The sequence below is a fragment of the Eublepharis macularius genome, chromosome 18, assembly GCF_028583425.1.
Source record: "Eublepharis macularius isolate TG4126 chromosome 18, MPM_Emac_v1.0, whole genome shotgun sequence".
Taxonomy (NCBI): domain Eukaryota; kingdom Metazoa; phylum Chordata; class Lepidosauria; order Squamata; family Eublepharidae; genus Eublepharis; species Eublepharis macularius.
In genome coordinates this window covers 34,426,403-34,570,581 of record NC_072807.1, presented here as the reverse complement: position 1 = coordinate 34,570,581, position 144,179 = coordinate 34,426,403, and the positions used below count along the sequence as shown (strand labels likewise).

General features: G+C 44.7%; 3 protein-coding genes across 3 annotated transcripts in view; 1 reads left to right on the top strand and 2 right to left on the bottom strand.

The window, feature by feature from the left end:
- Positions 1–12,217, bottom strand: part of ISL2 (ISL LIM homeobox 2) — a 15,920-nt gene extending 3,703 nt beyond the window's left edge. Inside the window, exons 1-5 of the mRNA XM_055002865.1 lie at positions 12,160–12,217; positions 11,369–11,558; positions 10,105–10,376; positions 6,935–7,218; positions 2,668–2,835 (exon numbers count right to left, since the gene is read on the bottom strand). Of these exons, the coding sequence (XP_054858840.1) occupies positions 2,668–2,835; positions 6,935–7,218; positions 10,105–10,376; positions 11,369–11,558; positions 12,160–12,217 (972 nt within the window). The remainder of the gene's footprint in view (positions 1–2,667; positions 2,836–6,934; positions 7,219–10,104; positions 10,377–11,368; positions 11,559–12,159) is intronic.
- A 23,917-nt stretch (positions 12,218–36,134) lies between these two features.
- On the top strand, positions 36,135–57,878 carry ETFA (electron transfer flavoprotein subunit alpha). Its single transcript, XM_055003112.1, has 12 exons — positions 36,135–36,261; positions 40,836–40,979; positions 41,750–41,831; positions 41,914–41,996; positions 42,281–42,380; positions 44,020–44,130; positions 44,770–44,871; positions 46,029–46,097; positions 46,557–46,639; positions 53,092–53,157; positions 55,686–55,766; positions 57,615–57,878. Exons 1-12 carry the CDS (start codon positions 36,217–36,219, stop codon positions 57,648–57,650), a joined length of 1,002 nt encoding a protein of 333 aa, XP_054859087.1. The 5' UTR covers positions 36,135–36,216; the 3' UTR covers positions 57,651–57,878.
- A 5,765-nt stretch (positions 57,879–63,643) lies between these two features.
- Positions 63,644–125,194, bottom strand: TMEM266 (transmembrane protein 266). The gene is made up of 11 exons (XM_055002515.1): positions 125,026–125,194; positions 120,335–120,432; positions 117,077–117,265; positions 99,806–99,960; positions 96,089–96,162; positions 87,702–87,758; positions 86,792–86,930; positions 85,550–85,665; positions 80,183–80,372; positions 66,657–66,719; positions 63,644–64,912 (listed from the first exon to the last, which is right to left on the bottom strand). Exons 2-11 carry the CDS (start codon positions 120,346–120,348, stop codon positions 64,293–64,295), a joined length of 1,617 nt encoding a protein of 538 aa, XP_054858490.1. The 5' UTR covers positions 120,349–120,432; positions 125,026–125,194; the 3' UTR covers positions 63,644–64,292.
- Positions 125,195–144,179: the final 18,985 nt, after the last annotated feature.

The following is a 144,179-nucleotide window of genomic DNA, read 5'->3' as shown; positions in this document are numbered from 1 at the left end:
TCCCCCACAATCTTACTAAAATCTTAGGAGGTGTGATAGCTGAGAGATTCGTTACCCCACATTTCAGGACAGAATAGGGATTTTAACCTAGATTTTTCTAATCCTAGTCTGGCACTCTAACCATTACACAAAATTGCCTATATTGCAATTGTAGTAGAAGCCAATTAGATAAATACAGTTATGTAAATATGTAAAGTAAAACCAGGTAGCTTGATTCTGGGTTCACTTGAGCAATTCGTTTTGAATTTGCTGACATTCTCAATTTTACTACCCAATGGGAGGCTGTCAACCATTGCTTGCAAGCAGGGCTTTTTTTCTGGGAAAAGAGGTGGTGGAACTCAGTGGGTTGCTCTCAGAGAAAATGGTCACATGGCCGGTGGCCCCACCCCCTGATCTCCAGACAGAGGGGAGTTTAGATTGCTCTCTGCGCCGCTGAGTGGCACAGAGGGCAATCTAAACTCCCCTCTGTCTGGAGATCGGGGGGGGGGGGCACCGGCCATGTGACCATTTTCAAGCGGTCCGGAACTCCGTTCCACCACGTTCCAGCTGAAAAAAAGTCCTGCTTGCAAGTACATGACTACAGTTTTACTTTGCCATCCTACTGAGCTCAATGTAACTACTCAAAGTAAATAACTTGGGGATCACAGCCGACATGCTCATTTATTGCCTCCTGTGAGCTTGCAGCTATGTAGCATTTTACAACAGTTGTAACAAAAGTGCCTTGAAAATTAAAATAATAATAATAAAAACTGGCACTGAACTTCTCTGCTTCCTTAGAGGAACTTTCCAAAATATCAATAGCTCTTTCAGTAACTGGACAGGTTTAATTATATGGTACAAACTGCCACTTTGGTGTAGTGAGAGCCAGTTTGGTGCAGTGGTTAAGAGCGGTGGGACTCTAATCTGGAGAACTGGGTTTGATTTCCCGCTCCTCCGCTTGAAGCCAGCTGGGTGACCTTGGGTCACTCACAGCTCCCTCAGAGCTCTCTCAGTGCCACCCACCTCACAGGGGGATTGTTGTGGGGATAATAACAACACACTTTGTAAACCACTGAGTGGGTGTTAAGTTGTCCTGAAGGGCAGTATATAAAGCGAATGTTGTTGTTGTTGTTATTACTCACTCCAAATGTTATCTGGATGGTGGGGGCAGGGTGGAAAACTGAAAATGGAGCAATATTTGGAAAGGAGACTGTTGGAATTAAACCTTAAATCAATTCAAGAACAGGGCAAAATCATTTTGTTTACGCACTCAAAACCTGGATCGAATTACACATTGCACGTCAGATGTTTGCAAACTTTTTTAGTGTCCCAACAGACGAACCGTCGGCCTCAAATTTATCTTATTAGCCTTTAAAGGAATGACAAACAACCTTCAGCTTCAGTTCCAACCTGGAACTCAAATTTGTTATCGAGTGCTACAGGCTCGCACTGCCTATTCTTTCTAAACAGATTTCATTACCCCCCACCTCTGCAAAACATAATCAATAGCAGATGCATTAAGCAAAGAACCCAACAGGAAAAACAAACGGGCCTCTTAAGACACCTTAAAGACTGACAAGGTTTCATTCCAGCATATAAACGTTCGTGGACTGCAGCCTGCTTCGTCAGAGGCGTGATTCGCCAGGCCGGTTGGGATCAGCCTGGCCCAATTCCACAGTTTCAAGTCTAAACATTACAATTTTCAACCCCGGTCGATCATTCCAGTTCAGTCTTGTAAGCGAGAGACACAGCAATTAGCCAAGGCAAACACCAGCAATCATTCTTACGTTCGATTAATTTGTTTAACACACGGAGCTGCCACCCCTGGATTCCAGATTTGCATTCGCAAAACACCTTTTCGCATCTCTGCTCATAAGCAATTTCAAGGGATGGCTGAAAAATTTAACCTGGTCCAGCTTTTGGAAATACACCACTGGATATAGAACAATTCCAGAACTATCTCATGGATTTATTCAGAATAGACTAGAAGATTTTTAGCGTGAATCTTCCCTCGTCCCATCATCATTAGGGATTAGTAAAATAATAATGATGATAATAATGATAATAATGAGGATGATAATAATAATAATAATAATAATAATAATAATAATAATAATAATAATAGTTATATGCCATCCTTCAGGACAAAACATCCACCCAGAGCAGTTTACAAAGTGCATTATTATTGTCCTCATAACAATCACCCTGTGAGGTGGGTGGGACTGAGAGAGCTCTAAGAGAGCTGTGACTGACCCCAGGGGAATCAAACCCGGTTCTCCAGATTAGAGTCCTGCCACTCTTAACCACTAATCCAAAACACACAGTCTTATGCATGGAGGAACTGGCCGAGCGAGGTTGAGGGGATGTGAGCCAGACCAAGAGGTTAGAAAGATGGTTAAGAGAACAATAAGGTAAGTCCTGCTAGGCCAAACCAGTGGTCCACCCAGCCAATCATCTTCTGTCCTGCTGCTCTCTCCTGCTATTGGCTCCCAGAAATTAGCTATTCAGAGGTAGGGTGCTTCTGGACATGGATGTTCCATTTACTGACTGAGCTGATAGCTTTATCCCGCTGTGAATTTATCACTTGGTTTTTAAAAGCAAGCGGCTTCTGGGCTGGGTAGGGTGGCAGGACAAGGAAAGGAGGGGGGTGTTCTCCTTGGCCTGAGGGACAGGGGTCCACCACCTTACCAGTTGCTGAAAGGCGGGCTGGTCGAGTTCACTTTGCAAGGCGAAGTCGCTGAGCGCTTTCCAAGGAGGCTGGTAGGTCTGCACCTCCACGGCGTTGCCCTGCACAGCACTGTCATGGCGGATCGGGCTGCCAGCTACCAGGGGTGTCCCAGTTAAGCCCTGCAGGCTCTGTGGGAAGGAATGGGAGAGAAACAGTCAGCAAACCCCGTCCTGCCTCCGTTTTCTTAGCAAACAGATAGAGGAGGCAGTCTGTGATCAAAGATTGGAGCAAGGTGATGCAGAAACCTATGGGGTTTCCTTTCCCCCAAAGGAAGCACCAAATCAAATCAAATACCTTTAATGGCATACAAAGATCTAAGGCAGCACCAGACAGAGTGTCAGTCTAGGATCAAGGAGACCCAGGTTCGAATCTCCAACTCTGTCATGGAAGCTCAGGTTGTGGGTCAGTCGCACCCTCTCAGCTTATCAGGGGAGGAGGAAAGAACAATGTTGGAAGCTCTTTTGGATCCCCCTTGGGAGGAAAAGTGGGATGTTGCATAAAATCAATAAAATATTTAACATCAGATAAAATCACAGACGGGAGCCTGGGACGGGGCCTTCACCTAATCTTGAGAAATCAGGTGATGAATTCCAAGAGTTTGTCCTTTCCACTTGTGACTTTCTAATTCTGGCCTCCCTGTGAAGCTATCTAGCACCAGCTATGATTTTTTTCTTTTAGATCCCGAGTGAAAGCTGCTTTCTTTTATCAAGCTTTAAATGGGATTTAATTTTGATCTGCTAGCAGTCGTTATATAAATGGGGAGGCAGTAAGTTATGAAATGTATTGATTATTTTTATTAATTATTGTATTGATTATTATGTTATTGGTTATTGTACGTTTATTATTATTTATTATTATTATTTACACTGTGTAATCCACCTTGAGTCTCAGTGAGAAGGGCATAATAATAATAATAATAATAATAATAATAATAATAATAATAATAATAATAATAATAAATGTTAACTTTTAATTCTTTTTGCATTGTTTTTCTGATTGGTGTTTACTGGGCCAGGGGGAATAATTCTACACATGATCAGAGGCTCTGCCTTAGAATTATTTGATGTTTTTCTTTTCCTTTTAAAAATTCTGTTGTGAGTCACCTGGGTGACTGCATACAAAAAGACACAGTACACATTTCTTAATTCAGCAGGTAACACCAGCCCTTTCCCCATCTCAGTGGGACAGGAAAGTCCCAGAGTCACATACAGGTGGGGTGGCCTCATCTGTATTTGCTTATTTTCAAACCAAAAGATGCTGTGAGAGGGGGAGATGAAGCAAATGCCGGTCACTGATTGGTGTTTACTGGGCTAGGGGGAATAATTCTACACATGCTCAGAGGCACTGCCTTAGAATTATTTGATGTTTTGCAGCACCTCCAGTGCAAAAACTTTGACGCTAGAGAAAGAGGTGAGGGAAAGAATTCTGCTCCAAAGATTCCAGCAACACTGAGAAGTAAAAACAGCCACAATCTAAAAGGGTGGAGAAGCCATGTTTGAAATCTGCAATTATTTGGTTTAGCTGGGATTCTGGCCTTCTGCAAAATCCACCCCGCTTCTCCTATTCACTAAACAGAAATCTCTATCAATAAAGCAGTTATCCCTCCCTTCTCTAGCACAGTAAATGAATGGAAATTAAATCATGTGATTAATGGAGAAAGCATTTCGCCTTCCAATATGCAGAGGTGACCCTCCACCCAAAGGGGCAATCTTTCCCCCAGAAATTAGGGTTTTTTCCCCCATTCACTTATCTAGTCTTCTTTCAGGGATTTCTATCCACACACACACCCAGCTCAAATAACCTTATTTCCAGACAAAGCCAGCAGAAATAAATCATATCTGTTTTCCTCCAGAGTGGTTTTAAATGTAGGGGAGTTTTTAACTATTGCATTTTAAAACCTCTTGTTTTAAACTCTTATCCTTTGAAAACTAATATTGATGCTGCAGAATGGGGCGGGGAGACGAACAAACGACGATTGTCCTTTGGACGTTACTATATTTGCTCGAGTGTATCTGGGCCCGATCCTCGTAAGCTTTCCCCACTGCAACCGAATTGAAACTGAGAAAGAGGCCGCATGGTGTGTGTTAACAGTAAAGTCTATGCACGTTTACTCGGAAGTAAGTTCTGTTTGCTCCCAGGTAGACATGCCTAGGATTGCAGCCTAGAACACACAAAGGAGAAAAACGAAGATACCAAACGCCTTCGGGCATTCAAATTCGTGCACAATTCTTTGTGTTTCAGTGGCAGAAAGGCTCGCAAAGAACCCAGGGAGAAAACGAAAGCCAGCGGCTGAGAAGTCGAGAAATCCTTTCCTTTCCTTCTGCTCTCGTTACTTTTTTGCGTTCACCTCTCCTGCAAGGGATCTCGTCAATTTCACTCTGTTTCTTCTCAATATTAGTCAATTTCGCTGAGGGTAAACTTTGGAGTTTCTTTGTCATTCCGCAGCAAAAAGATATCGTGGTAACATTTAGGGCGGAATGCGCTCGGAGGCTGAAAATTCTCTTGCCCCAAGTCAGCTCATCTCGATGAACTTTAGGCACAGGACAAATTTTCTAGAGCTTTTATATAGCGCATTTCCCAGAGGTCAAAAGTATCTGGTCACAGTCCTATTTACAACAGCCTTATAAGGTAGGACTCCTGTATTTCCTCCCCAAATTACAAGGATGTGATCAGACGCAGGGAAACAGGAGGGCTTTGCCACCTACGGACTTTGTTTAAATAATTATATTACATCACGATATTTTGAGACACCCCCCTTTTATTTATATTTGAAACAATTTTAGATCGCCTTTCCCTGCGCAGCCCGCTATCCCGTCAGTCAGCAGTTTTCAAGCGTTCTTGAGCACAGACTTTTAAAATCCGTTCCGTTTCTTAATTTTTTAAAAAAGGCAAGGGGATATCTTTTAAGCGACACTGTCCGACTTCTTCTGAATTAATTTTCAATCGAATAAAATGGACAGGAATCTGGGTCAAGAATGGAACGTGTGCCAGCAGAATTGGGGAAGTCTTTCGCAGTCCCCTTGTGCTCCAACAACCACTTCAATATAAACCGAAAATCTCTTAAAACCCATCGAGGTTCCGAATAACCAAATGCCTAATAATTGCTTCCGAATAGGAGCCTGCAAAGGTATCGCTCTGACAGCACACTTTTCTTCCCAAAGTTTTAAGAGCAGCAATGGAGCGGGGAGGGGGACAGAAAGGGGAAAGAGATCCCAAAGATCCGGGAGGGTTTGACCGGGGCGGGTGGCAGGGGGAGGCTAGCTCCGAAGTTAGTCACAGCCCACCCGCAGACTTCTATTGCAAACTGTCGGTCGGTCTGAATGGTTCCAAGTTGCCCTTAACAGCATGCATTGCACTCCCCCCACCTCCACCACCCAGGTGGCTAGGATCTGGGTCCCCTACTCTTGGGAAAGAAGGGAGAGGGCCTTGGGGAGTGTGGGAGAGGAACCCTTTTGTTTCTGAGGCTGCGGAGGCTGCTAAGCAACAATAAATAAAATAAAAAATTTTGTAATCCTCCTGGAGTCTGGGAGAGAAAGGCAGACTACAAAAAAGGTAAAGAGTCCAGTAGCACCTTTAAGACTAACCAACTGTATTGTAGCATAAGCTTTCGAGAACCACAGCTCTCTTGGTCAAATGCAACTATTGTAGCATAAGCTTTCGAGAACCACAACTCTCTTCCTCAGATGCAACAATTGTAGCATAAGCTTTCGAGAACCACAACTCTCTTCCTCAGATGCAACTATTGTAGCATAAGCTTTCGAGAACCACAACTCTCTTCCTCAGATGCAACTATTGTAGCATAAGCTTTCGAGAACCACAACTCTCTTCCTCAGATACAACTATTGTAGCATAAGCTTTCGAGAACCACAGCTCTCTTCCTCAGATGCAACTATTGTCGCATAAGCTTTTGAGAACCACAGCTCTCTTCCTCGGATGCATCTGATGATGCATCTGAGGAAGAGAGCTGTGGTTCTCGAAAGCTCATGCTACAATGAAATTGGTTGGTCTTAAAGGTGCTACTGGAGTCTTTCCTATTTTGCAACTACAGACTAACAGGGCTAACTCCTCTGGATCTACAACAACAACAAAAAGCACTCCGGTAAACATTTGGGGGAGCTCCTTCCTTCCTTCCTTCCCCATTGCCTGCCCACCTCTGGCCGGGGGAGGGTCTGCGGAGGCCAGAAAGGGGAGGGGGTCCCCGTGCCCTGCCCCCGGGGCTGCCCTCACCGCCTTGTCGCTGTGCTGCTGCTGCTGCAGCTGCTTCATGAGGATGGACTTCTTCTTGTCCTTGCAGCGCTTGTTCTGGAACCAGACGCGGATGACCCGCGGGCTGAGGCCCGTCATCTCCACCAGCTGCTCCTTCATCAGCGCGTCCGGCCGCGGGTTGGCCGCGTAGCAGGTGCGCAGCGTGTGGAGCTGCTTCTCGTTCAGTACCGTCCGCACCCGCGTCGTCTTCTCCGCCTGCTTGTGCACGTGGGGACGCAGCGAGGACTGCCGCCCGGGCACCGAGTCTGCGGGGAGAAGGGGGCAGAGGGAGGGGGGTCAAGAGGGGCGCCGCCCGCCTCCGAGGAACCCCCCCCCCAGACCCCGGAGGCGTGAGGGCAGGCCTGGGACTGAGCGGCACTCTGCACATGCTTAGAGGCCCTCTCTTCTGATCGCCCAGGAGCAACAATTGCACCCTGTCACTTTAAAAAAAGATCCCTCCGGGGGTTAAACCTTGCTAGATCAACCCCCCCAAAGGAAGCCCTAAGTACCCCCCCAAGCCTGCTTCAGTCCACAAAGGGGGGTGTCATCTTAAAAACTAGGCAAGCCGTTTTAAACATGACATTAAAAATAATTGATTTCTTTATCGAAGTTGGAGCCTTCGTTTGCAAAATGGGTTGGATTGTAGTGTAGTTGCACTGGCACTATGTAATCCGCCATGGATCTCAGGGGAAAAGGAGGAATAATAATAATAATAATAATAATAATAATAATAATAATAATAATAATAATAATAATTTTTCTACGTCGTTATCAAATCACTTGGAGGCTTTTTAGGAAAAGCAGTATAGAAAGGAAAAATCACTGAGTCGATGCAACGGCTGTCCGATTGGGATCCGGCCTGGCTAAGGGCCTGGGAAGGCTGCAAGGCCCCCCAGCCCCCCCCCCCATATAAGCGGATGAAGGAAGGTCCCAGCCGGTCCCAGCCGGTCTTCAGACGCCCCTTCGGAAAAGGCCCCCAGACCCAGCGCGGTCCCGGAGGGCATTCAGCCGCTTTTAAGAGCTGCGGGAATTCCAAAGGAAGGAGCTCCGATCCTGCCACGCACCGGAGGACTGAGTCCCTCGGGGACGTGAAATGGATTTTAAAAGAACCCGGGGGGAGCCATTCCTTCTCGCTCCTGCCCTGCCCAGCGCATCGCTGCTCACTTCCAGGGGAAGGAGCAGAAGGGAAAGGGGGGGCGGGCTTTTCTAAACTGCCCCCCGGTCCCTCCTTTCGATCCTTTTCGTTTCCCAGCCCTATCCTAAAAGCAGGGCCCAACTGCAGGGCAGAAACGCCGGGAGCAACCAGGGCGCTGCGTGCATAAACGCGCACGGAAATGCACAAATAAATACATGCACAAACCTAAATAAATAAAAAGCCAAATATCGATTCGACTGCACCAAAACAAAACAAGTCCGGGTATCGTAAGAACTAGCAGAAGAATAAAGGCCCTTTATCACCGGGCTCCATAACAGAGAATGGATGTTTGCAGGCCTCTTTGAAAAACTGGGGGGTTAACGGGAGGCGGAACCGAATTGGATGACCCCAGCCCTGCCCCGGCCCAGAACCCCAAAGCGAACGAAATTCGGAGTCGAGGGTGCCCGAGACAGAGCGAACCGGCTCCAAAGCGCCGCTTGGCTGCTCCAAAATTCCCTGGGCAATCCTTTGCAAACGAAATGCCCGGCTCTAGGAGGCCCAAAATATCATCTCGCAGGGTAGATGGAGGTAGAAAGAAAGAAAGAAAGAAAGAAAGAAAGAAAGAAAGAAAGAAAGAAAGAAAGAAAGAAAGAAAGAAAGAAAGAAAGAAAGAAAGAAAGAAAGAAAGAAAGAAAGCTAGCTAGCTTCGGAAGGAACAGTTGCAGAGCCAGGTTGCGTAGGTGGGGAAAAGATTTTCCTGTCTGAGGGGGTGAAACCCCAAACATTCTGGTCCGCTGGCGTTTCTCAAATCAGAAATGCCCGGTGGGAGCTGGCTGCCCTTACGCTGGAAATGAATCGGGTATGAGTGAGTGGGCGAAGCGGGGCAGGATCCTGCCTTTGGCACCCGCGTCCAAAGCGCAGCGAAGAAGAGCCCTCCCGGGTTCCTTCCAATCTGGGATGAACTGGCAGAATTTGGCGCCTGGCAAAGAGGGTGGCCGAGGTGCCCCCTCCTGCCTGCAGCTTCGACTCCCTGCCCCGGGATGCTTTTTCCTCAATCCCGGATCTGCACCGGGCGGTGTGGAGCTGCCTTCCTTTCCTCCCCAGGGAAAGACAGAGGTGCCCCCCCCATATAATGCTTAGTGGGAGCAATTCCAAGCCAGCCTCACTGCGAAGTCAGTCCCGGGGGATGCTGCGGGGCTTGGGCCCAGGGAAGGGCCTTTAGGTGCTGGAAACAGGCCCGGCTGGAGCGTGGAGCATTTCCCCGGCCTTCCAGAGCCCAAAGCTGCCTTTGGGAAGGAGGAGAAGGGAAAGGCGGGCCTCCCCGCCGGAGCAGCTCTGGAGAGCCTCAAAGGCCGGGAGCTCGGGGGAAGGGGCGGGGGAGACAGGCCGGCCGGCCACCTCTGCGGCGGGCTCCAGGCCTCTCCTCCTTCCCACCGGGACCTTCATCACTCTCCCTCTACGCGTACCCGGGGCCCTTTCCGGGATCCTCTCCCCCAAACAGACAGACATCCACTCTGGGGGGAAGAAAGAGAGGGAGGGAGGGAAAGAAGGAAAGAGAAGGAGAGAGGGAGAAGGGAAGTAAGGAGGGGGGGAAGAAGGACAGAAAGAGAGAAGGAAGGGGGGAGAAGGAAGGGGAGAGAGAAAGGAGGGAAGGAAGGAAAGAGAGAGAAAGGAAGGAAAGGGAAAGGAAGGGAGGAAGGGAAGAAGGAAACAGAGGGGAAAAGGAAGGGAGAAGGGAAGGGAGAAAGAAAAAGAAATAGAAAAGAAGGAAGGAAAGAGAGATAAGGGAAGGGAAGAAAGAAGGAAGGAAAGCGAGGGAGAGAAGGGAAAGGAGGAGAGAAAAAGAAAGGAAGGAAAGAAGGAGCGGGCCAGAGAGGGGCCAGCCCTTGCATTCCTCTTCCGGGGGGAGTGCGGGCTCCTCGGGGCAGAGCAGAGACCCGCCTTCCCTTCCACCGCGGGGCCCGAGGCCGGCCAAGCCGAAGCCAGAGCCGCCCTCCCGCCCTCCCGCCTCGCCTACCTGCCAGCTGGAGGCCCGGCCTGGCTGCCTGCAGGTGCCCGGGGCTGCGCGGGGGGCTGTGGTCGGCGGCGGCGCGGTCGAGCAGCAGGCTGTGGTCGGCGCGGCAGAGCAGCTCGTGGTCCCGCAGCGAGAACTCGTCGCCCGGCAGGAGCTGGCGGCTGCAGACCGAGCAGCGGAAGCACTCCAGGTGGTAGACGTGGTCGCGGGCGCGCATCACCAGGTCGCTGCTGCTGAAGCCGCCCGCGCACTTGGCGCACTTCACGCCGAAGAGCCTGCAGCGGGAGGCAGCGAGCGGGAGGGCGGCGTGAGAGCCCGCGGGCAGCCCGGCCAAGCCCCCCGCCGGCCCTGCCTGTGCCCCGGGCAGAGGAAAGCACGCGAAGCCCGCGCGATGGGAGCGCAGCAAAGGGATCCACCGTCCCATTCGAGAATCGCCTAGGCTGTCGGCGATTCCGCACGGAGCAGGAATGGCCCGCAGAGGGGGCGTGGATGTAAGCGGGAAGAGCAACGGTTATCTATTTCAAAAGATAATATATTTGTGCCTTATATTACAGCACAGTAATATATTCTAGTGGAGCGCAGCACAAGCGGCAGGTTTCCCCGGAATACGAACCCCGCTGAATTTCAGCGGCACCAACTTCCCAACAATTATTCCAAAGAAGCAAAATTCGGGCAGCCCCTTAGAGACCAACTAGATTTCCAGGGGATCCGCTTCCCAGAGTCAAAGCTCCTTTCTACAGATACATTTAGAAAGTGGAAGTATGGAGGGGTTTTATCCAAGGTTTTACCTTCCGGCTGGATAAAACCCTGCAGACATCCACTTCAGACGAAGGGAGCTCTGGCTCTCGAAAGCTCATTCCCTGGAAATCGAATTGGGGCTACCGGACTCGAATCTTGCTCGTCTGCCGTAGACCAACACGGCTGCCCACCCGAGTCTCTTCCCAAGGAGGAACCCCCGCCGAGCAGTCACGGCAAAAAAGAATTAAAAAGAAACAGTCTTGCTTTCGCCAGTAACCTGACGCTGCACCCAAATCAAGGGGGGGCTTTATTTCCAAGGAAATGTACCCAAGAACGAAATGTTTCATGCACCCCCCCCCCCAAAACACACACACACACACAGCCTCCAAGAGAGGGGAAAGGCAGGACTCTTTTTCCTCCTGGGCTGCGAATTTTGCAAAACTTGCAGCTCAAACGAAGGGAAGAGGGGCTCTCGGAGGGTTCCGCTCTTTGCTTGCTCCTTCTGGGCTGAGAGGAGGGGGGGGATCACCTGATATAATCTCTTTTGCAATAGGTTTTGCCATCGCGCACGAAACAAGTGCAGGTCTCGTCCAAATACTGGCTACAATCCGCGCATTTCAGACACGCCGCGTGCCACTCCAGGTCCGGGGAGACCTTCAGGATGTACTGGTCGTGGATTTCGCTCCCGCAGCCCACACACATGGCGATCCCGGGCTTTTCTACCAGGGGAAACGAGCAAAGCACACTCAGAGCCCACCGAAACTCTCCCCGGGGTTTCTTTCTACCCCCGCTCCCCCAAAAAGGTATGAGAAATAGGAATATCTTCGACCCCTTCCTGGCACCTCAAAGGAGCCAATCCCCCTAACCAAACCGTGTGGGGGGAAAATCAACGGAAAACTCCGCATTTTTGCTATTTCGCATCGACTTCCGCTGCCATCCCGCTGCAGAAAAACTGGCCGAAGCTTGATAAAGTCAAATGAGAGAATCTGACAGGCAGGGCTGTCGTGCCAGAATAATAATATCGCCATTATAATAAACCCTCTCCCCTCTCTGAATACATCTCCGATTCACTGCTAGCTGGCTAGAGAATCCCCGAACAAGCCCCCCCATCATAACAACACACCAGCAAAGCTGGCAACCTTCGAGAAACCAAAGAGAAGCGAGGGTGGCAGAAGGGCCCCCCAGGTATTACGGTTTGTGCAAGACCTGCCCTTTGCTTTGGCCCAAAGAGGCTGGAGCGAAGCCCCTAAAGTCACCTCCCAACGCCATCCCGTGTTTGCAGATTCCAAGCAGGAGGTGGGAGAGGAGAGAGCTACTTACTTTTGGAAGGATCCCCCATAGCCCCCGGGAAAGGATGAGGAAAAAGAATATCCACCATGCAGGAAAGAGGGGTGCCCCAAAAGCGCGGTGCTGCGGAAAAGAGTGGGGGTGGGGGGAGCTTCCCCAGCCCCGGAGCCTTCGCCTGCCTAACTAACTAGTCCAGCCTGGAGCAGTCCAAGGGGAGGCTGCCCCGTCCCATACGCAGCATGACGTCAGCGCGCCGCGGACCACCCACCGGGTCCCTGGGAAAAAGGGAGGAGGCAAGGGCGGTGACGTCACCGAGCGCCCGCGGCAGCCCCTGGAGACGATTGGCGGCCAGGGAGAGGGCCAGCGCTGATTGGCCGAGGGGGAACAATGGAACGCAGGACGTGGGGGAGCAGGGGGGTGCTTAGGCGCATCCCCTCCTCTTGGGCTCTGCCCCGCCCCTGCTGCTCCAGGGTCGCCCACCGGCAGAGGCTCTTTGCAGCAGTTGCATAGCCGGGCACGGGTTCTTGCGACCGATTCCCTCCAGCAAGACGGGATTCCCGGGGGACCGTCCTTTTACTAAACCTCCCCCTCTCTGGGGGTCGCATGCGTTTGCAAACAGAGACTTTGGGAGTTTGGAAAAAGCAGAATCTTTGGCAGAAATGTGTTGTTTGGCATTTCCTGCAGTGGGTCACTAAAGGTGGATGATAAATGAAGAGAGACTAATAATACTAATAAAACAGCAGCGATAAGAAAAATAACATGCAACGGATAAGGCGGTGGCACCTTCTGTTTTTATCTGCTTTATCTCCTTTTCAGTCCAGCAGAATTTAAAGTTTGGATTTGCGCGCGCTGTGGGCTGCCTTCAGTGGGATGGTGGGCCGATCCAACGCTGCACCTTCTACAGAACTTAAGAGAATTGTGACCAGCGTGTAGGGAATTAATCTTGTGCCCAGACGCTCGGGCAGTCGCGCACACCGATCCTAGTAAATCACCTTTAGTCCTATGCAGTAACTCTGTATAGGATCAGGTAGGTGGCCGTGTTGGCCTGCAGTAGAATAGCAGGACTGGAGTCTGGGATGCAACAGGATTTCCAAGGTGCAAGCTTTCAAGCGTCAAAGCACCCTTCTTCAAATGACAGCTTTGGGAAGCTTACACCCTGACAATCTTGGCGGTCTCTAAGGTGCCCCCGGACTCCAGTCCTGCTAGGCATAGGATCGCAGCGTGAATATGCCCAGAGAAGCGCAGCCCAGACCCTTTGCTTTATTGTCTGCATAGATGGGTTAACACAGACTCTCTAGGCTCTTAGAAAATCTGCCTGGTTTTGAGAAACCCTCAACTCTTGTTTTTTCCCCTTTCTCCGCTGCTGTCTTAACAAGCAGAGCCCAATGGAAACGGTTAAACAACTTGTCGCCTTGGAGGCTCTCATTTCACCTCGGAAAAACCACAAGAAATCGTCTAGAAAATCTGTTTATTTCTCTTCCCCGCGCTAAACCAGCCTACGGACTAGAGAGCGCTGATTTCCAGGCTTCGCCACGTTAGTCAATTTCGGAAGAAATCCGTCTTGGTTTTTCAGTTGCTTTTATATGCGTCTGTTTGGATGCCTTCCTTTAAAAACGGCAGGAGTGCCACCCGGAGAAGGAATTCTGTTTGGGAGGTTTTCACGCCAAGGAATTATTTCGGACCCACCAAACGTGTAGGTTTTAATTCGCTTCTCTTGACCCTGCTGCCTCTGGGAGTTTGCAGAGCACTAGAAAAGTGGGATAAATCTGGGGTCTCTTTTTGAACTTGAAAAAAAAGCTCCTTTCCCTTCACTTTTTATTTAAAAGCCTGCATATTTAGAGGCTTCTTTAGACTAGAGCCAGGCCCGAAGCTGTTTGGAGAATTATTCCAATATAGGCGACATCATTGCTCGAATGGGTGTAGATTTTACAGTTCCACAGGAGCCTTCCTTAGACAGAATGGAAATCTGGCTAAAAGTTTCCACTGCCATACATTTGGTGTATTTCTTTCTACACTCAGAGAAGTGGATTAGATCAAATCCGTAGCACCCCCTTGATGTATCATTGCTCACACTATCAGTGCCTAACGAAGGAAAACGGAGCAGTGTTGTTCGGTGGCTAGAGCGCTGGGTTGGCTCATATGGAGGATCTGGGCTCTATTCTCGCTCAGAGGCCTTGGAGGGGCAAGCCAATCGCCTTCCTCACAACAATAAAAGTTCGTGTTAGCAATTTATATACTGGAAGGGGCTATAGAAATAATAGCGCATGCTTTCCCATCCTGATAGCTGAGGATTTCTGTGTAACTCGAAAACGGGCATTCCTGCACTGGCAGCGAAATCGCCCGCAACAGAAGTCGCTCTCTTGTTAACTGTCTGATCCAGCATCGGAAGAAATCCCCTCCAGCCACCGAAGATGCGCAGGAGAAGTTCCCGATGTGCTAACTATGGGGCTAGCTGGAGGGTGATATTGAAGTCAGTGGGCTTCGACTGGAGTAATTCTGCCTAGGATTTCACTGTAAATAATCACAGCGTAGCGTAATAGCATAGCAGGAAACTACCAGTGTTAATAGCAACTGGTAGTAGTAGCAAGCGTACTAGAAATTATACTAGGGCACGGACAATACGCATTATGACTGTCGTCCTATGTATCTTTCTTCGGAAACAAATCGAAATGCAAATCAAGCAAATGCTAAGCAAAGTTACTCCCTCGGCCACTGACTTTAATAGAGCAATCCTAAGCAAGGTCTTCTTGGAAGTAAGTCCCGTGTTAATCAATGGGACTAACTCCCAGGGAAGAGTTTTTGGGATTGGAGCTTTAGGGTATAACTCTGGGATTGCACTACGTAAAAGTAGTTAGGCTGGGAGTGTAACATCTTTTTCTTTGGTTGTTGGGGGTTTTCCGGGCTGTCTTGCCGTGGTCTTGGCATTGTAGTTCCTGATGTTTCGCCAGCAGCTGTGGCTGGCATCTTCAGAGGTGTAGCACCAAAAGACTTTGTCTTTTGGTGCTACACCTCTGAAGATGCCAGCCACAGCTGCTGGCGAAACATCAGGAACTACAATGCCAAGACCACGGCAAGACAGCCCGGAAAACCCCCAACAACCATCGTTCTCCGGCCGTGAAAGCCTTCGACAATACATCTTTTTCTTTCTTTCTTTCTTTCTTTCTTTCTTTCTTTCTTTCTTTCTTTCTTTCTTTCTTTCTTTCTTTCTTTCTTTCTTTCTTTCTTTCTGCATGACAATTGCTCTTCAGCATCTCAAGTGATCGTCTCGTGTCCATCTCGCCCTCGATTGAATGGAAGGCGTTTCCGTCTTTCCAACGGAACTGGATCGCAGTCAGGTTTGCACGCGCAAGGCGAGGCTAATTTTGGGTTTCACGTCGGTGCAAACTTCCCCAGGGAGCGGGCGACCGGTGGCCACGGCCCCCAATTTTCTCAAGAAGAAGAGAGAGGCCGGGCGCTGCGCCTCTCGGGGCTTGCCCATTTCCCGGGGTGATCCTGAGACCTGGGAGCCGGTGCGTCGCAGGCCTGACCCCCTTGGCACGTTCCGAGCCAGTCTTCTTTGCGCGCTGGTTCCCAGCCCCTGCCCCGGTTCCCCGGCCTTTCATTCGGATCTAGGGACCTCTGCTGGGGGAATGGCTGAAAGCTCAGCGCTCCACAGTCAAGGAAGGCCGGTGGCCTGCAAGGAAGATGGGTTGCTCAGAGCTGGAAGCCCAGGTCTTGCCAGGGAGGGCACCCAGGGCGCAGGGCTAGAAGCGCACCAGCATAGGCGCCTGGGAATAGATCCAGGTCGGGAATTTGTCTGTCTGTCCGTCTGTCACCTTTCTGGAAAGGGACACACTTGCTGCAAGTAGATGCAGAGGAGTTAGCCGTGTTAGTCTGTAGTAGCAAAATCAAAAAGAGTCCAGTAGCACCTTTAAGACTAATCAATTTTATTGTAGCATAAGCTTTCGAGAATCAAGTTCTCTTCATCAGATGCATGGTACAGAAACAGTTTCTGTACCATGCATCTGACGAAGAGAACTTGATTCTCGAAAGCTTATGCTACAATAAAATTGGTTAGTCTTAAAGGTGCTTGCTGCAAGGTAGTTTCAGGTGAATAGCCGCATTGGTCTGCTGTAGAATAACAACAACAACAACATTCGGTTTATATACGCCCTTCAGTACAACTTACTTTACTTTATTTGGTATTTAGCCCACCCTCCCCGCAGGCTCAGTACCGGGTACAACATTCATAAAATATATAATTGTATAAATACCAGGGCTCATTTTGAGAGGGAACGCACAGGAACGCAGTTCCCAAAAAAGTCACATCAGGTGGCCCACCTGATTTTGGGCCCATTTTGGACTGGATCGGGCCCGAAACGGCCCAATTCGGGTCCAAAATGGCCAGGATCAGACCCAAAACAGCCAGGGTTGGTCCCAAAACGGCCAGGATTGGGCCTCGGACGGGTGGTGGATCACTCTCCTGCTCAGCAGCGGCCCAATCCTGACCATTTCGGGGCCCTTTTTGGCCATTTTCAGCCCCTTTTTGCCATTTTGGGCCCAATTCCAGCCCTGAATGGCCAGGATTGGGTCCAAAACAGCCAGGATAGGCCATGTCAGGGGGTGAGGCATATGCAAATCTGTCATGCTAATGACACACTTCTAGTGATGTCAAGGGGCGTGGCATATGCAAATGAGTTGTGCTAATGCGTTATGCTAATGAGTTCCTGCCGCTCTTTTTCTACAAAAAATACAATAATTGATAATAAAATTGATAAATACAATTAAAATCATATCATAAAATCATAACTCAGATGGCCTATTGCACATTCCTGCCCTCAAATACAAAGAGGGAGACACACAGACGGACGGGATGTCATTGGATAGGAGAAGGCGACGGGAGGCTCAATGATGGTCCTAATACTGGCCTCCGCCATATGCCTGGTGGAACATCTCCATCTTGCAGGCCCACCAAAATGATACCAGATCTTGGCAAGCCCGAGTGTCTTCAGACAGAGAGTTCCACCAGGTTGGGGCCAGGACCAAAAAAGTCCTGGCCCTGGTTGAGTCGCCACAACCAGGTTGAGTCGCCACACTCGCTCTAGCCGTCTCAGTTCCCACTTCATCAGACGTAGCTCCTCCGTATACCAGGGGACCTGTCTGACTCGGGGATGGGGAGGGCGATGGGGAGCGATCTCATCAATGGCTTTCGAGAGACGGTCCTGCCAGTCTCCCACCAAGTTACTCAACGAGCCACCAGGGGGCATTGGATCCCGCAGAGCATTCTGGAAACCAATTGGATCCATAAGTCTCCCTGGGCGAGCATAAATCAGCTCGCCGCCTATGCAGGAGGGGGCTGGCACTCCCAGATGAGCCTTAACACCCACTCAAAGCAGTTTACAAAGTATTTTATTATTCTCTCCTCAACAAACACCCTGTGAGGTGGGTGGGGCTGAGAGAGCTCTGATAGAGCTGTGACTGACCCAAGGTCAGGGAATCAAAGCCGGTTCTCCAGATTAGAGTCCCAGTACTTTTGAGCACTATACCAAACTGGATCTCTGCAGGAACTGCAGGATTTGAGTCCAGTAGCACCAGAGACCAACAAGATGTTCAGGGTAGAAGCTTTTGAGAGTCAAAAGTCTCTTCTTCAGAAGCCAGGCAATCAGTACTAGGGAATCCAACCCAGAATGTCAATTTAGCCTTAGCTCCTGAAAGTTATTTCATTGTATTAAAAATGTCCATACAGTGAGAATGTATTGTACGTTTAAAAATACTTACCAGGTGCCATCACTATTTATTTTGTATTGGATTTAACTAATTGTAAGAATTCAATACAATATTACTGTATTGGATTCTTACTAATGTTATGTCTTCGTAAAATTGTGTTTATGTACCCTAAACCTGTTCATTCAGAAGGAAATCACATTCCCTGCAGGGGCATTTCTTCCCTAGCAAAGTATGTTTCGGATCTCAGCAGGGCAGTCCTGTCAGTCTAATTGGAACAAAACAAAACAGAAGTCCAGTGGCACCTTAAAGACCAACAGCATTTATTCCAGCTTGAGCTTTGGCGAGACCCAGCTCACTTCTTCAGATACAATGGAGCTTCTGAAGCGAGCTCTATCTCATTTCTTCAAGGTGCCACAGGACTTCTGTTTTCTTTAGGATTTCAGCCATATAATCCTACCAACTTCACAGGGCTTTACTGCAGAGGGTTTACAACCCAGCCTCCCCTGAATTAGATGCTCAGGGTTCATTGATGGTCACCCCTCCCCAGCTCCCAGCTCAGGCTTTTTAACCAACAGAAATATGTGTAGCCCCTTTCTCCTGTTGGATCAGGGCAATGATCTGCAACTAGCTAAGTTTTCAGAACCAAATGCTCTAGAAAGCTGCTTGGCATACGCTTTATTTAACTTTAAGAAGGCTATACAAACTTTCCCAACTGATATTTGGCACAGAGAAAGTTTAACTGCTTTTTACAAAATGCTGATGAATGTTTGCATTCCTTGCTTTTTCTTCTTTAATGAGATTTCTTCTTCTTCAGTTTGCAAGATTCTTATTGTATTCTTAACTGCCTTGAGAATTTGTCCCTTCTTCTTTAGCACATTTCCAACATACATTTGAAGCATCCTTATACATTCTAGCCAGTTTTTCAGGAGTCATATACCAACGATACATCATCTTATAAAAATGTTCTTTGATACTGGAGCTTAAAGTAAATTTCAACCCCCTTGTCCACATATTTTCCTATTGTACCATTAATATGTCATGTCCACAATTTTTGCCCACTTAATCATACATTCTTTTACTTGCTCTTCTTCTGTCTCAAACCTCAACAAAAGTTTATACATTTTAGAAATAACATCAAGGGTCATTTTGTAGAAAAAGAGCTGGAGGAACTTATTAGCATAACTCATTAACATATGCCACGCCCCTCGCCATCACCAGAAATGGTTCATTAGCAAAACTGATTTGCATATGCCACATCCCCTGGCATCACTTATCCTGGCTGTTTTGGACCAAATCCTGGCCATTCAGGGCCAAAATTGGGCCCAAAATGGCAAAAGGGGGCTGAAAATGGCTGAAAAGGGGCCAAAATGGTCAGGATCGGGCTGCTGCAAAGCAATCCAGGATGAAACGGGTCCAAAATGGCCGAGAGCCAGGTGGGCGGGGCCACCTGACATGTGACTTCTTTGGGGAACTGCTGGAACTGTGTTCCTGCGCATTCCCCCTCAAAATGAGCCCTTTATAACATGTTCATCATTTGTATACAGGGCATATCAAATTCAGTTTTAGATTGCTCAAAGTCATAGTGACTCTTGTCTAATTTAAATCTCTCCAAGATTTGCATATAGGGAAACCACTGGCAAGTGTGCCCTTCTGCTGCTGAATCCTTTCTTGATTTAATTTTAACTTGGCCGTGAAAGATTCTTATTGTATTGTTAACTGCCTTGAGAATTTGTTATCAATTGATGAATAAGTTGGAGTATAAAATGAAGTAAGCCGAAGCCACAGACACAGCAACAACTGGACACAGCCACACCATAGACCTAGACTGGGTTAACAGTTGTGCCTTCCTCCCAAGTAATTGTGGGAACTGTAGTTTTGTAAGAATGGGTTAGGGGTGCAATTTTCATTGGAAGAATTAAACTTGGGGTTGTGACATTCATGAATTTAGCTGGGCGGAGGTGGTGGATTATCCTTCTTTGAATATTTCCTCAGGAGGGTGACGTTAATTCATGGTGATTAATCAACAATATTACTGGAGATATGAAGGCCTGGGAAAAAGTATGATGGTCCAGGTAAGAATGACAAGAGGTGGAAGAGAATGAAGGAATAGGCTTTAATAGCCAGAAATAAGAGAAAAGAGCCTGCAGGAGATTAATAATCCCTAAAGTGATCCATTAGAGTTCATTAGCCTGAGCCTATTAAGGAAATGAATGCTAACAGTGTCCTATCAGTTGGGATTAATAAATAAACGGATCCTTTCTTATATGACTGATATCTTGTATGCCTGCTGTTTATTTTTGTTTAATACCAGGGTTTCGATGTTTAATTGACTAACTCAATTCATCGATTAAAAGCTTTTTGACCATCAAAGAACCTGCCACTGACTAATTAGGCAACACATTTTAAAGATTAATTTAATACAAAGTCTTGTCGAAAAAATGTGGATGGTTTCATTTTAGAGGCATTTCCAAGATGGTGGGACCGAGGTACAAAAATCCCCAGGCCTGCATTGTTCTGGAGGCTCTGAGGACTAGACAGTCTATCAGGAGTTTTTTTTTGTTTGCATGATCTTACCATAGAGGCCCTATAATCCTGTGTGTCAGTCTATGGAGTTCAAGTTACTTTGATTTCATCTCCCACCCCTTGCAGCAAGAAATCCAAATCTCTTGAGTCATATTCTCTTGGAAGAATATATATTCAAGGTACAAGTTTTGTCCATAGATATCCAAATGCTACAGAAGCGTCTGGCTGAACACAAGGCCTTTGTTGAGAATAACGTGTTAGTTTCTTGCAACAGTATATCAAACCCTCCTTTCCATCCCCTCCCCGCCCCATGCCCAGTTAGTATAGACAAGCTGGGGAATGTGAAAGTTGTTGCTCCAAGGTCTCTGCAGTGAGCCTCTTCAGATAAGGCTGTCTTGGGAACCACACCTGTTCCTGTGAACCTACGCACAAAACAACACTGGGAAATTACAGCCGAACAGTAGTGAGAAAGCAATATGGCAGTTGTGTGGGCCACAGACCTGACACTGGGACTGCAGCAATTCTGGGGTTCCTTAATTGATCCTTTTAACCCTTTGTCTTGAAACCAAGCAAATGCTCTCCAGGAGCAAGAAAGTACTTCCTATGTTTCCCAGTTCAGTGCAAAGAAAAAAGTGTACTTTTGAATTCTAGAGAGGTTTCTCCATCCCTCTTTTGTGTGTGGATCGGTGAGTTCTTTTGTCTTCTAAAAATGTGTATGCTCCCATTTTTCACAAGGTTGGGAGTGGGGGCTGTGGTGACTCTGGGGCAGCTGTGGCGCATAACCTGACATAGCCTAAAACTTTTTTAAAAAAAATCCAGAGCTATATTTTAGTATGCAAATATATACAGATCTAGTCAAATTCATATGTAAATTTGACTCTGTCAAGCTGGGACTGAATAGGGACTATGAATGGTTATCTCATTATCACAGGTAACTGATTTCTTTTACAGAAGTGGGGTCAGGGGGAGTCCAGTGGCACCTGGCGTGGGCTTTCGAGGATCGCAGTTCTCTTTGTCAGATGCATCTGGCGGGGAGAGCTGTGATTCTCGAAGGCTTGTGCTGCAGTGGAATTGGTTGGTCTTGGAGGTGCTACTGGACTCTTTTTGATTTTGCTACTACAGAGTAACACTTCTAACTCCTCTGAACCTTTACAGAAGCAAACTGATCTCCATATCAGAAGGAGCTGTTTGCATCTGCATATCAGAAGGAGCTGTTTGCATCTAACCCGCCTTCCCCTCTCCTCCTCTATATCTGACCAGTTTCTTTTGGCCCTCCATGCATCTGACGAAGAGAACTGTGATTCTCGAAAGCTTATGCTACAATAAAATTGGTTAGTCTTAAAGGTGCTACTGGACTCTTTTTGATCTGAACAACAAAGTTTTCTTCACTTAGGATTTGGCTGCATTTAATTTTAAAGGGGAACCATTTAGGGACCAACGAAAGGTCTATCAATGATTTCCCCTCTCCTCCTTGTTTAAGAGAAATTGTCATAAACTGATGCTAAAGACCAAACTTTCTGAAAGGACTCTTTCCGTGTTCATTGTAATAGCTCTATTGTCATGTAAGTGGAGGTTACAGCCGTCCACTTCCTCCCACTCTGGAACGTCTTTCTCAACGTCCTTTGCTAAAATCCTGAACAATTTTGTAAACTTCCTCAATTAGGGTCACGTTAGTCAATTAATAACACTTTTCAGGTTATTCTTTGCAAATTAGAACCCATCAGGAATAACGAATAACTATCCTAATGACTAGAACATCATAAAATAATCATTCGATTATTTAAACAAATATCGATGATCACATTTTCTCTCTGCTCTCAGACTTTTAAGGAAGCTACAGGTTCTGCTTGGTGATCAGTTACGGGTCTGGTATTGTTAACAGGATACTTCCGTTCTTCCTTCTTCCCATATGACCAAATGTGCAGCTTGGCAGCAGCTCTACCCAGGACCATTTCTACCTATCCAAACCTGCCTGGCATTCTGCATAGGAAGCAAGCAAGAGGCGTAGAAATCAGAGTCTGGGATATCTGCCCCTTCATACTTTTACTTTGGACACTCAGTCAGATAAGGAATTCTGGAGAACTTCAATGCTTGTACACTGTTTTGTGTTGTTTTGCTTAGTCCTAATAAAAAGTTTTGTCTATTGGATTTTGCTTTGGATGAATGTGGTTGTTTACCTTCAACCTCTATCAAATAATTAAGGCATCCCTCTTGATTTGGAATTATTTGTCCGCTAATGAGGTTTCAACTGGAGCAAAATGCAGACACATCTTTGGGTTGGCTTTGGGCAACATCTGAGTAGTATAATTCTATCCTAAAACAGCTAAACTAGCTCACAAGGCAGTTCCAGGCACAATTCGAGCGCTTGTTTTTGTAGCTACAAAACGCTTTACAGTCTGGGACCCCCTTGCCTTGATCCTGTAGGAGTTCACATGCCAACTTCCATTAACTCATCTATGCCCTCTCTTCTCCTAGTGGCAAAGGAGATGTGATACTTTCTCAGTAGATGCTCCGTAGTTATGAGCTGGCATCCAGAGGGTGTGTGGAAAAAACCTTCCTAGACAGCATTTTGCCAAACCTCCAAAACATTCTACTTTGCAGGGCTTTTGGTGAGTTATCTGTATCAAGTAGTGGTTGGCTGGCTTTTCTTGGGTGTTCTAATTTAGTGTTTAGACTTTGACAACTGCAATCAGGAAATCAGAAGGAGATTGAAAGGGCAGCCATGAAGGAACTAGAAGTGATCCTTAAGGACAAGGATATGTTGTTGGGGACCAAGATCAAAATAATACACACTATGGTATTCCCCAGTACTATGTATGGATGCGAAAGTTGGACAGTGAAGAAAGCTGACAGGAAGAAAATTGACTCATTTGAAATGTGGTGCTGGAGGAGAGATTTGCTGATACCATAGATGGCCAAAAAGACAAATAATTGGACTCTAGACCAAATCAAGCTTGAATTCTCCCTACAAGCTAAAATGACAAGACTGAGGCTATCATGAGAGGACAAAACTCTTCGGAAAAGACAACCATGCTAGGAAAAATGGAAGGCAGTAGGAAACGGGGAAGATCCAAACAGTTCACAAGATCTGAGCAAGTCTGTTAATGATATGATAGGATGTTTGGAGGTCTTTCATTCATAGGGTCACCATAAGTCGAAAGCGACCTGATGGCACATAACACACACGCTTTGAAAGTAGAGGTTATTTTGTTTCTGATGGTATTCCTAAATTGTATTCTAAAGTTCTATTCATTGTAAAGTACGTAGAATTGGGGATATGGTTGGATGTAACACTTTAAACTAAGGAAAGAAATGTTTCAAGAAGTGGCTCCAAGTGGATGGAGAAGGGTTTTTATGTAGCTTGAAGAACTGTTTGTGCACACCCTTTTACCTCCCAGGGAATGCTGGACTGGAATAACAAATGTTACACCCTCTCAAAAGCCCTACGAGATTTGGATCCCATTGTTTCCATTTTACAGATAAGGATCCAAGCCCTATAGATAAGATCACTAACCCATGGCCACTCTAGGGCCAGCCTCTGGTTGTCAACTCTGAGTTTGGGAATTCCTGGAAATTCCTTGGGGCTTGGGGAGGACAACGTTTGGGCAGGGGAGAAACTTAAGCAGGGGTATAATGCCATAGAATCTACCTTCCAAAACAACTAGTTTCTCCAGAAGAACTGATCTCCGCACTCTGGAGATCAGTTGTAATTCTAGGAAATTTCCAGGCTCCAACTGGATGCTGGCAACTCTACTCAGTCCTGTGATCAGAACTAAGCAGGTGTCTGTGACAAGACAACACACTTTCTAAATGGCATCAATAAAAATTTACATTTTCACAATATGCGCATTGCAATTTCTTCCCCCTGCACCCCTTTCTTCTAAACTCGAGCTTGAAACTTTGGGCCTTTGCCAAGCCATGCCTCTTCCTTTCCAGACCACAGATGATTGAAAAACAGTGTTTTAAAAAAATCAGTCGTTTGATACCAAATACAGTTTGAAATGCCGGCCACATTGCGCTGAGTTTTCCATTTGGGTTGTGACTTGGAAAGGTTTCTTTGGGCTGCCCGCATGCAAGAAAGGTTTACAGCTTGCTATATAGGAATGTCATTGGTGGACAGATTGCTTTGGCTGTGTTGTGCTGTTTATACAAAGAGCCAGTGTGGTGTAGTGGTTAGTGCATTGGGCTAGGCCCCGGGAGATTTGAGTGCAGTGCCCCGTTCAGCCAAGAAGCCCTGAGGGAGGCCTTAGGTTAGACTGAGAGGGTGGAACAGGCCTCGCTCAGTTGTTGTTGTCAAGGGGAATTCTTTCCCTGTAGTTTGAAATGGGGCAGCCCATTCTACAACTTCAGCCCTCTCTCTGCCACCTCATTCCACTGCACGCATCTGGGCCAGGACTAAGGAGTTGTTCAGCAGAGGGGAGGTCACATTTTGGAAGACTCACCACTCTGATTTTATACCTGCTTGCAAATAGAAAATGAACACAACGCAGAAGATTTCTCCCTGCTGGGCTAATTTTCTATTTGATCAAAGTTTTTTTTTTTAAAATACTGCAAAGGAGTACTATATACTCTAGCCTTGCAAAAGAATTAATATTTATTTTATGGTCACATTTTGTTGTGTTTATCTGCTTTGTACTGGATAATAGATCAGGTTTTGAGGAGAGTTGGTTTCAATGGTTTTAGAAAACTAAAAAGTGGTAGGTAAGGTTTATATAATATACCTCTCTGAGGTCCCTCCCCAAACCCCATCCTCTACAGGCTCCTTCCCCAAAATCTCCAGGAATTTCCTAACCTTGAGATAGACATTTTTAAAATATCAAAGGATATAAACAACAATAGAGCGTGTAAACGGTTGCCTAGATCTAAACCAAATTGGATTGATGCATTTTCTCTGCCAAAGATTTGTGGGGAAGATTCTTCAAGGATCCCCATAAGTAGATTTAAAGTTCTGCGCTCTGATGTTCTGGCATCTTCAAATAAAATACAAAGAATTACTACTGAATTTTGTTTTTCCTCCTAACGTGTCTCATTCTCTGGGAATTCAAAAGAGCAGAATGTATGTTAGCAGAAGACCAAAAGACTGTTTTAGTGCTCTTATATACTTTGTTCTGGGAATATTCTCCCCCTTCTAAGTAGAGTTCTTAATGTCCTGGAATGTGATTCAAAGCAGTGTGCATATAAGGAAAAATGTACAGGTGTGTTGTAGCGACGCATACTATTGGCGTCACAAACGGTCCCACACCACTGCGAGGTTCTGAAGTTTCCTTTAAAAATGTCCTGGAAACAGTTGTGTTCTGCTGCCCCTGCCCCTGATACCTTTCCAAACTAAGGTTGGCAAATGTGGCTTGGGAAACTCCTGGCGATTTGTGGGCAGTGCCTGGTGAGAATGGAGCTTGGAGAGGGAACTCAGCAAAGATGTGATACCATAGAGATTTGATACTATAGAGTCCATCTTCCTTTGGTTTCCTCAGAGGAAATTGACCTCTGTTATCTGGAGGTCGATCGTAATTCTGGAGAATCTCAGGCCCCACCTGGAAGTCGACAACCTTACCCCCAACGTGGACACCAGGTAATCTCCAGTGTTCTCAAAGACCAGAGAACAGAAACAATAGCCCAATGCAAGTTTCTTACAACGCAGACAATGAAACGAGATCCAGGACAGACTTTCTTTAATCTCATCCCATTTGTTTTTGAGTTATATCCACTGTTTTCATCCAGAAGGCCTTTTTTTTTAATCAAGTATTGATTTTAATTTCAGAGACTCTAAAAACCCAACGAATGACTACATTCTCTATGAAGTAGCTTCTCTGATGGCTATAAATAATTCATGGCTCAAAAGCCCGACCTGTTTGGAAGATGCTTCAACAACTGGTGTGGGGAAATCTGGTCCGAGCTGCGTTGCTATGATCTCAGATCCAATTAACCATTTGGTGCAGACGAAAACATAACTAGATCAATCCAGAATCAGATTAATATCCAATCCATAAGCACATTCATCACAATCTGCCCACAATTAGCCATCAGATAATCCCCTTGGACAGGAGGTGACAGGCAGTATCCCATTATCTCATTAATATCTCTTTTCAGTATCTTGTCTTGTCCGTTTACATAAGGAAACAGGGTTTTTTTGTTTGTTTCTTTGACGGAGGAATAAAAGGGGGGAATCAAAACTTTTCGGACAAGACTTTTTTGTAAAAAGTGCAAGAGAATGCAAACTTCAGTTTTCTGGGAGATGATTGTATGCTCATCTTCCCCCTTTCTGTTTGCTCCACAAATAGATTATCACGAAATGTTACACACAGAGACAAATTCAGATTATAAATAAAACACGCAACAGACAAAGAAGCTCTCCCGGTCAGGCAGACCAACTCCAAAGTGGAACCCCGCAACCGAGAGAAAATGTAAAGAACAATTATGGCTTGCAATAAGGTATTTATAGGCAGATGAAGTGCTAAGTGCTATTTCATATAAATACAATATAAACACAATGCTACACAATAAATATCTAAAAGTCCTACAAACATCCACAATCCATAATAAATATGATTAAACAGACGGCCAAGAAAGTCCATTCATGGTGGTGTGAAAAATCAGACCGAGATTTGGTGGAGATTCTTTCTTTTCTCTCTGTAGGTGCGTAGGGATGAGTTGTTCCTGAATGAAACAAATACGACGGTAGGTAAGTGTCCACAAAAATTACATTAACCGTTTGTTCATATCCTTTATTGCAGGTGGAGCTGGAACCACTGGAAAAGATCCTCCCGATCCCAACGTATAAACAGATAACGATCTGCAGAAAAACAACTCCTGGTAGTCCCTGGCCCGAGGGACATCTGGCTGGCCTCCACCAGGGCCAGTGCTTTTTCTGCCCTGGCCCTGGCCTGGTGGAACACTGTCCCACTGGAGATCCAGGCCCTGCGGGACCTATTACAGTTCCGCAGGGCCTGTAAAACGGAGATGTTCCACCAGGCCTTTTGTTGAGGACCAGCAGTGTCCCCTCTTATCCTATCTAAGATCGCTGCCTCTTCTATGACTGCCCTTGGCTATGCATTTTACCCGCAGCCAGGGGTCATTTCATAGAAAAAGAGCTGGAGGAACTCATTAGCATAACTCATTAGCATATGCCATGCCCCTTGTCAGCACCAGAAGTGTGTCATTAGCATAACTGATTTGCATATGCCTCACCCCCTGACATCACCTGTCCTGGCTGTTTTGGACCCAATCCTGGCCATTCAGGGCCGAAATTGGGCCCAAAATGGCAAAAAGGGGCTGAAAATGGCTGAAAGGGGCCCCAAAGGGTGGATCGGGCTGCTGCTGAGCGGGAGAGTGATCCACCACCCATCAGAGGCCCAATCTGGGCCATTTTGGCCCTAATCCAGGCCGAAACGGGCCCAAAATGGCTGAGAGTCAGGTGGATGGGGCCACCGGTCATGTGACCTCTTTGAGGAACTGCCAGAACTGTGTTCCAGCACGTTCCCCCTCAAAATGAGCCCTGCCCGCAGCTATGACTCATGCAGGTCTTTTATTAGTATCCTAAGTAGCCTATTTATAATGGCGCTGGAGTATTTTAATACAAGTTTTTAAAGTTGACTATTAATTTATTGTGTTTTAACGATGATGTGAGCCGCCCTGAGCCCATTTGTGGGGAGGGTGGGATATAAGTCAAATAAAATAAATAAATAAATAAAAAATAAATAAAGAAGGGGCTGCCTTGAACTTCTTGTTTCATTAGGGCAACTTCATCAGGGGTCGTGAATCTAATCCACCATGCATTCACGGACAGACATTTGATCTCCTGGGTGTCAGAGTTTGGCGCACCCCATGCTCTGGCCGTGCACAGGGCGTAAACAAATATAACAAAACCACCATAAGTCTCCAGTGCCATCTCATCCAAAAGGAACAAGGCCGGAAGTCCAAACGCTGAAATTTCTGATGTACCACGCTGTCACTGGAATGCTAGCAAGGGAGTATGGTGCCACAGATAATAGAAAGGCAGAAAGAGGGCTTGAAGGAAGAGAAATGGGAAGGAAAGAAACATGTGGACAGTTTAAGTGTAATTTCTTTTACAGTGAAGAAGATGGGTCAGGAGGACCTCCAAGCAATGTCGTCTTGGATAAGTACAAGACTTTCGTCTCAAATTAATCATTCATGTCTTTCATTCATTACAACTTTCTCTACCTGCACTGCAAATAGGTCATTAAGGTGCAGTGCCATTGGTTCATTTGTAGTTTGTGGCTTAAAATTTGTGGGGTTTTTTTAATTAAAAAAGATTACAGTGGGGGCTGTTATTGAAAGAATGGCTCCCTAATATGGATTGCATAAATGTAATCTCTACCTTATTAGTGTTAAACTCCTAGAACATTAGCCATGAGTGATAAGCTCTATTTACGCATGAGGATCTAATCCGCCTCAAGCCAGTTTCAGTAAAGATTACTTGTATTTGTAATGCTACCAGAGTTCCAGATTAAAACTCAAAGCATAAATTATAATATAAAAACCCTTGTTTCTGGAATTGCAATTCCTCCCCCTTCCTGGAATGAGCCATTAAGGTTTGCTAATGAACATATGTACTTAAAGATTATTTTTCTTTTTTTATTATGCGTTTTTAAGAGTTTTTAAAATTCTGTAATATTGTAACACACCAGATTTCTCGGGGGGAAAGAGTGTGGAAACTTGTAGAAATAGACCCTACTTCTGCCTCAGTCGAGAAACTATATCTTATACTACTATGAAATAGTGCTTGTTAAAGTTACAAACACTAAAACTGTTCAAACCTTAAGGTTAAATATATTTTAACTGAAAAAAAGGAGGGGAGGTTTAATATATTCACAACTTACATTAGTAATCCTAGTGACTTTCCTAGGTGTGGTATATTTATTATACTGGGAGTAAGCCCCCTTGAGTAGACTTGCTCTTGCGAAGCAAGTGTTGAAGATGGGATATCAAGTGCCATAAGAAAGATGGACAATATGAATTAACTTATTATTGAACTATGTTTTTCACACCCAGTGGATAAAATGACAGTATTAATCTATCGTTGATTATACATGGCTTATCAGACATTAATTTTTTCCCTGTTTTCCATTGTCAACAACTTGTATTTAACATAAGCTGTGAAGCCATAATTGGCTCAAAGGAGCTAATTTCCTTGGCAATGTTTCCCATGTGAGATTTGGGCTTCTTTTATTATTGAAAGAAGGCAAAAAGAAGAAGAAATGAATCCTAACCGGTTCCATTCCTCATTAATGACTCAATAACCCCGCTAAATTTTCTTTCTGCCTCATCACCTCGGAAGCTGATTTTTGGAAGCTTGAAGTAGGATTAAAAAGGCAGGAGAGTGTGTGCCATGTTTTTAATGAATAAAACATATGGCAAGCAACAAAGAAGCAAAGTGAACAAAGAGAACGAAGAGCCTAGATGTAGGGTTGCCATCCTCCAGGTGGGCCCTGGAGTTTCTGCAATTACATCTGATCCCCAGACTACAGAGATCTGTTCCCATGGAGAAAATGGGAGCTTTAGCGAATGGAGTCTATGACATCACATCCCTGACAGCTTCATGCCCTCCCCAGACTCCGCCCTTCCCAGACTCGCCCTTCCCAGACTCCACCCCCAAATCTTCAGGAATTTCTCAAGCTGGAGTTGATAACCTTACCCAGAAGCCCTTTTAATATATATTCGTATTTTGTGCAACCTTATACATGTTTGCTCATGATTACAGCTGAGAGACAGAAAATAGATTGTCATTTAAACCCTATACAGATGGACTCCCGTTTAATCAATGCCTAATTCTGCATAGGATTGCACTGTTTTAATTGAAAACAGAATGAGAAAGGCTTTGAATGTGGACTGCTGCCTTGCACAGTACAGAACTTGGTTTCTTGCATGTATTTGTAAAAGGAAGTTTAATGTCCATAAATAGGTGGAGCCAGGGCTTTTTTTCTGCGAAAAGACGTGGTGGAACTCAGTGGGTTGACAGCACAGGAGGCAACTCTTGCTGGGACGTAGTGCCCCTGGTACCACATGCGCGAAGTGTGCGCATACTCCCAGGACCGCACAATGAAGTCACTTTGGGTCAGCTGGAACAAGGGGGTCACATGGCTGGTGGCCCCACCCCCTGATCTCCAGACAGGGGGTGGGGCCACCAGCCAAGTGGCCGGAGGGCAATCTAAACTCCGTTCCACCGCGTTCCAGCGGGAAAAAAAGCCCTGGGTGGAGCGAATATGTATCAAGCGAAGTCATAGGCAGAACGGCTGTGCTTTATACATTTTTTTTCTTTTGCAAGGAGCCCCATTGCTTGGCATGCTGCTCTCTATGGCCAAGTCAGTGTCCCCATTTTATGAAATTATTCTGAATCCTGTGAAATCTGAAATATTACGATATGTTGCTAAGCATTTCTAAGGCATTGATATGAAGATCTTCCAACAAGGAGCCAAGCCACACATGACGCCCTACACAGGTTGGACACTTGTCAGCTTCCCTCAAGTCTTGATGGGAAATGTAGGCGTCCTGGTCTTGCAGCTGTAATGGAGAGCCAAGCTGTAAAACCAGGACGCCTACATTTCCCATCAAAACTTGAGGGAAGCTGACAAGTGTCCAACCTGTGTCAGGCGTCACTTGTAGCTTGGCTCAAGATCTTCATGATCGGCAAAGCAATCAAATGGTTGGATTAGGCTGTCCATCCGACGCCCGTCTTCTTTTTGGAAATCTCTTCCTGGATCTCAGCAAGATGCCCCCAAATCCACTGCGTTCTCTGTCTTCTCTATGTGCATTTTGTGCTCCCGTCACATCAGTAAAAGGAATCAAATGATCGGAGAACATCCGTGGTGCCTCAAAAGATGGAAACTTTATGGACAGAAGGATGCCATTAATTGATTTTTCTGGTTCACAAGGGTTGTGGGTGTGTGTCGCAAATCCATATGGCTTCACGCGGCTTGCTGTATCGATCAGATTGATTTGTAACCAAAGGACAGATGCCTGCTACTCTTTGGCGTCTTCCCTGCATTTTCCTTAAACTGGGCATTTGCAAATGGATAGACCATAAATGCCTTGAACTAAAAACCTTTCTTGCTCTGGCAAAGCTATCCTTCCGGTATATAGAATGGATGTTGGATCATGTATTTGGAACTGGTGGTCCAGCTAGCAGAAGGAAAAACATCCTTCGGGAGAAAAAGTAGAAAGGCTGGTTCCAAGTTTCGGAGTGAACCATAACTCCTTCATGCTCCTTTAAACCTTGTCTGCACTAAACCCCAAAATTGCATGGAAGGCAAGCACGGGAGCCCCTGGCATACTGATGCAGGAAAAAGTATCAGCTTACAGGGCTGAGAAAGAATTTGGCAGGAGGCTTTGGACAGCAGTTGTTTGTTGTCAGACTGCCCTGGGCGAGATGGATGGTTTTAACTCCGTCTAAGGTAGCATCGGAGGACTAAGTGAGCATGCCTGAAGGCCAAAGTGCCATTTACCGCCAACATTTGCCCCTGGATCTAGCCGTGTTATGGCAGACAGTCAAGAGGCACATCAAGAACTAATACATATATGGCATAAGCTTGCTGGATGTGTGAAGAGTTTTATATTCAATTGGCATATGCATATACACATGGTTACAAACAGAAAAGGGGCCCAAAGGGAGCGATGCTCCCAGCATTCAATAGGCACGTGCCATTGCAATACATGGCACAGTTGAAAAAAAATCTGGCCCAAGTAAAGGATCCAATTAGACTTGGTGTAGACTTCTATTTGCTGATGAATTGCCACAGAAGAACGAGGTTCCTAAAGGTGTAAGGTGTTAACTGAGTGAATTCAAGCATGCGAGTGTCAAATCTGTCTATGAGTTCCATATTGGAGGAGTCTCTCTGCAACCTTTGTGATAACTGTGGCAAACTTTTACTTTGTTGTTGAACTCCCAGGGGGCTGAGATGTTACCCTCCATTGGTTTCTAAGTAGGGTTGCCAGCTCCAAGTTGGGAAATTCCTGGAGATCTGCGGGGTGAAACCTGGAGAAAGTGGGGTTTGGGGAGGGAAAGGACCTTGGCATGGCATAATTCCATAGAACCCACCTCCCAAAGTAGCCATTTTCTCCAGGTGAACTGATCTCTGTGGCCTGGAGACCAGTTGTAATTCTGGGAGATCTCCAGCCACTACCTGGAGGCTGGTAACTCTATTTCTGAGTGATCTGTGGCAACTCAGTTATCCCCCAATTTCCTCTATGGCCATGGGCTCAGCCTCAGTCAAGCCATAACACTATTCTCTAAGGTGAAACTCTGTGTAAATGATAGGCCAGTTCCTTGGTAGATGCTCATTTGAACTGCAACAACTCACAGATATTTGGGCCGTTAGGTTGTGGCCGAAAGTGGATTCTTGTACAGTTAATAGCTACTTACCTGGAGGAAGGTAGACACAGGGTGACATGTGAGATCTTTGGAGCTTATTCTTCCCAGTCTACTCCAGTGTGATAGTTGCTTTCCTTAGACCAAGACCTGCTTAAGGTACCAATGTGGCTGCAAAGCAGGCCAGTATCTGCTTGCTCCAGAGCTTTTTTGATTGTGGCCCCAGTGGCCTTCTTGAATATAACCTTACACCGTTAGCTGTTCAATGCCTCTGTCAGGCAGAATTATTAGATCTGTTTTTCCAACCGATAAGTAGTTAATAATGATAATTTCCAAAAGTCTGAATCTGTTTGTTGTTGCATTTTAGATTTTATTTATAGTTGGTGAAGTGGCTGAATTAAAAAAAAACATTGCAAATCTGTCTTGAGTCTTTTGCAATGAAAGACAAATGCTTAAATAATAAAAAATATGAAAAGAATTATTGCTAGAATATTGGAGTACAGGGAAGACTAGGAACAGGTCAAAGCGACACGGCTATCAAAACTGGAACAAAGGTGGAATGCTGGAGCCCTGAAATTGTGGCAGGCCAACTGTGTCCCTGTGGGTGCAATCCTGCCCAGTTCTCGTCAGTCTGGACTCGGCACAACTTGTCCAAAGCAGGATTAGGCATGTCACCATTTTTGGAACTGATCCGTATCATCTGCTTTCTCCGTCTGCCAGAAACACAAACCACATTCCCGGGGAACCTGCCTTCTTCTAATCATTTTCATATTGTCCAATGAAATTCAAATCCTAGTCAAAGACGCTCCGTTCCTTAAAAACTCTCCAAAGCTCGTAAATTACGAAGGCGCACAAACCAGCCTCCACATCCTGAAATGGGCTCTGCAAATTTTAATGGGGTTTGGTGTGCCTCTGAGGAAGGGGCGTTGGCTGAAGGAGTAGTAAATCTGTCCTCCGAAATGGGGATACCATACCAGGCTGGCGTTATGTGACTGCTCTTTGAAGCTGCTAGGTCAGTAAGACTACTGGCTGTCCCGCAATAGTGAGTAGAAGCAGTGGAAAAACACTTAATGTCTGGTCTTTCGTATGCAGTTCCAGCACCTACGGGTAGATGAAGAGAAGGGCCCCTTTTTACAGCACATGCAAGGAATTTTTTTTTTAAACCACCTAGAAATTTACTATTGGTTCCATTTAAGTATAAATGATTGGTTTCTAGGTTCTGGCAAGATATACCCAACGGGGCTTCCAGCAATGGCGGGAGGGAGAAAAAGACCTTGTTTCAGCTTGTTAACCAAAGGGCCTTGTATTTTCCTTCTGCACAGAGATATAGAAAGTGGGGAAAAAAATACAGGAGGTCTCTGTGTGATCCACACTAGGGGGATATGAAATATTTCTGGCTGTAGGAGAGGAAAACCTAGAGGGGTTGTATGGGAAATTGAGGTGCAAGCCATAGAGGTCCCAGCTGTAGGGACAGGCCACTCCCTTTGTTCCCCAAACTGTTTCACTGACAGAGTGGTACTGACCAGGTTGCCATCTCTGGTTTGGGAAATTCCTGGAGATTTGGGAGTTGAGAGCCTGTGGAGGGGAGAATTCAGGAAGGGATTTCCCCTAGAATCTACGGTGTACCGTATTCATATGGTTCTGGCAGAGATACAAAAGCTCAGGGACCTCCATTCCCACTCGTATCTCCAGAAGAAGCTTTGACTCTTGAAAGCTTGTCCCCTGGAAATCTTGTTGGTCTCTAAGATGCCTCTGACTGCTGTTCTGCTGCAGACCAACACGGCTAGCCACCTGAAACCATGCCATAGAACCTGTCCTATTGCAGTTGCCATTTTTTCTAGGAGAGCTGATGCATTAAGATGAAAAGAGGAAATATTGCTATTATTTATGAATAAGTTGAATATCTGAAATTTATATTTTAAATGTCATATGATTATTCTGTTATTATATTTGGATGGTCTTTGCAACGTACTCCAAACTGTTTTTTTAAAAAATCTCCTCTTTCCCCTTTCTTTTCTGTATCCCTATTTGTTTGAAAAATAAAAAAAATATTTTTAAAAAAGAATATGCTAGAATGCTTCTACCGTATCTGTCATGGGGGCAGTTCCCATGATTTTGTTCTTTCTCAGAGTGTGACACTTAACGTGTGTCAAGGAAACAGATAGTTAGTGTGGTGTGGTAGTAGTTAAGAGTGGGGGCAGTTATTCTTTCAAACTCAGACAAGGAAGATTAATATTACTATTATTATAAATATTATATTATAATGTTTGTGTATGGGCCATCAAGTGGCAATTGACTTTTGGTGGCCCATTTTAATAACATTTATATTATAAATATTATAATAATAGGCTTATTGTCAATATTAATAGCATTCTAATATTACTAACATTGCTAATATTAGAATTCATTGCTACTCTTAGGGCTGCGGTCTCACGTGCATAGCGATGATGACATAAGTCTACCACGCTTCACTGCATGTTTAGATGATTATTAGGGTTGCAATTCCAAGCAGGCAACTTCTCTAGGTTAAGGAAAGATTGTTCTGTTGTGTTATGTATTAGGGTTATATCATATATTATACCCATCTCGTGGACGCCATTTAACTTTGATCATGCCTACTCTACAGTGTTCTTGCGCGAGTGATATTCTTACAACAACCCTGTGAGGTAGGATATTATCACCCTGGCAAAGAGGATGGCAACATGCATGAAACTGCCTGCTGGAGGCACTCTGGTGCCCTCTCAAAAGATGTGCAGCATGCGAGTTTTATGGGGAGGGAAAGAGATCCAGAGGATGGTTGTTGGGGGTTTTCCGGGCTGTATTGCCGTGGTCTTGGCATTGTAGTTCCTGACGTTTCGCCAGCCACAGCTGCTGGCGAAACGTCAGGAACTACAATGCCAAGACCACGGCAATACAGCCCGGAAAACCCCCAACAACCATCGTTCTCCGGCCGTGAAAGCCTTCGACAATACATAGATCCAGAGGAGTTCGTTTGTAGTCGCAAAATAGTAAAGAGTCTAGTAGCACCTTGAAGACTAACCGACTTTATTGTAGCATAAGCTTTTAAGAACCACAGCTCTCTTCGTCAGATGCATCTGACGAAGAGAGCTGTGGTTCTCAAAAGCTTACGCTACAATAAAGATGGTTTGCTATTATGTGGGGTGAAAGCAGCTACAGCGTTGCCAAGCAACGCCTTATTTCAACCGCTTCAGGCCAAAGACAGAGCTGAAAAAACCGCCGCCTCTTTTCTAATTGGGCCTCGGGGCCAGCCAATGAGAGGCGCCGTGAGCTGCCCTCTTCTGGCTTCGCTTCCCTCAACCGTGATGGACGCCGCGCCCTCCAAGCTCGGCTATCACACGAGATCCCTCCCCCTTCGGGCCGTCTCCTGGAGTTCTCGCGAGAGTCCTTCCGCTTCTCGCCCGTACTCAGAGATCTCGCGGCAGTCCACACCGAGGAGGGTCGTGTGGGTGTGCGCATGCGTGCCCGGTGAGGTGCCTTGGAAGTCAGCTGGGACCGAGCGGGGAGCGGAGCGGCCGGCCATGCTTCGGGGGCTTTTGGGGGCGCCGCGCCTGGGGCGGACAGCGGTGAGTGCCGGAGAGAGGCTGGGCCCTCCCTCGGTTGGGAGGGGGCGGGGTCACCCTGCGCCCCTCCTCCAGGGAGGCTGCCCCACCCCCCTGCAGAGTGGGGCAAAGGTCACACCGACCTCTCGGGCCGCACTAGCATTGGCTAGTGGTGGCATTGCCAACCTCCAGCTGGGGACTGGAGATGCCCTGGGGTTACAGCTGGTTTTAAGGTTGCCAACCTCCAGGTGGGGCCTGAAACTGTCCTGGAATTGCAGCTGATCTCCTTACTACAGAGAAAATGGCTGATTTGAAAGATAAGACGGAGTAGGGCATTATACCCTACTGAGGTTCTTCCCCTTCCCAATCTCTGCCCTTCCCAGGCTTCACCCCTAGATCTCCAGGCATTTCCCAGACTGGAGTTGCCAACCCTAGCTGATTTCCAGGCTACAGAGATCAGTCCCCTTGGAGGAAATCGCTGCTTTGGGGTGTGGGTGGTATTTGTAGCATTATACCCAGCTAAGCTCCACCCCCAAAGTCCACCCCCAAATTTCCAGGAATTCCCCAAACTAAGGTTTGCAGCCTTAGTTACTGGTAGATCATAAGCAGCTCGCTTCCCAAGCTGGAGTGAAAGTTTGTTGTCAGAGTCATCAGTTGCCCCGTGACACTCTTTTTCTTTGTAAGATTTATATTTTGCTTTTCCACCAAGTCAGGGCCACTGAGGCAGCTAACAACGGAAAACAGTCACAGCATCATAAAATGAGCTAAAACAATAGCTAAGTGAGGGTGTTGGGCTAGATCTGGGAAGCCCAGGTTCAAATCCCCCCTCTGCCATGGAAGCTTGCTAGGTGACCTTGGGCCAGTCACACCCTCTCAGCCTAACCGACCTCACAGAGCTCTTGAGTAGATAAAATGGAGGCAAGGGGAACAGCTTTGGGCCCTCACTGGGAAGAAAGGCTGGGTCTAATTGAAGTAAATAAATGCATATGTTTCTTTTCCCCTCTAATGGAACCCACAGCAGCGTGCATTACTTTTCTTCACATATCCTCACAACAATAGCACTGTGAGATGAGCTAGGTTGAGAGTGACTGGCCAAAGGTCACCCAGTGAGCTTCCATAGCAGAGCGAGGATTTGAATCTGGGCCTGCCGGGCTGTAGTTGGATGCTCTAACTGCTACTCCACACTGGCTCTCTGTATCTTCCTTTTGCTACAGCGCTCTAGGATTGATTTTGTATTGTCATAAGCTGCCTCAAGCAAGTCTTGGAAAGACAGCATACTCTTTTCCTAAATACATACATACATACATACATGGAAGGGTTTTGAGTACAGGGGTTGAGGAGTGGTAAACTTATTCTGCATTAAAGCATGCATAATGGAAGTGTGTCATTTGATGCAAGTGGGGAAATGAGCAGTGGAACTAGGACATTCTTTTCCTCCACTTTTTTGAGGGGGGAAGGCAAACCAGAGCATCAAAAGCCAGCCACTCTTTTAAAGGAAGTAATCTGAGAAATTTAGCCAGCCACTATCTCTCTGTCATCTTTCTCCATAGCTGTTGATCTTTGCTCCTTCCGGTGCCTGGGTTCCGCATCTTGTGCCCCACACCAAAACATCTTTTGACTGTCTTGCATTTTCCGTAGTGATAATGCCCCCCAGATTCTGAGGAGATCACCTGAAGAATCTGCTGGAAATGGGTGGGGTAGTGCAGGTGTGTTCGGTGGGCATTAAGTTGATCTTTCCCTCCCTTCCCTTTCCTTCAGCAGCCCTCTAGGACCATAAAAATGCATTCACAGGGGTTATGGAGGCCTTGCATGCAAAAAGCCACATGGATCAGGGTGGCAGTTAGCTAGGGAATCTGAGACCCTCCCCTTCTTCCTCTTCCACTGACAGAACATCTGCAGGGTATAAGCTAGGGTGAAGGAGTCGTTCTGGGTCCAATGCCTTCGGGGAGAATATACAACCGTTGGTTGTCTTTGTTGAAGAACTGGCTGTTGAACTTCATTGATGATGCTTATTTGAGAGCATCCACATTCATAAGCACTCGCTCCTAGTGATCTCTTTTTATCTATTGTGTACCCTTCTAGCAGAGTGAATGATCAACCAAGGTACATTGCTTATGATAATCAGAGACATTTGCAACAAACACTTTAAAAAAAAAGACTGGTTATACCACGTTGAGTAGAGATATACCATTTCTGGAAATCCCGAAGCCGGGGGTGCAGGCATTTTTTTTCTAGAGGAGGAAAAAAGAATTGTGGTAAAAATGAATTAAACGAAGGATGTTGTTAATGTTGGGTGTGTTTGTGTGTGTGTAGGAGGACTAGGTTGATGATCAGGAAGGGCTGAGGCTCGTCGATTGTGAAAGAGGAGGATGTGGAAAGGTGTGCACCTTGCTGGTTGGCAGATTAGAAATGGAACTGAAGGATAAAGGGAATGTGGAGCAAATAGAGTAAAAGACGTGCAGGAAAGAGATTTTATCTCCTGTCTGTCTGTCTGTCTGTCTGTCTGTCTGTCGTCTGCCTTTCTCACTGAGACTCAAGGCAGATTACGCAGTGTAGGTCAATACAGTCAGCACCCGGGGCATTCAATAAACAATAGGGTAAGGATGGCAGAAATTTGAAACAAAAAAGCAGAGATCCAATACAGAGTTGAAAACGACACTGAACCAGAACAAGCAGATTTACATGCGATTTTACATGACGTGGAATTATTCAGTAGGAGCATACTTACGGCAGCAGGCTGTACGCAGTAGTATAATCTACAGCCGCTATCCCTTTCCAGTGCATCTCTCCGAACCATTTTCTACCTGCACAGTCGTATTGCCTGTATAAAAAAGCCCCCCTAAATAATTCAGTTTTGCGTAGTTTGGAGAAAGCCCGGAGAGTAGGCGCTTTCCTGACCTCTTCAGGCAAGCCATTCCCTTAGGTGGGGGATGCTACAGAGAATGTTGCATGAGCAGGCAGCTGTTAGGTCAGGAGAGAGTGACTGACCCAAGGCTATGCAGTTTGTTGCATAGCGCAGCTGGGATTTGAACCTCCAGTGCTAGTCTGATACTAACCACAATAACACAGTGGCTCTCAATTTATAATGTTAGAGTGATATAACAAAGGAACAATGTTTGTTCCCAGTAGTTTCAAGTGATACTCTCTGTGGTGGAGAATGTGTTATCCTAGGAAGGATGCCACTTAACTGCATAACCACCACACTGGCAATAATTTTCCTATGTCTGTACATCCTCTCCACCAGGCACTAGACTGACTTTTAAAAAATGTCTTTCTCTCCCCCTGGAAACTTCAGCGCGACTCTTTAAGGAGTTCAGTGCATTTTGCCATAATGACAGGACTATAAATTTTAGCGAGCATGGGCCCGTTGCCACCGAAGCATGGATTTATTCGTCAAACGGCTACTGCAGCCTCCATAACTTTTATGGAGAATGATGTCTGAAACATCATCAAAAATATGGTGTTTGATATATATCGGCAATAAGTAGTTTGTTACTGGTAATTCACTTCCAATGATTTAAAAATCTTAAATCATGCAAAGGAGTTTAATATACTTAAGATGGAAAGTGAAGTATCTTACGTTGTTCTGGTCACCGTTACAAGTTGTAGCCTGAATCGCCGCTGCGTGTGACAAATCATCTTGAACACTCTTCATAAATTGGGAGCGCTGGATTCAACAAGAGCTCTGTGTTATGTAAATCTAATTGCGTGATGTCTCCATTGAAAATGACACGCAACGATTGAGCTGGATTTAAGTATTTATAGAAGATTGTCGAGGAAAGGTACCCAGAAGGAAAGTATTCAGAGATCCAGCCAGTTCTGGGAGATACGGGTAGGGGCTTCTTGACTGGCATTGGGGAAAGCCTTGAGTAACTAACTGGTTAAGACGGGTTTAGCTGAAAAAATTAGTTGCTTGTGCAACTAATTGGTATGTTCCATTTCTTGCTATTTCTGGTAGGATATTATTCCTGTTCTGTCCTGGTGGTGCAGGAGCCCTTCCCATCCAGAGGAGTTAGCCGTGTTAGTCTGTAGTAGCAAAATCAAAAAGAGTCCAGTAGCACCTTTAAGACTAACCAATTTTATTGTAGCATAAGCTTTCGAGAATCAAGTTCTCTTCGTCAGATGCCTGATACAGATACTGGCATCTGATGAAGAGAACTTGATTCTCGAAAGCTTATGCTATAATAAAATTGGTTAGTCTTAAAGGTGCTACTGGACTCTTTTTGATTTTGCTTCCCATCCAGGTTACAAAGGGGTCTTGTAATATGAAAGCCCCTTGTTAGATGCAGAGAGCTTGGGACGATCTTGTCCGATGACCAAAAGTGCCGTACAAGTATCTTGTCAACCCGATTGACCATATTAATGGGATCCCACCAGTTTTTCCACTGGTGAATGAGGGGCCCTTTTAAACAATGAAAGTGTTGTGCTGCGGTGTGCGTTGTGGAACCTGTATAGATAGAGGACATGGGGCTGCTATGAGGAGGAAAAATCAGGTGAGATTGAGCGGAAACACTAGTCGGACCCAGTCCAGTGTCGCTGGCCCATGCAGAATCCAGCATATAATAAATCACCTTCCCTCCTTCTCTTGTTCTTCAAAGGTCTCATTCAGGTTTCAGAGTACCCTGGTGATAGCCGAACACACAAACGAGGCTCTTACGCCAATTACATTAAATGCCATCACTGCTGCAAAACGGGTTGGAGGCGAAGTGTCATGTTTGGTAGCTGGTACCAACTGTGAAAAGGTACAAAATAATAATTAAAAATCATCTATGTTTTGACGTGGAGGAACAGACGTGGGTGAACAGAGCAAGGGTGGGTGAATACTCCTGATGTGGTTTTTTTCAATTTCTCAAGCTGCCTAAACATTTTATTCTTGGGCGTTCTGTATTATGCTCATAGCTCTGAGCTTTTGATATATTTGTGCGGAAGCTGAATCGTCCGGCTCAAAAACAAGCATGCAGTTCTGTCTTAATTCGTTAATGGATGCTAGAATACAAGAGAAACACAGGGCTTGGGGGCTGTAGTTGTGGCATTTCATGCTTCCCAAACTTCCTACACGAGGTGAAAAATTAAGCGAAATCCCATCTGCAAAGATTTGTCTTGCACAAACGATGCATGCTTCTTTGGGCAAGATAATGTGAATCTTTGCCGTAGAAAAGTGCTTGAATTTTGTGGTGGAGTTTAGCTTTTGGTTGCTTGGATGAGCAGATATTGATGCTGAGCTATTAAGTTCTGAATGGATTGAGGGAGAATGCTAAAACCCAATTCTCAGTTGTTCCAGTCAACGTTCTCCCTTCTCTCCCTCCCCCTTTTTCAGTGTAACCCTAAGAAGACTTACTCCAATCTAAGCCCATTGAAATCATTGGGTGTAGACTGAAGTAACTGTGCTTAGAATTGCACTGTTTTGCTTAAGCTCTTTGGAGTATGGCGTCTCCCCATAGCATGATCCAGTCACAGTTGAAATTCTTCATCAGTATGTGCAATTGACTAACACAATACACTTCCACTGCAGGTAGCTCAGGAGCTCAGCAAAATCCAAGGGGTTGCCAAAGTTCTTCTCGCCCAGCATGATCTCTACAAAGGACTTTTGCCCGGTGAGGCACATTTCTTTGTTACTAAGATTCTCTGCATTCACTACTGCGATAGGTGCCCTGACCAGTATGTCTCGTTCCCCAGAGGAGCTGACTCCGCTGATCTTGGCAGCTCAGAAGCAGTTTAATTACACGCACATCTGTGCTGGAGCATCTGCCTTTGGGAAGGTGAGCAGATGCGAAATTCAGCCCCTACCCCATCAGTCACTGCAAAGAGAACGAACTCTTAGTGACTCAGGTTTACTGGGTACAGATCAATATCTGGCTTTCTTGAAAAGTTTTAGAAATGCGCCACTTTTTTGCAGATTCTGTTATTCAAATGGGTCTTGTGCAGGAGATGTTCAGTGTACTGGGATGAGATACAACCCCCCAGCTTGCATAGCAGCATGTGTGGCAGGGGGAAGGGTGCTGTTGTGACCTTCAGACACATTTACTTTCTTTATAATGTTTAGAGTCTTCTTCCCAGACTGGCAGCGAAACTTGACGTGGCTCCTGTTTCTGATATAATCAAGATCAAGTCACCTGACACGTTCGTGAGGACTATTTATGCAGGTGAGCATTTGTATGGCTCTGTGCTGTTCCATCCGAGGCATGCAGGGAGTGGCACAAGTGAATCCAGAATCAGTTTGGGAACCAGAACTAGGAAAGCGGGAAATGGCTTTTTTGTATTTCATATATTTATCTCCTCCACCTTTCAGCCTCGCGGTGAGCCCCTGGGATGGCTAGCCTTTTAAAATAAAATTATCCAAACATAAAATTACAATTAAGCTCTGCTCCAATAAAACAGCAATCAGACGTATTACCAAAAAGTCAGTTGGACAGCTAAAAGAAACCAGGTCCTGTTCTAGCGCTTGTTTTTTCAGAACCGAAGGTCTTCACCCTATCCCAGAAGGCTTGCAAAGTCGGTGTCAAACATGCCTCCCCGGGGAGGAAGCTCTAGGGCTTGAGGATGGAGGCTGACCAAGCCCTCCCCTTGGCCCCAGTCAGTCTAGCTTCACATGAATGCTGTTTGCAGAGGAAGGCCCGTTCATCGATCTCCAAGCTTGGGCAGGTTGATGGGGTGGAGACAGTTTGTGGCACAACTAATAGGATCATCCTATGCACTGTAGGATTGTAGTCCAAAGTCCAGAGAAACCAGAGATAGCTTCTTAATTAACGGAATCTGGTGATGTTCTTCCAATGTATTGCGTTTCTGTTAATGCACTTCTGATAAGATTTGGCAAAATGCAAGCCGTTCAGATAATTTTCTTTATTTAATATGGGTTACATTAGCTCTTGATTGCAGCAATCCGCTGGGTTATTTTTCTTAGTTAGGGAGACGGTGATGTGATTATTTGTAATATTTAATTGACTTTCTCTAATTATTTTGCAGCCCTTGTTGGCTGGCCACATTGTGCTCGTCTGATCCCGTAATTTAATTTTGGACATGAAAGCAGTAGCTTTTGTTTCTTTAAATTTGTTGCAGCAGGGTTTTTTCTTTCTTTTCTTTGTCAATATTCTCCTAACTTCAGGGAGTGACGGGTTTTTAGTTACCATGTAATAATTCCCCTTTTAGAATCCGTTTGGTTCCTTGTTTCTTCTGTTATTTCTTCTGGCTTCTTAGGTTAATTCTTAATTACCTAACAAATTTTCATAGCTAACTTATGTAGTAGCCCAGTGCTGAATTTGTTTACTTGCAAACGCTTTGAGCGAATATTTGGTACTTGAAATCAAAGTACTTGAAAAGAAGTAGGTTTAGAATTTGAGAGTCATTCCCTTAGTAGCAGAGTAGCCAGATGGGGGACAGCAAACATTTTGAAACTTAGAAAAGGCAAATGGATGTAAAATCTTTGCTGGCACGCTGAATAATTTTTTCGGTGACACCAAGATCTGTTAAATGCCATTTTATTTATTTGATTTTTATTGTCCAAGGAGCTCACAGTTGTCCCTTCTCCAATTTTATCCTCACAAAACCCCTATGAGTTAGGTTGGTCTGATAGAGAGATAGGCCTGAGGTCACCTAGTGAGTTTCCTGACAGGGTAGGGATTGGGCCTCATAGTCCAGCGCTCTTGCTCCTGGTTCACTTTTAACCTTTTAAACGTGGCTATCCTAAATTGCCTTCATCTGAGCATTGGCTGTCTTGTCTTTTGTAATGTCAGCAGTTTATTGGGCTGTTTGGTAGTTCTCATGGGCCGTATGATCCTCTTGTAGGAAATGCCTTGTGTACCGTAAAGTGTGAAGAGAAGGTAAAGGTGTTCTCTGTCCGAGGCACATCCTTCGAGGCAGCACCTGTCAGTGGCGGCAGCGGAAGTTTAGAAAAACGTGAGTGTTCGGTTACTCAAGTAGTATTTTGCTCAAGTTGGTAGGAACTCTTGTCAAGATACAATCTCAAACTTATCAGCGTGGTGGATTTCTTCTTTTCTTGTAATGCACTCACCCAAAATACTTTGCCTGTCTCCTAGAGTGTTGTCATTGTTCCACTGGGCTGTGCTTGTAATGGCCTTGGGCATGGGGGCAGGGGGTTACATACCAGGCAGCCGTAACTGAAACGTAAACCGGACTTGGCTTGGCTCAACTGATACAGAAGGAAAAGATAGCCTTCAGTTTGCACAGCTAGGCATGCGTATTTGGAAGTAATCATTGAGTCTGGTTTAAATGTGTTTCCACTAGAATTCCAAAAGTGCCCGCAGGCTCGAAGAGGTTGGGAACCCTGAACTATATTTAAGCCTTGTGTATGGACCGTGTTTTCTTCAAATGTCAATAAATATCAATAAAATAGGCCGTGTGCGGGGGTGGGGTGGAATCCATGAAAAATTGTAAATCAAAATTGGTATGTGTGTGTGTCTTTGGCTGCTTTAGAGTATACAATTCGTGCTTCGAGGTGATCGCTGGGAGGAATGCATTGTACATTACAGAAGCGTCATGGGAATTTTTGATTATTATTATTGTTTATTGAAATAGTGTCAGCACCTTCACCAGTTGGCCAGTCTGAATGGGTTGGGCAAAGCCTAACAAAAAGCGATCGTCCGGAACTGACTAGTGCAAAAATTGTTATATCAGGGGGTAAGTAGACGAGAATGGTGGTGGAATTATTGCTACCCTTCCAATGCAGTATAATATTTAAAATCTTTTGTGGATCTCTTAGCCTGGGAATTTGTTTTGTAATGGTTTGTTGGAGGTTGGGAAACAGGAAAGAATTTAGTTAGTCCAAGTAATTCGGATCTGATAAATAATTACAGTCATTTATTCACGTACTTACAGAATGTCTGTCTTGCTGAGACTGAAGGTGGATTACAAAACCGTGCAGTAAAGAAAAACAGTATAAGACGTGCATTGACAAGTGCCAATGTTTGATTTTTAAGATAATTGGCAAACTTAAAATAATGCAAATTTCCAATGAGATCTGGCTTTAAAAATGCTGCAGTGGGTACATTGGTTCTGTAATAGAGGGTTAATCCTGATTCCCATAAATTTTGCTAATAGAACCATGCTCTCCTTCCTTCCCACTTCTGCTATAATCCCGTGCATCTCCCCAAAACCTAATCTTGAAGATTGGGGGTACCGTCCTGGGAGGGTAGCATGCGATATCGCAATGGGGGCCTACAGCTGAAGAAGGGAATTGGTGGAAATCAAATTTCTTCCCCGCCCTTCACCAGCAGAAGTGCCTTTCACTTCTGGTGTTGCTTCAAGTCACGCGTATAATTTATTGCCTTTACCTTCCTAACAGTGAAATCCTAAGCAGAGTTACTCCAGTCTAAGCCCATGGCTTTCAATGGCCGGAGTTGGTACATTTCAGTTGGGTGAGACTGGAGTAACTCTGTTTAGGATTTCATTGTAAGAGAATAACAAGCTGGACACTTCTCTGCTTTCTTACTTGGAAATTTTAAGCCAGCAGGGTTGGAGAGTATCATTGGCCAAGCGCCACTTCCTCAGTGTTGCATTGGTGGCGCACGAGGAGTAAATGAATGAGTAACCATTTGTAATGTTTGCTGAAGAAACAATTGCATTCATCACAAATCAACTGCAAACTTGCAAATTTCAGATTGAGAGAAATGTTTCGAACTGGGTTATATAATATCCAATGTCTTGTTTGCAATATTCGCATGTGCCTGTGAAGGCACATGAATAGTAAAGAAGTGTGGGGAAGAGATGAGAAGAGGCAGATGTGATAGTGTCCAATGCTGAATTTTCAAGGAATCTGAACATGTTTTATTTTTCAGGACGAGGCTTGAAGAGTGGAGAAAATTTTAAGTTGTTGTATGATCTTGCAGATCAATTGCACGCAGCAGGTAAAAAGTGGGGTTTTCTACTATTGGTTTTCAAAATAATTATCATGGCATAAGTCTTGAGAATGATCTGGTTGGGGGGTGGGGGCTGCTGTCTCTCCCATGAGGCAGGGGGAATGAGCTTGGGGGGTTGAACAGATGGCTTCCTTTAGACTGTGAGAAAATTGACTAAATGCTGCAGTCAACTCTTAAGAGAGGCCTATAGTTGCTGACCTTCCTGAATTTAAACCTAGAACCTTGTTTAAGGCACCTGTGTAATTTCTTTTCGTAAATTTAGAATATATTAGAACCCATTATCTGAAAGTTTAAGCCGGTCATACCAGGGGGATTACTCACTGAACGTAATCTGAAGAGAAACATTTCTTGCTACATACTTAAATTTTTAAAAGCTAAACTCTTTGTGGAATAAAGCATTAAATGTTCATTAGTAATAGTTTTAAGGTAACTTTTTCTTGCTTTTAGTTGGAGCCTCTCGTGCAGCTGTCGATGCAGGCTTTGTTCCCAACGATATGCAGGTTGGACAGACAGGCAAAATTGTAGCACCCGTAAGTACTCGAGTGACACTTAAAGAAGAAACAGATTAAAAAGGGCTTAAGCGCTTAACAGAGGTATCCCTAAAGGCAGTGATACACTGCTCAGAGTTTTAATTCAGACGTTGCATCAAACTGTGATTTGCAGTAGCCCTAGGTTTACAGTCCACACTGTAAAAATTTGGCATCTTCATCCCCAGCAGTAACGACATAGCAACAGCGGTAATTGGTTTCTCATTCAGACATCCTGACAAGCTGTGGCTTGCCGACCTGATGCGCTGCACCGTTTCTGTTTGGCTGCTTGATCATAAACCACAGTTTAGTCAGCTCATATGTGATAGCTAAAGTTACGGTTTGTTGTGAGAGCTTTCTGTGTGTGTGTGTTGTTTTGCAGCACTCACTGGGCTAGGTGGCTGCAATAGTAGCTGGCATTAGACTTGGTTCCAGGTGTTGGTTTAAGGCTCTTTGTGACTTGAGACCCACATATCTGCTGGACTATTTCTGCCAGTCCGAGCCTGTGTGCCAGTCTGGTCAAAATCTGCTGATGACGCCTTCTCTCAGCGTGGCACGCTCGGCTTTCCTGTTGCCGCTCCTTTGCTATAGAATGAGCTCCTTGTGGAGATCTGCAGGATCCGTTACTGTTGGATTTCAGACCAGCAGCAAAAATGGTTCTTCCTTCAGCCATTTTATCTGGTAGATTCCATGGGATTCCTTATTGTTGTCCCTGTTTGATGGACTGTGTTGAAACTCTTTCCCACGTCCTTCTCCCGTGTCCTTTTTATTTGGCGCCACGTCGGGATCTTCTACATCCTATATTAGCCCAACTTTCAGAGTTTTCTGATGATTTTAAGGTTCGTTTTTTGCTTGACAACCCAGATGTGGAAATAACTGAAATAGTAGCAAAGTTTCTCTGCAGTGGTTGTTGTGGGTTTTCCGGGCTGTATTGCCGTGGTCTTGGCATTGTAGTTCCTGACGTTTCGCCAGCAGCTGTGGCTGGCATCTTCAGAGGTGTAGCACCAAAAGACAGAGATCTCTCTGTGTCACAGTGTGGAGAAGATGTTGGCAGGTAATTTATATCTACCTTCCTGAGTAAATATAAATTACCTGCCAACATCTTCTCCACACTCTGACACTGAGAGATCTCTGTCTTTTGGTGCTACACCTCTGAAGATGCCAGTCACAGCTGCTGGCGAAACGTCAGAAACTACAATGCCAAGACCATGGCAATACAGCCCGGAAAACCCACAACAACCATCGTTCTCCGGCCGTGAAAGCCTTCGACAATTTCTCTGCAGTGTTATGGCTATACGCCTTGACAAGTAATATCCTATATTAGGTTTTGCTACATTGTTGTTCTGCTCGTATCTGTAATTTTAATCCTACTCTGTATGGACTCGTCTCTGTTTCTAAAATTTTCTTAATCTGACTGACTGATGACTATATTATATATATGCCAATAAAGACTTGCTTGGATTGGTCAGACAATGTTTTTGTTAGAATTGATCTGTGTTTGAGTTTTGTATATACAGGCTGTCGTTTACAGTGTGTGTGTCTGTTTTTTTTTTATTGATGGATTTGATGAGAGGTGTTTGTTGATAACGCTTTGTTTGTTATTTATTGTTGTTTATAACGTTTGTTGATAACAAGGAGAAGCGGGCTATAAATATTTAAAATCTTTTTCAAAAATTTGCAAGACGAGGGCATCAGCACATTGTTGGATTTGGCCACAATTGTATAGTGTAGCTTTATTCTGAACCGGCAGAGAAAAGTGGAGGCAGAGCATGAATGGGGGCACACTCTCAAGAGTATAACCATGGTTTGGGGGGAGCGGGGGCTGCCACAGAACTGGCTGCATCGGCCGCCAGAGGTAGCAACTGGAATAGCAACTCATTCAGTGCATCCTGGTTAGATGTTTCTGTCCCACTTGTGTTGGATGGGATGCCCACTTCCAATCCTGGGGGTGGCTCACTCAGGCAGAGGTTGGCGCTTGCGAGTCCCTTGGGAAGGCAAAGCAGGCAGGGATCCAAGGGAATGGACAGGTGAAGGCACATATTTGTTCCTTTTCATGAAAAGAAGCACAGTCGTGGTGCTTTATGTGAAAAGTAAGGGATGTGCCCACTCCGTCAAGACCTGGCAAGATTCTCTGCCCAGGAGAGCTTGCAAATTAGCACGCTCGTGTGTGTGAGATTTGCATCTTTGATACATTTTTTTTAACCTTTCATAAATGTTGATGTTGAATCTTTCCTGTGCTCCAATTTTCACAACTGTTCTTGAAATTTATCCAAGACTCACCTTAAGTTAAGCATTGCCAATAATTGGAGAAGTATTCCCCTCTCCCATTTTTTTCACATTGGCAGTGAGACTTCTGGTTCATAACCTGTGCCTTCAGAAGGATACATTCTGGGGCTCCTTGCCTTGAAAAGTCTGCGAATGCAAGCATGATAAATTAGCATGCTCTCTGTGTTTTCATTACATTTGGGCATTTTATGATCAGAATAGCTGATGTAGTTCCGTCAGAACTGTTGGGTAGCTATTGGTTTTGGGTAATTGAGAAACTACCTGAATGTTGATTTCCTCGGAACCGTCTGCAGTGTTGAAAAGTCGCTTCCAAGCCACAAACTTCAAAGGGCTGTTTGTATGCAGCCAGGACTGGATTTTCAGACCGTATCTTTCTTTGACTTGCTAAAAAGCCGAAGACTGACAGCCCCTTTCATCCTGCATTATCCAGCATGGCTTTTAACTCCAAGAGAACTATGTTCTCAAATTGATGCTCTGCTCCTTAGGGGTTGGTGCAGAAACATTAAATTGTACTAAAATATTCATATGAGAGTGCATTTAGCTGAAAGCAATTGATGTGCTTCTCCCAGGAGGGGCAGAAAGAAATGCTGTATGGCCCTGCTCTCAAGCAGACACCCTACGCGTGCTTCTTAAGAGTAATCACATGGCCTCACTGATCAAAGTCCCATATAAGTTCTTAAAGTGGAAAGGGTTAGAAGGGGGATGACGCTGTTTGACCCGGCAGGCCGTTTAGCAATGACAGCCTCTTGAAGGTTTGGGATTTGAGTACTTTCTAATAAAATTTGGAATACTAAAGGCCTATTTTTTTAAAGTGGTATTGCTTTACTGGCTGTTGATTACATATTTGTCATTGGGATATTTCCCGATTGCTGTTTTTTTAAAAAAATTGAAGGCGTTAAAAAGAAATATCTGGTGGGAAATTCTGAAAATACTTGTTAGATTTGCACACCTTGAGGTTCTTGCATTTGGCAGATAGGGGGCGAGGCATATTGTGAGGGACTGCAGTCCACATATGTCCTCCTGGCTTATTGACCAGCAAGTATTTAGGGTTGCCTGCAGCCCCACCTCTTCCCTGAGCCCTCTTGCATGTGCAGAGGGCACGGGAAGAAGGTGGAGGCATTTTCTTCTTTGGCTAAAGCCTGGAAGAGATAAGAAACAGAAGGAGTCTCTGGCGCTGCTTAGAAGAGGCCTCTTACTGAGTTTTGCCTTTTCCAGAATGCAGAATAAATGAAAAGGGATCTGTCTTTATTTATTTATTTACATTATTGATAGTCCCCCTTTCTCCCTGAGACACAAGGTGGATTACACTAGTGCAGGTCAATACAGTCAACCGCAGGGACCTCCAATAAACAACGCAGTAGGGCTTGGATTGCATAAATTTGAAAAAAAAAGTGGAAATCCAGAGTTACTTCGGCTCTCCAGGGTCTGGTTTGCTTGCTCCAGATGAACTTGTGGGCGGATTTGTGGACAGCTTTGGGGGAGGACAGGGACAGAAATGTGTTCAGGGTTAGTGAAAAGGCAACGGGTATTCCCTCCCCGTGCTCTTCATTTGTTTCAACTCATCACAGGATGCTTTGATGCCAAGTCAGCCTAGGTGCCAGTTCTGTAATTTCTCCCCCCCTCCCCTATGGATTAGAACTGAACTCAACCCAAAAATCTCTTGGTTGCTCCTGAACCTTGAACTAAAATGCCTAAGGTGTGTGTGTGTGTGTGTGTGTTCAGTTCTGGTCCAAGGCTTTTGGTTTCAGTTCTGATTAATTGAAAAACTTCCCTGAACTGGGTTCATTTGTGGCTTGACACTCTGGCCCATAGACCCCCTCCCATGCCAGTCATGAGTTTCTGTTGCTAAGTTGCTAAGTTATAAAACTAGAGGTAAATAAAATATGAACTATTAGTTGTTCCATCACATTTTTAGCACCTTCTGGTTGTTTCCAGGGTAATGGCAGCAGTTTCAAAACCGCCTTTCCTTGCAAAGCAAGAGTGTGAGACATGATTATCTTAAATGGTGCCAAAATTCAGGAGAGTTTGAGTTAAAAGAAAAGTGCATAAAGATACCAGGGAAGGGTGTCCATACTATAAATAATCCTTGTGACAGGTTTTTAAATATTATACCAAAATCCTTGTCAAGCATGACTGTCTCAATTTTGATCTATTTTATCCCACTATCAGGCTAGTAACGTGTTTTGTTTTACAAGGAGTTGCAAGATTAAAAGTTTCAGTGAGCAGATAAATACTTTAAAGTAGGGTCCCATAAATATGGCAGTATTGAACTGCAGGGCTGTTTCCGCAACCACCCATTTACCTTCTCTTGGTTACTGGGCTGGCTGGTCATCTTTCGTTTTGTCTGGATTTGAGCTTCAGTCCCTTTGCCTACGTCAAGCACCTGAACCTGATTAAAAGAGAAGGTACAGCTGTATAAGTGTCAGCATTATAAGCAGCGCTTAGTGCAACACCAGTCTTGGTTGCTTACTGGTCTCCAGGTGCCCGTTCAGCAGGAAGGGGGTGGGAAGCTTAACCAGTTGACAAGGAACCGTTTGCCACGATCGCCTTCCGAGACCTGTCTACTGCAGACAGATGGAACCGTGTGAGAGGTCTTGCGGAGGCCGGTGAGGTGCCAGAGGCATTACCAGCGCCTTAGATTAACTAGGGGTGTCCAGCAGGCTACAAAAGTCTGAAAGGATTACGAGGCAGTAATTGGGCACAGGTGTTTTGGTTTTTATATATTTAACATCATTTATGCCCTGATCTGGATAGCCCAGATGAGCCTGATCTCGTCAGATCTCAAGCTAAGCAGGGTCAGCCTTGGTTAGTACTTGGATGGGAGACCTCCTACGAAGACCAGGGTTGCAGAGGCAGGCAATGGCAAACCACCTCTGTTAGTCTCTTGCCATGAAAACCCCGCCAGCTATGACTTGAGGGCTCTCTCTAACATCATTTATATTCCATCTTTCTCCTCAACGGGGACCCAAATGGGTTACATTGTTTTCCTCTCCTCCATTTTATCCTAAGGTTGTTAAAACTAAGCTTGTATGAGTGAGTCTGTGCTGTGGTTGAACCCTTAGTAATTCTCAGGAACTCTCAGGAATTCAGATGTGCTTGAAATGGCTGAGCAGCCCCACCAAAACCGTCTGTGGCTAAACTCTGAACAGAAGTGCCTTTTGAGACATCAAAGTGCAAAAGAACATGGCACTTAACAAACAAAGCACTGGTGTTTGTTGGGTTGGATTCTGTAGAGCTGTCCAGCTGACTGCAGGCTTTTCTTCTGCCATGAGGCTTCTTGCCTCATCTCCGTAAGTGGGACGGATCTTTGGATGCCGACCCATTGTTAGAAGGAAAAGCTGGGATGGATCCAACCATTCTCCAAGTGACCTTCCTCCAACCTAAGGAGTCCTCCTCACCTTAAGCGGTTCTTCTCATGGCAGAGCCATTTAATTTCAAGGAAAGCTCCTTAGATTGGAGGAAAGCTTCAGATCTGTCAGTTAAATCAATTCAAGTATCCACCCCTCTTCTTGGTCATATATTTCCTTTTTTCCCCCCTGTTACCTGATGTGTTCTAGTAAACCCAGGCTTTCTGTGTCCTAAAACTGTTGCTTCAACATACCAAATGCTTAACAAGAGGTATATCGCATATGATAGAAAACGCTGCCCAGTACATCGGCAACCAACATTAACAAAATTCTTGTGCCTGTGCTTATGACTTCTATGACCTTGCTTAGTATTGAAGGGGCGTCATTCTTCGAGGTTAGTACTATTAAAAAAGCATAATCAAATTTTGCTTAGTTGACTTTTAAAGTGAATTGTTGCAAATAACTACTAAAGACAATTTCGATCAGTAAATTTCGATCCGCCCTGGGCCTGCTTGTGCAGGGAGGGCAGAATAAAAATTGAAAGTGAAAAATAAATGATAAATAAATTAAAAAAACTACAAACTAGCATTTGGTTGTCACAGGCAGATATTTTTGCACAAATGTACATTAAGAGATGCTGATGTTGGAACATAAATGGTGTCCATTGGAAAAAAATGTAGGTTGTCCTGTTAGGCTCAAAGAATTAAATTCCCAGAGAGAATTTTGAAAAGTAGTGCGTGCATTTAGGCATTGTTGAAAACATTGGATTGCCGGATTTGTCTGCCGAACGCACCATTTCTGTTTTGTAATGTTCTTTTTTAGGAACTGTATATTGCTGTTGGGATATCTGGAGCGATCCAACATCTAGCAGGAATGAAAGACAGTAAGGTAAGTTATCCAAATGTGGGGAAAGACTACAGCTGCGCTCAGACATCATGTTAAGGGGCAAATGTGCTCAAAACGGGTTTGTTGCTAGGCTCACATCTCGTCTCATACTGAGAATTTTGATTAAACGCTACTTCTGATTTCTTGTGATGTATGAATGTAAGCGTGTGGATAAATAATGGTTTAGCCCCCCCACCCAATCACCCTATAGGGATCTAAGCCTAAACCTTGGCTTGGAATCATAGTTAGTGAGGGAGAAATCTCCCTCTGGTAAACCAATGTGCCTTTTTGTACATCCTAGGTAACCAAAATTAGTGGCTAACCATGATTCTTGGTGCAAGAAGGGAGGACCAAGGTGTATACCCAAGCCTGGGGACAAACTCAGTACATCCTTTTTCTTAAGCAGGGTTCCGTGTGATTTCTGAATGCCGCCTACCTGGAAGAAAGCATGCTTATTGTTCAGAGAAGCCAACTGGAAGTGTGATAAAAGCAGGACAGCCTTCTCTTTTGGTGTGTGTCCAGCAGTAAACGCATGGGCATGAAAAGAGTTATAGGCAGGGCTTTTTTTCAGGGGGAACGCGGGGGAACGGAGTTCCGGAACCTCTTGAAAATGGTCACATGGCTGGTGGCCCCGCCCCCTGATCTCCAGACAGAGGGGAGTTGAGATTGCCCTCCGCGCCACCAAGCGGCGCGGAGGGCAATCTCAACTCCCCTCTGCCTGGAGATCAGGGGGCGGGGCCACCAGCCATGTGACCGTTTTCTCTGAGGGCAACCCACTGAGTTCCGCCACCTCTTTCCCCAGAAAAAAAGCCCTGGTTATAGGTATTTTCTGTTTTGGGAAGTTCACTCTTTCCAGCGTGGAAAACATGTCTGGTTGTGCATTATTAGTACATAGGTCTGAAATGCACCCGTCGCAGGAGACTGAAACCATTTGTCCCTTTAAAAAAAATGCCTGAATTTATAGCTTAAATGAAATAGCTCACATCAGACCGCTATACAGTAGTCTTACGTGCATATATTTCAGAACCTGACACATGAATTCATGCATAACAATGCGCAATTTGAATTATGGACCTGCTACTCCATAAAGTAAACGACGCACTTGACGTCCCAGCATTTATTCATTCAAATGGAAACCTATTATAAAATGATGATAAAACTTTAAAGGGCTTAACTCGTTAGTAGCTGAGCACGTTTCTGGAGGCATCTGAAGAAAAAAAATCGCACGTTCCTGTGCCACCACTGGAAGGACATCTTCATTATTTTAAAAAAGAAATCTTTGCTGGCTCTTCCCAACAGGCTGAATTAAAACAGTTTAATGTTCTCATCTGGATTTTTGTGCTGCAGATCTCCCTTGAAACGTGAAGGGAACAAAGTAGTTCTGTCCCTATCCAGTATGTGATTCTAGCTCCTTTCAGATGTTGCAGCCTGTAGATACCCGGAGCCTGTGACGCTCTCAGTACGTACAGTTGCCCTTTTGTGTGAATAGCGCAATATGCATACAGCTTCTCTCTATGCGAACAAGAATCCCAGGTGTGCACGGAACGGACTGAAAGTTCTTCACTCTGTTCCCTGACTAGACTGGGCTGCTTCGGTTTTGCTTACTCAAGATCAGAGATGTTAGTGACAGCCTCACCAACAGCAACATAACCAGCACAGTATTTTGCACTATTCCAAATCCCGTGTTTTCAGGGCTGAAAGTAGCCTTTTAATTGTAAAAGAGATGTTGCTTTAGCTTTCCTCTCAGTGTGGCTGTATATTTAAGACTGCACACTTTTTGTACTTTATTTTCCTTGCACTTTATTTTCCTTGCAAGTTTGCACTTTATTTTCCTTGCAAGGAGGGCTATATTTACCCAAACAGGTCAGATTTATATTTAAAAGTTTTTTTTTAAAAAATCCCTCACCCAGTAACCATGACAACCGTCTCCTGAGTGGTTCCCCCCCCCCCCCTTGATGTGAATTATTTGGCATTGTGCACACTTAAGGATATTTTCCAAAGTAGTCAGGGAAGCTTTCTACAAGTGAAATGTATAATTCATTTGCACTTTTAACAAGGTAGAAAACAGGGCTTTTGTGAGGAACCGAGATCATTTCTGATTTTTTGTCTTTTCCTCACTCTTGCAGAGTGAAAAATTATTATTTTTCTATCTCCAGGATGCCTTAGTTAGTAAAATTATCATTTATGGACATTAATATTTATGTGCTGATTGCATTCTTGTGGTTTTTAGCTGGATACATACTTTTGGATGAACATCAATTGATACTAGGTCTGGCTTTAGCGTTATTTAGACTGAGAGCTGTCTCTTGCAGGAGTAAGCAAACATCTATGGACCAGTCCTTGGTGCAGTTTCTTGAAACGGGAGGGGGGGTCTTTAGTGGACAGGAAGCACTAGCTCCCCTGCCATTTGGGTGTCGTTTGGCTGCTGGGAAATGGGGGTAGAGACAGTAGCATCCTCAACCACTAGCAAAACATCTGTGCTTCTGTGGAAGCCCTGTTCTGTGATTAATCCCATTTTATCCCCTTCCCAGACTATCGTAGCCATCAACAAGGATCCCGAAGCACCGATATTTCAGGTCGCAGACTACGGGTTGGTAGCAGACTTATTTAAAGTGAGTGCCACTCTGTTGCTTCAGAGCCCTGTTGGCCCGTTCCTCAGCAGAGGCAATCCCTTGGCCACATGGGATCACTACCCAAGGCATTATCTGAACAGAGCCCAAGTCATATTCACTGCCAAACTGGAGTTAAAACCTGTGAGCAAATCATCAACTGAAATACATGCGTAGCAAATTAAGAGACTCATCCTCGTATATTGCATTACATTAACAAACACATCATGCCCAGTTCTTCAGTGCTGTTTTTCTTCTCTTTCGTACATTTTGTCCGTTGCCGTTTCCCCTCTTACCGACATTTCACACAGGTGTAAACACTGCCTTAAAGTATGGAAACAAAATAACTGCCCCTGGAGTAGGCTTTCGGGCAAGCTTGTTGTGCGAGCCGGTAGAAGCAGCAGTCTCTCAGTACCAAATGCCAAAAATCTAAAATTTTGTGCCGCAGAAAAGTTCTGTCTTTTTAGAAAATATTTGCCTCTCATCTTGTTGCCCCCCCTTACAATCTGTGGGGCTGGCACGAGCGTCTGGTGTATCCACCGAGGAGATGGCAGAAACCCTGCCAGCACTTAATGCCCGGCCTCAACTAATGCCTGCTGGCTTGGCGGTAAACACGGGCCTTTTAATAAGGGTGGAGACAAAGCGACATTCGGAAGAAACAACATGTAGACAATTTCCTTAATAAATTTTGTACGACCCACATTATTTCCACCTAATGGAAATGTAGCTCTGCTAAATAATTGAGCGGCTCTGTTCATCAGTTGTGAGTTCAGCTGGGATTGCTCCCGAGTGCGGGCAACCGGCAGCCCCTGGAAAGACAAGGTAACTGATCTTTTACACAAGCGGCTCTTGGAAGGTTTCAGGTGTAGTCAAATCTGCCAACTGCTTTTCATGCCTAGCTGCTCTTTGGATGACTGGTTGGAGTTGCGGTGTGGCATGGCTGTTGTTCCGTTGAGTAGCGGATTAACCGCAGGCGCCAAGTTGTTGGCACTGGCCCCTCTGAAATTGCTGCTTGGCTGAATCTATTCTCCTCTCTTCTTAACTAGTATTCGCACATAACTAGCAGTTTCTTTTTAGAGATTGTAGCACTGAACATCCTGCTCATTTTAGAGATTTGCTTCTCAAAACCAGAGGGAATTGAAGCTGGATTTTGGCCGCCATGCAAAAACACTTTAGGGGCTTGGACCCCAAGCCTGGCTTCTCTCTGTGCCCCCTTTGTCCATTACAAAGGTGGGCCTCCGTTCCCCAGCACTTTTCTCTGGTGCTGGGTGCTTTGTAGTTGATTGAAAGATGCCAGTTTTGTGTGGTGGTTAAGAGCAGCAGGACTCTGATCTGGAGAGCTGGGTCTGATTCCCCACTCCTCCGCTTGAAGTCAGCTGGGTGACCTTGGGTCAGTCACAGCTCTCTCAGAGCTCTCTCAGCCCCACCCACCTCACAGGATGATTGTTGTGGGGATAATAATGGCATACTTTGTAAACCACTCTGAGTGGATGTTGTTGTCCTGAAGGGCAGTATATAAATTGAATATTATTATTATTATTATTATTATTGCTCTTGCATGAGCAATAATGGCAGCTCCTAGCAGCTGAGGGACACATTCTGCAGTGGAAGAACTCCATGTGCAACGTGAACAGAGAATCAGTCTTAGAATTCAAGCCATTCTGTGCAGTGCGTGCTATTGCTATACACACATGTGTGCTTCTCTGCAGATTGCCATAAGTCCACCCAAAGGCTTTTCATTAAGTTCAGCTGTGTGAATGGCATGGTTTAGGTGCAGAACTGTCTGTTGCTTATAAGACTCACATCTTTTCAGATTGAGAATTACCTGATTTTTAAAAATTGTTTTTTTAGGTGGTTCCTGAGTTGACAGCAGCACTGAAGAAGTGAAATTCGAGCTGCCTTGTTCAGAGAAGAAAGTAAAATTCTCCTAAATTATCGTTTACCAAAACTGAAACAATAATTTACAGTTCAGTCAATTGCCAAAATTTATGTTCTGGATTATGTTTAAATGCCTTGTAATATACTGATCTGCCTTTTTTTCTGGTTTCCATTTGGCTACAAACTATTTTCTTGAAGATTTTTCTAATTCTGTAATAAAATATACAACTGACATGATTTTACAATGGACTGATATGCACAGTCACTCTAGCCCCACCCCGCCATCATCAGCCTACAAGATATCTAGCCTTTTAACTATTCTAACACATGGCAAGGCCTTGTTTTGCAAGATCAAACAATTTTGTGTTGTTCATAAATGCATTCCTAAACAGCAAGCCATTCTCCGAGCTGCCCCAAAACTCAAGTTAATTATCCCTGCTGGACAGAAACACTTGCTAGGCATTTGGTGGTGACTTATGGTGATGTTTTCATGGCAAGAGACTAAGAGAGTTGATTTGCCATTGCCTGCCTGTGCAGCCCTGGGCTTCATGGGAGGTCTCCCATCCAATTACTAACCAAGGCCGACCCTGCTTAGCTTCTGAGGTCTGATGAGATCAGGCTCACCTGAGCTATCCAAGTCAGAGTTGTTAAACATTTACTTAACCCAAAGATGAAACTGATAGGTGCAGATTTTTACAAGTGTACACAGTTGACTTTAGGCTGCTGTTCTACAACACTATAGAATGCTGCATATAAAATAATGATCGGAGATCTGTGGCTGCTTATTCTGGCAGCAGCCACCATCAGACCCAGCTGTTGCTATTAGTATGCTCTGGATAGAGAATTCTAGGATTCCACACGATTGCACGGTGGCACTTCCTCGTATTGCTTGCCGAAGGCCCCGTGCTGAATCCCGATTGACAAGATCCCAGACAACGGAGCGTAGAAAGCCTTTTGCTCAGGATCAAATGAGTCGCTGCCCAGCAGTGGACAATACTTGGTAGATGGAACAGCGTTTTGATTCTGCAGAAGGTAGCTTCACTTAGAAATGTGGTTGAACAGAGTGAGATTTAGGGCCAGTCCCTTCAAGGGCTCCCTCTTTCCCTGCTCTCGTTCAAAACATGTTCTGCCCTTGACCTGCTACCCATCAAGTACCACCAGACAAGACCACATAGCGCTGCTCTAAGCAGCCCAAGCTAAAGTAGCAAGTGCTTCGTGAAGAAGGCCGTGGGCCGACCAAGCAGCCAAAGGCAATAATTCTCAGCTGTGGTTGATCTAAAGAAAGAAAAGAGAGAGTGTACCCCACAGTTTAAGAGGAGACCCTCCCCAGCTTTTATTTACAGTGGTCTGTCCCAATGCAATCAGGCGTTGTCCATTGTCAATGAGTAGGCTAGTGGTGAACACAGGAGAAGCATTATATAGGTTTCAGTACAGCTTGCACTGTGTCAGTTTTTCCCAGCTCGCTTCTCATTTCTGTAACAACCCCTCCCAGTAAGCTTACTGGGGAATATTCCTTTCCAGCTCCCAGGGGCTTGGATCATTTATGGGAATCCGCTGTGGTAGCACTAGATTTATTGCAGACCCCTCATGAGCTTCCTCTCGGTCGACACAACGGTTCTGCGCCTTGTACCTTTCAACTGTGTGGTTTCTTTGTCTCCTTAAGCCTAACCACCACCGACAAGCTGTCTCTGAGGTTGGCGGTCTGGTTACAGCAACAACTATTCTCTCTTGCCAGTGATGTAGGCTGTCTAATTGCATCACCGTCAGATTAGGTCTGCTAATAGGGTGGAATTTACAAATCCCATGATGGACACCAGGTTTGGCCAATGGTCTTCGCACTAAATACACAGATCACAACAGAGCAGGAGATATGAGCACTGGGCGATTAAATCATACTTGCTGTCCAGCAACTGCCAGGCTTAACAGAAAAGAGATGGGCATATCTGCATTTAAGATCTTCTCCAAGGGACCCTCCAAGGAGCTCTCTGGACCTGTTAACAACAGCCTGTTGCTGCAAATAGCTGCTGTATTGCTGGAGGCACTTTTAAGAAAGCTCTGACTTTAGCAGCTGGGTTTTTAACAGGAACTTGGGGAGATGGAGCAGTAGAAAAAAATCTAGCAGGTATTCTGACTTAAATGTTAAAAGCTTCGACTGTTCTGACACTGTGAAAGGTGAATTACTCAGAATGGCAACGGTGTCACATTGATACAGTGGGCGGTAGAGAGTGCAAACAAAACAGGCAAATCTTAAGGGGCTGTCGAATGAATCCATGCAAGCGCCGCTAAAGAATTTTTTCACTGAGCAGAACCCCCCCCCCAGAAGAATATTTAACACATGGAACAATGAGTCCAGTTAATGTCCGAGCATCAACTGTTAAAATTCTGTCGGGACAAAAATCCCTCTCTGAACATAAGAGCTCTGCTGAATTAAAACCAGTGACCGTCTTGTCCAGGATGCTGTTTCACACAGCGGTCAACGTTGCCTTGGAGAGCTAAATAAACAGGGCCTTCCCCTGATGTTGCCTCCTGGCACTGGTATTCAAAAGTTTACTGCCTCTGGATGTGGAGATGCCATTTAGCCAGCGATAGACCTCCACGAAATGGCCTAACCCCCCTTTAAAGCCATCTGTGCTTGCGGCTATCATTTCCGATTTGGGCAATGAATTTCTGCACTCCAGAGCGAGCATAATCATAACCTCACAAAAGAATCAGAAAGGGTTGGTCTCGTCTCTTTGGGTATCAGCCGCCTCTGTCCACTTATTTCCTATCCTTGCTTTGCTATCCTCCCCCCCCCTTCTCAGCGCAGTCACTAATGCTAACACAGATAACATGTCAACGGCAAGAAGCAGAGCACCCGGTGTCCTGATGTGACTGGAAAAGCAGAATCCCTTTAGCTGCTTTACAAAAGTATTAAAAATAATAATACCCACAGGAGATAGATGGGACTGTTGCCAGATATCATCTCCAGCTGCTGGGACTCCGAGCCCATCTGCCCGTCTAGCTTTCAGCTCCCAAGACCTCTGATCTGTATATTGGCCTCTCCTGTCTTGCTTGCTTTGCAGTCTACAGCTGATAAGCAGCCGTTTCTCTGGCGACCGCAAGGGTGACTTGTCTGGGGTTGCATGCAATGAAGTGGAGGGTGGGAAATTTCTGGTGTACACAATTCAGCGGGAACTGCGGCCCCATCTCCTTGAAATGAATGAGGGGTTGTGCAAGTTTGTTTCCAGATCACCTCTTAATTTGCACTAATTGGAGAAGTAGCAGAAAAAGACTTTGCCGTTTGAGGACACAGCAGTAGGCCCTTTTCTCATTTTTACCCGAACTCTAAATGTTCAAATGAGCATACACCCACACCATTTTAAGAACTGATCCTGAAGGACTGATCTACCATCTTGGAAAGTGAACGCACATAAAGAGATTTCCTGCCCTGAATGCTTCTACCCCTCTCTCATCTCCTGCACGGTGGACACCTGCCAAGCAAATGGCTCTAGGCTAACCTTCCCACCTTGTTGGGTATACCAAGATTTTGCCCTCAACTGCTTTCAAAACAAATGTTCAATCTCAGTTTACCTGCATTCTGAAGAGTATTAGTCCCAGGAGGGCTGTACTGCAGAATTTTTCTGAATGGATAAAGTTCAGCTCTGAGAACATTCCTCAATTGTCAAGAGCCAGTTTGGTGTAGTGGTTAAGAGTGCGGGACTCTAATCTGGAGAACTGGGTTTGATTCTCCATTATTCCGCTTGAAGGTAGCTGGGTGACCTTGGGACAGTCACAGCTCTCTCAGAGCTCTCTCAGCCCCATCCACCTCACAGGATGTTTTGTAGTGTAGGGCATAATAATGGCATACTTTGTAAACCTCTCTGAGTGGGCATTAAGTTGTCCTGAAGGGTGGAATATAAATCAAATATTATTATTAACAATGCTTCCCTGTCACAGAGAAGTCAAGTATGATTCAGAGTATGACGAACCTGCCAATTAAGCAGCGATCAATATACACACTGCTTTAAGACCGAGCAAGCCAAAGCATCTGAATTGGCAGGGATGGGTGCTGTAAGACAGCCGAAGGGAATCGTCCAAGAAAATGTCCAACTCTCCTCCCCACGACTGGACAAACTGGTCTGCCCAAAATGTCAGCTCACCCCCACATCAGCTAGTGACATAGCGGCAGTGGTAGGAAACATTCTGGCCTCAATGCCAAAAAAAATTGTCTGCAAAGATGTTGCTGTGCTGGTAAAGACGACTTAGGGGGTTGTACTTGACCAGACCCACAGGGAGCAAAGCAAGCCCCATTGCTGCAGCGAATACAACAGGGGCTTGCTTCAGACTCTTCTTGCAGCTGCACAGGTACTGGAGATACTCACCGATAACCCAATGCCCCCTATCTACTCCCATGCCACCATTCCAGCGGTGCTGCCACTCGTAGAACTTTATCTTGGTTGCATGGGGGGGGGAACAGCCCTGCTCTTAGGTATTTGGCACGAGTGCCAGAGGTGGCCTGCTCTGATCACAAGGGAGACAACCATAGAAAGGTGCTTGCCCATGCCAAACCAGAGACATTGAAACTAGAGATGGGCACGAACCAGAAAAAAAACCAAACCATGCGGTTTGTGGCTTGTCACGTTTCATGAACCACGAACCTGCCCCGGTTCATGAATCGGTTCGCTTTGGTCCGTGAAAATGTCACTTCCGGGTCAGCAAATCACCACTTCCGGATCAGCAGAAGGTCTGCCGAGAGTCCATCCCATTGCCTAGGAAACTGATTGACTGGCGCCAGGCCGTCTGCAGTGATTAACTGAAAAATGAACCAAACGAACCAGCCTGAAGTTCGTGGTGGTTCGTCAGAAATGGGATTGGATGAACCGCTGGTTCACGAACCACGAACCAGCCTGATTTATCATGAATTTTGGTTCGTATTTCAGTTCGTGCCCATCTCTAATTGAAACACTTGAGCCAGACCCCATTGCTGGAGGCTGAATATGAACTGGATCTTGCAAGAAGAGGCCATTACCAACGCTGCTTCTGTAACAAGGAGCGAGTTTACAATACATCAATCCCTGCAACTGTGAGTTGTTTCGGAGAAAGACAAGAAGAGTCCCAGAGCAGCAAGAAATATGGGACAGGGAGCACAAAAGATACTCTCCCAGCTTTCTGCAAAGGACACAAACCTGATTTATTCAACAAGGCTTTTGTATTGTAGGGAGGGGCTCTCAGATGCTTTGCTAATGAGTTAAGGACCATAGACTTCACTGCTATGTTGCCTTTTGTACTAACTGTTTCTTAAATATGTGCTCCTATGAGCTACTTGTGCTTCATGTGGTCTAACGTCCGCCCTAGAATTGCTTATGTTCTGTTTCAGCATTTCTTCAACTCTGTATTGGATTCTTACTAATGCTATGTCTTTGTAAAATTGTGTTTATTTACCATATGGCACTCTTTATGGAAATGTCCTTGAAATTGACTGTACTAATCTCACACTGTAATCCGCTTTGAGTCTCAGTGAGAAAGGCGGACTATAAATGACATAAATAAAATAATAAATAAATAAATGCTGAAAAGTGTTTATAGTCTTACCGTGGTAGCAGCAAAATATGGATGAACTCATCTGTCTACCACGTTAGCCACCTGACACACATTGTCAATGGTGTGGCCTACATCTTCACTCACAAACACACACACACACAGGAGATTTAAGAGAAGCCTGGTTTGTTAAACCCAGTGGCTCAATTTCATAGACACGTTTGGGTGCCTTATGTGACCCAGCTCTGCAGAGTGACATAAGAAAACTCCACATACCAAGGTCTGACAGATAAGATGGGGCAAGTACACAGAAATGATGAAAAACTAATTAAGTTTAATCAATCAATTACATTAAGAACTTGTTCTTCAAAAATAACCTGTAAAGCAAAACTTTAAACTCTTGTTACCAGTTCCATGGTTAGAAAAATGAGACAACATTTAGAAATTTCTTTAATTTTTTTTTAATTAAAACTGTTATTTGTAAAACGTCCATTTCACTCTGTTGTCTCAGATGCGACAACTTTTTTTGTCAAAATATTTTTTTCCTCAAAGTCCATGCCAAAAATAAAAAGAGATCACACTTTTTATTTCTTTGATCTGCGTCATTCAAAGTGCTCCTTGAAAAAGTGGTTTTTTTTCCTCCTTTGGAAGAACAAAAATAATTACCATATTTATACAAAGGGATTTTATATCCGTCATGTACAAAGGAAAACCGTAAGAAATTGTAGAAGGAGAGAAGTTTGTATCTGCTTGTACCATACCCTGCTGAAACCTCACCTGATAGAAGATTGTCCAGAATTCCATAAAAATTGTGGGATTGTGTGAATACTTTTGTTTAAAAAAACATGTTAAGAATCTATACATCTTTGAGGTCATTGTTTTAACAGAGTGGTTCCCCACCCACCTTTGATGGACTTCTGATGGTAGAGACGTCAAGTTTGTTTTTCGTGCTGGCTCTCACAACTCATGCATTTTTTATTAAAAAAAATGATTATTCAACTCGTTCCAATCTGCGCAAAATACCCACCCAGGGATGGTTCAGAGGACCCCTTTTAAAGCTTTGGGATGTCCCCCTTGAGAAGCATCTCCTTTATGGTTAAGCCCTCCCCCCCGTCCACCCTTGTGGCAAAGGGACTAGGAATCTGGGACCCTGTTTAACTTTTGCTCTTTGGATTCCAAAGACGTGTATTTGTCCTCAATGACTGGCGCGTTTTGTTGGAAGTGAATCACTGGCTTTATCTGAAAAACACCAAAGCTTTCTTGATTCTTCTTGTTGTATATATTCATGCGGTGCTCCAGTTCCGGGCTAGCTTTGGTGGACCCTGCTGGACTGGGCAGTTTGAGGTTGACAGGGTCCACCAGTCCTTTTTGCGTCAAGCAAGAATCTTCAGACAAAGACGAAAGCAGTTCCTGCACCACAGTGTTGTTAACTCGGTGGGCAGAAGAATCCACCTGGTTGCGTTTGGCTTCGTTGCGGGCCCTCTCCAAGGGGCAGTACTCGGAGGACTCCTCCCGGGTGGTACTGCAATCGGTGGATGAGCCAAACGTTTGGCTGCTGTCACTCTGGGCTCTTGTGACAGAGCTGTCCGTGGACCTGGAGGCACTGCCGGAGGTGACGCTGGTGGAAGTCCCATTCGTTCCCACCATCTTCATCGGCATTTCCACCGTGAAGAGGTCCGAGGAGATGTTGGGCTGGTGTACATCAATGGCTGCAGTGGTTATCATGCAGACAGCTGCTTCAGGAACGCCGCTGTCTGTATGTGAAAACAGAAATGATGTCAATGTTACAAGGTTCCCTGCCTCTGAAGTTGGAAGAGATTCTGTCTGAACAATGACGGGGGTTTTTCCTTGGAAACGTATCTCGGAAGTTCTACACTCTTCGGCCAAGTAGTTGGGAGAATATAAACACCTTAAAATTTGAAGAAGGTTGCAAACAGAGATGCCAGAAAAACCGGGTGATGCAGCACCAAGCATATCGGGTCGCCTCTGATGCTGAGCACCCACAGGCAAGGTGGGAGATTCTATACAAATGGCAAACTTCTCCAGGTATGCAGAAGAAGACAACTCTGGAAATTAACCCAAAAGGGGGAAAAAACAAAACAAAACTGCCCGACGAGGATATGCCTGATTCAGGAGGTATGTGATGTTGAGAGCCAGTTAAAGGGAAAGCGAGGGAAACAGAGGTATAGGGGCCAGCCTGCTGAAGCCTTGAGACCCTACAGAATTATGGAGGAGGGAGGGAGCAATCGTCTTATTAGTTGGGTAGTAAAAGGGGATCACCTACAAACACGGTAGGGATTTTAGCACATTCAGGGGGCTCTTGAAGTATGTAGAAAAATGGAGCGCAATTTACAGGCAATTTTATATATTAGAAATAAAGAATTAAACCACCACCCCACCCCATCAAACACACAATGGTCTGTAAAGAAATGAGTATGCCCATGAAAAAAAGCAGAGGGAATGGGAAGATGGGGGAGCAACTGGCTGGCCTGAGCCCAAAATAACTAACTTTACCTTGACGGTAAAGATTGAGGATTTTTTTCTCTTAGTTATTCCACTTCTACCCACCCCCAGCCCCAAACTGTGATTCCCTTCTAAGGCTCTCAACATGTGAGTGCAGTAACAGGATGCATCGAGAAACTGCTCTACGTTGCTTCCTAATTCTGCAGTCACAAGAGATGCATGAAAGCACACTAGAATGTAAACACAGGATACTTTCTTTGGAAAAGAAATATTCCACTCCCTTAGTGGAGTTCCACCTAAAAAATCAGGGAAGCAGCTTTAAGTGCTTGACTTCTATGAAAAAAAACAACAACCCAGCAGCCCAGAGTGAGCACTCGTGCATGAAATACGCTAGAAGGTATGCTAGTTTCAGAACGATACCTGTTGATCCTTTAGAGAGTATAAGGGTAACCTGGGGAGAGGAGGGGGGGGGAGATCCATTTGAAGCATGACCCAGTGACCGCTGCTCTAACATCGGACTTCCCTAGTGCCAAGCTATTCCATCCTTTACTCATTCCGTTTAACCCTTCTAAAAGGTTCTCAGCATGAGGCTCTAAACCGACTTGTCTCTTTCCCCTGTGGACGGGCATTTGTCTGTTTCAATCGAAGACTATGGATTCCGAGAACGAGCAGTTCATCAGACCCAAATGTGCACTGAATCTTACAATAACGGCTGGCTTTAGGGGGAGGCCTAGCTGGTCCCCAGAAACCTCTTTGCAATCTGAAAGGTCAGTCCTAGAGAACACGAATAATGAAGGAATCCATGAGTATATATGGAACATTTCCCCCTCACTATAAGCAAGGTTCTGACCATGTGAGAAAAGCATTCACCTGAGTCCAATTTACAGATAAGTTCTGAGGTCCACAGATTCTAGTTTTCGACATCAGGCCTCCCACAGAGAATAAGTTTTATCAGTCCCAGCTTACTATTCTGTCTTGTCCTGAACAATTCAGCACAACAAATGGGTGCGAGCGAATGTAAGCAATGCAACTTACCACTGCTGGGTTCGTTGTAGTATTGACTGATGTAGTTGTTCATGTCATCTTTGACCACAGCCTCTGTGGATGTAAAAAAGGACTGTGAGCCTCATACTTAACTTAGCATCTTTTTAGATGTTTTATGGTCGGCTCCTTGCTTGCTTTCTCAATATCATTTTAGACTTCTCCGTTTTGTGTGGCTATGCCCTGGGTTGCTTTGATTAGCTTTTTTTTGGGTTGTCAATAAAGCCAGTGTAGTGGTTAAGAGTGATGGGACTCTAATCTGGAGAACTGGCTTTGATTCCCCATTCCTCCGCTTGAAGCCGGTTGGGTGACCTTGGGTCAGTCACAGCTTCTTGGAGCTCTCTCAGCCTCACCCATCTCATAGAGTGATTGTCATGAGGATAATAATAACACACTTCATAAACCGCTCTGAGTGGGTGTTAAGTTGTCCTGAAGGGCGGTATATAAATCGAATGTTGTTGTTATTGTTTTTGTTTCTTGATATGTTTTTATTAGCATGATTTGTTTTCATTGTTTGTACTGCATTTTTATTGTTACGAGCCGCCTCAAGCAAGTCTGGAGAGGCAGTATACACATTTTCTGAGTGAACAAATAAACCTTTTCCAGTGTAGAAACTTATCTTCCTTTAGCCTAGAAAAGAAGTGGGACATGACCACACAGAAGGCGGCTAAGGCTGATTTTCTGCTGTTCCAGAGAGCAAAATGCTGAGAGGGGAGTCTCCGTAAAGAAACACTATAACCAAATGGGGAGTGACCTCCTATGGAGACTAAATAGAAACATCAAGTAAGTAACTCATGCAAGTTTATCTTGAAAAGTGCAAGTGTTCTAAGTGTCATTAACAAAGTGAACAAAGGATTGGGGCGCTGCTGAGCGGGGGAGTGATCCACCACCCGTCAAAGGCCCGATCCTGGCTGTTTCGGAACCAATCCTGGCTGTTTGGGGCCTGATCCTGGCCATTCTGGGCACAAATTGGGCCATTTCTGCCCCGATCCAGGCCGAAACGGGCCCAAAATGGCCAAAAAGCAGGTAGGTAGGGCCACCTGACGTGTGACCTTTTTGGAGAACTACCGGAACTGCGTTCCTGCACGTTCCCCCTCAAAAGGAGCCCTGGTTATAATACAGTCCCAATGAATGAACAAATATTATTCTTTTTGCAGGTGTGAAGACACGGCAATGGAGTATCCACGCAGGAAAGTAATCCAGACAGATGGCGAAAAGCTGACAGTTGGCAACGGGCTTGCTAGCTACGTAATCCACCCATTTTGGTGGTCTTCATCATCGGCTGATTGTATGAATCTCTTTCATTCATACAATAATTCATGTACCGCCATTGGTCTGGAACCTCACCCAGGCTTTGCTCAGTCTCCATAAGAGGTCACTCTCTGTTTGGTTATAGTGTTCCAGAGAGCCAGGCTAGATTTCATGGGAAATATGTTACAGGAAGGTAGATTTCCGCTGAGAAACTTCCTTATTCTTATCTTGCTACAGATGCGGAATTTCTGCATTGCCTCCTCTGCTTTAATCAAGCTGATTACGTTTTGCATTGTACCTTTGCATCTTGATTCCTCTGCAATACCCCTCCCACCTTCTAACTGGGAATATAAGGGCTCAGGGATCTCCATTTCGAACCTTGACTCTCGAAAGCTTAAAAAGGTCCTAATGGACTTGAATCTTGCTTTACTAATGGTAACAGCGATTCAGCAATGGAACTAACCACCCAGGAGGAAGGAAACTCTCCCTCATTGTATATCTTCAGGCAGCTGGGCAGCCGTCTGTCCGAATGCTTTGGATTTCCTGCTCTGCATTGGACTGGAGGCCCTCAAAGGCCCCTTCCAAATCTAGGGCTCTATAATTTAATGGACTGCAGAGGCAGCATTAGAAGAAGTTATCTCAGGATGGCGAAATGAAAAATTACTGCAGGGTTTCCTAAGAGCTACGGAAAGAACGTATAGCGGGAACACCCAAACTGAAAAGCAACCTGATCTGCCGACTTTGTGGCATATCGCATGCCTTAAAAGCATCTTTTCCTTTTAAGCACTCTTTTAAAAAAAAATACCATGCAGGGGGAGGGGGGAACCACACACAGAGACACAACCCCCTCCCGCTTATTCCTTTGAACCAGATTCCCTACACACCTCCTGGGTCTCTGTGGCTACAACCCTCTTCCACAGCACATTGTGGTTTGCAGGTGAAGGAAACAGATGTTTTCTGCGGCTTACTTTCTCCATGCAACAAGGCCCAAACCACTAAGGCACTCTGTACCTGAAATAGCCGCGCTCCTAAGATGGCAATCTAACCTGACACTGAAAGGGAACATGGCCGCCTTCCTGGTTTCATTGGCTCTTAAAAGCTTTTTTGGCCTCTGCTGATCTTTAAATGCCTGCAGTCAGAGGTGTGCTTTCTGCTAATGTCGGAGTTTAAAAAGAAGCCTCAGTGTAGCTCAAGGCAATACCGCTGGATTAGGAGTACATCGCAATGCTTTTTAGCTATCTGCTGTTAAGATACACTTCGTTTCAATCATACATAATTGATAACATAAATGCCATGTACCCATCATGGGATGCCAGTACTTAGACATTATTCTAGAAACAGTCAAGAACGTTCACATGCCATGCATGACCAAGGAACAGGCTACAGAAACGAAGGAGATCTGAAGTTTAAGACCCAACTGCATATAAATCCCATGTTTAAAATTTGTCGCACAGAAGGGGAAAATAGCATAACAACTCATAGAAGTGCTACAAAGCATCACAAGTAAACAACAGTGTTACATTACATGGAACAGTAAGCCTCAAGAGGGCATATATAATCAACGAATGTACTCTAATGGGAGTATGGATTGGGGCAACTTTTCTTGCCTGAAAAAAAGCAGGTAGTTATATATCACCCTGTAGTTACATAGCACCCTGTCATTTACAGAAATGTTGGGTAGATCCAAATAAAGTCGGCTCCGCTAGGTTTTGCAAACTCAGATGGTCAAGCTAAAGTCACACCTTTGCAAAGATCACAAAACGATTGGTTCTGACGAAGGAATGGCCACAGAAGGGCCAAACTTTCTGCACGGCAAGCAACTCATGCACTGAAATAGGGGAATAGTAAAATGAGGGGGCATGAAGTCTCTTCTAAGCCTGAAGATGACAATATAACCCCCCTTCTTCTAGTCCTACAAAACACAAGTGCTTCAAATCAACACTGTCCTTCTAGGCAGATTCTACTGGCTCTTTGTAATAGCTTTAAACATTTCACTGGTGATCCTACAAGTCTTCACCAACCTTATGGTACAGGAGGTATCATTCTGTGCATCTTCATGGTTTTGGTTTCTGACATTCTAAAGAACGGCGTTTATAGTTAAATGCGTTTTCATTCCAGTTTTATAAAAGATTGCTGCTGTTCCCATTGATTTCGCTCTGCTGAAACTGAACTTTCTGTACAAGGGAGCTATTCTTCCTTTGCAGCAAACTTTCCGAGAGAGCTCTCTACCCTGTCAGGTTTGTGCCTTAAGCAATCCTAAACACACTGGCTCAGATTCCAGCACCACCTGGGATACTTGGCAAAGGTTTCTTCCTCGCATTAAAGAGTGAGGGTCTTCCATGCCCCTCTCAGAGACTAAGGAAAAGTATGGTAAATCATACATATACATTTCCCAATCCTTCCTAAGTAGGCTAGATCCAGGGCATCTATAGGACCATCTCTGTCCAAATATTCCTACTTGTGACATTCGGTCGTGATCTGCATACTCTCATTGACAGATACAAGGCGGGTGAGGATTAGAGATGGCCACGAACTGGAAAAAAACGAACTGTGCGGTTTATGGTTCGTCGCATTTCACGAAACATGAACCACCATGAACCTGCCCCGGTTCATGAACCAGTTCGTTTGATTCGTGAAAACGTCACATCCAGGTCAGAAAATCGTCACTTCCGGGTCAGCAGAAGGCCTGCAGGAAGTCCATCCCCTGTTGCCTAGGAAACTGATTGATCGGCACCAGGCTGTCTGCAGTGACGAACCAAAAAACAAACGAAATGAACCAGCCTAAAGTTTGTGGCTGTTCATCAGAAATGGGCTCTGACGAACTGCTGGTTTGAGAACCACAAACCACCTTGGTTCGTCACAAAGTTTGGTTCGTATTTCAGTTCGTGCCCATCTCTAGTGAGGATATATGAATGACCTTTTCCAGCTATTGTACCCAAACTGGAATATTTTCCTTTCTCCATATTCCTTGCATTTTGAGATCCTGTTTTTATTTCAGGTGGCTTTTGGGGATAAGCAAACTGTCCCCCACACTGCATGCTTTCCCCCCTGTTTTGTGGCTGTTTTGAAACAGTTGTGGTATTAGGATGATCTACGTTATTTGGTTTCATTATGTGGTCCTGTACAAACTGTACCTCTCGAGAGCTGCTTGGGTACTATGTAGAAAGCTGGGCTAAAAAGATCCGAAATAAGTAATGAATTCTTAGCCCAAGTAAATGGAACTTTTTAAAAACCCAAAGCACACATAGAACCAAGTACAGAGGAAGATGCTGATAACACGAGGATGGTAGTAAGGGCTGCTAACCTCTTTGTTAATGTTAGTATTAAAAAATCCCTAATAAAAATCCATAATAAAATACAAATTCAGAATTTTCTGAGGACAAGGTAATTGGTGCTACCACACAGGTTTTCACTGGAAACAAACATCCATTAATCGCCAGCACAGTTTCCCCCACTGTTAGGGGAAGCATTGTGACTGATATATCAGCTTTGGATAAAGCACGGACTGATGTCATTCTCAGTTCCTTGTTTTGTCTGCCTTATCATGACATCAATTTAATAAGCTAATTAGCTGTCTCTAGGGCGAATGTAAAATACGCACAGGAAAAAAGTCCATGTTACTTGGTACAAAAAAGTCCTAATTGTTTTAATGGAAGGCCAGAGAATGCTGTGTGACTGTAGAAACTGAAAAAAATGGGGTAGCCAGCAAAACTGACCAGAAGTAAATTATCACCATTTACCTCTTTGTTCCCACCTCCCTAGAATGCTTCACAAAAAGGAAGCCGATTTGGAATGTTGAAAAGCTCAGAATCACGGTCGTTTACATCTTTATTACTAAGCCACAATGTAGACAGATACAACAATGTATTGTGTTCCATCTGAACAACACTGCACTTTAGAATTTGGAAAGACTGGGGAGGGGGTATCTACCTGGAGCCACTGCTATACATCATGAGAAAGATTGAAAGATCAAACATTCCGGAAGGCAGAATTCTTAATTGGCTACACCACTATCATCTTGGCGTTCCACGAAGACTACAACTTTTATAACTAAGCTTTGAAAGGATTCTTACAGGAATGGACAAAGAAGGTTGATGCCGTTCTGACCGTAACCTATTGTACTAGGTCCAGGACTTGTAGAACCTGTGAAAGAATGTTTTGCTAGTGACCTAACATGGTTATCTTTTTACAAGAGGCAGAGAATGTTCTTCCTAAATGTTAAGTGATGTTTTAATATCCTCCACAGATGATGTATACACTCCAAAGTTAGGTCACGAAAAATATGTACTGGTTCTCACACCTCCTTAAGCACCTGATTCATGGCAAATCAATAGCTGAAGGTACAAAATGACTCTTTTCTGAGGCACCCAAAGCACCCTTGTCCGGTCACCAGAAGGCGATTGTCACTCACCAGAGGTGAGCAGGAAGTGGCTATTCACAAGCCTGTTAACAGTCTTTGTTCTCCTCAAGCATTTTCACTCTGATTCCTACAAGATTTTAGTAATACTTTAGGTAAAAGCATCACTGTTGTCATTTTATAATGGGAGAAGTGATGCAGTGTATGTATAGCGGAGAGGCAGACTTTTGCTTCACAAGCACAGAACAAAAGGTAACAAAGTCCTATAATCAGGTATGTTTTGGAGACCCTGTATCACTGCAGCCCCACTTCGGACTGCAAATTCATGCTTCCCTGGCTCTCCATCCCAGAAAGGAGACCGGTATGTCTTATCACTGCTGCTGCGGCAGAAAACTATCACTTCTCAATAGTGGAGGGATGAGCAAAAACCCTACCTTTAATTTTCCATGAGTGGTGCTACTACTGTGAGATCTTTAAAAAGGAGCAGCCAAGTAGCCAAATTCAGCTCCCCAGGTTTTCCACTGATACTCCTCTTCCGTACGGTGCTTCTTACGCTTGCTAGGGTTCGGTTGCTTGTTGAGCAATGACAGTTCTGTCAACCGCTTTGAGCGTACCGAAGACGAGTCAGGAGAATAGCAAAGCCAAATCAAGGAACAGCCAGGTAAGTGCAGTTTTTGGGTTGGTCTCACTCATAACCAGGGGTCATTTCGTGGAAAGAGCTGGAGGAACTCATTAGCATAGCTCATTAGCATAACTCATCAGCATATGCCACGCCCCTTGCCATTGCCGGAAGTGTGTCATTGGCATAACTGATTTGCATATGCCACCACCCCTGACATCACCTATCCTGGCTGTTTTGGACCCAATCCTGGCTATTCAGGGCCGAAATTGGGCCCAAAATGGCCAAAAAGGGGCCCAAAATGGTCAGGATTGGGCCGCTGCCGAGTGGGAGAGTGATCCACCACCTGTCAGAGGCCTGATCCGGGCCACTGCGGCCACAATCCAGGCTGAAACGGGCCCCAAATGGCCAAGAGTCAGGTGAGTGGGGCCACCTGACATATGACCTCTTTGGGGAACTACCAGAACTGCATTCCTGCATGTTCCCCCTTGAAATGAGCCCCGCTCATAACAAATTTGAAGTAACAAGTCAATGAGGGTCCGTGCAGAGGGCATTTCACTCACCACTGGAGAACCAGACTGACCATCAACATCTGGTTTAGGGATGGAGGGATGGACAGAAGGGCTTCCAGTCTGAGCAGCCAACTTCAAGGAGGCAATGCTTTGCCTGAACACTTGGGGCACAAGGCAATACTGACTTCTTCAAATAACATGCTTCTGTTTCAATTCAGGACTTAGGACTTAGCTTGGACCTGAAGCCTTGTAGAGCTGACACCAGCTGGGATGTACAATATTAGTTCTGATGGACCAATGGCCTGAAATTGTAACTCAACTTCATGTATTTTCAGGTGAGCTTTGCGTGTTTCCAGGTTTCATTTCTCCCCTTTCCTCATCTTTTCCCTTTGGCATTATCATTTTTTATTTTCATGATGAGGACTAGAAGCAAACTTTAACAGAAATCCTGAAGGCAACATGGATCCAAAATGCCCTGTGATGTCATTTACTTTCAGTAATTGGCTTTAAGAAGAAGAGATTGGTAGAGAATAAAAAGCAGACACTGAAAGTTACCTGTGGGTACTGGGCTATTTCAGAGCTAAGCATATGTTGCAATTTTCTTCAGCAGCCGATGTACCATGCAATTCTGGGCTTACATTACATGTACAGTCACTGCAGCCTAGGTTTGAGCAGCTCCCTATGGAGCATTAATTTAAGGACTGCTCCATAAAAACATCACACAAAGGGGGGCACAGGGAGAAGCACACGATCAGCAGAAGTCTAACATTTCGTTTGGAATTCTGTAACTCTTCATGGCTGCAGCCCTGGCTGAATGTTTCCATTGTTCCTTATGGTCAAGGGAAATATAACTGGCTTGAGAGGGAGTATCCTATTTCTCGTGCATTCAGCAGGTTAGTTTACTAAAAGCCCATTGTTCAAAGTAGGGTCTGGAAGACCTTGAGGGGTCCTCGAAGCAGTCTTTGCTCAGCAATTTATTACCCCTTCCTATTTTGTATCTCCAGGTAGACTTACGAACGCTGTGTAGTTCCAAGACACCAACATTTAATCAGAAACGGGGTAAACGTACTTCATGGGTCCTGGTCAAGAAGCTTCCAACATGTAAAGCTTTAAGTGAATAGGGTCATCACAGGGCCAAGCTACAAGTGACAAATGACACTTAAACTGCAAGTGAACAGACTCGCATGTATTCCTCCCTGTTCACTTGCCCTCCACTTGCTCAAGTGGAGTGCAAGCGGAGGGCGAGTGAACAGGGAGGAATACATGTGAGTCTGTTCACTTGCCATTCAAGTGTCATTCATCACTTGTAGCATGGCCCACAGTCTCTCAAGTAGTTAGTCTGCTACCATCAACGGTCTGAGCCAACGTGGCATTCAACGCAGGTGTCCAGGGTAAAACATGTGCTTTGCAGTCAGTGACAAAAAGCCCTTTGGGATGTTGAGTAAGGGAACTAAAGACCTCCCTCGCAATGTGTGCATCATGCAATCGCTCATAAAGATGTTATCTGGTTCATCATGACCAGCCAAGATTTGGTCTCAAATTGCACGCCAGCCCTTCCCTCCTCCCAAATTAGGCACTTAGGAAGTGCAAGCTATGGGGAAAGCATCAAGGTTCATCATGGATGTAAAGATCACGCAGCACAGACCGGGAGCAGCTGGATCTATTTTATAATCATAAAAACCCATACATGTTTTAAACTTTAAATTAAAAAAAAATTCCCCCCCACACCACCATAAAGCCTAGAAAGGCACACAAAGAACTACGGCTATTCAATGTTCTACATAAGCTACCTGAGACAGTGTCTGCTTACACATTCTCTCTTCCGTGGTGTGATCGTCACTTTGCTCTCTGGAGGTAGCCACACCCTTTCCACGAGAGGGGTGGCCTGCTGGAGGTGTGGCACCGAAGACGGCAACCACATACAGTCTGCCCTTGCGTTCTAATCAGCCAATTCAGCATTCACAGCTTCTTCACTTAGTGTATCATCTAACATGAACTTCTAGTATTGCTAATGCAACTGCTATCATGTTTTGCCTCCACTCTTGGCCTTCCAAGGGACTCGCGTGTTCAATTTAGCAGTAGTAAGATATTGAGTCAAACTACCAGTTTTTCTCTTTTTCTGCTGGATGCTTCTATGTTCCCTTCTTCCTAGAAAGGCAACCTGATACCGCCTCTACTCAACCGATTCAAGATTCTCCAGCACTTGATGCAGGATGTAGACATTTGGCCTTAAGATTAGGGTTCAAAATCGCTTTTTTGCTCCACCACACTTCCCCTTAAACAAACCAATCCAGCTCATGAGGATTTCTGGAAAACTCAAAAACTTGCACAATGTTTTGTGTTATTTTAGTTGGCTTTTTTCCCTGGATTTTGCTTTCGGCCAATATGGCTATCAGCACTCGGTATCCTAAAACAGTTTATCCAGATCTCATTTCAGCAAGAAGAGCAGAATGGGCCCCACTTTATTTCCACTAGTTTAAAGTGCCAGCGATATGGTCAACAAGTGATTTCTGTTTTTTTTCTCATTGCGGTGCACTTATTTTATTCATATATTGCATAGAAACCCAGCAAGGCTAAAAACACCATAACCTATATGACCCAGACTAGCTTGATCTTGTCGGATCTTGGAAACTAAGCATGGTTGGCCCTGGTTAGTACTTGGATGGGAGACCACCAAGGAAGTCCCAGGTTGCTATGCAGAGGCAGGCAATGGCAAACCACCTCTGTTCATCTCTTGCCTTGAAAACCTTATCAGGTCACCATAACTCGGTGATGACTTGAGATCACTTGACACTCACAAAGCTAAAAACATGGAGATTTATTCTGTGCTCTCAAGAGGTCAAATTAAAGACTGAATTGGCACAGATATTCAGCTGAACTAATTTGCAAACGATTGTATGTGTGGACAGACACACATGCATGTTCCTTCAGTTAAATAAAATAAAAAGATACATTATACAATCAAGGACAAAATTCCCTTTCGTCTAAAGACTTTCCATTTCCGTACACTTGAAAATTAAGTCCTACAGATTTCAGCCAACCTTACTTCCAAGCAAACTGTGATCCTAAGCATGTTTAAGTGTAGTAATGTAATGTCCAGGCATTCAGAACAGAAATGGGCACGAACCGGGAAAATGCAATGAACCACGATTTGTGGTTCATCACTTTTCCCAAAACAGGAACCACGAACTTCAATGAACTTGCCCCAGTTCATGAACTGGTTTGTGGTTCGTGGTTCATGGGAAGGGGCATTTCACCCTCATCAGCTTGGATCAGCTGCTTGTCGGGGAATCTCCCCCTCAAGCAGCTAATCATGGGTTTAAATGCTTCTTTCCCTGCTGCTTCGCAGCCACAGGGAAAGGAGCATTTCACCCCCACCAGCTTGGATCAGCTGCTTGTCTGGGAGATCCCCGACAAGCAGCTGATCAGGGGTTTAAATGCCCTTTTCCCTGCTGCTTCGCAGCGACAGGGAAAACGGCATTTCACCCCCCACCGGCTTGGATCAGCTGCTTGGCGGAGAGATCCCCGCCAAACAGCTGATGGAGATTTAACATGAACCAAATGAACCGGCAGACCAGTTCATGGAAGTTCATAGAAAACAGGCTTCTCCAAACTGCTGGTTCGCGGAGCACGAACCGGCATGGTTCGTGATGAACTTTAGTTTGTCTTGTGGTTCGTACCCATCTCTAATTCAGAAATTATTTTGTTCAGTTTTGCTTAATTTTATATATGAACAAGCCTCTAGGAAGAACCACAAAAAAATAAGTGCTTGTGGCAACCTGGAAACACAAAAGTCTAGGAAGTATAAAAGTTTAAGGCGGACTCTCAAAACCGCAATAATTTCAGGTAAACTCCTTTCAAATGTTCTCCACTCTCTTCCACTTCTAATGTAACCCTCAAGGAATATATGCATAAATGAGAACGTATCCTTCTGAGGATGGTGCTAAGAAATCTTAAAAAGGGGGAAATGGATTAATGAGCCTAGCTGCAAACACAATTTGGAAAGCATCACCAGGACAGCAAGATCTCAACACAAAGTGCAAATCAGTTAAGTAGGGGCTGTTTTGTGCAAGAAATTCTCATGGGATGAGGAAGGAATCCAGCCTAACCATTTCCATCAAGGTTACCTCCCTGTTAGGGTAAACTAATGTAACATCACAAGGAGATACTGACACGCCTTTCCGCAGTCCACTGTCAGATCTCTATTGTTGCAGTTACTACACCCGATTTCATAACTGGAAAACTCACAGCTATTAATACAACCTTAACTTTATGAACCATCAACATCTGTGCCAAAATAAAGAATGCACATTCCCTCTTTTCCTAGCAGCAGCAAATCAAATAACCCTGGGGGAAAAAACAGCAGGGCACAATCCAGCCAAAGCTAAGAATCTACCTTAGACCAAGCCAAAATCTTATTGATTTCAAAGGGAGAGTTGCTTAAAATGTTCACCATTAAAAACCAGCAAGTGCTTAATCATGAATGGATCACGGGCTTAGCGTGATCAAAAACCCAACACCACAAGCAACGTTTCCCAGCAAGCCAGTGTACCATTTTGCATAACGAAATGCAGCAGTTTCACAATTAAAACCAGTTGATGAACACCCACAACCACCAGAAAACAAACGTTTGGGGGGTTTATCACTAGCTCCTATGATTTCCTGGCTTTCGCTGAAGCTTGGATTGCCAACCTCCAGATGAGGCCTGGATTTCTCATAGAAACACAGAGCTAGAAGGGACCCCAAGGGTCATCTAATCCAACCCCCTGCACAATGCAGGAAATTCACAGCTATCCCCCCCTCCCATCCTCCCCTAGTGACCCTGTTTTATGCTCAGAGGAAGGCAAAAAATCTCCAGGATACTCACCCTATCTGGCCCAGAGGAAAATTCCTTCCTGACCCCAAGGGGGCAGTCAGCATTACCTTGGGCATGTAAGAAAGGGCCATGAGAGCCCAGCATTGGTGCACCCCTTCCCGCTGTCCCTCTCCCCATCTGTGTGCATTCACATTGAGTCATAGAATCATCACTGCTGTCCGGGGGCCATCTAGACTCTTTTTAAACACCTCCAAGGAAGGAGAGCCCACCACCTCCTGAGGAAGCCTGTTCCACTGAGGAACCACTCTATCTGTCAGGAAGTTCCTCCTAAAGTTTAGCCGAAAACTCTTCTGCTTTAATTTTAACCCATTGTTTCTGGTCTGACCCTGTGAGGCAACAGAAAACAACTCCGTTCCATCCTCTATGTGACCGCCCTTCAAAAACTTGAAATGGGCTATCATGTCATCTCTCAGTTCTCTCCAGGCTGAACATACTCAGCTCCTTCAACCTCTCCAGATCCCTCACCATCTTTGGACACGCTCTGGCTTGTCAACATCCTTCTCCTGGAATTACAAAACTGCTCTCCAGACTAACAGGGATCAGTTTCCCTGGAGGAAATGGCAGTTTCGGAGAGGAGACTCTATGACATCCCGTCTCCACTGAGCTCCCGCCCTTCTCCAAATGCTGGCTACCTCAAACATCGCCCCCAAATCTCCATGAAATCCCCTAGCCAGAGATGGCAATCCTACTTGAAACCCACTTTATAATTAAGACCAGGGCTTTTTTCCGGGAAAAGAGGTGGTGGAACTCAGTGGGGTGCCCTCGGAGAAAATGGTCACGTGGCCGGTGGCCCCGCCCCCTGATCTCCAGACAGAGGGGAGTTGAGATTGCCCTCCGTGCTGCTGGAGTGGCACAGAGGGCAATCTAAACCCCCCTCTGTCTGGAGATCAGGGGGTGGGGCCACCAGCCATGTGACCATTTTCAAGAGGTTCTGGAACTCCGTTCCACCACGTTCCAGCTGAAAAAAAGCCCTGATTAAGACCATTCTGCTCATCACGGTATGCTGATACAGAGGGACCCTTGTGGTGTGTATAATGGGAATCATACATGAAGCAACCTACAGGAGACAGTTCAGTTGTTTCTCTAGTAAGACAGGAACTTGTGGCCCCTTAAAGACTAACAAGATTTTATTACAGGACACGCTTTCATGAGACTTTTGTTGGAAGAAGCGGGCACCAGTCCACAAAAACTTATGCTGGAATAAAATCTTGTTAGTCTTTAAGGGACCTCGTTTATTTTTGCTGCAACAGACTAACCCGGCTACCCCTCGGGGATTTTAGCAAGACATAACCATCCTCACTATTTCTGACTGTGTGGCCTTTGTGAACTCGGTCGGGGGCAGATGAGAAGGACATGAAACACCCCCCACATCTAGGAGGAAGAGTCCTGAAGAAGTGCACTGAATTCCTTGAAGGACAACTAGTTGAGAGTGTAATGATACGATATGCTCAACTGGTGTCAGGTCACAGGAGAGTGACATCGAGGAATACATCGAGGGAACCCACCTTAAGTGCTCATTCACTCAGCACTATGAGAAAAGAGAAGAAGCTTCTGGTTTCCCTTCCACGCTGCTTTCACCAGAGGAAAGGACAGCGGCCGCCTCTTCTGCTAGCAAAAGTGAGAAGGGAAACCGGAAACTCCTCCCTCTTTACAGCGCTGAGTGCTTTTTAAGGTGAGTTCCCCTGATGTAGATCTGACTGTGAGTCCATCGCACACCTGTGACCTGACACATACTGGGCGTATCATGTTGTTTGCCCCTGATATGCGCCCCCTGCAAACTGGTCCAGAAAATTCCCACTTAGCCACTTCTTCCAAGTGTTGATTTCCTACAGAAATCAAGACAGGCGGCTTGGCAGCAATGCTTGCGTGGGCTGCCTTCAACTGCTCCGCACAGCCGCCACTCACCTCGAGGCGGTCGCAATTCAGTGATGTTCTCGGTCGTTTCGTCGTCGGAATCCCCCGCTGCAGCCACCACTTTGTACCTGTTGCTGCTCTGTTTGTTTAGCATGTGAGGGACTTGCAACGCGGCTTCCCTCTCTGCTGCCAGGTCCAGATCTTGCTGAGCCAGATGAGCTCTCAGCTGCCTGATTTCAAACTGTGGTAGAGATGAGGGGAAAAGGAGGGTGGGGGAGAAAAGCAATATATATAGATACAGATATTTGAAAGCTGCATGCGTAAACAACTTGTCGAATAGTTCTGGATCGAGCAATGTTCCTAAAAGGCATCAAGAATCAACACTGAAGTAAAAAAGGCCATGCAATGCAAGAAGTAAAAGGCGGCGGTGTAATTACGTAAAGTTCAAATGAGAACAAGAAAAATGGAAATAGCAGATGCCTTTCATTTGAACAGGTGATCCCGATTCCAAGGGCTAAGATTTAGATTAGTCTGTCACTGGAGGATGCTGGGGACACTCTGGTATTTTGGCAAAATTTTATGGTTTAAACTATAGAGTGTTGCCCAGATACCAGAGTGTCCTCAGCATATCCCAGTGATGCACTGACATCACTTCTAGGCGCAAGGGGAGTGATATCAACTCGTCGGAATGTTACTGATCCCCCCCCTTTCCCACCATTTCCCCTCTACTGGCCAGCTGAAGTTGCAGAAGTTAGCGATGATGTTTTATGGACAAAGAACCATCTTACAAAACTGGAGGAACGTGGATTGTGGATGGATGCGTGGCATAATTTCAACCAAATTCAAGCTTGGTGATTGGACTGATTCTCTCAAGTCCTTCGAGGGCACATCCCAAAGCAAACCAGCCCAAAGCTGTTTTGAAACATGTACTGGTCGTAACTGAAGTGAAGTTTTTTGAAGTTCACATTAACCAAGTGCTCGGTATGCCAAACTATCCCAGGAGTCACGAAACAGCCTCATTCAGTACCACCTTAGATCTTATCTTTTTGGCTGCGAGTGCAAAGTGAGAGACTCTACAGGACACATGATTAGTGTTCAGGGCAGAATGAAACAGAGAATCTAAATAAAAGTGATCACATTAATAGGGAAGGGTTAGGACATGGAAGTGAAGCTGGTCCACATCCTCAGGGTTGAGAATAGGGAGGGATACTACTTAGCTAAAAGATTCCTAAGAGACGGGCAATTCATATGCAGTAAGTGGAGACTTTAAAACAAGTACTTTTTTCAAAAAATCAGGGTTTCGCTCATCCTTCATTCCAGAATTTCCTTTTCCCTGTATAACAGTAGACAGCAACTGCTTCAAGGTCAGGTCACCATTAAAGCTGAGCAGGGATTTGGGCTTGTGTTCCTCTGGATTAATTCTTCCACTCTAGCCACGGCACTATACTACCTCTTTTCACTTCAGTGCAATGGAAGGGGGCATGGCTCAGTGGTAGAGCATCTGCTTGGCATTCAGAAGGTCCCAGGTTCAATCCCCAGCATCTCCAGTTAAAAGGACCAGGCAGTAGGTGATGTGAAAAATGGTCACCTGAGATCCTGGAGAGCAGCTGCCAGCCTGAGCAGACAATGTTGACCTTGATGGACCAAGGGTTGGATTCAGTATAACGCAGCTTCAGCCCTCTGAGGCCAGGTGAGGCAGCTCCCTCATGTGGTGGATTTAGGACACATTAAAAGGCAGAAGTCCTGTTGCATGGAGGATGGCTCCAGGTAATCAAGGACAATGCCACTCTTAGCTGAGTGCAGCAGTCGGAATCACCCCATCACCAGTCTACTGCATATCTAAGTGACCCCCAATATTCCAGGATCTCCAAGTGCTTTTATTTTCATTGAGAGCTAAACTACAAGAGGAGGAGCACGTGAAGAGAGTCGCAATGTTAGCCGGGAAGCTGAGTTTTAAAAGAGATCAGAAAGCTTTGTCAATTTCCCCTCTCTACAGAGCCAGTGAGATCCCTGCTCAGAAGGTTTGTTAATTTCCTCTTTGCTTCCCAAAGGCTCTGTCAGTTTCACGTCCCCTTCTAGGAGGCGAAGAGGAAATAAACAAACCTTCTGAGCAGCAATCTGTAAAGAGGGGGAATTGACAAAGCCTTCTGATCTCTTAAATCAGCCTCCCGGCTAACATTGCGACTCCCTGCATGTGCTCCTCCTCGTGTAATTCGTCTCTTGTAGCTTGGCTGTGAGGTACAAAATAATCCTTTACATATTTTCACTCTGATAGGGGCCAGCCCCACAAATGCCCGGAAGAGGATGGCCAAACGGACTGCCTAGGAATCACAATGAGTGAGGTTCAGCAGGCGAGAACTGCTCTCCAACTTTTCTGGGGTCAGCTCAAAAGTGTTTAGGAAGGATGAGCCAAGTCTAGTGTGGCACTGACCTCCCTTTCTTTGGAAAACGGTCAGAGAGACTGCAAGGAGCAAAGCCCTAAAGTAAGGGGAAGCCACAGAGATGGAGACATGGAACAGACCCAAAGGAGGAAGGCGAAAGATGGGACGTTTGCACAATGGGCCACAATCCAGAGCTCAGTTGCTGTAAATCTGCTAGAAAGCTCTTACGAAGAAAGAAAGCGACTCTGCTAAATGCCCTGCCTTTGCTCCAGAGATCGGAGACAATGACGCTTTTGCAAACCAGACACTTGCCTAAATGAACTAGTCATATCACTTTCTGGCACATGCAAGACCACCTAGCATTTCACACAATTAAAATAGTGAATGAAGCCCAACTCTGGACAAGGTATAACAAAAGAAGTGGTTTTGCTGCCATCTTATGACCAACAGAGAGAAATTCATACACCAAGTCTTGACTAGGGGTATACACTAAAAAGAAAATCCGGGAAATCTAGATCCGAGTTTCAGGGATTCCCCCCAAAATCCGGGATTCCTGAAATCCAGGAAAGACTCTTTAATCTGGTTAAGACGGGTTAGAGAACACCAGATTTATTCAGCCATTATTCCCTATGGGGATAACTATTTGGGGGATATCTGGGGAGCTGAGGCTCGTGGTATTTTTTCAAGCAAACTCACCAAATTTGCAAGGAACTTACTGCTGACTGTCCTCTAAAGACCTCCCAAGTGTCAGTAAGATTGGACCCCAGGGTCCACTTCCATGGGCCCCTGAAGAAGGTGCCCCCGGCCACTCTGCATTGTTTCCTAAGGGGGAAACATTTCCAAGCAGGCTCTCAGGCAGAAATGCACAGGGTCAAGACTGCCAGTGGCCAAAGGTGCATTCCTAAACATAAAAGGAAGTCCAACAGAACCAAAATGAAGCAAGGGAATGGATGGAATCCCATCAGAACCAACGTGAATCAATGGTACCAAGATCAAATCTGAGAATCATGTCAAAACAGAGACTTCCGCCCAAACCAAGCTAAAGGGGCACTGTTGCAACTTAGCCCAACACAGCTCCTACACAGATTGACCAGTCCCCACCCCACCCCCTTCCTGCTTTACTCTTGCCTCTGCCTCACATCCCCCTCACTCCTCCCCTTCCCCTCTTGGGAAAAAAAAAGGAGAAGCCCAGGAAAAAGTCAGCCAGGGGCTGCAGCAATGGTTCTTCGATTTACCAGGATTTATCCTGGGTCTGGATCTGGGTTCCTGGGCTGCATTCAGGCTTCTCTTATTTGATTTTGGATTGGGAAAATCTGTTTTTTTCCCCCTGGATCCAGACTGAACCCCCCTATTCTTGACTTTCTGACACATGAAGTACAATTTAAGCTGCAGATTTCTGGGGTGAATTCAGCTAATTAGGAAAGTTTGTTCCATTTTATTTTCATGTTACCAGAATCATACACAGCACGATACTTAATTTCCAAATCTATCTCCTTCCGGCGGGGGGGGGGGGGGTAGCTGTTTTCGTAATGAACATGCTCTCTGACTTTTTGGCTGCAACAGACTAACATCTGATTTATTTATTTTTACGTTACTTATAATCTGCCTTTCTCAGTCAGACGCAAGGCAGATTAAACTACCTTAAATCTGGGAGAAAGGTGGCTCTGACATTTCTTTAAGATGGATGGAATGATGGGCAGGTGGGTGGATGGACAGATTTAGGAGCTCAGTTTGTTCTGGATGATACATGTTGTAAAGGCTCCCACGATATACAAATGCCTACAATCCCTCCATATTGCACAAAGTGCAATATGCTGCTCTTACAATAGAACTGAAGTGCAATAAAATGTACCCCCCTTCTACACGCATGGGCGGGCACGCACACACACACACACTTTACAATGCACTAAGCAATTATTTATAAACAGCTATAAAAGGACAGAAAGTGGTATAGGCCTCTGGGGAAGATGTTTTATGACTGGGCATATAAAAAGGGCCACCCCGTTGGTGTTTTACAACATATATACATAGGGATGAACGATCAGTGAATCATATAGTTTCTCCCTTTAATGGCCCAGCAGCCGGGGATGATTGGCATCGCCTTGGAGAGATCAATGAACACTTTAACCAATAGCTCATTCCTCTCTAATGCAACAGCAATAATTCTATTCTATTCTAGTAGTGTTCTCTGGACGGCGTGCCCTGCCCAAACACTTATCTGCTACTGGGACACCATCCAATGTTGACTTCCATTAGTTTGGGCCACTGCTGGTGGTAACCATACCAAAAACAAAGAAATAAATAATAAAAATCAGGAGACAGTTGCAAATGAATGATTTATGGGCTAGATTGAATTATCTCGGCTGCCTTCCAACCACTGGGGAAATGACTGGTAGTTAGAAATAAATTAAAGTTATTGCACAAAGGATAACAAACATTACCAGCGAAGATAGCTCTACCATTAAAACCAAAAGACGTTCCACAAATTACCAGCTCTGCTGAAAGGAGACAAGAATTCTTGAGACTTCTAGAAGTTATGGTTTTGAGAAAATATTAAAGCTACAAAATTAGTCAGATGGATTGTTGGGAATGGGTGGCGGAACGATAGATGCACACCTCATAATACTATTAATCATCATTGCTTAGACACCAGTGCGTAGAATCAAAACTCATCTGTCACTGTATTGTTCACCCCCTTCCATCTCTGCATTACCTAATACTTCCTTAGCCCCCTCCCTGCTTTGAATCATAGCCCCTGCACTGGCTATTTAAAAGTGGGGGGGAGTCTATGTTCATTTGCGCACGAATCAAGCAGGCTGCGGAATAACTTTTTATTAGTGCTGAATTTTAGCTAACCTGCACACAGAAGTTTGCTGTTAGTTAATTTTTTTAAGAGTATGTATACATATATGCCCTGTTTCCACAAATGCCCAGCTGGCCTTTTTTATATGTAAACACACATTCTACTTGTCACTACAAGAAAAATATGCATCACTGCTAATCTACACACAGCCACTCACACATACAGAGGCCTTACCCCTTGTTCTTGGCAGATCTGAGTTAGTCTTTCCAGCTGTTCGTCTTGGATGACTTTCGCCTTCTCGTATTGCTGAATCACCATTTCCATTTCTACTTTGACTGGCAGTACGTAAGCTAAAAACCACAACAAAGCAATCCTTGAGCTTATTGGGAAAGATGACCTTAACTATAAGAAACAGCAGCCACGACTTGCTTTCTGAAAAAACTACTCCTGCTTAGTCACCGTGAATATTGTCCTTTAAGTAACCTGGTCCCCGGTGAGTCAAGTCCTTTAAAAAAGGCAATAAAGTGCCATCTCCAGTGGAAAAAATTTCAGAAAACATGGTTTGTAAAAACCTCTGCCTCATCAGTACTAGGAAACATGGACTAACGGTACTATTCCGGTCTAAAGCAGCTTCATGTATATTCATAGGGTAAAGCTGTAAATGGCATGTTAAAAATGCATATGAATGCAAGACATGGCAAACACTGCACCTTTTTGAGTTCCATTTATTTCAGTCTGAAGTCGTATTTATCTCGCCCAGTGATAGAGCTTTACATGAAGAATGTCCCAGGGTCAAACCATGACATCTCCAACAGCAAGGATCTCTGGCAGGAGGTTTTGGGAAAGACCGTTTTTTCTGCTGGGGACTTGGGAAAGGCACGGCCTTTCAGACTTGACAACGCTGAGCCAAGATCCATCAATCGTCTGGCTCTGTATAAGGCAACTTTTGTATATATGTTCAAGGGGAGCAATTTAAGCACAAATCTGGCTCTCCTATTCAAACCAATATGACTTACGTGGTGGGATGGACTCTGGCTGGAGGGGACTTGTATAAAACAAAAGGTTGCTGCTTTCGCACACCCATTTCCCAGCTTTTCCCCTCCACACATCACTCACAACTTCGATCCTGGTTTCCAGGCCAAGAATGATATTTAAGACCTGTATTTCATTTTTTAAAATTTTTATTATTATTATTATTAAATTATTTATTATTGTTGTTATTGTTATTAAAACAATATATTTTTTTTAAACCCTGTATTTCATATTCTACAAAGCCAACAATTGAATGAGCTAGGGACTATTTCAGTTCAGAGTTCTTGACTTCCTATTTTGGGGGGGGGAGCAAATGGATGAGGTGTCACCACGGCAATCAAAGCCACCCAACTAAATCCTGGTTTTCTGCATCAAAGCAATGAGAAGCACCGACCCGTTTTCGGGGTTTCAAGCGGATGTTTGCAAACGAAAGAGATGACTCACCGTCAATGATTCTCTTGACTCTCCAAATTCTCAGAGTGATGATAAGGCTGATAGCATCCCATGGGCTGCTTGGGCCGTTAGCCACGGTAGAAGCCACCATAGGAGCCAAAGATAAGATGATCACAGCACCATCAAAGACCTAATAGGAGGGTGACACAAATTGCAGTTACACATTCTTAGAGAAGGCAAATAACAAATTGTAGTCAGCTAAGCAAATGTCACGTCTAAGTCTAACCATCCCTCTTCAGTTCGCAGTCAACCTACTTTGGGGACCTACTTATCACATTTTTAACCCGACGCTCCCTCCAAAAAATTCAGAGTGATGTACATTGTTCCTTTCCCTCATTTTATCCTCACAACCATGGCTTTTTTTCAGCTCTTGAAAATGGTCACATGGCTGGTGGCCCCGCCCCCTGATCTCCAGACAGAGGGAAGTTGAGATTGCCCTCTGCGCCTCAGCACGGAGGGCAATCTCAACTCCCCTCTGTCTGGAGATCAGGGGGCGGGGCCACCGGCCATGTGACCTTTTTCTCCGAGGGCAACCCACTGAGTTCCACCACCACTTTTCCCAGAAAAAAAGCCCTGCTCACAACACTGTGAGGTGGATTAGACTGGGAGAGAATCTCTTAGCCCAAGGTGAGCTCCTTGGCAGAGTGAGAACTTGAACCCGGGTTTCCCTTTTCTAAATTAGCAGCCCAATCACATCACAACGGGATTCTCAAATATCGGGTGGGGGAGCTGCAGGACCAGCTTTGTATTACTGCAGAGTCAAAAATCTGGGTAAGGACAAAACCAAGGATCAGGAAACCTTCCTCATTTTGGTAAGCTGATGTGAAAATTCATTTTAGCAGTCAAGGAACATTGCAGAGTACGGGGATGCTATTAAAGATTTTAAAATACTTTTACTTACCTCTATTTTGTTTTCAATATAGTCCCATATACCGAGAACCACAATTCTCAAAACAGTCTAATGAAAGGTACAGGAGAGAAAAAGAGAAAGGAGGGGAAAAGCAACTTTAAATTAGCTTGCATTGGTTTCCTCGAAGATCTTGGCCGTTTCCAGACGGCTTACCTGCCTCCGGACCGTTGCACCATCTTGCGGGGAAAATGCGAAAACTCGCAAAACTCGCACGAGAAAATGCGATATTTTGCGTTTTCCCCGCAAGATGGTGCAACGTTCCGGAGGCAGGTAAGCCGTCTGGAAACGGCCCTTCTTGAAACAAAGGAAAGAACACTTTGTTGTTTGAAAAGAAGGCAACAGCCACACTGAAAAAGGGGGCAGTGTCTCCATTTTATTTAAAATACCAAAGCTGTTTTGTCAAAATGACGGATGAAACATAGGCAACAGAACGGCTATTTCCTGGGGAAACATTTCACAGCTTTGAAGAAGCCACCGTTAATTAGTAATATGATAAAAGGTTTTCTTGCAAGTCTTCTATTTTTTTTTTTTAAAAAGAGATCTTTCAGTTCCTTTAAAGTTAATCTTCTTTTGCTCCATTTAAGTTTTAATGTATTACTCAAAAGCACATCCTTTTGAAACAGAAGATACAACTTCTCATTTGGGACTAGCAGTATCAGCTGGGCAACAAGAGCTGCACCCTGGGGTGGGGTGGGGTGCACCCTGGGGTGCGGTGAGGCCTGGTCTACCCTTGCAGCAGAATAAGGCAGTACAGAAGTCCTGACTGAGATGGCAAAGGGACAGCACCATTACAGAATGTTGGTGGACTGACTGTATTTTTATATTACATTAATTAAAAAATCCCTCCAAGTAGAAAACAAGTACAGAAGGCAACAGGCTAAGCAGAAATCCTTTTCCCCCTGAGCTGTTACTTTGTTATTTGCAGAGAGATTTTATAGAGAAGCTTTCTAAAGCAGCATCCTGTACTTAGCAATCTAAACCAGTACGCTCTACCACCTCGGAGAATTTTATCACTGCATGATGCTGCGTCGAAGACAGGCCTCGGTTTAAAGATACTCAGGCGTGATCAACCTGAGCTAGTATGATTTAAAAAACTGAACAGAATAAACAATAAACTATGCAGTATGGCACAGCAACCAAAGCAGAAGTCATTAAATTATACTCCAAGTCTGTTGGAACGAGCAGGCTGTACCAGGAGCGTCTCTTGAAAGCTTATACCCGGGAAAATCTCATTTGTCTTTAAGGAGCTACTGGGCTTCTACTGCAGACCAACATGGCTACCCATCCAAAACTGTATACAAATGTCAAACATTTTTGCGCTGCTATGATCTTCTATGTTGAAAAAAGAGGGCCACTGCCTCAGTGGCACTTTTGGAAGTATCCATCCGTCCATCCATCCATCCATCCCTCGGACACAAATGTACCCACCCCAGAACACTTACAGTGTCATCCTAAACAGGTCTACTCAGGATTAGAGATGGGCACGAACCGAAATACAAACCAAAATTAAGCACAAACCAGGCTGGTTCATGGTTCGTGAACCAGCAGTTGGTCAGATCCCATTTCTGATGAACCGCCACGAACTTTAGGCTGGATCGTTTGTTTTGTTTTTTGGTTCGTCGCTGCAGACAGCCTGGTGCCAATCGATCAGTTTCCTAGGCAACAGGGGATGGACTTCATGTAGACCTTCTGCTGACCCGGAAGTGAACTTCTGGTAGCCTGGAAGTGATGATTTTCTGACCTGGATGTGACGTTTTCATGAACCAAACGAACCAGTTTGTGAACCAGGGCCAGGTTCATGAAAGTTTGTGGTTCGTAGTTCATGAAATTTGATGAACCATGAACCACATGGTTCGGTTTTTTTCCAGTTCGTGCCCATCTCTACTCAGGATCCGACACAGGTCTGGATTGTAGGGCTTATTCCCAGGAAAGTATTCATAAGTGTGCACTATAACAATCTTATGGGAGTTGAGTACACCAATTTACCCCATTGCCCTCTTCTTCCCACTTCCATTCAACAGACTTTCAGCAACCCTCAACATTCCACAAGCCATAAGCATGCTCCGTCCTCCGAAAGTTCGTTTTTTTAAAACGTCGAAGTTAATTTTTTTCTATGTATCTGTGAAATCCCTCCTGGGATACTGGAAGCCTCTATTTTGTGTCTGGGGCACTAGTTCTTGCTGCTTTTTTCACTAGAGCAAACCTGCTTTTCCTAACAGATACTGTAATAATGAAAAGTGCATGCAAAATGTATCAGTTGTCTCGTACTGAAAAACGGCAGGGCCACATCCTGCACATGTAGGGCTTGCAATCTCTTCTTATGTCATGCTAGTGCTTCCCGCTCCTGCTGTTGCAGGGTTCCTGCACATGACTTTTAACCGCTGCTTACAGACAGAGTGCTCCTATGTTACTGCAGCAGTTACTTCTTGGCCTAGTCAGCCAAGAGGTAAAGTTTGATGTCCGCCCAAACCTTGAGTATACACATGATAGAGATATTCCTTTCTTTCTTCTCCTTTGGGGGAGAAAAAGGCCACCCAGAGCTGAACTGGTGCCAGAAATCAAGTTGCTGCTGTAAGTAATCTTCTCTTTCTAGAGACAGGATTATCAAATCTTTCGTGTGAAGTGCCTCGCAAAAGCACACGAGCTCACGTACATCTGCTGAAAGCAGAAGAGTGTGAGGACCAGAGCAGCAGAAAATTGAAAAACCATTTACAGCGATCGCTGTTTCAATCAGTCGCGCAACAGCCTGTGAAATGAGCGAGTAAATTTGAACGGTGGCAAGATCTAACCCGTTTGGCGCAGATACACAGACAGATATCAAGAACAGAAGACAATTGCAGCTGCGTGGATCAATAGCTTGGAAAAGGCTCCGGAATCTGAAGGCAAGGTTGCAATGTGATCTTTGCATCACCTTGGACTTGCATAACCAGGGCACGCTAGAGTTTTGTTTGCACGCCTTAAGTCTTAACAAAGTGAAACTGAAGACCTGAAAACGTTTCCGTATGTTTTGCTCTTCCTCCATCCAACAGCTCCTTCTTTCAAGCCAGATTCTGGGGGTGGAAAGGGAAGGGGTCATGGCAGTCTCTTCCACGGGCTGCACTCCAATTCCCCCCCCCCAATATCTTTCCTCTTTTCCAAACACACAGCATTATACCAATCACAGATCCTACCCTAAAGGATGGCAGCAGCTGCCAAAATACACCAAGGTCCTTTAGAAACAATGAATTGCATTAAACAGGGACGTTTATAGTGACTGCTCAAAAGAATGAAACAAAAAGCAAAGAATCATGGAGCTGAAAGGGGCCTTCTAGTCCAACCCCCTGCCCAAGGCAGAAACAGCCTAAAGCATCCCCAACAAATATTCGTTGAAGACTGCCAATGAAGGGGGAACCCACCACAGCCCTAGGCAGCCGATTCCACTGCTGAATTACTCTTAACGTGAAGTTTTTCCTAATGTCCAGCCGGTACCTCCCTTCTTGTAGTTTAAACAACAGCATGTAGTTAGCCTGCATTCAAACCTTGGCACGGCTTCTTTACCTCTAGATTCTTCTCCGTCTCCAATGGATGCAGTTTTCCCATCTCAGTTCTATAGCTTCCTACTGCTGAGTGTAAACCTCCTCTGTTCTGCATAGAACCCAACAAGCATCTCGCGACAAACACAGTAACAATCAACCCCTCAGAGAAATCAGGAATATTTCAGGTTTTTTTAACAAAAATGAATAGTTTTTGATTACTCAAAGCTCTCAAAAACTATCCCGATGCAGTCTGAAGCACCTACTCTGTGAAATGCCAGAATTTATCTATTCATTTTGCACAGGAGCACCTAGCTCCTGTGAGCCAGTTTGGTGTAGTGGTTAAGAGCACAGGACTCTAATCTGGAGAGCCGGGTTTGATTCCCCACTCCTCTGCTTGAAGCCAGCTGGGTGACCTTGGGCAAGTCACAGTTCTCTGGAGCTCTCTCAGCCCCACCCACCTCACGGGGTGATTGTTGTGGGGTAATAATAACACTTTGTAAACCGCTCTGAGTGGGCATTAAGTTGTCCTGAAGGGTGGTATATAAATTGAATGTTGTTGTTGTTTTGTTGTTGTTGTTGTTGTTGTTGTTGTTGTTAGCTCAGATGGGGGCTTCTGCAGAATGGTACGGTTTTGTTTCTGAACTATTACAAAACCTGCTCTTCTTTTCATACAGCAAAGAACCTCACAGCATTCTGAAGACAAAGCGAAAGCTTTGGGAAACCAGAGTCCCCTTCATTTAACACCCATATTTTTCACAGTCAGTGCAATGTTTGTGTCTAATCATGCAAAAGCTATTGCACACATGCCAGTATGAAGCGAAATCAGTTTGCTTTACACTGGACAGAAAGAAGAAGAAATATTTCTTCTTTCCTTTGTCTTTATGGTTTCTTTTAACGCATAAATAAAACCAAGCTTGATAGGTGAGGGAGCTGGTGGGAGGACGGGAGAGAAAAGAAGATGAGAATGCAACATCTCCCATAAAAATACATTTTCTGGTTGGCAAGTTCCCTTTAGCGCCATGCCACACCGCTGCCACTTCTGCCTCTCTGTAGAGAAGATGGCCATCAAGTGCCTGATCCTGCCACGTGCATTTGTTTTTCAAAATCAAGTTTCCTGGGGTAAAATTATCCAAGTACTTTTCTGAGCCAGCCTTGTGTATTCCCACCATCTGTGCACCTTAGCCATACTTATGAGCTCACTGCACTAGACATTTGGGGATAAAAAGTATATCCTTTGCTGGTTGCCCAATTAATATATTAATGTATGACCTAGTTGACACAATGAGTCATGCCTTCATGCCTTGTTTAAGTACTGGAACAAAAAAAAAAGTATTTTAATGGGGGATTAATCTGCCCTGGTACATTTGGTAAAGATCAGCACTTAAACAGCAAGGCAGTCAGAGAGAGAGAGAGAGAGAGAGAGCGATTGTTCTTTCTCTACCTGACCCGTGAGAAATTAAACCTCTTACTCAGTGGCTTGAGATTCTGTTATGACAGCCTCACAGCTAAAGCCAACAGCATGACTTAACAGAACATAAAAGTTTAGCCACTTTGGTATGCTGAGACCGATGAATCACAGGGCATTTTCAGCTCTCACGTTTGCTTTGTTTCCTGTCCTATACCTTAGCCCGCAGAGGTGCACTGGTGATGTTCACATCAATCAAGGAGCGTGGCCTCTGTGAGCCATGATCTGCTGCCGTTTCCAACTGTGGCGGTACAAGAGCGACAGATCTCAAGCTTTTCAAAGTGGAACCTCACCTCTAAGCTGACTCCACCTCTTAGTACCAAATCGCTGTGGCGCTGCAAGCTCAGGGAACTGCCTGCTGATGTAGAAGGGGAAGGAGGGACTCAGAGCCAAGCTACAAGTGACGAATGACACTTGCCTGGCAAGTGAACAGACTCACGTGTTTTCCTCCCTGTTCACTTGCCATTCACTTGCGCTGGAGCGCTGGAGCGTAAGTGAATGGCAAGTGAACAGAGAGGAATACACGTGAGTCTGTTCACTTGCCAGGCAAGTGTCATTCGTCACTTGTAGCTTGGCTCTCAGGTAAGCTCCAGAGGCCTGTAATTCTGGTCTTGAATTACTAGATGCCCATTTCTGACCCTTCAAGTGAGAATGGAACGTGCAGAAAGATGATGCGTCAATGCATGTAGTTATTTATGTCCCTCTCTGTGTACTCCACTGAGAATTGGCAGGATGTTCCATGATCTTATTTGTGAGCTCATCTGAACAGCTTGTGTCATCTTCTCTCCCCTTCCCAAGCCATCTCGCCTTGGCACGTTCAGGTTGGCTGAGGAAATCTACTCATTGAAACAAGGTATGGTGGGGGAACTCAGCCTGCTTTATACATTTTACTGCAGCTTACAAGTAAGCAGGGCTTTTTTTCAGCTGGAACGCGGTGGAACGGAGTTCCGGAACCTCTTGAAAATGGTCACATGGCTGGTGGCCCCACCCCCTGATCTCCAGACAGAGGGGAGTTTAGCTTGTCCTCCGCGCCGCCAAGCGCCAAGGCGATCTAAACTCCCCTCTGTCTGGAGATCAGGGGGTGGGGTCACCAGCCATGTGACCATTTTCTCCAAGGGCAACCCACTGAGTTCCACCACCTCTTTTCCCAGAAAAAAAGCCCTGCTGAGAGCCAAGCTACAAGTGATGAATGACACTTGCCTGGCAAGTGAACAGACTCACATGTATTCCTCCCTGTTCACTTGCCATTCACTTGTGCACGTGAACAGGGAGGAATACACGTGAGTCTGTTCACTTGCCAGGCAAGTGTTAGTCGTCACTTGTAGCTTGGCTCTAAGTTGCCATTGTGAAACTATTTACAAACATATTCAGACAACTGACTGAATACCATATTGTGTACTTCACTCCATCCTATTTTTTTAAATTAATTTTGAATTAGTTTACAACATATAACTCACAAAACATAACATTAACAAACTTCGACAATTCCACCCTATTTTTAATGGGACAAACAAAAATTAAGAGCTGGACTACACTAGATATATTGAAAGTAAAAAATACAGTACAATACTTGAAAAGCCAGCTTCATTACAGAAACACACACATTCCAATCATTATATTTACACAAACTTTCAGGTTTATTCACCATTGAGGACAACTGGCCAATGAGCAAGATTCGTCCATTTAATGATATTTTAACCTGTCATCCAGAGATGAATGGATAATCTCCCTAGGACACGGGAAGGCAGCAGAGATCACATGAAATCCCCCTGAACAACAAGAGGTACTGCGGCATCTTAATGACAAACAGATTTTACAGGACAATTCTATGCAAAATTACTCCTCTCAAAACTGCCAATTTCAGTAGACTTACATCGGAGTAACTCTGCATTAGAGATGTGAACACGGGTTAGAAAGCCAAGAAATACAAAAGATATCGCCTGTGAGATCTCATAGACGGGGTTTAGCCGACAAAATTTATGCTACAGTGCATCTGTATATCTGACTCAACCCTCACTTTCCCCCTCTTTTGTTTTCACTGCAACAAACTAACGTGGCTACCCACTAGAACCCCACTGTGGTAATTTGCCAAAATGCAGCGAAAAGCTCTGGTGCATAATAACAGAGCTCACATACACACATCAGCCCCAGACACACACTACACTACAAACTGCCTTTGAAACTTCCAGAAGAGGAAGAAGGGAAACACTTTGTTATGACGAGTAGAGAAAGAAAAGGCTAATGCAGATAAAGACTGTGCTATGAAGGCGCGGTGAACAAAATTGTAGTTAACTAGGAATGGGTTAAAAACACAACAAAGTTCTTCCAGAGTAACCAGAGCAGTACACTCCCAAATCTGGTTGGACTCTTAAAAAGGAATCAAAATCAAAAAGAGTCCAGTAGCACCTTTAAGACTAACCAATCTTATTGTAGCATAAGCTTTCGAGAGCCACAGCTCTCTTCGTCAGATGCATAGTACAGAAACTGGTCAAATTTGACCAGTTTCTGTACTATGCATCTGACGAAGAGAGCTGTGGCTCTCGAAAGCTTATGCTACAATAAAATTGGTTAGTCTTAAAGGTGCTACTGGACTCTTTTTGATTTTGCTGCTACAGACTAACACGGCTAACTCCTCTGGATCTGTTAAAAAGGAATATTCAACAGGGACCCATGATGCACATACCAACCTAGCTCATTCAGAAGAACAACGGTAAGATCAGGATATAACATCATACTCGCCTGCTACAAGATACTGCTACTGGGTCCCTCGCATCAAAGTTGGTATAGATTTGGTGAGTAATAAAATGGAAACAAACATGCAACTTTTGAAGCAAAAAAAGACCCTAGATAACAAACAGATTTCCTTTCTGCTGCCTTTCAGATTGTGGCTACGTACTTCCAAATTATTTAACTGCTGAAATTTAAAGAAATGTAAGCGTGAAGAGCCCAGTGGTGCAGAGTGGTAAGCTGCCATACTGCAGCCCAAGCTCTGCTCACGACCTGAGGTCAATCCTGGTGGAAGCTGGGTTCAGATAGCCGGTTCAAGGTTGACTCAGCCTTCCATCCTTCTGAGGCTGGTAAAATGAGTACCCAGTTTCCTGGGAGTAAAGTGTAGATGACTGGGGAAGGCAATGGCAAACCACCCTGAAACAAAAGTCTGCCAAGAAAACGTCATGATGCAACGTTCCCCCATGGGTCAGTAATAACTTGGTGCTTGCACAGGGGACTACCTTTACCTTTTAAGGTTTGAAACCATGTCAAGAACTTAAAATGCACCCTTTCTGCCTTAAAAACACCAGCCAATGGAAAACAGCATACTTGGCTGGCTATGCAACCAATGCAGGTTTACCAAGAAAGTCACTGGCTTGTTCAACCATTTTGCTCTATCATGCACTTACCTCTGAAAAGAACACAGAGAGAATAACTAGACTGATCCAGTGAATAACTCCAGCAAACTGAGATGCACTCGAAACTGCAATGGACACAATATAATGAAGGATAATTTTAGTTTCCCTACAAGCATATTTTAATATTGCATATACACAACTACTTAACCATTCAACCAAATACCAAGGCTACAGGAGCCTTGAAACATCTGACACCTAGGAATGTACCCATTGGTCACAGGCCAAGAAACAGTAGCGGAAATGAACTCTGCACATGCTCAATGGCACATGCTTTTTAATCATGCTGCAGAGAAATATTCACAGCTTGTGCACAATATTAGAAATACAGTCCGAGCGACTGGCTTTTGAAGCAGATTCGGAGAACGCGTGCCAGCAAATCCAAATTCACATTTAAGCTCTACAGAACGAAATACTGAACGGCTTTTGCAATTTCCATTTAGGAAAATATGTACCTCTCAAACATGAAGTGGAGGGGAATGCTTTTAGGGGAAAACTGAGCAAAAACATTTAACCCAGTGCCTTCCTTTAACAGCTTCAGAAGAATATCCATTAGATACACGGGGAATATCCTGCCTTTTCTGTTGGCCGCAATTCAGCTGGCAGTGAATCATACACTGCTGGCGAACAGACCAAACAGAAGGTAAACATTCTGAGAGGGGCTTTTATTTTGTAAACGACCCTTTGTTCCAGATCCACATTTGCAACGTTATATCAGCAAGCAAAAAACAGAATTAAAAGTGGCTATTTACAGGGTAAAATGTTTTGGGGGGTTCATTTTTAAATTCTAAAGTTTTAAGCCTTGATCTGATCAATTTCATTGCAATTTATTTGTAGTGAGAAGCCAAGTCCTTGCAAATTTGCTCAGATACGATAGTGTCAGTAGGAAATCATTATAATCAACAGAAACATTTATGTGAGACTCACTGCGGAATGGGCTAAGAGGGAAGCAAACTGGTTGAAAAAGGTGAAAAATCCACCCGTTTAGACCAACTGCAGACTTAATGAGGGCTCCCCGTCAACTGCCCCATCTCCAACTCTCCCGGCATGAATTTCCCTCTACCCATATTTGTGGAGAAGTTGCATTACATTTGCACTGACAGGGTGGACCCTGGCTGATGCTAGTCCAGTTCCTTCTTAACAAGGATTTCCAAGCTTGCTCCAATCCCTGTGTTCAAATCCTGGTTAATTAGCATTAACCATGGTTCGCGGAACTGCATCACAAAATGCAAAACCAGGGTTAAGACGTTCAGAGACAGGAGAAAAAATCTGCAGCACGGGGTGAAGAGCGGTGAATTACCTGAGGTAGGCTGCAATTTGTGGTTTGCAGGGGTGTCAAAATTACATCTGCGCTGAGCATTAAGACTTTGCAGAACCTCAGTTTGTTTTGGAAAAACATTATTTTTGATTTTGTGATATGCAAAAAACACACACCGCTGAATGATGGGGAAGGCAGGAAGGGGCCATCACATCAAACCTTCGATTTTGCTAAAAGCCAGTGTATCGCTTACCACCCACAAGGCTTGCTAGTGCTTTTTTACACAGTGCAAAACGCCCCTTGTGAGACAGGACGTTGGCCTGATTTTTGTGATGTGCGAAAGTCACTTTCAAAGCTGCCACCTGCCAACACAAGCAGGCGCTGGATATGGCTATATAATGATAAACCCCCGTGAGACAAAGTTTTGAAATAGATTTCAGAGCACGTGTGAACAGATGCTGACTGGTTTTATTTTTTCCTCCTCCTTCCTGCACAAATATTAACCCTTTAGAGTGAATGCACCAAACCAAAGTATTTTAATTAACATTTAATGATAATTATTATCACAAATCTCAGAACTTAACATTTATAGTCTCTATTATGAAAGGCTCCTTTAAGAACAGACCCTCCACCCCACCCCACCCCATCTCAGCTAAGCTGTATCCTTTCTGCAGCATCCCGATAGATCAGGCAACAGGTCAAACTGCTACTAACAAGGCAGCAATCTAACCCTTATACCGGAAGAAAGCCAAGAACGAGCAATTGCCTGGTTGCCCACTAGCGGTTCAAAGAAAGATATACACAATGCAGAAAAAGCTATAAACAGATTCCCGCATCTAGAGGTTCGTTCTTCTCTGCTAGGAAGTGAAATGCTGCTAGGCGTACTGAAGAGCAGAGATACAATTAATTAAAAATCAACTCTGCAAGAAAACCCTTTCTAAAAACTTCCTAATTAAAAAGAACGGACTGCTTCAGTCCTTCGCACGATTTCCATCCGTGCAAATCTTCCGTTTTTCAGAGGCACATGAAGCAAGCAGGGAAAGAAAACAGGGTTTCTTCCAGGCACAGGTTCATTTACTATTCCTACTATTTTATCATTTTTATTATTAGATGCTACGGAATATTTGTAAATTCCTTTAGTGAAGTATTGGTGTATAGGTCAACACCAGTGCCCCTGGGCAGAGGCAATTTTTAAATATCATCCCCAACTACAGCTAGTACGTTCATGCATACTCCTACTTAAAAATGAAACACGATATTACCACAGTGTTTCTGACACAGACTCCACAATATGAGTCCTTCTACATGTTACTAAGTACCAAGTGATGTTCAAGTGTAGGACTGCATGCGTAGTCCTCAATTCATGTGTAGGCTGTTCTTGCTCGGTGCACGTGAGTGCTGCTTTCACGGGAGCTCCCTTTGTGTGGCTGCATCTGCAAGTGATTCTGGAAGGCAAAGCGCCAATTCCACTGTTTTTGCTGCGAGAACAAGTACTGTAGGCTCCTTTGAATTGCCAATTTGCCTTTCTCTAAGGTGTGAGAAAGTGTCAAGATCTGCATTTGAATGAATGGATGTGGGGGAAACTGGGATACTTTTAGCAGTTGAGGAGGAACTGACATGAAATGCATGAATGTACTTAGGGGAGCAACTGGAAGGGTGACTGTGCGGGCGAATGCATGGAAAGTTGGAAGGGGGACACATGAAACTAGGTTCACTTGAACATCTGTAGGTACTTAGTAATGTGCATAGAGACTCTATGTTAGCAGAAAGAGTCCAGTAGCACCTTTAAGACTAACCAACTTGATTGTAGCATAAGCTTTAGAGAATTGCAGTTCTCTTCATCAGACGAAGAGAACTGTGATTCTCGAAAGCTTATGCTACAATAAAGTTGGCTAGTCTTAAAGGTGCTACTAGGCTCTTTTTGATTTTGCTACTACAGACTAACACGGCTAACTCCTCTACATCTATGTTAGCAGAGCCATTTTAAGCATAACTCCACCCTTCTGAGTCTACACTGAAGACAATCTGAGAGCCAGTTTGGTGTAGTGGTAAGAGCATGGGACTCTAATCTGGAGAGCAGGGTTAGATTCCCCACTCCTCCACTTGAAGCCAGCTGGGTGACCTTGGGTCAGTCACAGCTTCTCAGAGCTCTCTCAGCCCCACCCACCTCACAGGGTGTTTTGTTGTGGGGATAATAATAACACACTTTGTAAATCGCTCTGAGTGGGCGTTAAGTTGTCCTGAAGGGCAGTATATAAATTGAATGTTGTTGTTGTTGTTATTATTAATCAACAAGACCCCAGGGACTCTCAAAATTCTGAACCGTGTCTACAGGCTACTTGCATGACAAACTCAGGTACCCCTCCCCCCTGCCCCAGCACCCTGCTGTATGCTAGCCTGAACATCCCGTCTTTTGACCAAAAGTTTAGGAAATAGAAAAGCCTGCTACTCACACTGGAGGAGCTTTATATCTATCAGGAGCTCCAGCGTCAGAAGAATCACCACCAATACTACACAGGCTACCAGGAAACTGTTGAGACTCGCACTGAGCAAAAATACCTGCCACACAGCTGCTCGTCTCCCACAGCAAGGTTTAAGCCAGTTAGATCTGAAGAGATAAAAAGCGGGTGGGGGGGGGAGCGGAGGTGGGAAGAGGAAGAAAAGAGACAGAAAAAGGAAGATGGGTAAAGAGCAGCAGGACAGGAAAGACTTCAGTCGCCTGTATGAGCAGAAGGAATCGCAGGCCCATTGCTAATCACTGTTATAAATGAGTTTTCTTTTCGGCAGTGTGGCCATCTTAGTCGTTTGCAGCAAAAAAAAAAAAGCCTTGAAGGGGCTTCAAGAAAAACACAAACTTTTGTGAACTACAGTCTAGTGCATCACATGTTTGCTGAACATTCAGAGAACAGTGCAATCCTAAAAACACTTTTCTGGGAGGAAGCCACACTGTAGGTGTCTTCCAGCAGTCAAAGGTTGGGTCTCCCAGTTCCATACTCCACCTTTCCCATTCCTTAGCACATGGACACCTCGTAGCCCTAAACTCGGCCCCCCTTTCCCTCCATCTGACTCTCCATTTCTAACAGCATCATGGAAGCGAAATTAAGCAAGTGTACTCAAATCTATTTAATTTGCCCTCATTACTTTTTACAGCAAAACTGGATTGCCCAAGTCAAGAATGAAAACTTTTGTGGAGGGGGCAGGGATTCTCTGTATGCTGTCCATGCACAACTTGGTCATGATGCGAAATAAACATGTTGATCTCACAGCTACGTCTCAAGCGCCAAAGCCGGGGAAGTCTTTGGAATCCGCTGCACACATTTGTTTTCCCAACTAAAGAATTCCCATTTATGATAGGTTTTCTGTGTGTTTGCACCACAATTCCAGCCACAGCCTGTTCAAAGAATTCTTCAATCCACCTGATTAAGACCATGGTTTTGGTCACAATCTTGGACCATGTTTAATGAATCAGATTTTTAATTTAATTTATTCAATTTATAGTCCGCCCTCCCCACACCAGTGGGCTCAGGGCGGATCACAACAAAGCTTAAAAACACGTAACACAATTAATCATCATTACCATTAATTAATCATCATTACCATTTTCATGTTGTTTTCTGGAAAAAAACAATGACTGCATTCAGATGAGAGAAACAAACCACATCTCTCAATCCCCCAACTGAAGATTTAATAAAGTTAGAAGTCCTCTGTTTTATTTTATTTTATGTATGCATGTCATTTATAGTCCGCCTTTCTCACTGAGACTCAAGGCAGATTACACAGTGGGAGATCAGTACAGTCAGTATCAAGAACATTTCCATTGGGTAAATAGATACAAGTTCACAAAGACATAGCATTAGCAGGAATCCAACCACAAATTGCGGTGATGTTTGAATTCCAGAATCCGAACCCCAGTTTGTGAGAACAAACAAACCGCAAATGCATTCAGATGTTATAGGATGCAAAGGTTTAGCTCACCCACTGTGCTAGACTTCATGTTCTGAAGCAGTCAAATTACCATAGTCAAGTCTGCACTGCCTGCTAAGAGAAAGCTTTGCTAGGATAGAAAAGCTGTGCTTTGTCTCAGGAGCTGGCCAGGGCTTAAACCCCAAATCAGCAAGGGGGTTTCTGATGCTCTGGGTCCCCAGGTGTCAGTCCCACCTACAGAACAGATTCCACCAACACATGCCTCAAAGGAGTGTGAAGATTAATAAGGTCTGTAATACATTACCGTTAATATTTGGAATGAAGTAGTAATATAGTTAATATACAGGCAATCTTTTTAGAAGGCATTTAATTTGTTATTAAAACAATATTCTCTTTCACATTTCTAAATTCATACTTAGCTGTCAAAAACGAACACTGACTAGTTCAAGTCAAGTCAAGTTAGCCTTTATTGGCATATAGCAGCAATTCAAGTTATCCACTTACAAAAAAGAAAGAACAAAGTTAAAAGAATGCTGTATTACAAAGACAAAAATACATTTAGAGCTTAACTCCGTGATACGCATTGACTAGTTGCATAATTTGGTGAATGATCTTTCAAGCTCTTTGTTCTTGGCTTCTTCCTTCCCCTGCTTTACTCTTGTTTTTAAATACAGCCCTGACATTCCGTCTCCTCCTTCCCCCATCTATTTTTTAACAGTAAATCCCCACAACAAACAGCAGAGGGCAGAGACTTGCAGATATAATGGAATACCTTCACAGATATAACAGCATACAGGATTCAATTTCAATGCAATAACTGTGACTAGTTTTGCCAAGAAGATGAGAAGAGCAGTGGAGCTGGTACGGGTTTGCAATGCCAACGAAGGATACACTCTGACCGAAGCACTAAAGAATTTTCAGTTTGTGTTTGCCACTCAGTAAGAATGTCTACTGATGTAAAACATACTAAAAATAAAAAGCTAGCATCATCTAGCATCAGTGGAATTAACATGGGCAGCTATGGAGCCATGCAGACCAATGCATGCCACCAGCCACCAGTAAAACCCAATATATTGTTTCAAGAATGAAAGTATTTCATTCCACCTTCATTCCACCTTTATATTTCCATTTGAAATATAAAGGATATTAATAATTTTGAACATTATAGATATGATAGACATATGTAATAGTGCTATCTAAAGATATGCAATGGTATAAAATATATTACTATGACCCATTCTTAGAATGTAGTATATAGCTATTAATATAGGGGACATATATTGTAGGTTATTGGATATTATGGATAGATAGTACTAAAGGATATGGAATGTTAGATAATGGTATTTATCATTAGATAGGTATTATTATATTATATATATTTTAGCTTGGTTAAGGTTTTATTTAAGAGGTAATAAAGGGAATGGAAAACTGTCGGAAGTCAACAGAAAAGGGTGGGAAAGGGTGGGGGGGGGCATTACAATATGATGGAAAGTTAACTGTGGGCCAAGCTACACATGACGAATGACACTTGAACGGCAAGTGGATTGAGTGGAGGGCAAGTGAACAGGGAGAAATACACTTGCCATTCAAGTGTCATTCGTCATATGTAGCTTGGCCCTCTGTATGTTTTTATATTTGTATAATGACCCATCCAATATTTTTTTTTAAAAAAATAAGAATGAAAGTTTTTCCAGCTGGTGATGAAAATAATACGAACAAGCAGCCAAATGGGTTTTATTCGGCAGGGTGGGCATCACAACCGCCAAAGACCCTCCCACTCCTTATCGGAGTAAAAAGAAAATACAGAAAGAAGCCGCACGGCATCTTATTTATTTACTTTATTTACGCACCACCTTTCTTGCCAGCGGAGACCCAAAGTATCCTACATCATTCTCTTCTCCGCTCTTTTATCCTCAGATATCAAGTAGCTTAGGCTGGGAGTGGGTGACTGGCCCCAAAGTCACCCAGTGAGCTACCTTGGCAAACTGGGGGTTCTAAATTGGCTCCTCCCAGCACCTAGTGCAAGACTAACCATGACACCACGCTGACTTGCAGACTGAATGGCTGACTGAAGCCTGAACTTCCGTGTGCTAGAGCCCACTTCGTCAGATGCATGAAATGAATTCTCCGTCAGCTGATATGCACATGGACGGTGCCAGGAGCAGGGGTGGGGAATGCCTTGAAATATAGTTTGGGACATCTCTGTGAAAAGCTTAAAAGCGTACAAGTTGAGCCTAGTGACTATTCATTAACGATACAGCTAAGGATAACATAGCCAGTGGTGGTGGTGGAGAGTGCCCTCAAGTCACAGCTGACTTACGGCGATGGCTAAGAAAAACATCAGCTCTGGGAAAAAAAGAGCAAGGGCTCCCCGGCTGATCTCAAGTTGTGCAAGGCAATGCTATTTCAAGGGGCACTATTGTGCTAGTCAGTCCTGTAGAGTAGCAGAATGTTATTTGCTGGAATGCACTGATGGGCTGCAAGCAGGGGTCATTTCGTAGAAAAAGTGCTGGAGGGACTCATTAGCATAACTCATTAGCATATGCCACACCCCTTGATATCACCAGAAGTGTGTCATTAGCATAACTGATTTACATGTGCCAACCCCCCCCCCCATCACCTATCCTGGCTGTTTTGGACCCAGTCCTGGCCATTCAGGGCTGAAATTGGGCCCAAAATGGCAAAAAGGGGCTGAAAATGGCCGAAAAGGGACCTAAAATGGTCAGGATCAGGCCACTGCTGAGCGGAAGAGTGATCCACCACCTGTCAGAGGCCCGATCCGGGCCGTTTCAGCCCCAATCCAGGCTGAAACAGGCCCAAATGGCCGAGAGTCAGGAGGGTGGGGCCACCTGACATGTGACCTCTTTGGGGAACTGCCGGAACTGTGTTCCTGTGCGTACCCCCTCGAAATGAGCCCTGGCTGCCCACTTTCTATGAAAAGTATTTGTCATCTTACTAGAGATTATGGACTAGGGTGTATTTGAATTTGCTCTCCGTTTCTGGAAGCTGCTTCGTGCACAGAAGAGGAACAGAAACCTTTTAAACAAAAAGAGGAAAAAAGAAATGGGGAAGTACATGTGGGAAAAGGCACTTCCTGTTTGCTTTTCAGATAATACGTATGTAACAATATAGTTCATTAGTTCCAGGAAAGGTCATACAGGGAACAAAAGAAATGACCATCTCTGCTCATTTTCAAATTTCTGCAATCCGTGTCCTATTGCGTTGTTTACATTGTATTGACCTACACTATGTGTAATCTGCCTGGACGCTCGGCAAGAAAGGCAGACCATAAATAACATAAAACAAATTTGCTATCAGCCAATGAGCAATCATTTAAATGAACAAAATTTTAATGCCACTCGTTGCCTTGTTGATCTCCTCAACCCTCCTACCCCACGTGTAAAATCTTAAACCTCAAAAGAATCATCCCACAATTGGACAGGCATTTTTTTTTTAACTCTCCGGATAGCGGCACTAATTCCGAATAATTGAAATTACGGAGAAATAGTCAAGAAGTCAAGCTTCCTGAACTCCAGACACCTCTGGGAGCAGGTTCATCAAATTTTAAATATGAAAAAAGCAACCCAGGGTCCATGTGAAATTATGGGTGCTAGGCTGATTATCTTTGATTTTATTTGTTCTAATGGTGGCTGCTTATGAGTGAATGGTTTTTATTGATTTTATATTTGTATTGTTATTGTTTAAGAATGTGACAGAAGCTGCCCTGTGAACTCATCTGGATTAAGAGTTGTGGGGTATAACTTTATTAAATAAACTCTTAAAGTGAATCTGGAGTTCTTAGGGGGGGAGCAAACGCACAATAATAACTGCTTTCTGTTCTCTCTCTCTGAGTCAGCTATAAGAAGAGATGCTTATGGATCTATTTGGTGCACAACACTGTACAAAAATTACAGAAACATTTTAAAAATGTACTGAGAAGGAAAGGTCAGGAACGCTGCTTTAAGGAGAAGCGGAGAAAAAGCACATCTTTTAAAACTTGTCTGTGCACAAAGCCCATCTGTTACCAGCTGACACGTTCTGTAATAAACTAGTGTTTAAATGAATGCTTAACGCTGAACAAGAGTGGGAAAAGATTACCATATTTCTTTGGTAATGAGCCACTACAAACACTTCAACTCAAGCTGCTAACAGCTGTCACTGTTTCCGCTTCCTTGACTTGGGGAGGAAAAAAAAAAGAGATACTCCTGTAATACGCAGCTTCGTGGCTCATTAACAGGTACATAGCGTTGCTCGGTAAGACTCGCATAATACCACAGCTAAGAAACAAGGTCACTTTAAAAGGATGGACAGACAGACTTAGCTAACAAAAAGGGGCTTTTTGGAATGAAGCAACCTAGGAGTTACTTGTCTCAGAAGTGCCAGGATAAACCTGAGAATTCAAAAAATGCATACTCAGGGTTCATGCTTGAGGCTTTCCAGCCGCAGTACTCTAATCGCAATGTGGGTCCCCCCGCATCTCTTTCAGTGCCATGCTTACAAGTAAGGTCAGTTAGGGATTATGAGTACAAAATCGGGTGTTTTAGTTTTTCTGCATTAAGGAAAAAATGGCCAAGGACGATCTGGTACGAGTGGCGTAAAACTGGCAGCACATACCCACTTGGCCTCTGACACTAATGAGTATGAACCGATCGATAGCAAGCACAAAACCAGATTCAAAGACCATCCGAGCATCACCTCCTATCCACATGAGACATTAACTCTTCTTACAGGGTAAACTTGGCTGCAGTCTACCATAAGCGGGAAACAAAAGGAGATGTGGACAACTGGGAAATTACTCGGGACAGTTTTAGACCTTTAAATGACAATGGAGCTTGTGTGACAAAAGTAGAGTGGTGTTAATAACAACAACAACAACATTAGATTTATATACCGCCCTTCAGGATGACTTAACATCCACTCAGAGCGGTTTACAAAGTATGTTATCATTATCCCCACAACAACAAACACCCTGTGAGGTGAGTGGGGCTGAGAGAGCTCCTAGAAGCTGTGACTGCCCAAGTGGAGGAGTGGGGAATCAAACCTGGCTCTCCAGATTAGAGTCCTGCCGCTCTTAACCACTATGCCAAACTGGCTCTCAGTTCTGCAGAAGTGAACTCTTCCTGCCTCTCAACACCAGTGCAGCCAGCTGTACCCCTCAAAACTGTGGCCCAGACCTCCCCTCCTCTACAGCGAATATCCTCTCCTGCTGCTGGAAGTGTCCTCCCTTAGTGGAAAACTTGGGCAGAATCCACTCCATTAACTAGTCTAAACAGGAAGCAATGTTTACCCACAGCTCTTTACCAGCTGTTCCTGGGTCTGGATGACAACTCCAGCAGGTATTTCAAAACCAGAGGCATCCTAAAATGTGCTGGGGCTTCAGATTCAAAATTAAAGTGACACCATATGGATGAAAATATATAAACTAAACAATTGACAGTGTGCTGGTCTGGAAAAAAATCCATATCCTGCCTAGCCACAGGGACAGCCATACAGAAACCGCTAAAATCATATGTAAAAGCAGAGCTTTTTTCTGGGAAAAGAGGTGGTGGAACTCAGTGGGTTGCCCTCGGAGAAAATGGTCACATGGCTGGTGGCCCCGCCCCCTGATCTCCAGACAGAGGGGAGTTTAGATTGCCCTCTGCGCCACTTGGTGGCATGGAGGGCAATCTAAACTCCCCTCTGGAGATCAGGGGGTGGGGCCACCAGCCATGTGACCATTTTCAAGAGGTTCTGGAACTCCGTTCCACCACGTTCCTGCTGGAAAAAAGCCTTTCAATGACTGCATTCAGTTTAGAATCATAGGGTTGGAAGGGACCTCCAGGGTCATCTAGTCCAACCCCCTGCACCATGCAGGAAATTCACAACTACCTCCACCCCACACCCCCAGTGACCCTTGCTCCACGTCCAGAAGATGGCAAACCACCATCAGGATCCCTAGCCAAACTGGCATGGGGAAAATTACTTCCTGATCTCAAAGTGGTGATTGGCATCACCCTGGGCAGTTTCGTGCAATTATTTTAAAAGTTAGAGCGTGTGTTACCAGATGGCGAGGATTTAATGCCATTCTGAAGTTTTATAAACAAAAAGAAATGCAAGCTAGCAAAAGTGAAAAGGCTAAAGTAGGAAAACAGAATAATCCAGGGGATAGTAGTAGTAGTAGTAGTAGTAGTAGTAGTAGTATTTGATTTATATACCACCCTTCAGGACAACTTAATGCCCACTCAGAGCAGTTTACAAAGTATGTCATTATTATCCCCACAACAACCACCCTGTGAGGTGGGTGAGGCTGAGAGAGCTCTGAGAGAGCTGTGACTGACCCAACGTCACCCAGCTGGCTTCAAGCGGAGGAGTGGGGAATCACTTTCCATAAAACATACAATAATTTCCCCTCTGATTTTAAAAAAAGAGGTAAAAAGGCTAATTTAATTATTAGGAGCTTCTTGGAAAACCTTCCTCATATCAAGGTTATTTATTTGATTTACACCTCTCTGTACTTTGTGGGCTCAAAGCAATAATTTCTTAGTTACAATCACTTTGATTCACAGTCAGACTAAATGATTTTGGGGAATGAGAGGCCATCGTTATTTTATGGGTATAAAAACTTATCTTCAGATAAATGGGCGGCACCACTGCGAGTTGCCTATCTGAGTGACCCATCCGCCATGCAATTAGTGGATAGTAAAACTCAGCTCTCATGGCAGGGTCTCAAAGAAGCTGGAGGTGTCAGAGAACCAGCCCTGACACAAGAACCTCTGAAGTTACTACATGGATGAAAGGAAATGTGTATGGGGAGGGGTGCCTTAAGGTATTTTGTTGTCCCAAGTGCCCTCCCCACCCTATGCTCTCCAACCGTCACCTTGGAGCTGAGCCACAGTGGCACGGGGGGGGGGTTGCTCTTTCCTCCCGTGCCTCCTCCGCTCACCAATCTGGCACCCTAAACTCCTCCTTGGGGTGCTTGGCCCCTGAAGCACAACCAATTGAAAACTCTAAAAGAACGTGACAAACGAGAACTGTCCCCGACTAGGACTCCTTCCCACTCTACGCCTACGAATTCCACCCTCTTGCAAGCGCTTCTTGAACTCTGTACTCAACCGAGTACTAATAACGCCATTAACATGATGACAAGGAAGGAGCAGTCTGGAGGAACACAGTGCTCAGATCTTTTAAAAAAAATACTTCCCAATCTGTAAGATAAGAATCTAGATCCCAATTAATTTTTTTTCCAAGCGATGGAACTTTGTTGTTCTTCAAACAGTGCTCAGGCAGCAAATGGGCATAGTGCTTTTCAAAAGCTTTTACCCCGGTCTGAACAAAGAGGACAATGCAAGATCTTTAAAAACTGAAACCATTCTGAAAGGCTTTCCAACCCAACCATCAAGGAAATAGCAGGTTTGTACTCTTTATTTTCTTCCATATATTGGGTTTGCTCCCATATTGCCAATTACGAGCTGCTTTATTTTCATACCCTTCTGTTCTTTGTCCATGTCTTGTTTTATGACATCTTACCATGCTGGTTTTATGTATTTTATTGTGCATCACATTGGACAATTTTCTTGGAAAAGTCAGTTGATGCATTCTTGAAATTGATCGATAAAAATAAATAGCGAGGTCAGCTGGAGTGCCAGCGTTGCCTCCCATGTAAAAAAAAAAACAAATAAAATCAGAATTGCACTAACAGTACGGAAACGGTTCTGGGCTCTCAGAGTGAAGTTTGTCCTTTTAAGACATGCAACAAACCCTGGCATGTGTGAATGCAACAGTCTGGCAGGATTCAGGATGGTGATTTCTTTTCCCTCTCTGCAAACAATGGGTTTGCTCATGTTTCCTAATTCGGAGATATGAGTTTTGACAGCTCATGATGCTCTCCACAATAAGGTGAGCGTTACAATCCCTGAATGCACATCACAGCCAGAAAAGAACTCTGTTCTGTCCATTCCATTCTAACTGACCAGCTGGTAAGCAGACAGAGAAATCTGTCCATCTTGGCAAATATCCAGCTTGGCAAATTCCTGGGGATAAGGGGTTGGTGCCCGGGGAGGTGGAGTTTAGGAAGGAGATGGGCACTCTGTGGAGACGTGATGCCCTAGAGTTTGCACTCCAAAGCTGACAGTTCCTCCAGGAAAACTGATCTCTGCAGCTTGGAGCTGTAATTCCAGGAGAACTCCAGAAGCCACTCTGAGGTTGGTAACTCTGAGAGAATCTACCCCTGTCCCATTTTCCTGGTACCTCAAAGTATGCATTACTGAGTACCTAGGGATGCTCAAGTGCAGGACTGTATTTGTAGTCCTCAGTTCACGTGCAGGCTGTTCTTGCTCAGTGCACGTGAATGCTACTTTCACAGGAGCTCCCTTTGTGCGTCTGCATCTGCAAGTGATTCCGGAAGGCAAAGCACAAATTCAGCTCTGTTTTCCCTGCGAGAACAAGTGCTGTAGGCTCCTCTGAACTGCCAATTTGCATTTCTCTAAGGTGTGAGAAAGTGTCAAGATCTGCATTTCAATGAATGGATGGGGTGGGGGGGAAACTGGGATACTTTTAGCAGCTGAGGAGGAACGAGTATCAAACATGGGAATGTATTCACAGGGAGCAAACTGAAGTGAGATTTCGCGAGCGAGTGCATGGAAAGTTGGAAAGGGGACATGTGAAATGAGGTTCACTTGAGCATCCCTAGGTACTTAGTAACATATAGAGAGACTCTGAGAGCCAAGCTACAAGTGACGAATTACACTTGCCTGGCAAGTGAACAGACTGATGTGTATTCCTCCCTGTTCACTTGCCATTCACTTGATCAAGTGGAGAGCAAGTGAACGGCAAGTGAACAGGGAAGAATACACGTCAGTCTGTTCACTTGCCAGGCAAGTGTAATTCGCCACTTGTAGCTTGGCTCGCAGGCACTGTGCGCCTCACTAGAGGTGTGGTGCTGCAATGCATCCTGGGAAATGTAGTCCTTGTGATGCCTGACATAACAACACTAGACTCCCCAAGGACTATATATTTTTTTTTAAAAAATGTATTTGTAACAATTTTTAACAAATACAACAATAACAACTAGTACAATACTTACAGAAAGCCTGCAGTAAACTTTAACAGTCAAGATTAAATGCAGAATACTTTAACAGTTAAGATAAAAAAGGTGCAAAGTTCACAAAAGTTTGGAGTAATGTAGAAGTACATTTAGTAACCAATATATTGCTATAACTCTAAGATTAATACTTAATCTTATTTAATACTTAATACACCATCGTTACGTTCCATAAATTCCAGAAAGGGAAGCCGTTTCTCAAATAACTCTGAATGAAAAGCAGGGTTTTACTGAAGAAGAGACACAATCAGTTATTTTGTCCATAATAAAATATTCCCATATCTTATTGTACCAATGCTGAACGGGAGGCAGAGCCTTTGTTTTCCAGAATTTTGCAATGATAGCAAGGACTCTATTTCTGACACTGCGCTGATGCACTTGGGAAGGCATGGGAAGAAAAACATTCTCTGCCCACCTACTAACAGCCTGACTAGCCATTTCTCCAAGTCTGATACTACAGCAGCAGCAGTCAAAGTAGGAAGGGGAAGGGAGAAGGAGGGAGAGAGAGGTGGATATAGAACGCCTCATGACTTTTACAAGGCGTTTGGAGTTCAGAAGAAGTCTAGAAATAAAACTGAGCTGTTTGGCAAATAGTTTGGTTCCCCTTTGGCACAGCATCCAATTCCATGCAAGTTCAGGGGAATTCACTACCTCTCTAGCCGTCGCGCAATGGGACCAGGATATCTGGAGGGAACCAAGAAGCAATTTGATGGTTCCTGTCAGTGAGGCGCGCTTCTGGCTGCTGCCATCTTCCAAATCAACAACAAATCACAGCCAGGGATCCAGAAGCACTTTTAAGACTTCAAAGCCGAGGTGAACACAGGCGGATTAATCAAGTTGGTGACTGGTGAACTCCTTTAGCGGAGGTCACCGAGGCTGCTGTCCATTGTTACCCTCATTCTTGTCTGGATTTGGTTTTAATCGGCTGTCTAGGAACCTATGCACCCATAGCACTGAGAATCAAAAGCTGGGGGGCAAGGGTCTCGAAAGGAGTAGAAGACACGCCTTGGCATCTGCAATAGAGGAAGGCCACCTCATTCCAAAGCTTCCCATAATCTCATTTAGCTTCATGCGTACAATGAAAGGAAGAGATTGCCAAATAAGTTCAGCGATCTCATTCTTGCTGTTGACGACGTCCAGGCTTAAATAGACGATTACATCACAAGGCAAGACTCTGTGACATACCTTAATTGGTATCCCATCAAACATAGCTGGCCTCACAGATGAAAGTTAATCACCTACTCTGTAACTTAGTTAAGAAAGGAAGTCAGGACAGTAGCTGATTGTGGAACGGGTGCCAAGAGACTAGATAGACGACAATGTCCCGGCTTCTCTCGACAGGCACGTGTCCAACTCAACTGGCTGCTTGCGTCTTCTCAAACGAGTCTGTCGCCTCAGTGAGTAACACAGACTGAAGCCAAACCACCCAACAAAACAAAGACTGGGCCATCCACACCTCAAGAACATGCCACTGCAAATGAAGCCATCTTCTCTAGGTCCACAGCTGAGCTGTGGGCCTAGAGATGAGAAATGAAAGAGAGCTCTGACAACATACTGTTCTTTGAAGGGGAAGGGAACGTGGTGGAAGGTGAAATTCAGAAGACAGGGGGTCCTATCTCTGTCCTACCACTCCACTGAGCAAAGTTTGTTGATTTCTTAAAATACTTATACCCTGTCTTTTCTTTCGGCTCAAGTTTGACGCCTCCCTCCAATTTCGGGAGAGGCCCTTACACTGGAGAAAGAGCCAGGCAAGACTCCTTAGATGGGAGGAAGGCTTCTTGGAGGATGGTTGGGTCCACCCTAGTCAAACAGCAGCTTGGCTAGGACTTGTACTAATAACATAGGATGCTTTTATGCCTCAAAGCTAACACTCATTGAACAATATAAAGCTGAGATCCCTTAAGCTGAGATGTCAAGTCTAAAACTAAAAAGAGTCCAGTAGCACCTTTAAGACTAACCAACTTTATTGTAGCATAAGCTTTCGAGAATCACAGTTCTCTTCCCCCCCACAGCAAACAGGGAAGAGAACTGCGATTCTCGAAAGCTTATGCTACAATAAAGTTGGTTAGTCTTAAAGGTGCTACTGGACTCTTTTTGATTTTGCTACTACAGACTAACACTGAAAACCAAAAAAATCACAGGGACCACAATCCAACAATGAAGTTGGAGACGGACCATACTAAATGTGACTGGAAAATTGTGGATGACTTAATCTCGATATAGTGGCTTTAGAAGAAGCACACGGGTGCGAAACGGGATATTTTGAAGCTGGCTAGCCCGTTGCCACCTCCAGCTGGGAGTTTACAGTAAAAAAATTTTGACTCACCGGCCAAATGGATTTATTCTTCACTGTGCGGTGTGAAATTTAGTTCTGTACTTGAACATAAAACTTCATTGTTGGATTGTGGTCCCTGTGATTTTTTTGGTTTTCATTGCTTCTGAGACCACTCCCCCTCTTTGGAATCAACTACAGACTAACACGGCTAACTCCTCTGCATCTAAGTCCAAAACTGGGATCTTCTTCATAGCTTTGTTGGGGAAGTCACAAATTTCTTTCCTCATCCCTGGCCTTTAACACTGATTTTAGTTAGCACAGGAGTGGGAAAAGTTCTACATAATGGTTATTTGATAATGGTTTCTGTTAGTACAGGGGGGAAAAGTTCTACGTAATGGTTATTCGGCGATGGTTTTTGTTAGTACAGGGGGGGAAAGTTCTACATAATGGTTATTCGATAATGGTTTCTGTTAGTACAGGGGGGAAAAGTTCTACGTAATGGTTATTCGGTGATGGTTTTTGTTAGTACAGGGGGGAAAAGTTCTACATAATGGTTATTCGATAATGGTTTCTGTTAGTACAGGGGGGAAAAGTTCTACGTAATGGTTATTCGATGATGGTTTTTGTTAGTACAGGTGGGAAAATGTTCTATGTAATGGTTATTCGATGATCGTTTCTGTTAGTACAGGGGGGAAAAGTTCTACATAATGGTTATTCGATGATGGTTTCTGTTAGTACAGGGGGGGAAAGTTCTACGTAATGGTTATTCGATAATGGTTTCTGTTAGTACAGGGGGGAAAAGTTCTACGTAATGGTTATTCGATAATGGTTTCTGTTAGTACAGGGGGGAAAAGTTCTAAGTAATGGTTATTCGATGATGGTTTCTGTTAGTACAGGGGGGAAAAGTTCTACGTAATGGTTATTCGATAATGGTTTCTGTTAGTACAGGGGGGAAAAGTTCTACGTAATGGTTATTCGGTGATGGTTTCTGTTAGTACAGGGGGGGAAAGTTCTACGTAATGGTTATTCGGTGATGGTTTCTGATAGTACAGGGGGGGAAAGTTCTACGTAATGGTTATTCGGTGATGGTTTTTGTTAGTACAGGTGGGAAAATGTTCTACGTAATGGTTATTCGGTGATGGTTTCTGTTAGTACAGGGGGGGGAAGTTCTACGTAATGGTTATTCGGTGATGGTTTCTGTTAGTACAGGGGGGGAAAGTTCTACGTAATGGTTATTCGGTAAGTTCTACGTAATGGTTATTCGGTGATGGTTTCTGTTAGTACAGGGGGGGAAAGTTCTAAGTAATGGTTATTCGATGATGGTTTCTGTTAGTACAGGGGGGAAAACTTCTACGTAATGGTTATTCGGTGATGGTTTCTGTTAGTACAGGGGGGGAAAGTTCTACGTAATGGTTATTCGGTGATGGTTTCTGTTAGTACAGGGGGGGAAAGTTCTACGTAATGGTTATTCGGTGATGGTTTTTGTTAGTACAGGTGGGAAAATGTTCTACGTAATGGTTATTCGGTGATGGTTTCTGTTAGTACAGGGGGGGAAAGTTCTACGTAATGGTTATTCGGTGATGGTTTCTGTTAGTACAGGGGGGGAAAGTTCTACGTAATGGTTATTCGGTAAGTTCTACGTAATGGTTATTCGGTGATGGTTTCTGTTAGTACAGGGGGGGAAAGTTCTACGTAATGGTTATTCGGTGATGGTTTTTGTTAGTACAGGTGGGAAAATGTTCTACATAATGGTTATTCGGTGATGGTTTCTGTTAGTACAGGGGGGAAGTTCTACGTAATGGTTATTCGGTGATGGTTTCTGTTAGTACAGGGGGGAAAAGTTCTACGTAATGGTTATTCGCTGATGGTTTCTGTTAGTACAGGGGGGGGAAGTTCTACGTAATGGTTATTTGGTGATGGTTTCTGTTAGTACAGGGGGAGAAAGTTCTACGTAATGGTTATTCGGTGATGGTTTCTGTTAGTACAGGGGGGAAAAGTTCTACATAATGGTTATTCGATGATGGTTTCTGTTAGTACAGGGGGGGAAAGTTCTACGTAATGGTTATTCGGTGATGGTTTCTGTTAGTACAGGGGGGAAAAGTTCTACGTAATGGTTATTCGGTGATGGTTTCTGTTAGTACAGGGGGGGAAAGTTCTAGGTAATGGTTATTCGGTGATGGTTTCTGTTAGTACAGGGGGGGAAGTTCTACGTAATGGTTATTCGGTGATGGTTTCTGTTAGTACAGGGGGGGAAAGTTCTACGTAATGGTTATTCGGTGATGGTTTCTGTTAGTACAGGGGGGGAAAGTTCTACGTAATGGTTATTTGGTGATGGTTTTTGTTAGTACAGGTGGGAAAATGTTCTACATAATGGTTATTCGGTGATGGTTTCTGTTAGTACAGGGGGGGAAAGTTCTACGTAATGGTTATTCGGTGATGGTTTCTGTTAGTACAGGGGGGGGAAGTTCTACGTAATGGTTATTCGGTGATGGTTTCTGTTAGTACAGGGGGGGAAAGTTCTACGTAATGGTTATTCGGTGATGGTTTCTGTTAGTACAGGGGGGAAAAGTTCTACGTAATGGTTATTCGGTGATGGTTTCTGTTAGTACAGGGGGGAAAAGTTCTACGTAATGGTTATTCGGTGATGGTTTCTGTTAGTACAGGGGGGGAATGTCCTACGTAATGGTTATTCGGTGATGGTTTCTGTTAGTACAGGGGGGAAAAGTTCTACGTAATGGTTATTCGGTGATGGTTTCTGTTAGTACAGGGGGGAAAAGTTCTACGTAATGGTTATTCGGTGATGGTTTCTGTTAGTACAGGGGGGAAAAGTTCTACGTAATGGTTATTCGCTGATGGTTTCTGTTAGTACAGGGGGGGGAAGTTCTACGTAATGGTTATTTGGTGATGGTTTCTGTTAGTACAGGGGGAGAAAGTTCTACGTAATGGTTATTCGGTGATGGTTTCTGTTAGTACAGGGGGGAAAAGTTCTACATAATGGTTATTCGATGATGGTTTCTGTTAGTACAGGGGGGGAAAGTTCTACGTAATGGTTATTCGGTGATGGTTTCTGTTAGTACAGGGGGGAAAAGTTCTACGTAATGGTTATTCGGTGATGGTTTCTGTTAGTACAGGGGGGGAAAGTTCTAGGTAATGGTTATTCGGTGATGGTTTCTGTTAGTACAGGGGGGGAAGTTCTACGTAATGGTTATTCGGTGATGGTTTCTGTTAGTACAGGGGGGGAAAGTTCTACGTAATGGTTATTCGGTGATGGTTTCTGTTAGTACAGGGGGGGAAAGTTCTACGTAATGGTTATTTGGTGATGGTTTTTGTTAGTACAGGTGGGAAAATGTTCTACATAATGGTTATTCGGTGATGGTTTCTGTTAGTACAGGGGGGAAAAGTTCTACGTAATGGTTATTCGGTGATGGTTTCTGTTAGTACAGGGGGGGGAAGTTCTACGTAATGGTTATTCGGTGATGGTTTCTGTTAGTACAGGGGGGGAAAGTTCTACGTAATGGTTATTCGGTGATGGTTTCTGTTAGTACAGGGGGGAAAAGTTCTACGTAATGGTTATTCGGTGATGGTTTCTGTTAGTACAGGGGGGAAAAGTTCTACGTAATGGTTATTCGGTGATGGTTTCTGTTAGTACAGGGGGGGAATGTCCTACGTAATGGTTATTCGGTGATGGTTTCTGTTAGTACAGGGGGGAAAAGTTCTACGTAATGGTTATTCGGTGATGGTTTCTGTTAGTACAGGGGGGAAAAGTTCTACGTAATGGTTATTCGGTGATGGTTTTTGTTAGTACAGGGGGGGAAAGTTCTACATAATGGTTATTCGGTGATGGTTTTTGTTAGTACAGGGGGAAAATGTTCTACGTAATGGTTATTCTATATGTTCAAGGTGGGAACACGGACAAGACAGAAAACTGTCACCTAGTCCTTCTACTCTCTGAACAGATTAAAAAAACCCAACGACCCTGGAGATAGATTCCGTTGGTAGCCAGACATAACCACCAGAGACCAACTAAGATGATGTGATGTCAGAAACTTCGGTACATCTTCGAGGAGCCAGTTTGGTGTAGTGGTTAAGAGCAGCAGGACTGTAATCCGGAGAGCCAGGTTTGATTCCCCACTCCTCTGCTTGAAGCCAGCTGGGTGACCTTGGGCTAGTCACAGCTTCTAGGAGTTCTCTCCGCCCCGCCCACCTCACAGAGTGTTTGTTGTGGAGATAACAACATACTTTGTAAACTGCTCTGAGTGGGCATTAAGTTGTGAAGGGCAGTATATAAATCAAATGTTGTTGTTGTTGTTGTTGTTATTACATGGAACTTTATCAGTTATACTCTTGGCTTTTAGCAGACACAGATGTTAATAAGGTACAAGCCCCCTTAAGCACACAGAAACACGTGATACAGAAAAGATATTTAAATCGTTATTCGGCACTTACCCTTCTCTTTGGTACTCCTCGTCCAAATTTGACAAGAGCTGAGAACCTGCTACAGAGAGATCTAGCGCAGCGAGCGGTAAATCCCGATAAGCAAAATTAACAAGCTGTACGGGGGCTATGCTTTTGGTCTCTTCTTCTATTTGTTGAGAAATTATTTCAACTTCTGAAACTCCACCATCTAGAGGAGGCCTAACAAACAGCAAATAAAACAAGGTGGGGAAAGAAACAACACGCTCAGCGAGAAAAAGCAAACTATGTACGGCAATTCAAATGAAGAGACACCAGGCTAGTTATATACAAACGCGCTTGTAATATTGCATGGGAAAATATAGAACAGGGCTACCACCTAGCACAGAAGCAGGGAAATATGGCCGACATCCAGCCCACAAGCTACTTCATTTGTCAGGCATGTTGGCCGGCTGCATGACCGTGTTGGCTAGCAGGCTGGTGTCCCCCAAATCTGTTAAAATGGTTAGACCACTAAATGCCACAAACAGAGTAGAAGAGAAGACCACATCTAGGGGGACCTGCCTGCTTTTGGAGGCTCCTGGTTGGATGCTGGCTTTGCGTAGCATGTGCTGCTTTCCCCCACGGAATTATATTCTTTATTTCTGGGGTTTGGGATCTGCTTGGAGAAGCATTAAAGCTTGGGCATAGCCAGAGGTTCCTCTGCCAAGGGAGGGGGCTTCTTGGGAACATGTCTGCCAGCTGCACACAGTCTGAGCTGGGCTTCTGTTCCCTTCCTTTTGCGGGTATTAAATCCTAGGCATGACCAGAGGCACCAGCCTTTGAGCAGGAGCCAAAGGGCTCTTGCCCCAGGACTTACCACCTGTGGCCTTGGGCAACCCAGCCCAGCAGAGCCAGGATCAGTGCAATCCACTACAGTTTATTACACTTTTTGTTTTTCTGTTTATTTAAGTTGCATTTTTGTAAACCGCTTTGGATCCACATTGGAGGGGCAAAAGCAGAGGGGAAAACCATCTTAATAAATAAAACAAGAATTGCTGTATTCAACAACATAATTTTCTAGATGACTGCGGTGTGGGAGATTTCCACGACTAAACAGCACTACATCACAACGAAGACAAAACACTCCAATATGTTATTGCTTGTTACTTTATATCCAATGGAATGGACGAAGAACCCGAGAGATTCTGCATATTATACCCCAGCAAGGATGGGATAGCTTCCCATTAATTCAAGCAAATGCCTTTCCTCCAACTGGAAACATGCTAGGGTGCAGTTATGAAACTCTCTATCAGTAATACAGCAGCACTCGCTCAGTTCTGTAGAAACACTAAGCTGTTTTGCTCAAATTGGCCATTTTCACACTGCTTACTGGCCACGGAACATCGTGCCGAGCTCCTGGAATGGCAGAGTCTTCCTGGTTCAATTCCGCGAGAGAACATCACACCAGGAAGACGCTGTAGTTCCGGGAGCTCGGCGTGATGTTCCATGGCCGGTAAGCAGTGTAAAAACAGCCATTTTCTCCCCCCACCCCCGCCCAAATAATACGGTGTCTGGGAAGACTTGCTTTGACATCCTTCTTTGCCTTTACGATTGCAGTCTCTGCACCAACTCCTCTCTAAAGCAGCTCCTCTCAAAATCCTTGAGTGATTTGAGTGGCTTGGATAACCATCTGGATAATATTAATAGCTCGTATTCTAAATAAAGGACCAAACACTGATAAGACGTTTTGGCAAATCCAGGGGTCTGTGATTAAAGAGCCAAACAACGTCAAAATTCCGAGCAAGAGAACAACAAAGAGCCAGTATAAGGAAGCCCATTTGCGTAGCTGAAACTATACAGCTTAACATTACTGATCATTTACATTTGATTAACAAGCCTGAAGTCTCATTCCCCTTTCCTTTCATTCCTTTAGAAGCTCATTGATTCATAAATCTTGAGCAGCGGAAAATACTTATTCCTTATCTTTTTTGGATGCAAAGGCTAAAAGGACTGAGACATATTTTGCAATTGCTAAGGTAAATTTAGGATCCTTATCACTAAGCAAAAGAGCCAGGGTTTCTGGAGTATAAGGGGACGGTTGGTTAATCAAGGGCTTAATATAATAATCCCTTGTATTTCTGAAGAACCTACATTCGAGCAGGGCCTGAAGTTTCCATACCCAAACACTGGCAGCTGCGAGTCCTTTCTTCGGAAGTGGCAAACAGAGATTTCACAACAAATATACCCAAGAACGCCCCTACGTGATTGTTTTATCCCAACGACATATATCCATGCATGGATTACTGGCAACTATTCACCTTTATCATTTGCTTCCTTTAAAACCTTTCTAGTAATGCAAAGGTAGTCCCCTGTGCAAGCACCGAGTCATTCCTGACCCATGGGGGGATGTTGCATCACGACATTTTCTCGGCAGACTTCTGTTACAGGGTGGTTTGCCATTGCCTTCCCCAGTCATCTACACTTTACCCCCAGGAAACTGGGTACTCATTTTACCGACCTCGGAAGGATGGAAGGCTGAGTCAACCTTGAGCCGGCTACCTGAACCCAGCTTCCGCCAGGATCGAACTCAGGTCGTGTGTGAGCAGAGCTTGGGCTGCAGTACTGCAGCTTACCACTCTGCACCACGGGGCTCTAAGAAACCCTTTAATCTCATAAAAATCTTTGCCTGACATTCCCTTCACGGAATGATTATTCCTGCATTCCTCCCACTCTCCCAATATACCTTAACTTAAAGCTTTGAAGGGTTTTTTTAAAGCCATGTTGGCTCTGGAGCCATCAACTGCAGACCCCTGGCCTAATCAATGTATGTGGGCAGAAGTGTTTGGCATAAAAATACAGAAAGAAGACCTGGAAAGAAAAAGGCCAACCAGAATACATGTTTCAAAAACATCCTATGTGAAATTTAACCCAGTATGTTGCGGGAATGCCCAATTCTAGGAGCAGATATTTGTTAGAAACATTATGGACAATATATGCATGTCAGAAGGGAAAAAAGAAGACAAAAAATAAGCTGGCCTGAAATTCGTTTTATAATTTATAATTAAATCGTTTTTCCAGCTTCCAAGCCACAGTGATGAATAAAAAAACAAAATAGGGCGTAGCCTCTAGCATCTCAATGACTGAAATATCCATTTGACAATTTTTGTTCAGAGAGATCTTTTGCGCAACAGCATCATTTGAATGGGGAAGATCTTACGTAGGGGAACGGGATTCATATAAAAAGAACATTTTGAAGACAAGTTTATAAACATGACACCTTTAACCAAGTTTCCTTATATCAGTTCTTACTGAGGATTGGTCATGTTGGAAGTTGCAACCACGGCAGCACCCGATTAGCTAGATCCAGCTCCTCTATCATCAATGGTCAGCATCACAGAGAACGATATCTGGGAAAGGAGAAGAAAATGTAAGCCAAAGTATTATTGCACACAGCACTGACATTTCACGTTACACCATAAGCGTGAAAAAAGTGCAATCCTACATAGCTCTAGAAGTTTCCAAATCACTGACCTGCACAGGTGTGCTACACGAAGACCATGAAGAAGAACCCAGTGTTTAAGGGTCAGCCTGCACAGGAAATGAGTTCACACGTGCATCCACGTCTCCTTGCTTGGTGGAAATTCATGATTAGCGCAAACAGGTTTGCAGCAGCGTTTACCGATGTATGCCGTGCATCCACAAAGGATAATACGAACTCACCTCCTCTTGCTGGAACAACAGAGGACAAAGTCTGGGTCCTCTGAGTTCCCCATTCATCACCTCTCTCCTGCTTTTAGTGAACGGAGAGAACCTGTTCCATTTCAGTCAAGCTTCTATTCACCTTAGCTGAAATCTGCTTCTCAAGATGGACTGGGCTTTCTCCTTTTGCCGGATGCAACCTCTCTCCTATAGACATCAGTGTTGGAAAGTGCAGTCAAGTTGCAGCCAATATGGCAATCTTGTAGGGTCGTCAAGGCAAGAGACAAACAGAGGTGGCTTGCCATTGCCTGCCTCTGCAACCCTGGTCTTCGTTGGAGGTCTCCCATCCAAGTACTAACCAGGGCTGATCCTGCTTAGCTTCTAACAAGTTCAGGCTACCCTGGGCCATATAGGTCAGGGCATTAGGAAGGAGGAGAGGCATGGGGGGAGACTGCTTAAAGGAAATGGGAAAGATACGATTATTTTTTGGTCTAGGCTGATCGGGGTTTACGGTTATTATGGCCTCTCTACTTAATTTATGCATCCTCATGTTTTAATCTGCTGTGGGGGAGGGAGGTGATGGAGGCAGCCAGGTTATATATTGCAGGACCTTCTACACCCATAAAAAAAGATGCTTTTCATTTCTATTGCTCTCCCACAGAAACAATGGACAACTGGGCAAACCGAGAAGGCCCCAGGCAATAACAGAAGGTTAAGAACGTGAAACAAATATTAAGAGTTTTGCTTGTGGTTCTGAAAAGGCAGTGGAGTGGAGGATATAGCTGTATGGTAGGAGTGATGGGATAGGCTGGAGTGGGAATCCCAAGGGGATGAGTGGAAATGCCAGTAGCTTAAATACGTCTGACAATCTCCATCACAAAACTAGACTTTCGGTCCAGCATCTTTAAATATTTGAGTAGTTTTGCCATTACGGCACATGGCATGACGTTCCTAACAGGACCGCCTGCTATTGCCGAGCTGCTACCCGGGATGCAAATGTATGCCTACAGCTGCTGTCCCCAATTTCCAACGGATCCTGTACATGCGCGTTTTCTGATGTAGCCCTTACAGAATATCTTGCCCAAAGAGGTCAGGAAGGTTCCCACTCTCCTGGCATTCAGAAAACAATATAAAACTGAATTATTCAGCATGTCATTTTTACAAAGGTAACAGGGCTTTATTACAACGGAATGGTTCAGAAAGATGCTCTAACAATGGGTCTATACTACTCTGTATAGTATGTACTACCCATTGCAGTATGTATTACCTACTATGTAATTTATGCATCATTTGACATGTCATGTTAATACCACATTTACTCGAAAGGAAGATGACCCTGAATATAAGACGAACCCCCCCCCCACCTCTAAAAATGTTATACACACAAAAATAATTATTACTGGCCCTACAAGTACCTGCAAATACAAGATGACCCACCTACCCCTCTTTTTCTGCTGAGTAAATACTGTGTTCCTGCTTTGTTTCAGATTTCTGCAATCTCGTTACATTGCTTATTGGATTCCCATCCTGCTGAAAGGCAAACTATACATAACATAAGTAAGCGTGGCTGGAAAGCACAAAAGTCCTGAGAGAAACTATTTATTTAGCCCTCCACTGTTTTTAATGGACAAGGGACAGACGCCCCCCCCCCCCAATTCTGGTATCTGATAACTCAAGCCTGTGGGAGCAAGTTAGGCTATCACTGAATAACAGCCCATCCATGGAGAAGGGACAGGAGTGAAAAGCTATGTAGGGACTCTCCTTATGACAGCGATGCCAAAATCTGCTCGGCACTCGCCATAGAGAAGGGCAACAGGTGTTTCCAGTCCAAGCAGTACAAAGGACTGAGGCCAGATTTATTCCAACCCGCTGCAGCTGCTCACGCACATGCAGAGACGGTATTGTCATCTGCCCCCCCCCCCAAAAAAAGAGGGAGGAACAGCTCTGGGGGCTCTCGAACAAAAACCCCCGTCCCAAACTTGTGGATGGCTGGGAGGTCACAGAGACCCAATGAGCATAGGTGCGACTGTCACGCGACTTGAAAGAAACTGATCCGGGGGAAAGAAAAAAAATGGTAAAAAGTAAGTAAACTTATAAATTGGTGGGAAAGTTCACAAGATGACCTCCTAATACTTGCAGTGTGCGGAAAAGAGGGTTTCCAAAGGAACTTCCATTCATCAGAAACAAGCGGGTTTTCTTTCCCTTATCTTCTGTTTGCGCTCCGGAGGGATGTTGCAAAGGCAGAAAAACCCTCCCTCCCTAACAATGGAAAGGGGAGGGACACAGAACAGAGCCCACCTGGAGGATGTGTCCGAAAAGAACCTAATGCTGCTAATTTTCTTTCCGGTAGAGCCTTTCCACCACGTGTCCCGGTCAGCACTTTAAACACGCACAAGAAGGTATTGACTTCCTGAGCACTTCACCGGCATTTTCAGTCACCACTCCAAGACAAACACATCCGCGACCTCGGCGTAAGTACAGACAGCTTTCATGTTACTATGTACAAAGGCACTTTGGGGCAAAGAGAGAACATAATGTGGGAGATCATGAAAGTAGGACTTGACTTTTAAAGGGGAAAGGCAGGCTTGGGATGGGAAGCAAACAAGCCTTCTGCCTTTGAGGCTTGTTCTGCGGTTAATTTGGCCACCCGGGAAAAGGGCAAGCTACTGCCACAAAAGCCTTGTGGTTACCCGTCTCCGATTTATATGTGCCTCATCGGAAGTCAAGGTTGTAGTTCAAATCAGTGGATGTCCTGTGGGCTTGTTTGTGGCTAGAAGCATTCAGCAGAGAGCAGTCTTTAACCTTTTTTTTGCGATGCGCACAGTCCAGCCGTAAAGCAAACACTGCTGCTTTTTTTGGAAAGAACTGCAGGAAACTGAGCGGATATGCCACACTGGTGCATAACAACAAAAGTCCCGGAATGCTCCTCTCAATCCTGCTGGCTTACTGAGTGCAAGAAGAATTTTGATGACACAGTCTCACTCCATCTGTGCTATAATCTAAAAACGATAGAAATGCATTCGCTGAGAACTGGGGGGGGGTGAGGGGGGGGGAGACATGCACTTTAAACATTCTGGGCCAAGGCCTCTGACTGTCGATATGAACTGAACTCTTTGCATATCTGGAGCAGACAGGAGGCTGGATGAGAGCGTGCATTTACCCGCATTCCCTTAAGTTCATGCCTGACCAAAACCTGAGTTTCAGGAACACTGTGAGACTAGAAAGCTTGCACTTCATTTCTCCACTGACTCTAGGTGCCCTGAAAGCAAAATCTTTTAGGCAAGAAACAAAACGCCCCCCCCAAACCTCAAACCCCACCCCCCCCATCTGCCCATTCACTAGCTTATGAAAATGAACAGAAACAGGGCAACTCTGTGAGGACAGAGTTGATCCAAAGACTTTATAAGGGGAAAGGGGTATCAAATCTGCAGGATTTTCAAGGATAATTTCAATCATTCTGTAGATGTAGGGTATCTCGTTACTGGTGGCGGAAAGTGCCGTCAAGTCGCAGGCGAATTATGGCGACCCGTCAGGGTTTTCAAGGCAAGAGACACTCAGAGGTGATTTGCCATTGCCTGCCTCTGAGTAACAAGCTTGGACTTCCCTGGTGGTCTCCCAACCAAGCCCTAATCAGGGCTGACCCTGTTTAGCTTCTGAGAGCTGATGAGATCGGGTCAGCTTAGACCGTCCAAGCCAGGGTATGAAGATTGCCGTCAAGTTGCAACCAACTCATGCCAACCCCAATCTAGTTAAAAACATACATACTGTGAAATCAGAAAAGAAGCTACAAGACCAATATTAATTCTTAGGTGTTCATAGATCTGCCTACTATATAAAGCCCTATAAGAAGTGGGACAATCAGCATTTAAAAATAATAGCTGTTTACCGGGGGGAAAAGAATACTCTCCAAATGTGACTCCTATACCAACTACAGCAAGCCGCAAGTGAGAAGATACACAGGAGTACGTATTAATTAAAACCCCAAAGGACTACAGACAGCACAGAGTTCATTTTCTTCAGTCAATGAAGTTGCAAGGCCCAGTTCAAACATTAAACACAAGGATGGGGGAAAAGCATCTCCACCACGGCTCAATCGTGTCATCTGAAAAGGCTTGGAGGAAGAAAAAGGGAAAAGCTAGTAAAAAAGGATGCTGTTAGTCAAGTTTTAGATGTTGATTTAACAGGATCCAAAAACGGAATCCAGTATTGTTGATTTCCCCATCCTAGACACAACTCCATTGAGGAGCACAGATTGCTGTACCTTTATACCATAGTGGTAACCTTGGATTCAGACATCTCACCTCAAGCAGCAGAAGGGTTCCATTAGTCACCGGATGTATCCGCCTTCTATCGATCTAAAGCGGAACACTTTTGAAGCCCATTATTGGATTTTTGTCCAGTACCGCGTGCTGCTCTTTAATTTACCAGATGAGCAGATTTCCAACGAAGAACAATGCTCCCTTCACCTGGGAGAGGAACAAGCATTACGGTTAGGATAGCAAACAAACAGAGCTTCTGGATTGTGTGTGGATTGTTTTGCTCCTATGAATTTAGGACCAGACTCTTGAGTTCTTGTGTTGGCACAACCTCTGCATTTTGGCCCCGAAGGGAAAAGGGGAAACACAAGCAGAGGAAATCTCTTTCCATGGGAATGTTTTTTCAAAGTTCCTGATGAAGCCTGATGGTTTGTTTGTTTAGACTTGCATCCAAACTCTGCCCCTGGGGTCAGTTACACAAATATTTGCATTTCTATTTCTTAAAAAGAAAAATAAAGAGAGACTAAAGCTTCACCCAGTGGAATTTAACAGTTCAAGATGCAGATTATGTTCTTTGTAATAAGGAAGAAACAGTGGACTGAAAAGTGGACCATTTAAAAATCACTTCGTTGATGCTATAAAAGCAGGTGACGTTCCCCACCAAAATGGCTCTAAGCTGTAGAATTTCCCGATCTGCCACCCTATAAAAACTTTCAGAAAGCAATGAGCAGTTCTTGCTTGGAGAGAGATCATACATGACCGGAGAATGATATGAAGAGGCGTGGATGTCTCCCATTGCAGAACACCAGTTAAATGGAAACTATTTAGATATTAACATTATAACTGTGCAGATAGGGAAACCCACACCTACAGATTAATCTGGCAAGGGATGGGAGGAAACCAAACTGAAAAATCTTTTGGTGAGCGTTTCAATGTCGCGATTTCTCCAAAGCCCTTCATCCGCACTTGAAAAGCTACACAGATCAAATCCATCCAGCATTCCTCCTGTCGCATTTGGGAGAATGAAGTAAAACATTTTGTGTTCTGAGTTATTTATACCTTTGCCTTCAAGCCAGGTTAAAGAGAAACCGAGAATTCTAACAACAGATAGAAATTTGAGAAGTCTGTTAGCTGTCATTAACCCAGCTATATGAATCCCAGAAACTGGTAACCCTTGTTACATTTCTAGATTTTAATCTCTCAAAGAACAGAGTTATCTGCTAAAGCGGGGGACACAGACAGTCTAAACTACAAGACTATCCGATGACTGATAAAAAAAAGGGAGATGAGGAGATGGAGAACTCATATTACATTATCTAATGAGTGCATACTTTAAGATAGCTGCCCTTTAATGTAGGTCAACTGAATGAAATGGGGAAGTGTTATCTATGAGATTTCATCTTACGTTTAAGAGATAATATAATGCTCAGGGCCAAAACTAGACAAGAAGGCAAGAAAGCAATGATTCGATGTGCAGTAGACGTGCAGTATAGGATGGGTGCAGCCACACCCGTCCCAGAAATGGACTGGGATATTCCCCCATGACATTTGCCCCAATTTAACATCACCCTAAAGATACTTGCCCAATATGGGAAACAGTGCTTTGATGTGCTGCTGGAGGTTGCCAGCCTCCAGGTAGTGGCTGGAGATCTCCTGGAATTACAACTGATCTCCAGGTCACAGAGATCAGTTCACCTGGAGAAAATGGCTACTTTGGGGGGGGTGGACTCTATGGAATTATGCCATGCCAAGGTCCTTTCCCTCCTCAACCCCACTTCCTCCAGGTTTCTCCCCCCAGATCTCCAGGAATTTCCCAACTTGGAGCTGGCAACCCTAGCTGCTAGGGGTGGGGATTCTAGCACTGTAAGCGGCACAATTTTTTATGACCAGACTTAAGCAATTCTTAATCACATCTGGGTAGTCAAATCCAATAAGCAGTATCTAAAACACACACACACTTTGCATTAAAAGCCACGTTGTTGAAAATGAAATTTGCTAGTAGTGAGAAAGAGCTAGCTTCCATCATTTTTCATTAACACTTGTAGGCACCCTTCCAAGGATGTGTTTAAAATGAAAGAATTTGTAGTTTGAAATGTATATCTCAAAGGCCAGCTGCATAACAGGCATCAGGTCGCCCTATAAATATGAAGTACAGCCATCTTATCTCAAACACAACTCACTCCACAGTTCAGCTCTCGATGACAAATATCCTTGTTTTTTAAGACTCTGTTTGCAAACTGCTATGGCTCCTTAATTCTGACGCTCCACCTGTTAGCCCATTTCCAGGCTAGACCAAGCGATTCATGCAAATATGGCACCCCATCTCTTGCCTTATGTTCTAGAACCGCACATCACTGAACCCTGAGATACAATTATGCTCTTGACTTCTGAGGTGAACTTGCACTCCAAAATAGGTTCGACTCTTGCTGTTGCACGGTGCTGAAGCAAGGAAGAACCTACTTTTGGGGGGCCATCAAGTTGCAGCCAACTTATGGTGACTCCATAGGGTATTCAAGGCAATAGAATTCTGAGGCAGTTTGTCTAGAACCTCATGTAGTGACTCTAGACTTCCCATCCAAATACTAAACGGGGCAACCTTGATTAATTTCTGAGATCTAGGCTATCCCGTCTACAGCAATCTATGCATTACAAGGGATATAATATCACTGGCTTTGGGCAACCTTCCAGCACTAACCCAGATCAGAACGACAGCGCAAACCCGAACAGTTTTACACCTTTCTAAGGCTATTAACTGTAATGAAGGGTGAAACTCTGCTTAGGTTTGCACTGCTTGCTCATTTTCATAGGCGAAAGCATGGCTGCATGCTGCTGCACCTCAGTGCATTTCACAAACAACATTCTCATGAAAGATTGCATTTGTCACTAAACATACGAGCAACTCTTCAGGGCATATTCTGTATGTGTGTGTGTATGTGCCATCAAGCAGCAATCGACTTACAGCGATCCCAGCAAGCGGCTGTCAAGACCAGTGAGATGCAGAGGCAGTTTGCCAGTGCCTTCCTCTGCAGAGTCTTCCCATCCAAGTACTGACCCTGCTTAGTTTCTGAGATCTGACAAGACCCGGCTATATAATACCACCTTCCCTCCCATATATTCTGTATACAGATTACCAAAAAGAGAGAGAGAGAGAGACAGAGGCAGAGAGGTATCCATCCCTCTTAACATAGGAAATTATATGACAAAGAGAGAAAGACAGAATATTCTTGCTTGGAAACCAACTTTGCAGGAGATGTACCACGAAAAATTAGGGAGGGCAGGAGGTTGGCTCAGACTTCACTTCAAGAATGTCCCGTCAATACCCACGCTCTGTCTTTCCCCTCTCTCTTTCTCCCCTCTCGCCCTATAGCACAAGCACAGAAAGATGCAAGAACCAGTCTAAAACTCTGGATAGCCAGAGAGGATTGCTGAGCCTGATCTCAGAAAGCCTTGTAGACTTTTAAGCAGTCACAAATTGTGTGCGTGGTAGGACTCTCAATACCTTGCCAAAGCTTTTAGGTGCAGGAATGGAATCCATAATAGAATGGAATCCATAACAGAAAAGGAAGAAAGATAATTGTCCAGCTCTCTTGCTACTGCCCACTAGGGGTGTGCACCAAAAAAAAAAAGCAAGAAATCATTTTTTTAACTGAATCTGAGAAAAAAATTCAGAATTCCCTGAATTCCTAATTGAACTTCTAATTTGGTTCGGCTATTTCCGGAAAATTTGGACATTGTTTTCTATGGAAAAATATCCAGTGGGCTGAGGGGAATCATTTTTCCAACAGTGTTGCTTGCCGCAGTTTGCTTTGGGTAGAATGGACGTTATTCTCTGATGTGATGTTGGTCCCCTTGCTTCTTTGGTTCTGGGGGGATTCCATTCCTTTGCTTCAGTTTGCTTCCCTTGAGCTAAGTTGCAGCTGCGTCCATTGCTTCAGTTTGGTTTAGGTAGAATGGATGTGATTCTCTGATGTGATGTTGGTCCCCTTGCTTCTTTGGTTCTGGGGGGATTCCATTCCTTTGCTTCAGTTTGCTTCCCTTGAGCTAAGCTGCAACTGCGTCCGTTGCTTCAGTTTGGTTTAGGCAGAATGGATGTGATTCTCTGATGTGATGTTGGTCCCTTCGCTTCACTTTGGTTCAGGGGGTGGTGGTGGGGGGATTCTATTACTGTGCTTCCGTTTGGCTCTGTTGGGCTTTCTCTGGGATGAGCTCAGCTTGCATTTGGGAGTGTACCTTGGCCATGACAGCCTTGCCCCAGTGTGTTTTTGCAGTGGGAGTCAGCTTTGACAGTTTTCCCCACAGGAAACAATGGAGTGGCTGGGGGATACCTTGTTCAGAGGCCCATAGAATTGGCCCCCAAGGTCCAATCTTCATGAAATTTGGGGGACTTTAGAGAACATTCAGGAGTGTTCAAATTTGGTGAAGTTTGGTTGAAAAATGACCTCCCCCAGCTCACCAGATAGCCTCCAAAGTGATTTTCCAAAAGAAAACAATGGCCGAATTTTACCGAATTTTATTGAAAATTTTGTAAAAATTCAGAATACCTAGTTTCTGATTCGGAATACTCGGATTTTACTGAATCAGCCAAAATTTGGTATTTTAATCCGGATTCCAAATGAAACTGCACACCCCTATTGCCCACTTTGACTGGCAGCTGTTCTATAGGGTCTCAGGCAGAGAAAGGCCTTTCCAACACCCACTAGCTGAGAACCTTGAATGGGAGATACCGCAGGCAGAATGTGGGACTTGCTGAATGCGAAGGAAACCACTGACAACCGTCCAATGAGTTTTAAGCTCATTGCCAGAATGCTGAAGCTACTTTCAGGAATTAGGTCTCCGCAGTGGCCTTAAAATTCTTTCCAAGAAACGCCAGAACTGGCATTTGCAGAGGCATTGAAATATCGGTATTCGCAGATGCTTTCTATCCCTAAGCACCTTTGGGACACCCCCTTTTGTTTCTTGTGGCCAAATGCTACACTCTTTTCCAGACACAATGAACACATGACACGAAACTGTCTTACCATTGGTCTATCAAGGCCAGTATTGCCTCGGCTGTCTGGCTGAGGTCCCTAAGGCTTCAGGTATAAGCTATTAACATCACTAACTACTGGATCTTTTTAACGGGAGATGCCAGCGATTGAACCTGGCACTTTCTGCAGGCAAATTATGCACTCTACCACTGAGGGTCGCGCTACAAGTGACGAATGACACTTGCCTGGCAAGTGAACAGACTCACGTGTATTCCTCCCTGTTCACTTGCCATTCAGTTGTGCTCCATTTGATCAAGTGAATGGCAAGTGAACAGGGAGGAATACACGTGAGTCTGTTCACTTGCCAGGCAAGTGTCATTCGTCACTTGTAGCGCGACCCTGAGCCAAAGCCCATTCCATCTCCACCATCACTTACCAACCTGGAAGGGGGCAGGGCGAGGGACTCCCTCTGGAAGCAGCACTCATTTGTGGGCTACAACAAACCTTTTCTTGCCCAATCAAAAAGAGTCCAGTAGCACCTTTAAGACTAACCAATTTTATTTTATTGTAGCATAAGCTTTCAAGAATCAAGTTCTCTTCATCAGATGCCTGTTCGGATCAGGCATCTGATGAAGAGAACTTGATTCTCGAAAGCTTATGCTACAATAAAATAAAATTGGTTAGTCTTAAAGGTGCTACTGGACTCTTTTTGATTTTGCTACTACAGACTAACATGGCTAACTCCTCTGGATCTATGACCATGGAAATTTCTTGCCCAAGTGTTTGATTTCTCTTTTGCTAAAAGGAACCATTAGATTTCAGACAGTTCACTGTTTATTTAAAAGTGACTTTCACTGTGAAGTATGTTTTGAACCTATGTTGCTTTTTCTAATTCTTCTCAGGATGGAAACAAGTAATGTATTAAAATAAAAAGTTATTGATTTTCAGAGTCTGCATGAGCATATGGAAAAGTCTTAGCTAATTGGGGCATGATCAAGTTTTCACAATTAAGCGAGTTGTGAAAACCCGATCATGCCCCAATTAGCAAAGCCTAAATGGAGTTAATTGACTCATTAGTTATTTGGGTAATGTATAAAAGAAAAGCGAAAGAAAGTAAGTGGTTTGGGAAGCATAGAAAAGAGAGGGCACGCTGCAAAAAGAGGGTATGTTGTTACAAGGACTGAGTTGCTATTCTCTTGACAAGAGAGTCAAAATATGAAGAAATAAGGATTTTAAAGACTCACTTGATCTTTGTCGGAGACATAAAAGCATACATTTTAGAAGGGAAACGGTTCCTAATTAATTTTCTAAAAAGAAAAATTGCAGGTTACCCTCATTCCTCTCCACACGGATTATTCTGGGGCACCAAAGAGCAACAACTCTTCAATAAGCACCCCATACACAAACACTTTTAAGCTTCAAGATTGTGGTTCATTCATATCTTTGGGCGACTTTTGAAATGCATGTGCACAGAGAAACATAGTGTGTGAACAACATATAGATTATGCTGCTAGGAGCAAGTCCTGGGATAGAAACATCTGGGGAAAGTATCAGATATGGAAACTTCTAAGAACTATGTGCAACAGGACGACTCCCTGAGTTCCATAAATGGGGAGCCACCACTGAGAAGACTCTACAGGTCACGGCTCTTGGTGTGAATTTTATTCATTTCATTTTTATCATGCCCTTCCAGCAAGGAACTTGAGACAGCGTACATCCTCCCCTCGTCCATTTTATCCTTGCTACCACCCTGTGAGGTAGGTTGAGCAGAGAGAGAAGAGTGGGATTGGGCCCGATATAACTCAATGAAGTTCATGACCAAATGGGGACTAGAACCTGGGTTTCACTCTGACCCCCAGGAGCCTCCTAGGCTAGAGGGCAGGAGATACAGGAAGCATTCCCAAAAGCATGGAAGATTTCCCAACATGTTACATTAGCAGTGTAAGTCAACCAGTGGCTATTTGCCACAACAGCTAAAAGAAACCCTTCATGCTCAGAGGCAATATATATCAGGTTACCAAATGTAGGGACAGCCAAGAGGGGGTTCCACTGCACTCCATTTGTGAGCTCGCTGAAGTGCTGCATAAGACAGGCCCTCGGGCCAATGGTTTCCTGTCTTAATTCTCCCCGTTGCCGACGCAGGATTGCCGAACTAAGCCTACACGATTTACATTCAGTTCTCAGCTGAATTCCAGAATAATCTGATTAACTGCTCCCATTTTTAGCCTATTATTAGTACGCTTTGATCTTCCATCTGAAGAAACTGTACCAAAGAGTCATATCCCATGAGACTCATTACCTTGGAGATCGGAACCACGATCACAGTTATTAGGGAACGGTCCCACCGGAAAGCAAGACACTGCACGTGGTCTAATAAAACCAACGAAAAATTCCAAGCGAGACTTGGAAGTGTTGCCTTAGAAGAAACGGCAGGCTTTGTTCTTCACAAACAAAACTTGGAGCACATTTAAGGACAACGTTTTAGGGAATGTTTGTACTGGAACTTCTGCTTAACTAGAGCATGAAGCAGGACCCCCCCCCCCCCGCCAAAAAAGGTGGTAAGAAAAGATTCCACATACTTTGCCCTGATGAGAACAATTCCATATGCATCGGCCATGCAAATTTCCCTTTAAGCAGTGCAGGGAAGACGTTAACAGGCTGTACAAGATGGCTAAATAGCTGAGGGGGGGGAACATATAATACAAGACAGCAAAAGGGGTGCACAGACATCCAGGCATATTCTTAATTATCTATTATCTATGCAAAAGCTATTTATTAAAATGGACTTTTAAAAAGTATCTTTAAAAAAATAACCAGGGTTAAAAGAAACCACCATACAACTTATTTTAGCTGGCCACTCTGCCAGTTTATTTACTCCATTCTCCCCAATGGGGATCAAGGTAGCTTACATTGTTCTCTCGTCCTCCATTTTATCCTCAGAGTAACCCTGCGAGGTAGGTTAGGCTCAGAGTGTGTGACTGGCCCAAGGTCACCCCGCAAGCATCCACGGCAGAATTGGGATTTGAATCTGGGTCCTGTAGATCGTAGCCTAACCACTATACCACACATGCAGCACCTTTTCTTTTGGCTTCCTCTGGAGGAAGAGCCACTTAAAGTGGAGGAAGGTTCCTTGGAGGATGGTAGACCCACCAGAACGGAGGGTTTTTTTTCACAGCTACACAAAAATAGTTTCTCTGTGGAGGCAGCCATAAGCAATGATTTGTGTAGTAGCTAAGAGCTAAGCTACAAGTGACGCCTGACACAGGTTGGACACTTGTCAGCTTCCCTCAAGTTTTGATGGGAAATGTAGGCATCCTGGTCTTGCAGCTGTAATGGAGAGCCAAGCTGTAAAACCAGGATGCCTACATTTCCCATCAAAACTTGCGGTAAGCTGACAAGTGTCCAACCTGTCTAAGGCGTCACTTGTAGTTTGGCTCTAAGTCAGTTTGTGCCCAGTGGAAAAGATCAGAGGTTATGCTAACGGATAAATGTAACAAAAAAAGAGCAATAACCACTGTCTGGAAAGAATTTAAGAGCCAATAATAATTTGAATCTACGGCTACCTGGGTCTCTGCAAAAGAAGCCAGACCTCTCATGATTTAACCCTGTCCACCGGTTGCCCCCTTAACAGAACACAGCAGTTCAGTTCAGACATGCCGAAGAGGCAACCCAACATTCTTTAATTTTTTAAAAAAGAAAAGAAAGAGTAGCTTGCCTCCATCAGACTGAATTGTTTCATTATATTTTATACTCCATGGGCTAATTGACAGAACGGTCTTTATTCATACCTGCCATTTGCCCAGGCTCACTACATCGTTCTGTTTCACTAGGAATCTCTTCTGTTAAGATTCAAATGTTTTTAAGCATGCTTTGTAATTTGCTTGCTGGTCGACTGAATAGTTTTTAACGTTTGTATTTCGCCTTGAGACTCAGGGAGAAAGCTGACTATAAGTGTAGCCAGGGCTCACTTTGAGGGGGAACGCGCAAGAATGCAGTTCCGGTAGTTCTCCAAAGAGGTCACATGTCAGGTGGCCCCGCCCACCTGACTCTCGGCCATTTTGGGCCTGTTTCAGCCTGGATTTGGCCCAAAATGTCCAGGATCAGGCCTAAAACAGCCAGGACTGGTCCCCAAATGGCCAGGATCGGGCCTCTGACGGATGGGGGATCGCTCTCCCGCTCTGCAGCTGCCCAGTTCTGACCATTTTGCGCCCCTTTTTGGCCATTTTGGGCCCAGTTTTGGCCCTGAATGGCCAGGATTGGGTCCAAAACAGCTAGGATATGTGATGTCAGGAGGTGTGGCATATACAAATCAGTTATGCTAATGACACATTTCCAGTGATGTCAAGGGGTGTGGCATATGCTAATGAGTTATGCTAATGAGTTCCTGCAGCTCTTTTTCTACGAAATGACCCCTGAGTGTAGCTAACAACAATAATTAATAATAGTAATACTCAAAAAGGCCCGGTATTACTGTTAAGGTTTAGTGTGGAAATCTGGAACTCTATCAAAAGCTTACATCCTGAAAATCTTGTTGGTCTCTACCATGCTACTGGATTCAAATCCTGCTATTCTACTGCAGACCTACACGGCTACCCACCTAAAACTTCCCTTGTGGAAATCTTTAAGACTTTGGAAGACGAGGCACATGGCAGTCATAAAGACAGTGTCACATGGAGATCCACAAAGCAAGCCAGGGACCTCATTATAAAAAGCTTTAAGAACCACTGTGCTAACCTTTATACACATTGGGTTTTAAGACGTAGAATGGACCCATGTGTGCACTACTACATAGACAGGAAAACTTGGGCGTCAGATGCTAGAGGAAAACACAGCTAAACTACTCATATTGACAATGCCCAGGAGAAAAAAAATCAAGAAACTAAAAAGTACCCCTGATTACAGGAAAGAGCAGTTCTTAAAAGAGCTTGTAGTGGGCTAATATAATGATTTGGTTGCCAAAAGATGGCAAGATATTCTGAGCCCAACCACCTTCAGTCAAAAGATAAGGAGGATTACTCCGCATTCCTGGCTTTACCAGCGTTCCCAAGAAGGAATACTGCTCAGGGCCAAGCTACACATGACGAATGACACTTGAGCGGCAAGTGAACAGACTCACGTGTATTCCTCCCTGATCACTTGTGTTCCACTTGCCCTCCACTACGTGATCAAGTGGAGCACAAGCGCAGCGCAAGTGAACAGGGAGAAATACACGTGAGTCTGTTCACTTGCCGTTCAAGTGTCATTCGTCACTTGTAGCTTGGCTTACAGTCACACATCAAACATATCAACTTGTATTGTGCCCTTTTGGAAACAGAAGTTGGGCCAGACCTTCATGACAAACCAGATCATCTGTTTAAGCTCTGGCGACCAGATGCAAAAGAAAGCCAGACCTAAGAGTGAGCCAGAAGACAAACGTTTCTAAAAGCAGGATTTCTCTCATCTCTGCCCAAATTTGCTCCTCTGCACACAAAACTCCCATCCTCCTTTTCATATGAGTTGCCTTCACTATGGTACTAATAGAAAGGTTAAAAGGTAAAGGTAAGTCCCCTGTGCAAGCACTAAGTCATTACTGACCCATGGGGGGATGTCACAGCACGACGTTTCCTTGGCAGACTTTTTGTTATGGGGTGGCTTGCCATTGCCTTCCCCAGTCATCTATACTTTACCCCCAGGAACCTGGGTGCTCATTTTACCAACCTCGGAAGGATGGAAGGCTGAGTCAAGCTTGAGCCAGCTATTTGAACCCGGCTTCCTCCAGGATCGAACTCAGGTCATGAGCAGAGCTTGGGCTGCAGTACTGCAGCTTACCACTCTGCGCCAAAGGGCATATACCACGGTTATATAAAACATTACTTCACAGATACAGAAAGATGGGAGATATAAATTTTTAGGCTTGGAAAATAATGACTGGCCTGAATTAGAACACCACATCCAAACTGCTTAAGTTTTGAACAAGCATATTTCTAAAAGGAACGTGAGCTAAAAAATTTTTTTTTTGCAAGAATACAAATAGCAAGAAGCTAAATCACTGAAATGAATACAATATATATATATATATATATATATATATATATATATATATATCTGAATTAGCATCAATTAGCATACTTGGGGAGAGGCTGTGGCTCTGTAGAAGAGCCTCTAGTTTGCACGCAGAAGGTCCCAGGTTCAATCCCCGGCAACTCCAGTTAAAAGGAACAGGCAGAAGGTGACGTGAAAGACCTGATGTTCTAGAGAGCTGCTGCTAGTCGGAGTAGACAAGACTGACCTTGATGGACCGACGGCCTACTCAAGAGTAAGGCTGCTTCATGCGTGACCAAGCTGACGCTTTGTTCTGCACTTCTTATTGTGGAGAAGTCAGGGGCGGTTCTCTCATTGTATCATTTGTGCTCGGTGAGCTCCTTGGCAGAGTGAGAACTTGAACCCGGGTTTCCCTTTTCTAAATTAGCAGCCCAATCACATCACAACGGGATTCTCAAATATCGGGTGGGGGAGCTGCAGGACCAGCTTTGTATTACTGCAGAGTCAAAAATCTGGGTAAGGACAAAACCAAGGATCAGGAAACCTTCCTCATTTTGGTAAGCTGATGTGAAAATTCATTTTAGCAGTCAAGGAACATTGCAGAGTACGGGGATGCTATTAAAGATTTTAAAATACTTTTACTTACCTCTATTTTGTTTTCAATATAGTCCCATATACCGAGAACCACAATTCTCAAAACAGTCTAATGAAAGGTACAGGAGAGAAAAAGAGAAAGGAGGGGAAAAGCAACTTTAAATTAGCTTGCATTGGTTTCCTCGAAGATCTTGGCCGTTTCCAGACGGCTTACCTGCCTCCGGACCGTTGCACCATCTTGCGGGGAAAACGCGAAAACTCGCAAAACTCGCACGAGAAAATGCGATATTTTGCGTTTTCCCCGCAAGATGGTGCAACGTTCCGGAGGCAGGTAAGCCGTCTGGAAACGGCCCTTCTTGAAACAAAGGAAAGAACACTTTGTTGTTTGAAAAGAAGGCAACAACCACACTGAAAAAGGGGGCAGTGTCTTCATTTTATTTAAAATACCAAAGCTGTTTTGTCAAAATGACGGATGAAACATAGACAACAGAACGGCTATTTCCTGGGGAAACATTTCACAGCTTTGAAGAAGCCACTAGGGGTGTGCAAGGAAAAAACTTTCGGCTTTCTTGTTTCGGGATTACCCGAAACAAGATTCTCTACCGTTAAAGCCGAAAGCCGAAACAAGAATCTCTTTCGGGATTCGGGATTCGGGATTCTTTCGGCATTCTTTCGGGTTTTTTTGGGGGAAAATGCCTCCGTCTTTCAGGACGCCTGGAGGAGGCATTTTCCCACCTAATAAGCCCAAAATTGGTGGGGACCTTCCTCTAACCCTTCTCTAACAACCACCCAAGTTTCAGACAGATTGGACTTTGGGGGGCCATGTTATGGCCCCCCAAAGCAGGTCCCCCATCCTCCCATAAGAAAGCGAAGGAGCAGCATATTGTTAGCATGCTGCTGCTGATCTTTCTTCATTATTTCCTATGGGGAAAAAATGAAGAGGCAGGCTTCCTTTGCCAGGGGTGGCATTTTGCATGCAAAATGCCCCCCTACCCTCAGGGGCCCTTCTCCCACCCCTCCTCCCACCCCCCACCAAGGCTCAGCCTGCTCCCACTTGGGGGGGCCATTTCATGGCCTCCCCAAGTAGGTGCTCTAATCTCTACCACTGACAGCTGGGGGAGGCTTGTGTTGCCAGGGGTGGCATTTTGCATGCAAAATGCCCCCCAACCCTCTGGGGCCCTTCTCCCACCCCTCCTCCCACCCCCCACCAAGGCTCAGCCTGCTCCCACTTGGGGGGGCATTTCATGGCCTCCCCAAGTAGATGCTCTGCTCTCATCTCTACCACTGACAGCTGGGGGAGGCTTGTGTTGCCAGGGGTGGCATTTTGCATGCAAAATGCCCCCCAGCCCTCTGGGGCCCTTCTCCCACCCTTCCTCCCACCCCCCACCAAGGCTCAGACTGCTCCCACTTGGGGGGGCCATTTCATGGCCTCCCCAAGTAGGTCCTCTCAGCCCCTAAAGTCCACCCCTTACAGCCCCACACAAACCCAATTCCCCCCCAGCTGCCACACACAGACCCAAATCCCCACATTAGCCCCTCACAGACCCAAATCCACCCCCACCTGCCCTACACCCATAACCCCAGGAACAGGCTGGCAAAGGCCAGCCCTCTCCCTTTGTTCCCTATGCTGGGAACTTCTAAACTCTCTTTCCCTGGGCAATTCTGCACAGCCCAGGGGTGCCACAATGGTGGGCACACTTCTGAGTGCCAGCTGGTCCCTGTGAAAGAGCACCTGAACCACAGACACCCTCCCTCAAATTCCCCCACCACCTACAGAGATGGCTGGCCAGCCAGCCCCATTGTTCCCTATGATGGGAACCAACTGCACAACAAAGAATAAAACAAGAACAACACAAAATAAAGTTTTAAAAAAATTATATTCTCCCTTCCAAAGTACAAGTAGGCAAAGCATTATGACACATTACACCAGCAGTCCCCCACACAGAAAAATTAAAACAAAACTCACTTAACATCAGAGAATCACAAAGCATGATTCCTGTCAAAAACACTTTATTTCTTGAACAGCTTTAGGTTACACAGCAGGGGGGAACACCAAAGGGCATGGCAGCACTATCTTACACAAAAATAACACAACTCGCTTCACATTAAAGAATCACCCCAAAAAATTGCTGTCAAAAGCACTTTATTTCTGTAACTGCTTTAGGAAGGCACCACAGAGCAGGAAAGCAGTGTACTACACAAAAATAACACAACTCACTTCACATCAGAGAATCACACAAACACAATTGCTGTCAAAAACGGTGAAGTGGGTTGTATTATTTTTTGCAGTACATTGCTATCATGCCCTGTTGTGCCCTCCTACTGTGTAACCTAAAGCTGTTCAAGAAATAAAGTGTTTTTGCCAGGAATTGTGTTTTTGTGATTCTCTGATGTTAAGTGAGTTGTGTTATTTTTGTGTAAGATAGTGCTGCCATGCCCTTTGGTGTTCCCCCCTGCTGTGTAACCTAAAGCTGTTCAAGAAATAAAGTGTTTTTAACAGGAATTGTGCTTTGTGATTCTCTGATGTGAAGTGAGTTGTGTTATTTTTGTGTAAGATAGTGCTGCCATGCCCTTTGGTGTTCCCCCCTGCTGTGTAACCTAAAGCTGTTCAAGAAATAAAGTGTTTTTGACAGGAATCATGCTTTGTGATTCTCTGATGTTAAGTGAGTTTTGTTTTAATTTTTCTGTGTGGGGGACTGCTGGTGTAATGTGTCATAATGCTTTGCCTACTTGTACTTTGGAAGGGAGAATATAATTTTTTTAAAACTTTATTTTGTGTTGTTCTTGTTTTATTCTCTGTTGTGCAGTTGGTTCCCATCATAGGGAACAATGGGGCTGGCTGGCCAGCCATCTCTGTAGGTGGTGGGGGAATTTGAGGGAGGGTGTCTGTGGTTCAGGTGCTCTTTCACAGGGACCAGCTGGCACTCAGAAGTGTGCCCACCATTGTGGCACCCCTGGGCTGTGCAGAATTGCCCAGGGAAAGAGAGTTTAGAAGTTCCCAGCATAGGGAACAAAGGGAGAGGGCTGGCCTTTGCCAGCCTGTTCCTGGGGTTATGGGTGTGGGGCAGGTGGGGGTGGATTTGGGTCTGTGAGGGGCTAATGTGGGGATTTGGGTCTGTGTGTGGCAGCTGGGGGGGAATTGGGTTTGTGTGGGGCTGTAAGGGGTGGACTTTAGGGGCTGAGAGGACCTACTTGGGGAGGCCATGAAATGGCCCCCCCAAGTGGGAGCAGTCTGAGCCTTGGTGGGGGGTGGGAGGAAGGGTGGGAGAAGGGCCCCAGAGGGCTGGGGGGCATTTTGCATGCAAAATGCCACCCCTGGCAACACAAGCCTCCCCCAGCTGTCAGTGGTAGAGATGAGAGCAGAGCACCTACTTGGGGAGGCCATGAAATGCCCCCCCAAGTGGGAGCAGGCTGAGCCTTGGTAGGGGGTGGGAGGAGGGGTGGGAGAAGGGCCCCAGAGGGTTGGGGGACATTTTGCATGCAAAATGCCACCCCTGGCAACACAAGCCTCCCCCAGCTGTCAGTGGTAGAGATTAGAGCACCTACTTGGGGAGGCCATGAAATGGCCCCCCCAAGTGGGAGCAGGCTGAGCCTTGGTGGGGGGTGGGAGGAGGGGTGGGAGAAGGGCCCCTGAGGGCTGGGGGGCATTTTGCATGCAAAATGCCACCCCTGGCAAAGGAAGCCTGCCTCTTCATTTTTTCCCCATAGGAAATAATGAAGAAAGATCAGCAGCAGCATGCTAACAATATGCTGCTCCTTCGCTTTCTTATGGGAGGATGGGGGGACCTGCTTTGGGGGGCCATAACATGGCCCCCCAAAGTCCAATCTGTCTGAAACTTGGGTGGTTGTTAGAGAAGGGTTAGAGGAAGGTCCCCACCAATTTTGGGCTTATTCGGTGGGAAAATGCCTCCTCCAGACGTCCTGGAAGACGGAGGCATTTTCCCATAGAAAAGCCGAAAGAAAGCCGAAAGAATCCCGAAACGTTTCGGCTTTTTTCTTTCGGCTACCCGAAACGTTTCGGCATTCCCCGAAACGTTTCGGCATTCCCCGAAAGAAGCCGAAACACTTTTGTTTCGGCATTCTTTCGGCATTCTGAATGCCGAAACGCACATCCCTAGTGCCGAGTAAAAGAAAAATGCTCAAACTTGAACTTGACCAAGATGGGTTACCTGAAACAATTACTCACCCGCAATGATAAACTTAACACTAACATGGACTCTGGTACTCAGGCCTGCAACAAACCATTATACCAACTCTGCTCTCGTATCAATCCGAGCAACATCCTCAGTGGACCCAACAACATCTCAGGTTCCCACTTCTGCTCTTCCTTCAATGTGATTTATGCCATCACGTGTCAGCAATGCCCCTCCGCTCTTTACACTGGACAAACTGGCCAGTCCCTTAGACAAAGAATTAATAAGTCTGACATCAGGAACCAAAATATTCAAAAACCAGCGGGGGAACATTTTAACCTTTCAGTAGCAGTTCTCCTGCAGAGGAATTTCAAAGGGAGATTAGAGACTGCTGAATTGCAACTGATAACAAAGCTCAAGACAATGCATCCACCAGGACTGAATCAAGACCTAGGCTTTCTGCCTCCTTACCAATGCTAATTTCTTCACACCCACTATCCCTCTGCATATCCCACCCTGTCCAATCACACCTGCCTTTGTCATTTACCGGCTATTATCGTTCAGCTTCTGTAATCACTCCGCTCTCCAAGATATAAGGATAGATGGACTCAAATTCTAGCTGTATCTGAAGAAGTGAGCTGTGGCTCACAAAAGCTCATACCTTACCACTAATTTTGTTAGTCTTATGGGTGCTGCTGGACTCTTGCTCTTTTCCACTTGAACTTAACCGTTTGCTGGCACAAAGACCTAGCTTCACCTCAACAGCAGACGGCCTCCAATAAAAGCCCAAGAGAGTGAGGAGCAGCTGTGAACGCTGGACAGCTGAGCAGATGACTCAGAGGTCATCAGAAACGCATATGCTAAAGCAAAATCTGCATGTTTCTCAATAAATTTTAACTTTTCAAAATGAAATGCCCATTAGAAGGACCAGACTTATGAGATGGGGCTGTATGAAGAACAACGGCCAATACAAGTAGGAAGTTGCAAATTGTTCAGTGTGGGCCAAATCCCATTTGGTGTGCTCTGTTCAGTTTTGGCAAGGATGCAAAGTTCAAGCAGGGTACAGGAGCGATCCACATGAAAATGACAAAGGGAGCAATTCTATGCACACTTATATGGGAGTAAGCTTCACTGAACATAATGGGATTTCCTTTTGAATGCACAAAAGACTAATTATCCAGTTCTAAGGAAAGCTTAAGTAGAACCAAGTACGCTTAGCCACCATGGCCTGGATATATTTATAAGTGATGAAGAATGTGGGAAATACACTGTCCACTTGGGCTGCTGTACATTGAGTGATTCAGACCCACAATTAATAGCAGATCTCAGATAGTGTCACGGAAGTGATTAACTTCCTTATTACCAATGCTACCTGGTAAAGTTGGGAATTACTCCAATCACCCATGATGCAAATGAAAATGCTAACTTAAGACTAGAGATGGGCATGAACCAGAAAAAAACCAAACCATGTGGTTCGTGGTTCATCATATTTCACAAACCACGAACTTCCACAAACCTGCCCCTGGTTAGCGGACCGGTTCATTTGGTTCGTGAAAACGTCACATCCAGGGTCAGAAAAGCATCACTTCCGGGTCAGCAGAAGGTCTGCAGGAAGTCCAGGGAAGGCATACCCTGATGCCTAGGAAACCAACTGATTGGCACCAGGCTGTCTGCAGCCATCCTTAAGACCTAAGGATGCCGTGTAACATTTTCCTAATGAAAACTATCCACACCTCAAACTGCACTAACCATACAAAAACCTGTATCCTGGAATTACAGCCAAATGTGGGCCTCCAAGGAAACTAATCTGAAAAGAAAAAAAAACATTGATAAAAATTGCAAGCAATCTCTGATCACAGACCACTCATTGATTTATCGACTTGATCCTACGGTTCTTAGTGCAGGCTGGCTCACTTACAAAGATATAAATCTCGATAGGGTACTTGCACATCTTCCATTTAAAAAAAAGACTAGTACTTGGGCATCTTTTTCTCAAACAAACCATCAGGAAGAGTACCACAAATGGTTAACAAGTTACCTCTACACCATTGACAGCATTATTTACATGTAGCCTCATCCATAAGCAATTCAGCTATTAGGTGACGGGGACACAGAAAGGGATCCAATATGAAGTGGTGCCAATTTTTGTGCGTACCCAATGTTGAATAGTAACCTTAATTCTATTTATTTGTTTATTTAAAATATTTCTATGCTGCTTTTTCTATAATACACAAGTCAGTTTCCATGCAAACAAACAGTGCTTCTGAACCCAGCTCTCTTTTAGCAGAAGCAAATTTGCAATTCTGTTTAAATAAGCGCAAAGAACACACGCAGCTAGTTTGCAATCCACTGGTGACTATAAATCCCGCCCCCCCGAACAACATAAAATATGCCGGGTGTGTTTTCCAAAAGTTAAGCAATAATGGTTTAGACTTGAAACCCTGTCTGAAGTGGTTAGAAGAAACAATGCTTCTTTGACACAAGCAGATCAGGCTAGGATCTTGGAAATACGATGCTGAAATCAGTACAGGTGCAAAGTCAGTGCAAATTGAATTTCTCAGCTTCCCTTCTGGCAGCAGCCTGAAATGTCCCCAAATCCAGGGGGAGAGAAGACCAGAAACAGGATTTGGAAAGGGGGTTGCAGTGGGGGAAGGGTGAGTTAAGGAGTAATGCTACTGCTATGCAGGAAGAAAAGTACGTAACCCCCTGGAAACAGTTGCTCTGGATTCTACCCCTGGGTTGCACACCCATTCTGTCAACATGCTGGGTGACTGTATGGCCTCTCTCTCAGCCTCACACATCTCACAGACTGGTTGTGAGGGATAAATGGGGGGGAAGGAGAATTGCATATTCTGCCCTGATCTCCTAGACAAAAATGCACCAGATGGGTCACTAGCTAGATCCCAAACGCCTAAACCAACCAAAATGCAAAGTGCTACAGTCTGGTATAGGACGCTTTACAGAACTCTCATAGACACAAATTGGCAACTTGGAAAACCATTTACTCCGACCAGGAATACGGCTTGCTGATTCTTGACATTGAACTGCAAGCTGTGATGGTTCAATGAGAAATTAAAAGCACTCTGCGAACACTCAGAGGCACTCTATTCACATATTCAAGATTCTAGACTGCACCTCAATCAAGACAAAATACCTCACTTTGGAAGGAATGCCCAACCCTGCAATCTCTCCAGAATCTCTTTTGCCCAAAGGAGAATGCAAATAGCTCTTAAATATGGCATTCCCTTATATTATTGGTTACTTCGCTCCACCATGCTTTCCAATGAGAACACAATAAGGCCACCGAGCAGGACTCTAAAATTTGCCCTTTTGAGAAGTCTTAAGTAAAGAACCTTTCACTCACTCACTCACTCACTCACTCACTCACTCACTCACTCACTCACTCACTCACACACACACACACACACACACACACACACACACACACACACACAGCACATCCTCATTCCATGCATTGTTCATT

What these genes read in the sequence shown, in the direction of transcription:
- ETFA (XM_055003112.1), top strand. Translation starts at nt 36,217, where the DNA reads ATGCTTCGGGGGCTTTTGGGGGCGCCGCGCCTGGGGCGGACAGCG. An exon ending in CTGGTACCAACTGTGAAAAG is followed by an intron (nt 40,980 to 41,749) that starts GTACAAAATAAT and finishes CTTCCACTGCAG; the next exon opens with GTAGCTCAGGAGCTCAGCAA. An exon ending in AGATCAATTGCACGCAGCAG is followed by an intron (nt 46,098 to 46,556) that starts GTAAAAAGTGGG and finishes TCTTGCTTTTAG; the next exon opens with TTGGAGCCTCTCGTGCAGCT.
- TMEM266 (XM_055002515.1), bottom strand. An exon ending in GAGGAGTACCAAAGAGAAGG is followed by an intron (nt 99,961 to 117,076) that starts GTAAGTGCCGAA and finishes TTATCTCTTCAG; the next exon opens with ATCTAACTGGCTTAAACCTT. An exon ending in AGATATAAAGCTCCTCCAGT is followed by an intron (nt 96,163 to 99,805) that starts GTGAGTAGCAGG and finishes TGTCCATTGCAG; the next exon opens with TTTCGAGTGCATCTCAGTTT.